This window comes from Lycium ferocissimum, chromosome 8 (assembly GCF_029784015.1).
Source record: "Lycium ferocissimum isolate CSIRO_LF1 chromosome 8, AGI_CSIRO_Lferr_CH_V1, whole genome shotgun sequence".
Classification (NCBI taxonomy): Eukaryota; Viridiplantae; Streptophyta; class Magnoliopsida; order Solanales; family Solanaceae; genus Lycium; species Lycium ferocissimum.
In genome coordinates, this window is record NC_081349.1 from 35,119,959 (window position 1) to 35,243,413 (window position 123,455).

The 123,455-nt window shown below is 33.3% G+C and overlaps 10 protein-coding genes, 1 non-coding gene and 1 pseudogene across 11 annotated transcripts; 6 read left to right on the forward strand and 6 right to left on the reverse strand.

Annotated features, from left to right (window-relative positions):
- Positions 1-21,529: 21,529 nt before the first annotated feature.
- On the reverse strand, positions 21,530-22,139 carry LOC132068231 (cysteine proteinase inhibitor 1-like). Its single transcript, XM_059461755.1, has 2 exons — positions 21,648-22,139; positions 21,530-21,607 (listed from the first exon to the last, which is right to left on the reverse strand). Exon 1 carries the CDS (start codon positions 22,061-22,063, stop codon positions 21,701-21,703), a length of 363 nt encoding a protein of 120 aa, XP_059317738.1. The 5' UTR covers positions 22,064-22,139; the 3' UTR covers positions 21,530-21,607; positions 21,648-21,700.
- A 2,698-nt stretch (positions 22,140-24,837) lies between these two features.
- LOC132068233 (uncharacterized) lies at positions 24,838-30,309 on the reverse strand. Its single transcript, XM_059461756.1, has 10 exons — positions 30,198-30,309; positions 29,036-29,238; positions 28,302-28,546; positions 27,922-28,006; positions 27,599-27,787; positions 27,353-27,520; positions 27,094-27,270; positions 25,832-26,003; positions 25,317-25,488; positions 24,838-25,221 (listed from the first exon to the last, which is right to left on the reverse strand). Coding segments are annotated over exons 1-10 (1,506 nt in total). The 5' UTR covers positions 30,199-30,309; the 3' UTR covers positions 24,838-25,127.
- A 2,177-nt stretch (positions 30,310-32,486) lies between these two features.
- Positions 32,487-37,698, reverse strand: LOC132068234 (rho GDP-dissociation inhibitor 1-like). The gene is made up of 5 exons (XM_059461757.1): positions 37,083-37,698; positions 35,730-35,796; positions 34,075-34,293; positions 33,850-33,974; positions 32,487-32,827 (listed from the first exon to the last, which is right to left on the reverse strand). Exons 1-5 carry the CDS (start codon positions 37,296-37,298, stop codon positions 32,750-32,752), a joined length of 705 nt encoding a protein of 234 aa, XP_059317740.1. The 5' UTR covers positions 37,299-37,698; the 3' UTR covers positions 32,487-32,749.
- Positions 37,699-42,272: 4,574 nt separating this feature from the next.
- Positions 42,273-49,401, forward strand: LOC132068235 (uncharacterized). The gene is made up of 8 exons (XM_059461758.1): positions 42,273-42,524; positions 43,506-43,599; positions 46,228-46,347; positions 46,437-46,485; positions 47,214-47,313; positions 47,775-47,836; positions 47,974-48,032; positions 49,010-49,401. Exons 1-8 carry the CDS (start codon positions 42,370-42,372, stop codon positions 49,112-49,114), a joined length of 744 nt encoding a protein of 247 aa, XP_059317741.1. The 5' UTR covers positions 42,273-42,369; the 3' UTR covers positions 49,115-49,401.
- Positions 49,402-52,969: 3,568 nt separating this feature from the next.
- LOC132066285 (pentatricopeptide repeat-containing protein At1g09220, mitochondrial-like) lies at positions 52,970-53,512 on the forward strand (the record flags this gene model as incomplete). The annotated part of the gene is made up of 1 exon (XM_059459627.1): positions 52,970-53,512. A coding segment is annotated over one exon (543 nt), but the record flags the coding sequence as incomplete, so codon positions are not given.
- Positions 53,513-60,584: 7,072 nt separating this feature from the next.
- LOC132068236 (major latex allergen Hev b 5-like) lies at positions 60,585-62,594 on the forward strand. Its single transcript, XM_059461759.1, has 3 exons — positions 60,585-60,742; positions 61,536-61,887; positions 62,215-62,594. The coding sequence occupies exons 1-3, from the start codon at positions 60,728-60,730 to the stop codon at positions 62,334-62,336; spliced, it is 489 nt and encodes a 162-aa protein (XP_059317742.1). The 5' UTR covers positions 60,585-60,727; the 3' UTR covers positions 62,337-62,594.
- Positions 62,595-63,873: 1,279 nt separating this feature from the next.
- On the reverse strand, positions 63,874-72,587 carry LOC132068237 (E3 ubiquitin-protein ligase UPL5). Its single transcript, XM_059461760.1, has 4 exons — positions 72,014-72,587; positions 69,645-70,973; positions 67,658-68,247; positions 63,874-64,366 (listed from the first exon to the last, which is right to left on the reverse strand). The coding sequence occupies exons 1-4, from the start codon at positions 72,447-72,449 to the stop codon at positions 64,103-64,105; spliced, it is 2,619 nt and encodes an 872-aa protein (XP_059317743.1). The 5' UTR covers positions 72,450-72,587; the 3' UTR covers positions 63,874-64,102.
- Positions 72,588-91,375: 18,788 nt separating this feature from the next.
- LOC132068238 (uncharacterized) lies at positions 91,376-93,181 on the forward strand. Its single transcript, XM_059461761.1, has 2 exons — positions 91,376-91,976; positions 92,330-93,181. Exons 1-2 carry the CDS (start codon positions 91,589-91,591, stop codon positions 92,833-92,835), a joined length of 894 nt encoding a protein of 297 aa, XP_059317744.1. The 5' UTR covers positions 91,376-91,588; the 3' UTR covers positions 92,836-93,181.
- Positions 93,182-94,098: 917 nt separating this feature from the next.
- Positions 94,099-94,188, reverse strand: LOC132069096 (small nucleolar RNA snoR109). The gene has a single exon (XR_009417663.1). It is a non-coding gene; the product is annotated as a small nucleolar RNA snoR109 (small nucleolar RNA).
- Positions 94,189-94,326: 138 nt separating this feature from the next.
- On the reverse strand, positions 94,327-96,081 carry LOC132066286 (large ribosomal subunit protein eL6-like; annotated as a pseudogene).
- A 4,612-nt stretch (positions 96,082-100,693) lies between these two features.
- On the forward strand, positions 100,694-107,003 carry LOC132068239 (UTP--glucose-1-phosphate uridylyltransferase-like). The gene is made up of 21 exons (XM_059461762.1): positions 100,694-100,837; positions 101,384-101,431; positions 101,813-101,904; positions 102,176-102,266; positions 102,728-102,788; positions 102,870-102,947; positions 103,046-103,096; positions 103,209-103,282; positions 103,706-103,778; positions 103,890-103,947; positions 104,059-104,105; positions 104,196-104,261; positions 104,884-104,916; positions 105,395-105,447; positions 105,545-105,620; positions 105,704-105,760; positions 105,866-105,949; positions 106,046-106,147; positions 106,240-106,344; positions 106,508-106,579; positions 106,669-107,003. The coding sequence occupies exons 1-21, from the start codon at positions 100,755-100,757 to the stop codon at positions 106,693-106,695; spliced, it is 1,431 nt and encodes a 476-aa protein (XP_059317745.1). The 5' UTR covers positions 100,694-100,754; the 3' UTR covers positions 106,696-107,003.
- A 10,083-nt stretch (positions 107,004-117,086) lies between these two features.
- LOC132068240 (F-box/FBD/LRR-repeat protein At1g13570-like) lies at positions 117,087-119,047 on the forward strand. Its single transcript, XM_059461763.1, has 3 exons — positions 117,087-118,255; positions 118,340-118,495; positions 118,609-119,047. The coding sequence occupies exons 1-3, from the start codon at positions 117,335-117,337 to the stop codon at positions 118,900-118,902; spliced, it is 1,371 nt and encodes a 456-aa protein (XP_059317746.1). The 5' UTR covers positions 117,087-117,334; the 3' UTR covers positions 118,903-119,047.
- Positions 119,048-123,455: the final 4,408 nt, after the last annotated feature.

Sequence of the window (123,455 nt, forward strand, 5' to 3'; positions counted from 1 at the left end):
AAACGTAATGATGATTTTCTGGAAATTTTCCCGGATCCGCGTGAATATTATTGCGGTTTAAGTCGAGAATGGTCACGTCGGCTTATCGAATCGAACGTTTTGTTCGTGACTTGGAAAAATCTCAACGCTCCAATCCCAACAAGGTACTCCTTAACCATACCTGAAGTAGGTCCGGAAACTTGCGAGCTTGCCGTGCAAAGGATTAGAAAAGAAAACAACGAGAATGTCGGCAAGACGATGTAGATTTTACATGCTAAAGTTGGCCGAAGAACAAGTATTATCAACCGGTAGAGAACTAGCGCATCGAAAAAATATGTGTTTTAAGAAACCGCCAATATTTTTCGAGGACGATATTGAGGACTTGTACTCGATGATGATTAAGAATGTTGTGATTTAGTTTTAAGTTTAATTTATCATTATGCCGTTATTTTGAAGAATATTAGTATGTTAAGTATTTTCATCTACTCAAGGTTATGAATGATGCAATTTAATTAAGTTTTTTTTTTTTTTTGGTATGAATCTCGCCATTTTGACTAACTTTTGATTAATTATTAATGAACAAGTTTAAGTATTCGTAAAAACTTCAAGCTAATGTCACCGAGCCTTTCAACGAAAATGGCGTTCGAGCACTTTTCAACCACTAAAACGGCCATCCGAACTTTTGTGTATCGCTTGATGTATTGATCCTACCTATTAATCGCACAAAAATAAGTAGGGTTCTATATAAAATATTGAAGTTTCGGCGTCCCGAAGCATGATTAATCTATAGTCAAAATACGTTAAAAAGTGTAATGGAAGAAGGGTTAACCAAAAGGGTCAAAAAAAAAAAAAAGAGGAACACTATAGCGCAGTAAATTACTGCGCTAAAGTCGCATTTTAGTGACATTTTTTTTTTTTTTTGTTGGGGGGTGCTCAAAATGTTTTTTTGGGGGGCATTTTGATTCCGGACTCTCCTCAGGCAGTGTTGATGGACTAAGTCGAAACCCCACCATAATAAAATAGTGTAAAATAGTAAAACTTAATTCTTGGAACATGGTCCTAAAATCTTTGCATCTTTACATTCCCAAATTTCTTCATTTCTCAGTTCTTCTTTACGTAAGTGCCAAAATCCTCAATTCTTAGTTGAAAGAAATTTTCTACTATTAAGAAGCATGGGTTGGGGCTCCCTTTTCGTCGTCCGTTGTGGGGCCCCTCCATGAAAAAAAAATATATATTTGGCTCCATATTAAACAACCCATAATTAAAAAAAATTAAAACAAAATTGTACCAAAAAAAATTGCGGGCCCCATATATATTAAACAACAACTAATATTAAAAAAAATTGTGGGCCCCATATTAAACACCAACCAGTATTAAAAAAAAAAAAATTGGAACACACCACATCCAAACTCACGGAAAAAAAGTGGAACCCCATATTAACAAAGTGCCAATATTAAAAAAAAAGTAAATCTCATAATAAAAAACAAACAATATTAAAAAAAATGTGGGCCCCATATTAAACACCATGCGTATTCATAGCAAACAACGATATAATAAAGTTTTAAATATGGGCACAACCACAAATGCTATATTAATCGTGTTTTGAACGTAGTTTCATATTGACAAAATCAAGCAATATATAAACAAAAAAAAAAGTCAATCCCATATTATGGGTTGGGGCTCCCTTTTCGTCGTCCGTTGTGGGGCCCCTCCATGAAAAAAAGTATTTTTTGGCTCCATATTAAACAACCCATAATTAAAAAAAAAAATTAAAACAAAATTGTACCAAAAAAAATTGCGGGCCCCATATATATTAAACAACAACTAATATTAAAAAAATTGTGCCCCATATTAAACACCAACCGGTATTAAAAAAAAAAAATTGGAACACACCACATCCAAACTCGGAAAAAAAAGTAACCCCATATTAACAAAATTAAGAATATTAAAAAAAAAGTGAATCTCATAATAAAAAAAACAAACAATAATAAAAAAAATGTGGGCCCCATATTAAACACCATGCGTATTCATAGTAAACACCGATATAATAAAGTTTTAAATATGGAGCACAAACATAATGTTATATTAATCGTGTTTTGAATATAGTTTCCCATATTGACAAAATCAAGCAATATATAAACAAAAAAAAAAAAAGTGAATCCCATATTAAAAAAATAAACAGTGTAAAAAAAAAAAGTGCAAACTTTGTATTCTTAGCAAACACTTAATATAATAAAGTTTTAGATACAGACAAATTACAACGTTATATCAATCATGTTTTGAATATAGTATATATATATATATGTTATATGCATAAAAATAAATAAGTAAATTAATGTCAAAAGCCACGGGCCCATACTTAAACAACACTACGGAATATAAAATAAAAAAAAAATAAAAAACTATATAAAGCATGGGTTTAAACCCATGCTTCATCGTCCGTTGTCCCTTAAAAAAAGGGGGGTGGGCCCCATACTAAATAACACCGAGCAATAAAAAAAAAGGAAGAAAAGAAATAAACTCACCACATCCAAACTCACGGGAACAAAAAAGTGGACCATTCTATATTAACATAACCAAGCAATATTAGAACAAAAAAGTGAATCCCATATTAATAAAACAAACAATGTTAATAAACAAATGCTCGTAAAATCAAACAATTAAATCAATAATGATAGACTCATTGCCACATGCGTATCAACCACATTAGTAGGAGCGAAATGAAATTAAATTATCAGGACAATGAACATACTTAAAATACTCATATATTAAAATAAGATAGAATTTAATTACTTTTTCATTTTTTCCTTACTCTAACAAATGTGAAAAAATTGTGGGCCCCATATTAAACACTATGCGTATTCGTAGAAACACTAATATAATAAAATTTTAAATATGAAGCGAAACTACAATGTTATATTAATCGTGTTTTGAACATAGTATCCCATATTGACAAAATCAAGCAATATATTAAAAAAAAAAAAAGTTAATCCCATATTTAAAAAAAATCCGTAAAAAAAAAAGTGCGGACTTTGTATTCTTAGCAAACACTAATTTAATAAAGTTTTAGATACGAGCACAAATTATAATGTTATACCAATCGTGTTTTGAATATGTGTGTATATATATATATATATATATATATATATATATATATATATATATATATATATTATGCATAAAAATAGTGCAAACTAATAATGTCCAAAAGGTTCGGCCCCATACTAAACAACACCGAGCAATAAAAAAAAAAAAGAAAAAAAAAGTGGAACTCACCACATCCAAACTCACGGAAAAAAAAAGTGGACCCCATATTAACGAGAATCAAGCAATAGTTAAAAAAAAAAAGTGAATCCCATATTAATGAAACAAACAATGTTAAAAAATAAATGCTTAGAAAATCAAACAATTAAATCAATAATGATCACACGCGTATCAACCCATTAGTGGGAGTAAATAAAATTATTATGCCGACAAGAACATACTTAAAATACTCATGGAAAAAAAAATGGACCCATATTAAAAAAAAAAAGAACGTCAAAAAAAAAAAAAATCGCGCACCCATATACTAAAAAACCAAACAATTATTATAATTCCCAGCATCCCATCAAGTCAATAATAGTAGTATTCATTATTACGCATATTAACCCATTAGTGAGAGCAAATGAAATTATTGCACAACAAAAAATATGGACCATATATTATTACTTTTCTTCAAAATATTTAATTGCTCGTATTTGCTATTCAGCCATGTCATTTATTTATTATGTTTACTAAAATAAATATACTTAAAATATATATTTAAAAAATAAGATACAATTTAATTACTTTTTTATTTTTATTCTTACTCTAATAAATGTGAAAAGAGATTAATATCAAATGAAGATCAAATAATGAATAAGATAAATTAGTCAAATTATAATTCTAATTCACGTTTCCTTAAAAAATCATGCAAAAGACAACATGACAAGTAAAATGAGCTAAACCGAAAATATTTACTAAAATGTAAAATTAATTTAATAATGTGAATTAAAATTATCCAAATAAAAATTTGATAAAAAATAATAAGTATTTTACACTTTTAAATTAATCGAATTAAAATTAAAAATATCAACTGATCTTTCAAATATTCGCTATTATTTTATCTCAAAGAGAGGAAGATAATTTTCTTTTAAACAAGTCTTCTCTTTTAAAAAGTATTAATAAATTTTCGTAGCAAACACGAATAAAATAAAGTTTTAGATACATAGCACAAACTACGCTGTTATATTAATTGTATTTTGGACATAGTGTATATATATATATATATATATATATATATATATATATATATATATTATTTAAACACAACTATATATACGTAGATACATTACTATCCAAAGTGTTGAGAGTAGGAAGACGGCATAGGCTATCTAGTTTAATGATAAAAGAACAAATAGAGGAGAGGGGTAAAATGGGTTAAGGATGGTAAGGTGGCATGCCACGTGGCATTTACCTCATCAAATGTTAGTGTCACGTAAGATTGGATGTCCACCTTGGACAACTTTAATCTAAAGCAAGACAATATCAACTAATCAACTTACTATTACTTGTCACTTTTGGTAAAATAATAATTATAAAATATTTATATTTTAGAAAAAAATTCTCTACAAAGAAGTAAAAATTGAGAAATTAAAAAGTAAGGATATTTTGGCAAATGATTTTGTGGGACTATGGTGTTCAGCGTAATTTGCATATACCTCGACCATTCCACAAGGTACCTGTTGCCTTCACTAACATAGGAAGCGAGAGTTCTATCTGACAAGGCTTAGACCTAGACAGATGAAAAGAAATCACATAATTTTTTTTTGTCTCCGCTTGTATTAAACCCGGAATTCAATGATTTTCATTGACGATTAAGTCACACACTCAGGTGCAATGTAGTCAAATAACACACAATATTAGTGTTTTCTTAAAGAGTGTGGAAGGCTCCTGAAATTCCACTTGTGAGATTATACTGGATATATTGTTGTTGTTGTTACAAAGCATCCGGACTAAAACAATAAGTAAACAGGACTTTAGAGAAGTTTTACGTTATTTAGGGGCAAATACTGCCTTTTAGCTGCGAGTTCATTTGAAACCATAAGTTCCGGGAAACAAAATAAGTATATATTTAAAAGCCTATTAAAATCTCAATAAATATTACATTTAAGTCCGCAATTTTAACAACAAAATAAATTCAATATGAGCATCTTAAAAGTTAAATCCATTAAATTTAAGTCCTGAATTTGATATTGACATTGCTCTTTTTTTTCTTTTTTTCTTTTTTTTCCTTTTCGCTCTTAAAGATATTTCAAATACATTAGATTTACGGCGAATAGGCCTTCTAAAGAATCTTCCATGAGAGGATTATTTGCACTTTTGTCCCTATTCTGGGTTGGTTCAAAAAGGCTGGTCTTTTTTCGCCCTTAAAAATCAAACTTGCCCTTATAAATATCAGTTCGATTTTGAAGGAAAAAAATTAAAGATCAGTCCATTTAAAGGGCAAACCGTGCAATTACTTCCCATGAGAATGAACCAGACATCTAATTAATAATAAAAAAGATTTCTACAGTTTAACTTTTGTTAACCGTCAAGGAAGACTTTATGTTGTCTTACTGTATAGTTACACATTAATAATCTTTCAAGAAAACGATCGCATTAAAATGACTTGATTTAACACTAGCATGGGACCCTATATGGATAATATAACGATCGCTTTAAAATGACTTGATTTAATACTAGCATGGGATCCTATATGGATAATATGGACACTTCACGTGAAACGACTACACATCCTTTTCCACACAATCAAGGCGACTTTGTACTCCTTGAAGACAATTTAATTTTTGTCATGTTTTCTAAACTAGTCATAGATTCATAATTAAAGGCAAGGTGGAGAAGCAAACAAAAGATAATTTATGTCGTTCCAATGTCTTTTGATTTATCATCCGATGTTTTGTATTTATTGTGATATTAATTTTTTCGGTTTCGCATGCTTAAGATCCAACAACAACAATATATCCAGTGAAATCTCATAATATGGGGTCTGAGGAGAGTAAAGTGTACGGACATCTTGCCCTATCTCGGAAGATAGGGAGGTTGTTTCCGAAAGACTACTAAAAAAAACATGACGAAAAAGGTCAGATAAGCACAAACAGTTCAAAGCAATATGAAAATGAAACTAACGAAAGCGAAAAAGATATTTAGAGAAAACTAACGCATGCTTAAGATCCATTAACGAATAATTCATCCCGCTAAGTATTACTAGTATTTGTTTCAACCAGTTATAGATGTTTCAAAATATTTGATATTTTACAAAAAATAAGAATATTTTTTTCCAAGTCTACCCTTACTTTTTTCTTTTACTATTCTGTTGTACTAATTAGTGGAGGGTTTACAAATTTATATGACAGTTTATATAAAAAAAAAATTAATTAACAGAATAAGAATATATTCCCTCTGTTTCAATTTATGTGAACCTATTTTCTTTTTAGTCCGTGTCAAAATGAATGACCTCTTTCCTAATTTGGAAACAAATTCACTTTATGAAATGATTTACAACCACACAAATATTCAAGACTTATTTTGAACCATAAGTTTCAAAAGTCTTCACTCTTTTCTTAAATATCATGTCCAGTCAAATGGGTTCATATAAATTGAATCGGATGGAGTATTAGGTAATTTTTTTCATCTAAAGTTAAGCTTTGGCGGATAATATTACTTGGCACCCGTGTTATTGCGAGGTAGGCGCATAGACACCATAATTATAAAATTACTTGAATGATTAATGCTACTAAATATCTTTTGATGTTAACAACAGATCATGTGGATTGAGAGGGGAATATTAGGATAAAATGACGAACATGCAATTGTTTAATTAAGGCACTAATTGCAGGTCCAGGCATCATTATATAATTAGTGACGCTTAAGCATTATATAGTTAGGGACGCTTACTTGCACCATTTAATGAATTTAATGCATATAAATAAAAGTAAAACAAAAAAGGAGATTGATAATTTCAAGCCTCAACATTAATTGCTCCAATTAATGAAAGAAAAAGAAATTATCCAAAAATATCAGATAATTCATCACAAGATTACATCAGCAAGAATTTAAGGCTTATCCGCTCGGTGCAATTTTATCTCCGGAAAAGGGCCAAATATACCCCGCAGTCCGTACCATCGAGAAAGGGCCAAATATACCCCCTGGTTATACTTTGATCCAAATATACCCTTGTCGATGTACTTTGAGTTCAAATATATCCAAGGTGGACATCCAATCTTAAGTGGCACTAACATTTGATGAGGTGGATGCCACGTGACATGCCACCTCTAACCCATTTTACTCCTCTCTTCTATTTGTTCTTCCAACATTTAAATTTCCTTCTCCTCCAACACCATTGCCATCATTACCGTCACTAAAGTGAGACTATTTTCTTTTTTTTTTTTTTTTTTTTTGGAAATCACTAAGCTTAAAATTAGGCTGTCAATTAATAAACAGATAAGGGAAGGAGTCGAGCAACAATGGCTAATTCTGAATCTCTTCCCTTTTAATTTTATCATTAAAGAGTACAACTTGACTTTGAAGTTCCAATAGTCAGCAAAAAGACATCGAATAAACCAACCATGATTTCTGTGATTTGCTGATTTGGGGGAATCATAGTATGTTTCTCACCTTATTTCTTGTCTAATATGTGTGCGGAATATTAATAGAGATAAAACATATTCTTTTCTCCCTTTTCAGTTGAGAGTTGCTAAATGGCCACACCAATTTGATCCAAATTTGACCACACTTATGTAAAAATCATCATAACCTCTATTGTACAATTTTAAATTAAGATAAACTTTGAGAAAAAAAGATAAAAATGACATTAAGTAAGCATAAATTATTAAATTATCCTAAATAATCATATGAATTTACCTGGATCATTGTGGCCAAAAGACCTTATTGTTTTCGGTTATCCTCAGGCGTACAATAGACCCTTATGGTTCGGCCCTTCCCCGGACCCCGCGCATAGCGGGAGCTTAGTGCACCGGGCTGCCCTCAGGCGGCGTTAATGGACTAAGTCCAAACCCCACCATAATAAAATACAATAGTGTAAAATAGTAAAACTTAATTCTTGGAACATGGTCCTAAAATCTTTGCATCTTTACATTCCCAAATTTCTTCATTTCTCAGTTCTTATTTATGTAAGTGCCAAAATCCTCAATTCTTAGTCGAAAGAAATTTTAATGATAAAAGAACAAATAGAGGAGAGAGGTAAAATGGGTTAAGGATAGTGAGGTGGCATGCCACGTGGCATACCTCATCAAATGTTAGTGCCACGTAAGATTGGATGTCCACCTTGGACAACTTTAACTAAGGAGGGATATATTTAAACCCAAAGTATAACGAGGGATATATTTGTCCCTTTTCTAATAGTATAGGGGTATATTTGGCCCTTTTCCGTTTTATTTCAACAAGTTGTGCATCTATTCTCTTTCTTTTTCTTTTTCCTTCATTTTTTGAGGCAAAACTCCATGTTTCATTATAGTTACTACAGCTACTTCTAAATGGGGCTAATTGTGTAAATACGTCAATATGATTAGCGAAGAAAATTTAAACTCGACCAGTAAACCTTCTTGAACCCTCTACTATTATATTCTCTTACTTTAATATGATCCACTATCTCTCATACATGCCTTTAAAAATGACAAGTAAGCAGGGTTGGGCATAAATTACTGAAATCCGAATCACCGAACCGAATTGGAAATTTTGGTAATTTGGGATTCGATAATTAGTACTGTCACGCCCCGAACTATGGCCTGGGCGTAACACGGCACTCGGTGCCTGGCTGCATGTGACCGAGCGAACCACATGGCTTGCTGAATCATCATGAGGCATACATGAGCGGAAATATAACGTGAAGTGCATGATGAGCTTTTATAAAACATAGTAAGTTATAATATTAAACATAAGTACTTGGTTAAGTCATGAATGCGGACAATATTATAAATGAGCCAAACCGGCTAACTAACTCTGGAAGTCTAACATGACACTTGTCTTGTCTATGAAACCTCTAACATGAGTCTGAAACATGTAACATAATTACGGGACAAGGCCCCCGTACCTTTAGATGCAAAACTAAATAAAGAAAGACAATGCCTAAACCCCGAATGAGATGGGGCTCGCCAATAAGGCCGGTACGTGTAGATCCTAATGAAGCGAGAGGCGTCGTCTGTAAATCCGTACCATCGTGAAATGCGGGCCCCGGCCAATAAAAGGGGACGTCGGACATTGAATGTACTTGGTATGTAAAAACCGAAAGAAATAACATGAGACATGGAATAACATGATAAGAACCCCCGAAACTGAAAACCTGGACATGAACATGAGCATGAGCATGGGTACATAGATATACAGTGGCGGACCTAGTAAGAGCCCAGGGGGTTCCGAACCCCCTTCGGTGAAAAATTGCACTGTATATACAAGGTGAAAATTATTTTTGATGTATATATATTAGACGTTGAACCCCCTTAGCTTCTTCATTTATGACTTCTTTATATTTTTGAACCCCCTTGACATAAATTCTGGCTCCGCCACTGTATATATATATATATATACATAAGTAAAACATGATAAGTAGGGAGAACATTTCATAAACCGACCACGTGATATCACCACATGGGTACGTGGAGTCTGGTACCTCGCCGACCCAGCAGAGCCCCCATACCTCGCCAGGGTATAAGGTGGTAACGTGCCTGATAGATCCATTCAATGTAAAATTAAGGAATCGTCCTAACTGAGCGGAGCGATCCTTGTCCTACGGTGGCTACGTAGTTTCGGGCTATCTGAGCCTTCTCGGTAATTCGTGCAACTCCCAAAAACATGAACATGATATAATTGGCTAAGAAGCCCATGATTTTCGTGAATTAACTTGTACTTGACTCGTAATCATGATTTCACGAAATAACTTGTAAACATGGTTTCATGAAATAGCTTGTATTTAGCATGTATGTATCTTGTATCATGGCATAAAAGTAATTATATAATGTAGTTGCATGAAAACTTGTAGACATGTAGGATATTCATGAAATAATCATTTTTAGCTAAAAACATGCATGCAAGAACCCATAGAATACAAGATATGATTTTTCATGGATTACGGACTGATTCTCAATAATCATATGGAGTTATTAAGAACACAATGATAGAATAATAGCAATTTATACATAATATAGTCATGGACATGGACCGAGGGTTATTATGAGCATGGTGTAGAAACCCTAGTTTTCATAAAGAATCATACTTTATGGATTAAGAGGCGTGGGGAAAAACAATGATGTTCCCACATGTAGATAGCAACTCTACATGCACAGTAATGCTCCAAACTTGAATTAAAGATTTTAACTTTGAAGAAGATTTCCAAATCTTGAATTCTTGAACCTTGAGATGGGTTTTCTTGAAAACCCTAGTTTGGAATGATGATTTCTTGTTTAGATTACAAGGATATGTATTGGAATTGACTTGGAATAATTAGAGTAGGCTTACCTTGGTGTTCTTGATGATGGAAGAGGGTAGGAGGTCGTTCTAGGGCTTGAAGGAATGAAAAATAATGATTTGAACTGATATGGACGAATAGATACTGTTATGGAAAAATTGAATTACTGGCCGTATTTTGAAATACGGTTCGTATTTCGTGTGGACTGCATTGCGTCTCTTTAGTAAAATGGCCATAACGCTTTGCACAGATGTCCGTTTGACCCCATAATATACCATTGGAAAGGTATTTCAAAGCTCTACAACTTTCATCAAGGAAGTTTTTCCAAATTCCAAATACGTTTTGAAATACGGGTAGTATTTTAAAATACGGTCCGTATTTAACAATGTAACATCCAAATGCCAAATTTCAGAATGCTCAGAAATCTTTGGTACCAGTTTACGACTTGAAATACGGCCCGTATACTGAAATACGGTCACTGTTCATGGGCGTAAACCCCCATCTTACAACTGAACAGGGAAATTCCAATTCCCACATTCTTTATCTGATTTTCTAAGTCTAGGATCATGGTCAAAGCTTAGGTTAAAGGTACAAGGTGTTACAAGTACGATATTCGGGAGTAAGACAGGGTCGGCTCATAGGCAAGGCAGGTAAGGCAATGGCCTAGGGCCCCACTTTTTTTAATACCCAATATATATATATATATATATATATATATATATATAGTTTACAATTTTAAAAAAATTGTAATCCTACGTTAACTTTGAAGTTTGAAGAGATATATTTGAGGAAATGTATAATAGTAACTTCTTCCTTGAAATGTAAACTATCTATACATATATATAGTCGATATATATGTATATGTGTATATATATATATATAGTTTACAATTTTTAAAAAATTGTAATCCTACGTTAACTTTGAAGTTTGAAGAGATATATTTCAGGAAATGTATAATAGTAACTTCTTCCTTTTATTGGGGACGGGGGAACCGCATTAACGAGGGTTATTTTGTAGGAAAAGTACAATAGTAATTTCTTCCCTTTTATGGGGGAGTGGGTACTTGGGGGAATGGAAAAGCTTTTCTAGGTAATTGTAGATTTGTGGTATCATTATATATATAGTTTACAATTTTTAAAAAATTGTAATCCTACGTTAACTTTGAAGTTTGAAGAGATATATTTAAGGAAATGTATAATAGTAACTTCTTCCTTGAAATGTAAATATATATATATATATATATATATGTATATATATATATATATATATATATATATATATATATATATATATATATATATATATATATATATATATATATATAGTTTACAATTTTAAAAAAATTGTAATCCTACGTTAACTTTGAAGTTTGAAGAGATATATTTCAGGAAATGTATAATAGTAACTTCTTCCTTTTATTGGGGACGGGGGAACCGCATTAATTGAGGGTTATTTTGTAGGAAAAGTACAATAGTAATTTCTTCCCTTTTATGGGGGAGTGGGTACTTGGGGGAATGGAAAAGCTTTTTCTAGGTAATTGTAGATTTGTGGTATCGTTATTTATTTGGGTAACTATTCTATTCCCTTGTTTCCTTCTCCCGTTTATTATTCTTATACTCTTATCGTTTGGTACTCGGGATAAGGTGGGATATCTCGGGATTAAATTGGGGATAAAATTTATACCTTGTTTGGTAGAAGGTATAAACTTATCTCAACCAAACAAGGTATAAGATCCCAAACTTAATTTTGGATAACCCGTCTTATCTGATCAAGCTTGATATTATTTTATTGCACCTCCCAGTTGAGATAAATTAGTCTAGAGATTATAATCTCGGACCATAATATCGGGATAACTTAGTTTGCGTACCAAACGACTTGAAAATTCTCAAGTCTCCTACACACCTAAAAATATATATGACGATCTTTTTTTTTTTTTTTTTTTTTTTTACAAAATATTTAGGGCCTCTCTATGAAGTTTGGCCTGAGGTCCCCAATTTTGTTGAGACGGCCCTGGAGTAAGATTTCAAAATTAAGAGATTCAGGTTCGGTATTAACACTGTTCGGTATTTGGTATTTCCCGAATACCAAATTTTTTATTGAATAAAGAACCACCCCTAATTATAACCCATGTATCTACCACTAACATGCCCATCAACTTTTTCTATCTTAAACTTTTAGGGCTTGTTTGGAAAGCCACCCAGGTAATTGGAATTGGGTGTAATTACACAGTTTGACTTGTTTGTTTGACCAGGTAATTACACAGTTAGATGGGAATTGGGTGTAATTGAGAGGGTGTAATTACACTCTCCAATTCTCAAGGGGGGGGGGGGAGAATTGGGTGTAATTACACCCGGTAATTACAGGGTAACCTTTTAGTTTATTTCTTTTCTTTTTTAATTTATTTTTATTTCCATTATTTAATTTATTTTTTATTTTATTTTAATTTCTTCTCTTTTCTGATTTATTTTTTATTTCTATTATTTAATTTCTTTTTTATTTTTACTTTTTAATTATTTTTTAAATATATTTTTATTTTTATAATATTTATATTTCATTTCCTTTCTTCTCATTCCCAACCTTTACTTTTTGTGGTTCCATATAATTGTTAGTATTTTTTTTAGTTTTTTATTTTATTCATTTAGCATAACCGTGTTAATATTCTAATTTTTGAAACTACATCTCTTAATATTAGAAAGAATGAGTCATTAACAAACTTGGCATATAATAAGTGACATTATTAAAGTAGAATTTCGTTGTGAATGAGGTTATAGATTTATATTTTCCCTTCTTTTTTTTTAATTATATGAGTATTTACTTATGTTATGTTAAAACTTAATTATGTAACGTTGGAATTTGACATAAGAGTATTATGTTAAATTTTTTTTCTTTTGGATTTTGAATTTGGGTTATATTTTCGATTTAAAAAATATTTGCTTTAGTACTATTGACTTGTTATTTCGCATTGCATGCAGTTTATTTTTCACTTACAGTTGATAGAATTTTGTCAAACATTTGAATAATGTTATGGGCTTATGGCATTATATTTATAAATATTCTTTTTTTGTTAAACATCCAATCCCATAATGTTCTCACAAAAAAGGTATGCTTTTAAGTTTTATAATCAATTAAAATTAAAATATTATTAATTTGAAATTATATATCAATTATTTTTTACAATATTAGTTACAAATATATGATTATTAATTGACATATTTTCAAGAAACAATGTATTATTAAATAACTAATTTAATATCATTTATAAAGGCACATATTTTTTAAATATTAATTTTAATTATAATCAATTGTTATTTTTAAATTAAACTAATTGTGTAATTACACTTGTGCTACCAAACAGCACGCTTGTAATTACACTGTAATTACATTATGACAAACAAACAGGGCATTGTAATTATAATACTGTGTAATTACTAGGCTGTGTAATTACTAAGGTAGTAATTACACCAATTCCAATTACCAAGTGGCTTTCCAAACAGGCTCTTAATATTAACTTGGATGCAGTAATGCAGTAAATTTGCAAGTGCGTAAACTCCAAAAAGAGCTCATTAGCCCGACTTCTTTTCATCATATAATTTAGGTTGTTTTGTAGACTCATTTTTGGAAAAAGTAATCAGCTTTTTCTAGTATGTTTATGTAGCAGTAAAGCAATTATGAATAAAGTTGAATTTGATCATTGAAATCTGATTGCATATTTTTACTGTTTTCAAATTGCAGAAATTTGATTGCATTGCGCGGTTCATACACTAACCTTTTTTTAAAATATAAATTTAATCAATATGGATGATAAAAAATTCTTATAGAACTAACTAAAAAATGAAAACTCACAATTCTCTCAATTAGGAAAAAGAGTTAACTGAGTTAATCCTCTCATCTTCCATTCTTGTAGAACATTTTCCTGAATAAAATTTTGTTTTAGCATCTTTCCTTTATGGTTTTCTTGGAATATCTCACCTTAAATTAACTCTTATTTTAGAGGAATAAATATCTTGCTTGAATTTTTTATCAACGTCAATACAAATTTTAGTGAAATTTATAAAACTGAACACCTAATTGTTAGAAGTTAATGTATGCTTAGCAAAATTTCCTTTTAGTAGGAAACTAATTGTAAGGCCCTTTAACAGAGGTTCTATCCAAATCTCGCTACATACATGCGCGCGCACACATGCACTCTTGAAAAATAAAACTCTCAAAAGCTTTCATATTCTTAAAAAGCAATAGAAAAATAGATAATAATAAATTGATTTCTACAAGTCATTTGCGATTTAATTTGAAAACCCATGTTTGTTACCTTGCCGGGAAAAAAAAGTTGGAGCAATATTTCGAGAGGCTTTTAGACATAATATAGATTTAAAAGACGAAAAACAAAAATACAAAAAGATATAAAGATAAACAAATTCTATCGGAAACCACAAAACTGATACTGTGTATCAAAGTATTTATTCAAGTAAACGATTCAAATTAAAGTCTTTGAAATCAAAAGAAAAAATAAATATAAGAAGAACAATAGAGAGGTAATATGTTGTTTGCTACACACTTTTAAAAACCTTTAAGTAGCATCTGAAGATTTATCAAAACTAACCAACAAAAATGTGCAAAAGCAATGAAAACTAAAAGAAATTAAAGCAAATAAATACAACCCATCAAATCATACAAAATTTTAAGGGAAAAGGGCCTGATTTACCCCTCTACTTTGGAAAATAGTTCATATTTACCCCTCGTTATATATTCGCCCCTATTTTTAACGCCTGTCCACCGTGGCCAATGGCTTGGGCCAAGCTTGTCCACCGTGTCCCAATAAATGCCACATAAGATGCCACGTCAGCAATTCCTAAAATTAAAAGACCAAACAATGCCTTCTTCTTCACCATCAAAAGCTATGGTTTTTCTGAGTTTTCAAGAAGAGAAACATATACATCAGCTCATGGTTTTGTGAAGTATAACAACAGAAGAAAATAGGTGGTAGAAAATGAATGAAAGAGTATAAAATAAAGATGCTGAAGTTGGCTTTTGAATTATACCCTTCCAATTCCAAATTTAGAAAACCAATTAATAAGGAGGCACATGGGCCAATATTGAGTAATATACCAGTGGATTATTCTTGTGCAACTTAACACAGAGAATTCTAGTAATACCACTTAAATCGCTTGTTTAGCATAGTTCCCGGGATTAATAGTTCCATTGATTCAATTATCAATTAACACACGTGACACTTCACCATTAAAGTTGAACCATTGAAGTAGCATGCCTATATCTTTGTAACCAAGATCACAGAGTGTATGCTTATATCTTTATAACCAATTATTTCATCTTACAACACCTAATGAACTCAAACAATGGATTATTTATGAGAACAAATTCTTATTTTTGATGGTGAAGAAGAAGGCATCGTTTGGTCTTTTAATTTTAGGAATTGCTGACGTGGCCTCTTATATAACATTTCAATGGGACACAATGGACAAGCCTGGCCCAAGCCATTGGCCACGGTGGACAGGCATTAAAAACAGGGGCAAATATTGCAACTATTGTAACGGTAGGAGCTTAAGTGGGCTGATAGTATCACGGGGGGTAAATATGAACTATTTTCGAAAGTAGAGGGGGTAAATCAGGCCCTTTTCCCAAATTTTAAATAAGGGAAAAGATTCAAATATACCCCTTTACTTTGTTTTATTAGTTAAATATACCCTCCGTTAGTGAAAGTTAATAAAAATACCCCGGGCGTCTTCAAACTTCACACTTATGAAAAAAGAAAAGGAAATAAATATAAAATTAAAATTTAGGAAATTTCCAAGGTGGCGCTGACGTGGTGCTGGTGTGGCGCTGATGTGGCAAGAGAGTGGGTTACACTTCCCATTGTGCAACTGGTCATCAGTTTGCAGAGGGTAAATAAATTCACTTTTAAAATGTTTAGGTGTGTAATAGGTCACTAGTAAAGTTTAAGTGTGATATCGACTTTTGGGGTATAGATTAGGGGTCAATCTATGTCTTTTGCCTATATGTTTCCCTATAAATTTACACACACATAACGTGAATTCATGACAAAACTCAAAAGATATCTATCTGCCCATGAGCTCGAAAAATTTAGGAGGCAGCTGACAGTCACCGAAAGGTGGAGATAACCAATTAGAGGACACACGCCAGCAGCTTTAAGGGATTGTTTTACAATTAACGTTGTCTTTTTTGTTACCAAAAATCCCTAAAAGCATGTAAATGAAGTAGAGAAAAATCTCAAAAATAAGCTTACTGGCACAGGTAATGGCAAGAGAGAAATGCACAGCAAGGAAGAACGCTTAATAGATGGACTAAACAATTAGAAAAGGGGATGGAACAATGTCTATGCTCTTTGATAGTTCATTTAACTAACTAAAAAAAAAAAAAACAGAGAATACAAAAAGAACAACCGGTAATGGATCTTTTTCTGTCTTCTTCTCTTCACCTTTCAGCACTCGTTATTTAAAGGGAAAAGGGTCAAATATCTCACCCTCTTTTTGTTTTATTAGTTAAATATATCGCGTTAGTGAAAGTTAATAAAAATCCTGCCCTGGCGTCTTCAAACTTCACACTTATGCCCCTATTTGGATGGAAATTTCCAAATCCTCTCAAATTACCTAATTTCAAAAAATTACCCACTTTGTTTTGTTGACCCGGCCCGCCTATCATCATCATCAAGCTCTAGCTTCATCTTCTTCCATGGAGAAAAAAAGAAAAAAGCAAGAACACACCCACGTGATAAAATTCCAAAACTCACCTCAAATTTAATCTTTAGCTCCAACTCCAAATCTTGGTGCAAGTTGAAACTGAATCGTGTAAAAATAGAAAAGGGCCACCTTCGACTACTGGAAAGGGGATTTTGTTCAATTTGTGCCGTGAAACAGGAGTAAAGAAAAGTAAAATGCATTAACATATACTGCATTAACATATACAATCATACATGTTGATTAAATGTTGTGAAATCTCAATAATACACAACAGTTGCTAAAGAACCTCATTGATATGTCACTTGACACAAGTAAAAAGCGTATATTATATGTAGAAAGTACCACATGCAGTGCCATTCCGATGCACGGTCTACATTTGATTTAAAGATTAAATTTGGAGCTGAATTTAAAGATGAAATTTGAGTTGAGTTTTGGGATTTTATCATTTGGGTGTGTTCTTGCCTTTTTTTTTTCTCCATGGAAGAAGATGAAGCTAGAGCTTGATGATGATGATAGGTGGGTCGGGCGGGCAGGTTAATAAAAAAAAGGGATAATTTTTTTGAAATTGGGTAATGTGAGAGGATTTGGGGATTTCCATCCAAATAGGGGCATAAGTGTGAAGTTTGAAGACGCCAGCGGTATTTTTATTAACTTTCACTAACGGAGGGTATATTTAACTAATAAAACAAAGTAGAGGGGTATATTTGATCCTTTTCCCTTATTTTGGGAAAAGGGCCTGATTTACCCCTCTACTTTCGGAAATAGTTCATATTTACCCCCCGTGATACTATCAGCCTACTTAAGCCCTCACCATTCTGATAGTTGCAATATTTGCCCCTGTTTTTAATGCCTGTCCACCGTGGCCAATGGCTTGGGCCAGGCTTGTCCACTGTGTCCCATTGAAATGTTATATAAGAGGCCACGTCAGCAATTCCTAAAATTAAAAGACCAAAATTTTCTATTTTTACACGATTCAGTTTCAACTTGCACCAAGATTTGGAGTTGGAGCTAAAGATTAAATTTGAGGTGAGTTTGGGTGTGTTCTTGCTTTTTTTTTTTTCTCCATGGAAGAAGATGAAGCTAGAGCTTGATGATGATGATAGGCGGGCCAGGTCAACAAAAAAAAAGTGGGTAATTTTTTTGAAATTAGGTAATTTGAGAGGATTTGGGAATTTCCATCCAAATAGGGGCATAAGTGTGAAGTTTGAAGACGCCAGGGGGTATTTTTATTAACTTTCACTAACGAAGGATATATTTAACTAATAAAACAAAGTAGAGGGGTATATTTGACCCTTTTCCCTTTAAATAACGAGTGCTGAAAGGTAAAGAGAAGAAGACAGAAAAAGATGCATTGCCGGTTGTACTTTTTGTATTCTCTGTTTTATTTTTATTTTTTTTTTATTTTTTATTTTTTTTTTAGTTAGATGAACTATCAAAGAGCATAGCCATTGTTCCACCCCCTTTTCTAATTGTTTAGTCCATCTATTAAGCATTCTTCCTTGCCGTGCATTTCTCTCTTGCCATTACCTGTGCCAGTAAGCTTATTTTTGAGATTTTTCTCTACTTCATTTACATGCTTTTAGGGATTTTTGGTAACAAAAAAGACAATGTTAACTGCAGAACACCCCCTTAAAGCTGCTGGCGTGTGTCCTCTAATTGGTTATCTCCACCTTTCGGTGACCGTCATTGCCTCCTAAATTTTTTCTGCTCATGTAGGCGGATAGATATCTTTTGAGTTTTGTCATGAATTCACGTTATGTGTGTGTAAATTTATAGGGAAACATATAGGCAAAAGACATAGATTGACCCCTAATCTATACCCCAAAAATCGATATCACACTTAAACTTTACTAGTGACCTATTACACACCTAAACATTTTAAAAGTGAATTTATTTACCCTCTACTGTGATGACCAGTTGCACAATGGGAAGTGTAACCCACTCTCTTGCCACATCAGCGCCACACCAGCACCACGTCAGCGCCACCTTGGAAATTTCCTAAATTTTAATTTTATATTTATTTCCTTTTCTTTATTCATTTGATTTTTTTTATTAATTATATTTACACTAATTAATCCCTAATTAACCATTAAAATCCTCCAATAATTATATCTTCTTCATCACCACCACCTCATCTCACCGGAACCATCAATGCGCTACCACCATCGCCACCAGTTTCACCACCACCACTCCGCCACTAGTTTCACCACCACCAATCCTCCAATAATTGTGGACAAATGAATTTGAACAAAGGAAGTATTAGTAATTTTACTACTACTGTTGCTATTACATTAGCGGTAGTAGTACCAGCCCGCTTTCACCACCACCAATTCGAGTTAGCAAAATTGGCATCCACCAACTCATATTCACATTTCACTACCACCCCATTTCTTCTTCATTCCCATCCTCCAAATTCATATTTTTTTAATCTCATCCCCACCCCCACTGCTGCCTTTTCCCCCGCCCCTTCTCCTCCTCCTCCTCCTCCTCCTCCTCCTCTATCTTCACGCCCCCTGCCCCTTTCCTCCATTTTTCTCATCACATTGTTTAATCGGGCAATTAATTGTTACTTTCTAATTTCATTATTAAAAAAAAAATTCCACAATCCAATGGAGTTTGCAGAGATTTAGTAGTAACCTAGGTTTCATGGCTACAAAATTTCCAGTTTTAATGGCTCCAAAATCTAAACCTTTTCTTGTAGTATTTTGATAACTTTTTCAAAAAAGGAAGAGAAATGGGTGAAATTGATGGCAGTGGTGGTGGTGGCTATGGTGTTTTTTGTGAGATGTGGTGGTGAAATGATTTGTGGCGGATGGAGCTCCATCAATGGCAGAAAAATGAAGAAGAAGTGGGGGGTGGAAGTGAGATTACAAAAATGAAAGAAGAATGGGGGTGAGATTACAAAAATATTAATTTTTGCAATTAAAAAAAGAAAGAAAAAAAGAATTAATTTTAATCAAAATGCGCCTATTTTTTAATTATTTTTATATTTTATGCCACATCAGCTCAGAGGGTGTTATTAGTTTCACTTTTTCATATATTAGGTGTGTAATAGATTACTAATAAAGTTTAAGTGTGATATCGACTTTTGGGGTATAGTTGAGGGGTCAATCTATGTCGTTTGTCAAACATATATAGAGTAATTGTTTGGTGAGAATTAAGAGGGCTATAAATGTGCTAAGGACCTCTTGCGTTTTACGGTTTCACACCCCAATCCATGTTTCCACATAAATTGATAACTAATCACGGAGGAAGTGGTGGAAAACAATTACAAGTATAATTAGATATAATTAATATTGAAACAAAAACGGTTTTAGACTATTGAAAACAGATTCAATGTATGACTAACCTATTGCTTCTACGTGGGTTAAATGAGAGTTAATTTAGCTTTATTGCAAAGTTTACGTGGGCTGACTCTTGCAACACAATATTTACTTGATCATTTACTTTATATAATTAGTAGATTTTGTTAAGATAAAATGACAAAAAAAATAATAATAATAATAAATAGAAATGGTGGCCACAAATAGAAGGAAGTTACATCACTTTAATTTTATATTATAATGAAACCATATAATTTTCTAGATTTTTCAATATTTATTTTACTAGTTTATAGTTTAATCACATGTTAAGAATACGAATTATTGTAATTTTATATTATATATAGACAAATTACTTTTATTGATTTCTTAATGGACATGAATTTTGTAAAGATAAGAGGAAGCAACTTAAAAGAAATAATAACTTCAAACATGAAAGGTATTAAGGTGTAAGCCAAAAAATGACCAAAACCATCCCATAGAAATGCAGTAGTTAACACAAAACCAAAAACAGATAAATTAACACTGTGTATAGAGGACAAAGAAGGAAATCACTAATCAACAGAAATAGATACATAACAATAACAACACATTTCTGCTATAAAAATAATCGAAAAACACTTTATAATTTATTAAAGGAAGTGAGGTTCTTAATTCTCCCATGACTTATCCCAAACTACAGCCAAGTACATGCGGCGATGACTAGGCGGTAATTTGTGCCGGCAACGACTTGTATTTCTCCTTTTACCACTCGTTTAAAACCGCCTTATATCGCTCGTAGCCAACAGAAATTCTTAATAATTTGTTATTAATTTTGTCGATGGTAAAATTGTTATCATTTGACTAGAAAATTACGAGTTTGAGCCTTGAAAATAGTCTCTTACAAAAATGCATTCCTTGTGATCGGTCCTTTTGTGGTCCCTCACATAACAAGAGTTTAAGCACCGAAATGCCGTTCTATTAATTTATCACTAAATATGAGTAGCACGAATTTCATTATTTAGCTACAAAACATGTCCGACGTTAATTCCAGCTTTTTTATTACAAATGTTGGGAAAAGAAAGAAAATACATAAACAGAACAACAAAAAAGTACTATAAATCACAAAAAGGGTAAAGAAAAGGACTAATCAACAGTAATAGGAACACAACACAACCATAAAAATTCTACTAATTAACAACGCTGCTTTATAATTTTTTGAAGGAAGTAAGATTCCTATAATTCTCCCATGGCTTATCCCAAACTGTCGCCAAGTACTTATCGCTATGACTGCCGTCTTTAGCGGAAATAACCAACCGATAATTTGTGCCTGCAACGACTTGTGTTTCTCCTTTCACCACTCTTTTAAACAGTAACTTTGATTCTGCCTCTTTGTTGTGCTCATCTACTGCAAATTTTCCTATCTCCACTACTTGACGGTCATTTGTATCGGTTATAGGACTCCAACCGCCTAGTAAACCGCCTTTTCCGCCGCCTAACGCGGCGGAAGTGTGGAGGAATAAAGAAGCGATCACCACTCCGGCGAAGATACAGTTGAATTTTAGGGCCATTTTTTAGGGGTTTTGAGAATTCAATGCAAATTTTGGGGAAGAAAAATAATATTGGTGCGAGACGTTAAGAGAAGATAGTGATGCACTTATTTAATGAGATCTTTGAACGTGATGGTCACGTGACTTGCTTCCTATTTGCCCCGTCCCACAGTTTCTAGTGTCTCTGTTTCAATTTATATATTTTCTCGGTCGCATTTTATGTGAGGGTGCTGATTAATAGCCTGTTTGGTCAAGTTTTTAAAATTAGCTTATTTTAAAAAGTATTTTTTTTTTAAAATACTTTTAAAAAAAGCATTTTTGGCGAAAATCAATTTGTGTGTGGCCAATTAATTATAAAAGTATTTTTGAATAACAATTAGTGTTTGGCCAAGCTTTTAAAAAGTGTTTCTATTTGTATTTTTCTCAAAAGTACTTTTAAAAAAAGTGTTTTTGGGCAAAAACAGTTTTTTTTAGTTTCTGAAAAACTGCTTCTGCTACTTCCCAGAAGCACTTATTTTCTTCCAAAAGCTTGGTCAAATACTTCACTTTTTTTCTTCAAATAAGTACTTATTGAAAAAATAAGTACTTTTTTTTGGGGGGGGAGCGGGGGATAAGCTTGGCCAAACAGGCTATAAAAAAGACTTTTGAAATTTCTAATTCAAAATGAGTTATAGATATTAGTCTGGTTATAAATCATTTCATTAAAGGTAGAATGATAAATTTGAAGTTAAATTGTTACTCTAAATATAAAATGTGACATTTTTTCTGTACTGAATAAAAAAAAAAGTGTACTATAAATTAAGACGGAGGGAATATAACACTTTCGCTTTTCGAGCAGAAAACACAATTTTTTTTTATTGTTGTGCCTTTTAAATAATTTAAATTGTAAATTATTGTCACTTATTATGATATTTTATGTAGTTACGAGATATGTAAATTATTTTTCAAAAATCAACGGTCATTTGCGTCAATCGGTTATAGGGCTCCAACCACCGAGTAAACTGCGTTCTTTGCTGCCGAGTGCGGCGGAGCCGTGGAGGAAGAAGGAGGCAATTAACACGGCGGTGAGAGTTCCGGGGAGGATAGAGTTAAATTTGAGGGCCATTTGTGTGTGTGCGCGTGAGAGAGAGAGAGAGGGGTTTTGAGAATTTAATGCAAATTGGGGGAAGGAAATGTTGGTGTCGGTAGTTATGAATATAGTGGAAAGTGGTTCACTTATTTAATGAGATCTGGCCACGTGGAGAGCCAACAGTGGTCAGGTGACTTGTTTCCTGCATTTGCCCGTCATAGAAGTTTCTATTATTTAGTTCCTAAAGTCAAGGGTTCACATGGGTACATGTCATGGTCAGGTTCATGATCAAGGGTGGAATTTTTGTATTTGGCTTAATATAGATTTAATTTTTTATATAACGTGATATTCCAGCTATCTTGCACACACACCTTAATAAATTTCACAAAGTGCTTGCTATTTTTCACTAGCATAAACCGGATAACCCTTTCTGTCAAGGTTAAGGAAAAAAATTATTTGGTACTTATTTTTCAGTAGATTTTAAACCCGAAATCTCAGAATTTTCAAATCTCAACTCACTTCATTAATCATTCTTTGATTTAATATATACTTTTACCCCTAATCCCCATTTTTTCTTAAATCTAAACTATACCGTTCTCTCCGTTACTCACACGGTCACACCTATAAAAAGAACTTCAGTATACACATACATGTAAATGGTAAAATAGCAATAATATTAAGACCTAGACAAAATAATGTCAGATATAAAAATACATAATACATACTACTCCCTTTGGTTTTTCACTTAGCCTTTTTATGTTGAATCAAAATAAGTGTCTACATGCATAATCACAAAGGAATTAACTTTATTTTTTCAGATTAATGTCACGTCCTTAGTCTTCAAACTAAGCGCACGTGAGGCACTTGACAACTCGCTCACGTTCTTGCACAACTTGCTCACGATCTTGCTATGCCAAGTCAGCCTAGATCACTACATTTCAAGATCGCTAGGGAATAGTAATTGAGAAAGACAAGAGAAATTTGCTAGAAGGAAGCTTTTTATTATATAAGAGTTGATTGATTTTTACTTGATGGTTTTTACAAATGAATGACCCTCTATTTATACTACTCACCTAGGAACTAGTATGCAAATAATAATTAATGTATAAGTCCCTACTTATTTACAAAGAAATCCCTACTCTAGAATTATCCATTAGGCTAGAATGTTCTAAGGTCTTCCTAAGAAATCTTCTAGGAAGTTCATAAATATCTAGAGCATCTCCACATGAATCTCCATAGCTCTAGAATAATCCAACACATGCTAGACTTTTTTTTTTCCATGTAAGCATCCACATGGCAAAAATAGCTCCAAATGGCACTTAGGTGGCATGATGACATGGCGGGTCATCACATTAATCTCTATTTACTCAAGACAGTAAATATGCAAGAGTCTAATTAATTAGGGTAGTTTAGTCAAAACATAATTTTTTATAAGAGTTTAGTATTTTCTTAATTGGTGTGAAAAACAAGCGATACTTATTTTGAACCGGAGGAACTACCTGATATTAAAAACATTCCCACGATAAGGAAGAACAAGCAGACTTATTGATAAGATGAAAGGTGTATAGAGGTAGTAATTCTAATGCTGTAGGTAAGAAGAAGACCACTTTATAGGATTTTTAAATTAGATACATCTATCAAGTAACAGAATAAATAAGCCAGATTATTCTACCACTAAAAACTGTATATAAGTTATGAGCCTGATATAATATTTGGGCAGACATAATAATAAGAATAAATCTAACATAAGCTGATAGATTTCGTCTTGCAAGTGTTGCTGTGAAGTGTCAGCAAGACGTGACTGCAAATTATAAAGAACAAATATAATTGTATATTTGTATGGCTGTATTCTTCATCTATAGTGAAAAAATACACAAATTTGTGTATATTTTGGGGCACCTCTAGTTATCCTCAAATTTTTTGCGTTATCAATGAGTTCTTTCATCTATACTTAGGCACTCAAAACAATAATTCTCTAAGAAGAGAATTTTGGTGACAATGCTTGGTCGATTTCCATCACCGTTGTTGTTCATAGATCTGCATGTAAGCCTCAGAGAGTGCAACCATCTGAGGAAGAGTTTCTGAAACATGTAGGTCCTGCACTTGATACCTGTGTGGAGTATACACATTGGGTTATTATTATTATTATTATTATTATCTTTTGACAAGTAAATCAACATTATCATGTTAGAAGGCGAACATTACCAAAGGTCTTCGGATTTTCGCTGCACAAATACTCTGTATGATCCTTCTCCTGGCCTGCCATCATGAACGGTATTGGCAATCAGATCATACTTCGAGCGCAGTTTTCTGTTCTGCTGGGGTGCAGGGAGAGGAATATAATCCTTCAGCTCCAAATTCTTCACAGGGAAGTTAACTGCATAAGATATATAGAACTTTAAGGATTAAAAAGAAAACACGCGTGCATAGATACTATTGTGCGTCCATATTCCAGCAATTATGAACATTCAAGCTCGAAATTTTCATGTTTTACTTTTTCATTTTTGGGTCGCCACTCCTCCTGCTGGGTTTGGCTAGGGGCATCTAATGTTCTTTCTTTATACAGTTAACGAAGGTCTCTTCTTAAGTGCACACTTGATCGAACCAAGGACGCAATAATCATCATCTAATAATGATGATATATAGAATGAGGTTTCAACATACGATTGCATTAGTAAAAGGTCCAACTCTAAGATAATATCAATAAGTTAAGCACTTACCAAGGGTTGGGTTCTTCTCCTCAACGAAGTTGTTCTTGGTAAACCGACGCATGTGAAGAATTAGATGTTGTGGAAGTTCTGTGATGCGATATCTCATCCTAGCTATATGTGGGTGCGCAACTTCAGTCACAGTCTCACCGTCAAACTTCTTCAATGTGTTGAACAGCGGAACCTAGAAAATTTTCAATATCAGCAATAAGTGGATGCATGAACCATTTTCAGAATCATCAAACAAGCGCCCTAAAATAACTCAATTTACAATAACCACTAGTATTGAAATGCTCAGTTGATTCAGTAACCACTAATATGAATATATGATACACAATGCTCTAGGACGGCGTAGCTGAGTAGAAGACTATCTGAGAAAATTAAAAAGACAAGATGACAGAACTTGGCATCCTCAATGCTTACAAAAATAGTACTAGTAAATTGCACCAGTTTCACACCGTAGTTATTACATTAACCTATCCAACCAAATTCTTGTATACGGGAATTCAACAAGCAAAGTCTTTGAAAAACTATTTCTCGTAATCATCAGGGTACTCATCAAAGCACTCACACCCCAGCCCACAAACCATTGAAGCCTTTTTGGTTTTTTAACTTCTACTTCCTCTGGAAGAGCTGGCTTCTCCGGAATACTACTCGAAAAAATAATTGACATGTCCTTTCTATTCATTTTACACTTAGGTTACTAAGAAGCAACACCAACTATGACAACTAACAAAAGCAATACACTGAACCAACAGACCAGTGTAAACCATTTTCTTGAAGGACAATTTCATGTTTGCATCTATTCTCAGTCCCATTTTAATATGTTCTCAATGACAAGGCCCATCAATAAAATTGCTCATTTCTCATTCATGCATAAAATGCCTACACCGACATGAATGGGCACAGGAAGAGAAGAAAGGAGGTTTATTGATCTTATTTTCTTTTTGATGACAAGGGAACCCGGAGTCGCTATCCTTTGGGTGCGCACAGGGTAAGCCCCGCTCCTGTGCAATAGCCCGCAAACCACACAGGAGAGATAACCTGCACTAGGCAAGCCCTGTGCTACGAGCTTGACCCAGAAGACAAAAACCCTGTTGTCGTAGGCAAGGGGTTTCGAATCTGAGACCTCCATTATGAAAGCTCTATGCTCAACCAACTGAGCCACCCTTGCAGGTTTTATTGATATTAGAAGTACCAAAAAAGGGATAAATGACCCCTGAGGCAAAGGACTTCAGAAAATAACTATAAAGTTTACCAGTAAGGACACAAACCTGTGGGATAATGTTTTCCTCCATAACATCCTTAAAAAGAGGAGCAGGTGGCAAATCAAGTTCAAGCATTAAGAAAGGCATTCTGCTGGTCTCCATAATAATATTGTCTGCGTCCCCATTTTCTCCCCTCTCAGCAATAGGCGTACTGTGTATCTCTTTCACAGCCTCCATCTCACCCTAGCAGGAAAAAGGAAAAACCTTCAACTCCAAAAAGAAAAACATTTTGAGTTGCTAAAAGATATATTTAATCAACCAATACCTGAAAGCACTGCTGAATTATGGTGTTCTCTTTTTTTGAACCTCGAAGATCAGCATCCAAGGTTTTAAGAAGCCATGACATAAATTCAGCGGGATCAGACTGCATGTCTATCAGAAATCGTTTTTCACTTGATTCCATAACAGCCTCCAAGAACAAATGTGGATTCACCTGCAGATACAGAGTCATAGGATATGAAGTCATGAAAAAAAAAGATGAAATTTATATGTGATAATGCAGGGCGAGCACCTGTCCCTTGAAATTTCTTGCATGCCAAATCTTTCGTGTGAGCTCTCCAAATCGATGAACCAGAGGAGATCTTGTATGCTGATAGTTTTCGGGGATTAAAAAGAAGTTTCTAAGAGGAGTTACTCTCATCAAAGACTGAATTGCCACATTAACAAAATCAGTCTTCTCCTTGATGTTATTAAGCCCAACCTAACATAAACAGTCCAACAGGTTAGAATCACAACTTAAATAGACAATTTAGAAAAAATAAGCATTTACACATCAATAATAAGAAAAACAAAAAATATATATATACATATGGAGTATAAGCAGGTTGAAAAAACCGTTCCTGGAAGATAATCAGATCCATCAAGTGCCCTGGACCATTGCCTTTTTTTGTCAAGCTGTTTAACTTGTTCCAGCACAAATCTGCAAAATAATATAACAAAGCCCACAGTTAATTTTTGGCATGAATCAATCAAATCGAGCAAGGTTGGAAACTCGACGAAAAGCAAATTGTATTATTTTAAGTACTTTGTATACTGATTGTGGGATCTAAAAGGATCTTTGGATTGTCTATAGAAAAATGACAAAAGAGACATTTTCAAATACATGATCAAGTTCTTAGAAACTTGAAATATTTTGACAATGGGGGAAGATAGTACTGGAAAAGGGGTGGGGGGAAGAAGCAATGACAGAATTCCAAACAAAAGTCCTATCAAACCTTGGATTAAGAACGAGGCGAATGTCATCAAGTGATGGGTCTTTTACTTCATATCCATCAGGAAGGCAATAAATTTTCTCTGTCTGCAGATTGATATATATGTTGTGCCCTGCTTCATTACTGTGTCTATATGCATAGGAATTTTTACCCTTTCCTTGATAGTACTTTCCACAAATCAAACATGCATAGACATTCAAGGTTCTGCTAGAGACTGAGCATTTTTTCTCAAAGTCAAAATCTAAAACCTGCAATGACAAACAAAACAGAACAGACAAATAGAAACCCCATATTTAGCCACCATGTCAATAGGTCAACCCAAAACTTACTAGAATCACCAGCTCAAAATAAGAGCTCATTCCATAACACACAATACTTGAAAAAAAAAAAAAAAAAGAAACAAAAGCCCAAAATATCTTTCTTCTCAAGAAACAAAAGATCCTTTTTTTCTTTAACTTGTCAAGAAAAAAAAAAGGACACTAAATCTAAAGGGAAAAAGTGGAAGAATGACAAGATATTCATGCAATACGAAATATCATCTTAACCAGTTTTACCGATAAATGGAATGTACACCCACAAACCAAAGCTTAGCTCTCAAAGCAGAATTTAATTATTGCTTCATACAGGAAATATCACTAATTAGTGATTCATTTATTTAAATCTGTCATTAATTATTGCTTCTAAGGAGCAACATTTCAAACAAAACCGATTTAAACAGTGATAAGCAATGAAATTACCTGTCTATTAACTGTATCAAGAAAAGGGCAGTCCCTTCTTACATCAATTGTAAGACTTTGCTTTCCACGGCTGACGGTTCTGCCATGATCTTGATCAGAAAGCTGCTCCACAATCTTCTGCCTCTTTCCACCAGCCTCCTCATCCACAATACTATCTTCTATATCTCTCCTTTGGGTCATTATGTGCAAATGACAAGTGTTCACTGCATCTAAGAAATCACTTTATTAATAAATGCTACTATATCTATCACCAATTCACCACTAAAATTGCAAAGAACTAGAACTAAACCAAAGGAGAAACTGAAACTAGCACTAAATACATCAATTTAACATCAGTAGGAGTCTTTTGAAAACTATCTCCATGTTTTACTATTACAAGGATCAAGCATGTCCATCCTTTCACTTAATATAAATTACTCATAGCATGCATGGAAACAAGTAAACTTAAACCAAAAAAGGAGAAAGTAATGATTAATCATTCACACACAAAAGACAACCTAGTGATCAATGAAGTGGACCAGGGTTCAAATCTCAGCAGAGACAGAAACACTAGGTGATTTTTATCCAATTGTTTAAGCTTTCTTGGCAAAAGTTACCCAAAGATTGTGCTTGTGGTACGTAGCTGTACTCGATAGAATAATCGAGGAGAAGAAAAGGTGGCATGGACAATTACTAAAAGATTCATGATTGATCCTTCATTAATGACAAACAATTCGGGAAGATGCAACACAAGCCAGAGGAATAAAACCATGAACCACGTAATGCATGAACATTAAGCCTAATAAAGAAGCAATGCCAATGAACTTACTCGAGCATAAAGAAGCAACACCAATGAACTCTAGTGAAAAATAGCATCTGAGAGTTTGATATGGTGGGGGGCTAGCTCAGGTAATAAAATAAACATGGGCTAAAACAGGTAATTATTTTGCCCTAATTGGCATAGAGAGTGAAAATTCCTATATATAATCCACTTTAGCTCTCAAAATTGGGATGGAAAGCCTAACACACCTCACCAATTCATAAGTCATTCCCATTATCAAGGGAAGCAAATAATGTGCATATTTTATGCATATGATATCAACATGTAACAACTATAAATAACAAAATTCGTAATTTTGCATTACAAAAATTAGGATTTTAATGCAAAAGACAAAGATGAAACTTACAAGCTTATGAAGCGCAAATTGCAATCAATTGGTCTTCGGGCCTCGAGACTCCTATTTATATGGAAAGTAAACTTGTCACCTAAGACAATTATATGTTGCTCCCTCCTTCTCAAACAAAGCTTTGACTAAGTTTTTCATATGTTACTTTGAGATGTTAATTATTGTTATTTAAAAGTCATATTTTTGACGTAGTTTCTGAATATATAATTTTAATTTTAAAAAACTTAAAAGCTTTTATGTCCGGATTTACGGTTAAAATTAAGGAGTTTAACTCTCGAAATCCTTCGGCCACCTCTCCTACATTATGATTATGACACCAAAACCGAGTGAATAGCGAGTCAGTCATAATTGATATTACATATTGGATAGGTACGACCAATCCATTTTGACTGAAAGTTTTTCATCAAAATCAAAGCAAAGAACGATTTTTCTTGCATATTGGAGCTCATAAAAGTTCGATTCGCATCATTATGTTCAACAAAAAGAATGAGGGAAGCTCCGATAGAAAAATACTTCAAAGTTGAACATGTTCCCATGCAATATCAAGAATTCTTGAGGGTATCGAGTTGGAACAATCTATTCTTCCTGAATATCCCGATTTAAGGCTAAAGAATTTCCTGCCGCTACCATATAGTATTCATAACTGTGCCACATAAATTGAGATAGAGGGAGTAATAGTAAGAGAGAGAATTCAAGTTAGATCATATAATTTTATTCCCTGCAGGAAACTTTCTTTTGCTAAACCTAATTATACAAAGAATGAATATTTATAGATAATATTATTTATAACATATTGATAGAATTAAAAAAATTAAATTATTTGTGTAATTTAAATGGCTATAGAAGGTTAATTGTATTCTTGAAGTTACCATATTCTACTAATTGACTTGTCATGAAGAACTATATGTTGTTGCATATCAACTTAACTTAAGGTGTAGTGTGCGCATAATTTAATCACATTATGTAAATTTAATATTCACTTTCTCCTCTAAAAATTGACTTTATGCTCTATGTATATTCAACAATAAGTAGTCAAAGGCCTCTTAGCTCTCTATTATAAGCATTGATGTATTATTGATGACAAGGTAATATGATGGCTCTCAAATTATTATATAGAGAAAGGATTCAAAATTTGAAGTTTATGAATTCCTTTAGCGACACCAAGCTAATTTATCAAATAATTGAGTTTACAGTCAAACACAAGTAATATATAAGTATGTACAAACTCGACAAAAGCTATTAAATTTGCGTGAATCCATAAATTACAATCTAAATCCGCCTCTAATTATATATACATTTTCTTTGCATATATGCGTAGTTACAATCGAAAACAATTCAGTTGAACTCACAAAACTCATCCTAAATTTGCTTATGCGTAAATGCAAATATTCACCCATGTGCTTTAACATGAGCTGAAACAAAATATAAAGTAGGAGATTATATTGTACATCTTTTTTTTGTAGGGTTGAGGTTATGGCATGCAACATACTAATGGTACTTAGTATGGTATAACAACAATAACAATAACTATGCAGCTGTTCCAAACAAGTTATGATCAACTATATGAATCTTCACTAATCATATTCCCCATTTAGATTCATTTTAGGCCAAAATAAAAACAAAAATGGGTATTGAGCATTGAATTTATTCCATGTTAATGAAATGCTTTCAGTGTGAGAAAGCATGGTGGAAAAGAGAAGAGGGAAGTTTGTGCAAAAAGCATGTGAATTTTTCTTAAAGAAAATGGTAAAAACTGAAAAACTTCTCTAATGGCGTTTGGCTGAAATCATAAACAATTGTGCCAATAGATGAATGTCAGGTTTCAATAATGGGAAAGAAAAAGGCCGTCAAACCTTTGGTTTAGTGTAATAAGAGCGAGTTAATATGTGATGTGTGAGTTAAGCGCATTATATTTTTAAAGTTATGGGTTCACATTTTTTATTGAAGATAAATTTGTATACTGCAGAAGGATAGAGGGTGGGCCCCAAATTATAATGCTCCATCCGCCCCTAGTCGCATTTGAAGAGTGAAGAAGGATAGAGGGTGGGCCCAGTATCCACCGAGTTCTAAACTGTGCGCCACTGTCCCTTATTAAAAAAAAAAAAGTTAAAGGTAGAATTGGGGTGCTTGAGAGCAGAAAGATACAAAGAAGTAAAGTCTATTGAGAAAAGTAGCCAAAGAAAGCAACTTTGAAAATCTTTTAGTTGGAAGGTAAGTAAAAGGATGCAAAACCATTATAAGAAAGGTGTAAATTTGATAAACAAAACTTTTGGATTCTCAAGATATCTTAGTGTCTGGACATTCAATTAGAAAACCAATCAGTCATAGGCAAAGCTCAACTTTATTCAATGATACTCAATAAGTAAGAACCTAACTGCTAAGTTAACTCCTCCACATCATTGAATAATCAATTGCAGCAGAATAATTTTTTTTTTTTTCTTACTCTCATTTTTCCTCTTCTCAAAAAACTATCGGACAAGACAGACAAAAATTATGAAGAATGAAAACAAGAATAGTCTGAGGTTGACAATTCAAGCAACATTATTATTTATGTTGCCAGCCACTCTTTCTTGATATCAAATGTGTAGTTGATCTCCAAATAGCATTTGTTATCATCATCAAGGAACTGAAACAAGAAAAGAGGAAATTCTTTAATCAATATGCATAGAACAACTTCTAGAATGATGCCTATCAGGTGCACAAGCTCAACATGAAAATATCTAAAATGCCTTCAGCTTTAGGCTATGCTGCTCGGACTCTTAAAAAATGTCACTAGAATGCTTGTCGGATCCTCACGTAGTGCATTTTTTAAGGATCCGATACAGGTGCAGCAACATTTTTGGAGAGTCCGAGCAACATTGGCTTTAGGTGCTTGGATCCAAATGTTGCTTATGAACCAACCTAATAAATCTTTTTTTGGCATTATCATATAGTGGCTCGACTCGATGAATGAACCTTCTAGAACAATAAACTTTTGTCCTATCCACAAAGATGAAAGGAAACAACAACTGATTCCCCGATATGGGATAAGTTAAGGATTTAACCTATACACACTAAAATTTTAACGTATTGCAGCAGGTAACTTGCCTTATGAAAATAAAATAACTAATTCCACTTCTTATAGATGGTTATCCGTAGTTATCATTTAGATTTCATGTACATTGTGAGTGCAAAGAAGTTAAACTCTAAAATTAGAGAACCATATGCAAACAACTGCAGTTTCAGTCAGTCCATGGTATTGAAGCACATATATTCACCAAATTCAAATAGTGATATTCGTCCTGATTGTCCAGTAAATAAGGTCATGGACAATAACAAAAGAGTTTCAATTCTGGCATATATAGGAACTGTTTGTCCACACAAACTTTTTCCTTTTCTCAAAAACAATGTTTGGTTAATTATACATTCAATTAATTTTTTGAAGATGAACCAGTTTTTCAAGTGAAAAATCTTTTTCTCACAAAAATTAATCTTTTTTTTCAAGTTAACAAAATATCAATTTCCAAATACCTTTTTCCAACTTTACTCCAAATACTACTTTTTGTCAAATATCACATTTTTTATGTCCAAACACCTACATGGTATGAGGACCAAGTGAAAATAGTAGATACAGAATATGTCAAGAGCATGTAAGACAGAAAATTATACCTTTGTCCTTGCTGAGTAAGATCCTCTTGCAAACATACCAGAAGGGGTAGTCTCCTCCGGCATTTCATGTGTATAAGGCTCCGACTGAGGACTGAAGGCCCCAATCATTTGTTTCGTGCTGTCCACTGAAATAAGATACGTGAAAAAGGAAAAAAACATTTGATCAAAAACATCATAAATAGGTGTCTTTCACGTGAGATAGAGACAGCAAAGTATAGTTAGTACCTCTGATACCAGTTTTCCAAACTGTATTCGTGTATTTGAGCCCTGTCACTATATTGTTGCTGACCTGAAACGAGAATTTTAGGCTGTATTTGCTCCCTTCTTTCAGAGTAAACCATGGGCTCTTGGGATTCCCGTCCTCAGGGATTGGGAGAACAATATCAGGTCTACCAGGGGACTTGATATCAAGGCTCAAGATCTTCACGTCTGGATCCAGGGATTCTATAATTTTAAAGCAGGGCAAAAGATGTCAAAATTTTCTGTTGAAATGCTTCTTACATGAAGGCTGATCAAGATTTTAGTAATATGCCACTAAAAAGCTCTCAGGTTTCACTGAAGAAATTTGTGTACTAATAAGAGATAATTTGTTGATAGATATAATGAATTTTAGACCTTTTCTGCACCACATATTGCAATTGACAAAAGAAGCAGCTTCTCTGCGAATTGATAGGAACAGTATTGACACTTGTATAAATATTCAGTCATCTAAGCCACATACCTATGCTTCAAAACAGGTGGTCCAGTAGCAGAATTCTATTTTTCGCTACTGAAATTCATGAAGATGAAGTCCAAAATGAAAAGAGAAAATGCTTTTCTCACTTGAATATCACACGGGAATTGTTTACTAACTTATTTCTCCAACCAAAAGACTCAGACAACGTGGTTTGGAACCTATCAAGTAGTCACATCTTATTCTCTGACACTAAATATTATCAAGATGGAAGTCCTTGATGCAAATAAAATCTATTAGTAAAGTCCTAACCATAGCTTTTACCAGCTGAAAATATTCCAAGAACTGAATCCAAGAAATCCTTTTATTTTCTTTACATGTGCATATACCTCATAGGAATAGGTGAAGGCAATACCTCACATTAAAACTAGTTAAAGACTAGGAGGCATTCCACCAGAAGGATCTTAATTTGAGCTTTTGTCCCGGAAGAACAGGTTAGGAACATGACAGATTGGAAGTTCACACAATTTGCTATTTATTATGATATTCGAAAAGGCAATCAAATCAATCAATTAATCAGCTATGCCCCAATACATGTGTTGGGGTCGGATACAGATAATTTATAACCATTTAGCTCTATTTAGAGTCATTTCATTCTAATACTACACATATTCCCAAAAAATCAGTCTAGAGAAATCGAACGATTATATATTATCATGCATTATACGCGTGCCGCTCCACCTCCCAAAGTAGGGGGTTAAGGTCTGCGTACACACTACCCTCCCCAGACCCCCCTTGTGGGATTATACAGGGTATATTGTTGTTGTTGTTGTTGTTGTATGCATTATACACGATAAACCACGAATGCAGTGGGAAAAAGAGGACCACTAATAGAAGGTAGTGTCCCGTGGATTATGTTATCGAACTTAAACTTCCATCTACTTTCTGGACTTAAGCAAACCCCGTATCATACAATATGTTCTTTCAAGCTATAAATTATTATGAGGGATAGTCATCCACATCATAACAAGGAAAAGCAGAAGAGTCCCAGATTTCACAGGCTAGCTCAGGATATATTATTAAGAATGTTAATGGTAAATAAAGAAGGGAAAATAAAACACTTAAATTCTACATGTGGATTACTCTTTTTTGTTATAGGAAATGCTACAAAGTTCATGCAGCAAATGTTTAAAAAAAAAATGGTTACCTCCAACAGAATTGATATCCACACTTCCAAGAAGCTGCTCCTTCCACCTTCTCAAACTCTCATCATCCTAAAATGCCAAAAAGAAATCGAAAAACATAACCACACATTTAGCACAAAAAGAAAAAGAACATTTGGTTAGACAGAAAGATGAAATCTTAAAGGGGAAGTTACACATTCGGCTGCTCAGTCAAAAAATTATTTACAAAGGCTAGACGATATACATATATTATACACTAATTATACATTTGTCTGCTACTTTTTTTATGTGCGGCTCGGCTATTCAAGGTAATTTCCCATCTTTAAATGGGAAAAATGGGAAAGACAGAAAGATGCAATCTTAAACAAATACGCCTCAGTCCCAACAAGTTGGGGTCAGCTATAGGAATCACCACTTATTCATTTAAGCTCATTTCATATCATCATTGTCATGCTAACTATGCAATCTTTAAAGAGTAATTGACATAAATAGACTCCCACCAAAATAATAGCCAACAAATGTATACTTTTTGTATATTAATGTATAATATACATAAACTATACATTTTTGATACAAAATAGTTTACATAATTGGCTAGGGAGGGTAATTATTTAAGCTCATTTCATATCATCACCATACTAAATATGCAATCTTTAAAGAGAAGACACAAATAGGCGCCCACCAATATAATAGCCAGAAAATGTATATTTTTCGTATATTAATGTATAATATACATAAAATATACATCTTTGATACAAAGTAGAGTATATTTGGCCTGTGAATGTAATTATTTAAGCTCACTTTATATCATCACCATACTAAATATGCAATCTTTAAGGAGAAGACACAAATAGGCGACCACCAAAATAATTGCCAGCAAATGTATATTTCGTATCTTAATGTATAATATACATAATATATACATCTTTGATACAAAATAGATTATATTTGGCTAGAATATGTAATTATTTAAGCTCAGTTCCTATCATAACAACAACAACATACCCAGTGTAATCCCACAAGTGGGGATTGAGGTCATTTCATATCGACATCATACTAAATATGCAATCTTTAAATGGACAAAAAAAAATGGGAAATTCATAAAAATAGCGCCTTATCTTTCTCAAACTGTTCTTTGAGAGTGCATCGTCATGCTAAATAAAAATTGACATAAATAGCCGCCCACCAAAATATAATAGCCAGCAAATGTATATTTTTTTATATATTACTGTATATTTATACATTTTTTATTCAAAATAGTGTATATTTGCTAGCGAATGTAATTATTTAAGCTCATTTCATATCATCATCGTACCAAATAAGTAAATATGCAAATCTTTAAAAGGGAATTTCATTTAAAAAAAAAAAAAAAGCACCTTATCTTTCTCAAATTGTTCTTTGAGAGTGCATTGTGGACCCAACTCAATCTTGTTATTAGTTTCATCTTCTTCCTCATCCTCAGTAGTATAAAGAGAACTCTCACTCATTTGCCTACTAACATTTTTCTCACCAGGTTCATGTTCTATCTCAGAATCAGATTCAACAATTGGTGTTGCACTTCCTCCTTTATTACCCTCCTTATCAGAATCCATATCTGCTACTTTTTGTAATTTCAAAACAAATTACCCTAAACAGCCAAAAACAAAAGGGCTAACTAGTCTTGCTCAATCAAGAATAACAAGAAAAGCCACACCCCAAAAAAAAACAAGAACCTGTCTTTATTGAAAAAACAAGAAAATGGGGTCATGTAAAATGTGTTTAAAGGATGAGTGAAAATGAATTAAAGAATACCAAGAAAGCAAATACCAAGAAAGGATAATGATGGTAGGAAGAAGAAAAAAAGAACGGATGAAAGAGAGAAATATGGAGAAATAATTGGGTTATAATGTGGTGATCCGATAATTGTGAGGATTAAAGTGAGATAATGAAAAAAATTAAGGGGAGAGAAAAAGAAGGAAAAGGGAATGGTGGTGAGTTCATGTGAAGGGTGGATTCCATGAAGGAAAATTGTGAGATGAGACAGTTTAGGATTTGGTGGCCCTACTTTGACTTCTTCATATTGAAGAATTAAAATAATATGTAATATAGAGCCCGTTTGGATCGAACATAAGTTGGGCTTAAAATTTGTTTTATTTTTGTTTGGGTTTGTAAACAAAAAGTCGTTTTGTCTTAAAATAAGCTCAAAAAAATAATTAGATCTATTTGACTTAGCTTATCTAAAAAGCGAACATAAAGTGAAAACGAACATAAGCCAAAAAAAATAAGTTGGACTACCCCAACTTATTTTTTTCAGCTTATAGAAATAAGCTCATCCAAACACCCTCATAATAAGTGGTGTTTAGTAAGCAGCCTAAACTTTTCCGAGATATAATTCTAAGACTAATTTATTCCATTTAGGAGGTTCGATAAAATAATATCAAGTTTAACGGGATAAGATGAGATTTCCAGGATTAAATTTGAGATAAAATTTATATCTTGTTTGATTGACGGTATAAATTTATCCGTCAATCAAAGAAAGTATAAATTTTATCTTGTCCCACCTTATCTTCTATACCAAAGGACTCCTAAGCTAACAAGTTTGCATATAATATAAAATGGATATTAGTCTGGATTAGAAAGCACTAGAACATCAAAATTGTCAACCTTACTTGTGAAGTGTCTTTCAAAGCGAGATTTTGATGTACGAATTCGAATTAATTGAACTTCAAAAACAGATTTCTTTTAGATTCATATATGCAATACTACATCACATTTAGAAAAAAAGTATATTTTTTATTATCCTTTCTTTCTTCTCAAATCTTGATTGATATTATTAGTTGTAGTTACAACTTTATCTTCAATTTGATTGAATCTCCTAAGTTTGGCGTTATCACAACTTCTTAAGCTTTAAGATTTAAAGCATCGAGTTTGAAAATCTTAAAAGACTACTCTTACACAAAACAATTCAAAAGATACATTTAGAACCCAAAAAGTAATATGTTAACAATCTATATTCTTTGTGAACTTCAAATTCATGCTACGTTTAGAAGGGAAAGTCCACAAGTAGATACTTTCTGATCGCTATTTAATATAGCCGAATTTAAATAATATTTAAAGTTTAATCGTCTCATAATCAAACTTTAGATCTTGAGTTTGAAGTTTTAAATTCATCATATTTGAAGTTCAAACTTTAAATCTTCAAGTCTGAAATTTGAAGTACAGAATCGAGGGCAGAAGTTAAACTATGAAAGTTCAAAATTTGAAACTAAATACATTCTTCAAAGAAGAATAAGCAACGCCAATAAGAAGGGTCTAAGGTTTCCTCCACCTCGCTAAACTTTTAAGAACATTATAAAATTGGCTCTAATTTAAACAGTGTGGGTGTGTTCGGTATGAAGGAAAATGTTTTCCTCAAAAATGTGTTCTTGGAAAATAAGTGAATTTCTACTTATTTTCTCATGTTCGTTTGGGTAGCGGAAAATAAGTGAATTTCTTACTTATTTTCTCATATTCGTTTGGTTGGTAGAAAACATTTTCAGGAAAATACCCACCCAAGCCTCACAACTCCACCCCAACCCAACCCCCCAACCCCAATTTTTTTTGAAGTATTTAATTTTTTTCCCCCCGGTGTGGACCCATACCACACCAACCCCCACAACCACCCACCCCCCACCCTAAATTTTTTTGGAAGGGGTGGTGGGGTGTCGGGAAAGGGGGGGTGGGGTGGGGTGGGGCAAAAAACCAAAAAAAAAAAAATCAAAATTTGTTTTTCAAAACAAAATTAATTTTTTTTTAGGGGTGGGGGGAAGTGGGGATGAGGCAGGGGTGGGTGGGGGGTGGGGTGGTGCAAAAAACAAAAAAAAAATTCAAAACTTTTTTTTCAAAACAAAATTAATATTTTTTTGGGTGGGGGTGGGGTGGGCTGGCAGCAGGGGTGGGGTGGTGCAAAAAAAAAAATATTCAAAACTTTTTTTTTTCAAAACAAAATTAATTTTTTTTTGGAGGGGGTTAGGGGTGGGGCAAGGGTGCATAGGGTGAGGATAGGGTGGGGGTGGCGTGGGGGTGGGGTTTGATTGCGGGTGGGGGTGGGGTGGTGCAACAAACCAAAAAAAAAAAAATTCAAAATTTTTTTTCCAAAACAAAATTAAATTTTTATTTGCCAGGGGGTAAGGTAGGGTTGGGTGGGTAGGGTAGGCATGGGGTGGGGTGGGGGAAGGGGTGGGAGTGGTTGGGGGTGGGTTGGGTGGTTGGTGGAATGCACTCATAGACTTATTTTCCATACTTTTATTAGGGAAGTCATTTTCTCCATTTTTTAGGAATTTGTTTTCCTAAAGAAAATATTTTCCAAAATTTTTGACCCTATATCTAAAATCAGATGCTTTGTGCCATTTGCCTATTTCTACGTACGTTTACCGGGCTTCTGATGCTATATATTGTGTAATTTTCAGTGATGGTTTCAAAGGGACAATTGTTTACTAAATGATTACCTTTTTTTTATTTCTCTTATAATTTATGGACCTTTTCAACTGTAGTCTAAAGATCTCTTTCAGCAAACTGAAATTTTTTTGAGAAAGCGTTAGACGATGGTCTAACATTCTGTAAGAATAACAAATGTTAGACGACTATCTAATATTTTATTTGTATGTTTGAGAAACATATGAGAAAAAATTAGATCGGAATCTAATATTGTTCAGAAGGCTAATATTTCAAGGGATATATTTACACATTCTTTAAAAATATGAATAAAACCTAAATGGTGGCATAAAAAAGTGACATTTACGTAAATCAGCCCCATATATGCAACTATGGCCTACTATATATGCAATTATGGCCCGTTAAGGTTGGTGAATCCAAATTATCAGCCCAATACAAACAACAAAACATCTTTCTATTCTACTCCATCTCATACTACAAAAACCAAAGTATCTAATCAAAGATCTAAACGAAAATTCCAATCACAAACTCGATCGAAAAAAGAAAAATCCATCGAAAGCAAAAAATGGCAGCAGATTTAGTATTGGATACAGCAATTAGAGATTGGCTATTAATTCCACTATCATAGTGACGGTCCTAATTGGAAAACTCTGTTACATTGTTGCTATCAAGAACAAGTTTTAGTTACAATGTGCGCGTAAGTTAATTTTGCCTATGAAGTAGGAGTTCGAGACATTTCAGAAAGTTAAAATGGTTGAAGGTAGTGTAATGTTTGCTGATTGCGCACTATTTTAGTTGTATTTTTTTAATAATAATTTAACAACATAAATTTCCAGTTAAAAGGGTGTAGAATATTATTTTGTGAATTATAAAAACGACTCTTTATAAAATTGAGGAAAAAGTTATGAACAATTGGATAATACATGTAACTTTTGCCTTTATAACAGAATTTATGACCAGTTTAATACTACAGGTAAAATGAATAGTACCAAGTTTTGTCCGTCCAATAAAAACTTATGAACAATCGAGCAACACATGCAACTTTTGCCTCTGAACCGAAACTTATGACCAATTGAGTGGTTTCACTGTCATTGACTAGTTGGAATTCTCCGAACTTCTGTCTCGTTGACAAAACTGATTTATGCCAATGGATGATGCTTTAGCCAAATATGGAGCTTTTCAAGATGGCATGCTCATAGCAGAAGTGTTCAATAAAGCCAAAAGCATGCCCAAGAAGGCCTGTGGAGCTTACAAGATGGATAAAGCTCAAATGCCCAGTTTCAAAATAAGGAAAGCAAAACTGAACATTCAAGCTGATCGACATGTTCCTTGGGATTTCAATAGGCCTTTGAAGAATATGAGAGCAACCATTAGAGCCAAGTCTTAAAATTATCCGGATGGGAATTTTTTCAATGTTATAATTGCACAACTTTTACAAAATAGGGACAAAATTTAAATAGTAGCAAAATCAGCCCATATATCCGTCTAGGGTCCGTTAAGGTTCCTGAATCCAAATTATCAGCCCAATAAAAAAAAAGTTTGACCAGTGTGTTTTCTCAATTATTACACAAAGGGCAATTTGCAGGATTGACCGTCGCTGGGGGTGGTCTTTAATTTTTATCCCTCAAAATGGTGGTCTAACTTTTGTCCTTCAGGCAGAATTCTACTTTGCAATTTTTTTTTTTTTACTGAGCTGAGGTTCGAACCCACAACCTCGGGGTATTAGGCGAAGGACAAAACTTAAAGATCACCAATTTGAAGGGAAAAAATTTAAAGACCACCCCAAGTGAAGGTCAATCCGCGCAAAAAAATGTTACTCAAATCAAAAGCCTAATTCTCAATTATTACTCAAATAAAAAACGAGTACATCAAAAATAAAAGCTAGTGGGACAGACCCATATCCCATCGAACCAGACATAGAAACATCCACCCTAGCTAAATCGTAACCAGTGTATATTCTTATGCAAGGGTCATCAACAACAACATACCCAGGTGTAATTCGTGAAATTATGAGGGTCGATAAAGAGGTAGAGTTTACGCGATCTCATTCTCGCAAATCTATTGGGCTTCAGTATGTATCCTATTATGGCCCATTAAGGTTTCTAAGCCCAAATTATTAGCCCAAATACAAACAACAAAACATCTTACTCATCTCGTAATTACCTCACTACAAAACCAAAGTATATCTGAGTAAAGATACCAAACTCGATCGAAAAAGAGAGATCCATTGAAGCCAAAAAAAAAAAAAAAATGGCAGAAGATTTAGTATTGGATACAGCAATTAGAGATTGGGTATTAATTCCATTAAGTGTAGTTATGGTTTTAATTGGAGTACTTCGTTACTTTGTTTCTAAGCTAATGAAAGGTTCTTCTCAAGTGCCTGATCCTAAAATTGTCAAAGAAGGGTAATTTTTCTATACATTCTTTATTGGATTTTAAGTAATTCTGTTATTTTGTTACTCAATTTTTTTTAATTTTGAGGATTTGATTTCAGGCAAGTGATAAAAAAGGGTTCTTTTCTACACTTTTTAATAAATTATGTATTTTTTTTTGTCAGAATTTTGTTGCTATGTTTTGGGGTTTTGATTTTTGTGGATTTGATAAAGAAGGTTTTTTTTTTTCTACACTCTTTTTTACGGGATTTTTAGAAATTATGTGTTTTTTTTACTGAATTTATTGGTATGTTTTGGGGTTCTTGATTTTGTGGATATGATTTCAGGCAAGTGATACAGAAGGGTTCTTTTTTACACTCTTTCTATTGAGTTTTAAGAAATTATGGTTTTTTTTTTAAAAATAAAAAATAAAAATTGTTGGTATGTTTTGGGTTTTTTTAATTTTAGGCAAGTGATATTTTGGGTTCTTGATTTTGAGGATTTGATTTCAGGCAAGTGATAAAGAATGTTTCTTTTCTATACTTTATTTCAGGCAAGTGATAAAGAATGTTTCTTTTCTATACTCTTTTTATTGGGTTTTAAGATATTATGTTATTTTTATTAATCTGGATTTGTTAATCTGTTTTTGGGTTTTAATAAATTGTGTTATATATATTATTTTTTTTGGGAATTTTGTTGCTTTGTTTTTTGGGTGATTTTGTGGATTTGATTTCAGGTCAGTCATAAAGAAGGGTTCTTTTACTAACTCTCTCTATTGGGTTTTAATAAATTGTGTTTTTTTACTGGTTTTAAGATATTATGTTGTTTTTGTTAATCTGAGTTTGTTAGTCTGTTTTTGTGTTATTTGATTTTGAGGATTTGATTTCAAGCAAGTGATAAAGAAGGGTTCTTTTTTACACTCTTTCTATTGGGTGTTGAGAAATTATGTGTTTTTTTACTGAATTTTGTTGCTATGTTTTGGGCTTTTTTCATCTTTTGGGGGTTTGATTGCAGGCAAGTGATAATTAGGGCAAGGAATTTGAGAGCTGCAGCGAATTATATTCCAGCTAAATCGTTTCGTGCTAGGAAAGTTTATTACAGCAACGAGGTACAACTTTGTATTTAATGAAATATTTCTAGTTTATTTGCTTGCTTGATTAAATACTTTGATGTTGATCTATGAAAAAAAAAAAAAAGATTCTTTTATATTATTGCCTCTGTCCCAATTTATGGTAAGGTGTTTGATTGGGCGCAGAGTTTAAGAAAGAAAGTAAAGACTTTTGAAACCTGTGGTCTAAAACAAGTCATAGATATTTGTGTGGCTATAAATGATCTCATTAAGGGTAAAATGAGAAGTTTGAAGCTAAGTTGTTACTAAATATAGAAAGGTGTCCTTTCTTTTTGGGACTTGAGTAAACAGGAAAGATTGTCAGATAAATTGGGACAAATGGACTAGTTTATTTGCTTGCTTGTTGAATAATTTGATGTTGATCTATGAAAAACAAATATTTTGGAAAAAGCTTCTGTTATGTTACTCCCTCGGACCTCCGTCCCAATTTTTGTTAAGGTGTTTGACTTGGCATGGAGTTTAAGTGAAAAAGGAAGACTTTTGAACCTCGTGTTCTAAAATAAGCCATAAATATTTTTGTCGTTATAAATCGTTTCATTTAGGGTAAAATGGGAAGTTTGAAGTTGGATTATTACTCTATATAGAAAGATGTCGTTCTCTTTGGGACTGACTAAAAAAGAAAGAATAGTATTTATATAAAATTGATTGTAGCTAGTATGTGAGATGAAAAACAGGTATAGCTACTTTTAATGTGATTGATGCTTAATTTCTATGTTTACTATATGAGCAGTTGGATATCCTAATCAAACTCGAATGGATAAGGACTTCATAGGTTTACTTTCATTAAGTGAATAAATCACGAATAGATCAAAAGATATAATGGTGCCGAGGTATCCTAATGGGTGAAAAGAAAATTTTAAGGCGATGATGAGTAAGAGAAAATTGAAACTTTTACAACTTAGTCAAAGATAGGGGTTGAGAGAGAGAGATACAAAAATCTGAAAAGAGTGGTAAAGGAGGGAAAGAGAGTGCTGGTAAAAGCTGGAGCAAGATACTTGGTGCAACCGTGCAAGTAATCCAGTTCCTTTTTGATTGCTGGGCTACGGAATTGAACATGAGAAGCTCTCGAGGTCTTTTTGCTATTACATGTGTTACATCAGTCTCTTTTAAATGCAGAGATGTCAACACTCCTCTAATCTGATTTTTTTAGTTTGACTCATATCTAAATGAAGAGTAAAGCTTGATTACAATGTTTTCAGGGGAAAACGGATAAAAAAACTTGTTACGAAGTCCACTTCTTTATAAGATTGAGATGTTATCAGGATAAAAGTGGGTTCTGATTGATTTTTGAGGTAGAATGATGTTCAACGAGTGATGACTAGTTGAGGAGAAAATTGTAGTTGAGGAGCATGGACACCATTTTGGGAAAGACCACACGGAACTATAGAAGTATATGATTATCCTTTTTCGGGACAGTGGAAGCATCAGAAAAGGTTGGCTCTGCCAGTTTGGACATGATTCAGCCTTTTGTTGTTTGATAGAGTGTTTCAGGCTTCCTTCACTACACTTACCTCTTGGCAGCTTAGTAGTTAAGATGCTGAAGAGTTGTTCATCAAGGAGGTAAAATAGTTGAATTACTAGTGAACACTAGCTAATTACCACTAAGAATGATGATAAGGTACTTGAAGTGAACAATGAGGAAGCTAGTAATAGTTGATTGCTGGAGTGAACATGAAAGTTCTGTTCAGCTAAAGCGACCGCAAGCGTGTCTATGTACAACTATGAAGTTTATTTGTTGAATTTGAATATTTCTTCTGTAATTGGTGCAAAGAGACTGGTAGAAACAGTGCCGCATAACCAATTTTGAAAAATTAGGGGGACATGATTTGTATATGACTAGAATTTTTTATTTATTTATGTGGATTTTTTTATTTTTTTTGAAAGGGGACTTCTTTACTATAATCTATTCAAAGTTGTTACTAAAATACATATAGGTCTTTGCATCATCAAAGTAAATTGTTGTAAGCTACTAAAAGAAAATCATTCAGCATCACATATCAAAAAGAACTTCAACATCTATGCATAATGCCATACATAAACATATTGATTTTTTTTTTTTTTTTTGATAAGGTAAGTGTTTTATTAACAATTGGGGAAGACCTCGTATACAAGCCGTATAACAAAAGAAGAGAATCTACACCAAAACATATTGATAGATGCTTGTCATACTTCTCATTTCAAGGGAATTCAAGGGGTTGGTAAAATAAGGGAACTGAAGATTCAACTTTTTCTTAAGCTGACTTTACTATAAAATAATTTTGTTGGGTGCGTGAGAAAAAAAAAGAATGGTGACGCAGTGCCCTGTTGGTGTCCCACTGGATGACATGAGCAATTGTATTTTAAGAAGTAAATGAATAATTAGGAACTGGCCCCGGAAGTGTCTGAGTGATGGTATGCCATTTGTTCCAACTTGAATAGCTAAATAGGTCGTTATCTGAGGTGCTATTTTTAAATTATAAACCTGAGAATAATACTATTATCCAGTAATTAACTTGTCCGTGATTACAGGGTGCTAGATATAAGAACATGTAGGTTAGTGTGAATCCATTGAAAGCCTTAGGTTGTTTAGGAGCAAATTGTTTACAAATATTACGCATGACAATGCAGGAAAATGGATTACTATATGTTCCCAAGGGCCAAGCTCCGAACCCACAGGCACAAATGTTCTCTGACCCGAACATGGCTATGGATATGATGAAGAAGAATTTGTCAATGATAATTCCCCAGGTATCATGTTTCACAATACACGAGTGATTATTGCTGATTCCTTAATTTGTGGATCTAACAACGTTCTTGCGTATTCTCCATCTTGTCAGACTCTTACTTTTGCATGGGTCAACTTCTTCTTCTCTGGGTTTGTAGCAGGTATTCCTTTTCAATATTAAATCGCAGAGTGCTTTCTTATCTTGTAATCTAAGTTACTCGGACTCTCCTAAAATGTAGTCGGGTGCATGTCGGATCCTTCAAAAGTAGTGTATTTTTGGAGGATCCGATACGGGTGCGGCAACACTTTCGAAGAGTCCGAGTAACTTAGCTTGTAGTTAGGGGTGTCAAATGGGCGGGTTTGGCTGAATTTTGGCGGGTCAAAACGGGCTGAGTTAATAAATGGATGGGTCAAAATTTACTTGGGCTGAATGGGTTGGGCTAAAAAACGGGTCATAACCCAACCCACCCAATTCCAACTAAGTTTTAATTTCTGTGTTTGTTCTTTATAATTCTCAAGTACCTGATGAAACTTTTTTTTTTTCTTTGTTAAGGCTATATATAACATATCAAATTAAAAAAAATGTCTTTTTCAAAATACTTTGACAAGGTTTCTATGGGTCAATTTGTACATATCCATCCAATTTTTAGATGGGCTGCAATGGGTTGGGCTAAAATGGGCTGAGCTAATAAATGGGTGTGTCATGAGCGGGTTGGGCGACTCATGTTTTCCCGGGCTAATTTTGACACCCCTACTTGTAATAGTAATTAAATATACATTGGGCTTTGAAGTACATTAAGCTTCATATTCTGTTGTCCTTGTTATACTTACTTAAATTTGGGTTTCTTCCTTGTTATACTTACTTAAATTTGGGTTTCTTATTATTCAGCAAAGATACCTTTTCCATTAACTCAGAGGTTCAGGGCCATGTTGCAAAATGGCATTGATCTAAGCACAGTTGATGTCAGTTATGTCAGCAGTCGCTCATGGTAAACATTAAACCTCAGGACTTATAGCCTGTTTGGTCAAACTTTTAAAATCTACTTCTTTGGAAAATGTTTTTTTGTGAAAAGTGCTTTTTGTTATGTACTTTCGGAAAGTAATAGTTTCTGTTTGGCTAATTAATGTAGAAAGCGCTTTTGCCAATATTAGAGCAGAAATTTGTGCTTGACCAAGGTTCCAAAAGTGCTTTTGGGGAAAAAGTACTTTTTAGCTTCTTAAAGCAGCTTCTGCTACTCTACTCAAAAGCACTTATCTTTTCCCCTAAAAGCTTGGCCAAGCAGCTGGATTCTCTAAAATAAGCATATTTTTGAAAAATAAACATTTTGGCTTCTCAAAAGCTTGGCCAGACATGCTATTAATTTTAATCTTCTAAAGTACTATTGCTTTTGAAGCTACTTTCTGTTATACGCAACTACTTGTATCTAATACTTGCTATAAAACTGTTCAGGTATTTCCTCAATCTTTTCGGATTAAGGGGTTTGTTCAGTCTCATTCTTGGAGAAGAAAATGGTCAGTAGTTTTTGTGGAAGTTTGTGTAATTCTTTTTTGGAAGAAGATGTCAAGACGTGGGCAATAATTTCTAGTTTTAGTTTATTGAAAAGCTGGATTTTCCTGATGTAAACTATTTATATCAATATCTTATGCAGCAACTGATGATACTCAACGCATGATGCAAATGAGCGGATTTGGTATGGACCCCAGCAAGGTAAAATCCTTTTAGGCTACATGCTTTACTCAAAAAATTTATGTTAATCAAGGCCAAACTAACATTAGTCTTTTCACCTTAAAATGTTAGCCTTTGTGCTTGGTTCTCAAAGAGTTTCCCTTTGGGACCAAGAAGTATGTAGTTCGTATCAGCCCTTCCTCGTTTCGTATCAGCCCTTCCTCGTCCTTAGTTTTTCCCGGTTGCATTTTCTCTGCCACCCTGACACTAAAATCAAGTAGTAAAGGAAATAGTTGGTTAGTGGAGAAGGAATGGGGACGTCTTTTTGGCTTGAACTCATTATTCACTAGTCTTAAAGGGAAAGGTAGGGGGTGTCGAGTGGGCGGGTTTCGACTGGATTTGGGCGGTCAAAAAAAATCTGAAATTGACCCACCCAAAAGTTACTTGGGCAGTCATGGGTTGGGCTTAAATGGGCTAAAAAACGGGTCATAACCCAACCCGTCCAATTCTTACTAAGTTTTAATTTCCGTGTTTGTTCTTTTATAATTTTTTATCTATCTAGTAAAACTATGTTTTCCTTCATTATCGCTATATATAACATATCAAATAAAAAGTCTTTTTGAAAAAGAAAAAAAATTGACAAGGTTTTTATGGGTCAATTTGAACTACATATTAGCCCAATTTTCATATGGGCTGAAATGGGTTGGGCTATCATCGGCTGAGCTAATAAATTGGCGGGTTAAAAGGCTTGGTCAAGTCAATGTTTTCATGGGCTAATTTTGCCACCCCTACATTGGACCAGACAAAATCTTGAATCTATCCTTATATGTCTAGTTTCACTGAGTAGCACCTTGGCTAATGGATATTAGGCTGCTAGCTATTTGAAATCAAATGACGATTGACGGCCTAGGCAGGACCAAGAAAATTAATTTTATGATGCTGTCTGTTTTGTGAACAAATTGCTCCTCCCCTTTCTCTTATCTTGCTTTATTTTTACAAAAATAAAATTTCTTCCGCAGACTTTGGGAGCAGAAAAGGACGGATTAGATATCGTTCAGCATGATTGGGCGCTACCTAAATTTGAGCAACGAGCTGAAGCAGTCTTACGGAAACTTGTGAAATGAGGATCTTCTTTGTATTATTTCATATTTGGATATGCAGCATTTTGCTTGCTGATCGAGCTTCTTCTCGATGCATATGGTCATCGTTGCTGAAGGCGGGCTACATTGTTTAAGAGCCAAGATGCTTGTCATAGTAAAATTTATCTTCAGGTTGTTTTCTCTTGACCAAAGTAGAGATTTTGCTGCCACTTCTCACGTAATAGTTCTGAAAATGTGCAAATTCTCCATAACTTTGGATGCAAGTTAGTAATTGTAACCTTTGATGGATTAACCATTTTGCTTGTTATTTATGATATTTTTTCCGTCTACTATATAGAAGGGCGGATTAAATCTCTATCAAAGTGCAGGCTATTGAATTTTCAGATTGACATGAGTGTCAGTTTGTGTATCATCACATTGGGAGCAAATGATGTCTATGTATATTTCAGAAAATGTGGCTCCCGGCTGTGGGCCCTATTTAGTAGCATTCAAAAATCCAAGACCATTCAAATTATTTTTTCTTTCTTTCTAAAAAATTAGCGTGGTATCTTTTCTAATTAATTAAATTGTTCTATACTTCTATTTTGCTACTTTCAATTAAAGTAAACCAATGGATTAATTATAAATTTAAATGGAAAATATATTTGAACGTTGTGTCATTTAGACATTTGAGTCTAATTTATATATTATGAACTAATAAAAGCTTGATTTATTTTCCAACCTTACCAAATAAATTTGATAAACTAATAAGTGTGCGTTGGGTCCAACTTATAACAATGACAAAAAAAAAATAAAAAAAATTACATTTTAAAATTGATCAAATCAAAATTTAATTTCTTATAATAGGCTGCTTGCCTTATTTTTCAAATTAGTTCATAATTCTTAATACTAATATTGTTTTGTCTCAAATAAGAAAGGGAAAAGAATTTCTTTTTATGCAAATTATCCCTTTTAAAATATTAATGAACTATATGTAATGTCATATTGGCAAACTTTGAGTTGTCACAAGCTCCATGTTCAGAGCCAAACATAATAATTTTCCATTTTACTATTTGGGACAAGAAATTATTTATTTTAATTGATTTGATATATATATCTATAAATCGTAAACAAAGAAACTTCAATAAAAGAATTTAAAACTAAATCTTCATAGGATAGTCTAAATACGCTTATGATTTGAAATATATGTAATATTTTTCATTACAGTGACATAAATGATACAAATACTTTATTATGCATCATTTTATTAAGAACGTAAGTATTGAAATAAATATTGTATCATGTTAACATTCTTTTTTAGTATCGGTTAAGATCAATTACACATTTAGTTTTGTTCAATGATTTACACTATTTATTTATAAATCCAACTAATGAGCAAGAAATTGGAAAGTAAATTCTTCATGATAATAACGTATAATAATTCATCTTCATGAAATTATAGATTCAATTTATGAGCAAGAAATTGGAAAGAATGACCTTTAGGGCCATAATGCATAAAAAATCAACCTCGTGAATTTATATTATTATATTGTACAATGGTAAAAGAAATTTGAATGCTAGATTCATAGTACTTTATATTTAAAAAACAAAGGAATTTTATCATAATTAATACTATGCTTAATACATCAAGCATGTTCCAATTGAGGTTGATAAGTAAATGAGGGGACTTTTTTTTTAAATGGTTAATTTATTTACATAATAAGCATTTGAGAATACATACAGAAAGTTTGTCAAAATTTAAGTTTGAAGTATCTAATAGGAACAGTTTATCATGTGTTCAAGTGCTTAATTAGAAAAGATATATGTTTAAGTGTCTAAATAAAATTTGTTGGCAAGTTTAAGAAAATAACAATGTATTAAGCCCTAATACTAACAATACTTGACAAAATTGTAGGATTATATTACTTTATTACTTTAATTATTCTAAAATTTTGCTTAGGACCAACAAAATGTTGGTTAAAATATCCACACAAATTTGTGAAATTATATATACATTTTTTCTTTCAATTTTAATTAAATAGGCAAAATAAACATAAATTTTAAATTTGCTCTATATGTAATGGAGTATGAAATTTCAAAATAGTCACATCGGGCCGTGCGAGCAGGGGTTCAGATTATCTAGTATAGATAGATAGATACAGAGAAAAGAGGCTAATACTTGAGTACATGTTATATTTGAGGGGCACCCAAGGGTTATATTTGTGCAATATTTTAAGGCTTAATATGTAGACATTTCCTCAAATTTGCTAGCAAATTTAGACACTCGAACTACTTGTTCCCAATTAAGCATCTGAACATATAATAAGGTGTTTATATTAGATAATTTTGGTGCATATTGCAACTTTTTCTTGTGTGTTATTTCAAATGCTCATTATCTAGATAATTTAACCACTTGAAATATGTCACCTCATTTAATTATACACATCATCCTCAATTAAAACATGTCTGAGGTTTTACGACTTATTAAGACTAACCGTATAGAGGTTAAAGGAGGTAAGGAATTAAGGGTGATCGGCGGAGTATCAAAGAGATAGGAAAAAAAATTCAAAATTAAGGAGAAAAGCTATGCTAAAGGTTCAAATTTACCCTTGGTTTAAAATATTAATGCTTAATTGCGAGATACGTGCATGGGTTAAAATTTTCTTTTATGCATATATATTAAATGTTGAATCACCTTAACACAGAAGTGAGAATTGATCACATTCAAATGTACAATTTTTTGTATTTTTTAATTTATTTCTAGAGAATAATCTATGTAGATACATCATTATTTTTTTTTAATATCTTTTTAGTGTCTAGTGTAGTTTTTTGTGTTGCAGATTTTAGGATTTGATGTGACTATCTTTTTCCTCTATTTCCGTCAAATCTAATATGTAGAGATTAGTACTCTTTCCGTCCCAATTTATGTGATACTTTTCTCTTTTTCAAAATTAATTTGATTAAATTTTGAAGCTAAATTGGATAAGATTAACTCAATATTTTAAGATTAAAATTTATATATTTGAAAACTACATGAAAAGTACTATACTTGCAATTTTTCTCATATCAATTTGGTAAAGAAATACATCTTACAATATTTGTCAAAGTTCATGCAGTTTGGATTTTGAGAAGCGAAAAATATCACATAAATTGGGATAGAGAGACTAAGAGCCTGTTTGGATGGGCTTAAAAAAAGCTGCTTATAAGCTGTTTTTAGCTTATAAGCTGCTTTAGATAAAAAATTACAAATTATTTTTTGGGCTTATTTTAGACAAACCTCTATAAGCTTTTATAAGTCGCCAAACACTCAAAATAAAACAACTTATAAGCAACTTATAAGCCAATCCAAACGGGCTCTAAATATCTTACGAAGACTAAAAGCGTTAACTTTCAGCAAATCTAAAGGATCAAATCCGTTAATTACATACTAAAGTGATTATTTTAAACCTAATCTCAAACTTAAGGGACCAGGTTTATCAATTTTTCTCAAACTTGACTAAACAAGCTATGCAGCAGTCACAGCTAGCGACCTACAGAAACAACTTTTTTTTTTTTTTTTAAAGCATTTTTTTGTTATATTTGTTTGAACCGATTAGAATTAGCACTTATCATGACTTAATAAAGAATGAACTTTGCTACTGTTAATGGGCAGAGATGTTAATCATCTTCTTAATCTCATTAAAAAACACCAAAATTACCGCAAAGCAATTAAACAAATGCATACTCAATTAATATTCACCACTGCAGCAGACACCTTAAACCAAAGTTCATTACGCATAATATTAACTCTTTGGAACTCTTTAATTAGACATTATGCACTTGGTATTTTCCCACAAGAATCTTTTTTTCTGTTTGAACAATTACAGTTTCAATATCAGCATATGATATACGCCTATTTTGATATCGTTGTTTCGCGAAATGGTTGTGGTCGAGGGGATTAAATCGAGTGAAGTGACTCTTTTGGCGATATTCCCGGCTATTTGGAATGTTAGGTGTTTAGAGTGTTGTCAAATGATTCATTCTTACGGGGAGAAAAGTGGTATCGATGCGTTTGATATACGTGTTATGAATTCACTTGTAGATGCATATGCTAAGTGCGGAAGTATAGACGATGCTGTGAGAGCTTTTGAGGATATATCTTATGAAACAAGGAATTTTGTGTTGTGGACATCGATAATATCAGGATATGCGATGCACGGGATGGCAAAAGATAGTTATAACATGATGGTGGATGCAGGTGTTGAACCAAATCGCGTAACGTTTTTGAGTATGCTCAATGCTTGTAGTCATGGAGGTTTAGTGGATGAGGGGCTCGAGTTTCTTAGAAAAATGGTTGATGAGTTTGGGATTCAACCAGACATTAAGCATTATGGCTGCTTGATTGACATGTTAGGGAGGGAAGGTAGGTTGGAAGAAGCAGAAAAGATACCGTGTGAAGGATGAAATGCACTGAAAGCTCCTGGCCTTAGTTTTACTTAGTGTAAGATTGTAAACTGATTGATAAATTGTTTATGTGTCACATTTCCCTTGATATTGTCCTTTCACCAAATTGGTATTTTTCTGCATTTCTTCGTTTATTCTCATTTACTTTGTTCCTCCTTTAGCTTGTCGCTTAAACTCATCTCAAAGCTTTGGGTAAACGGAAGTTGTCTCCTGATCTGATTAATGCTAGTTTTCCTACTAGAGACGACATTGAATTTCTGCAAATCTTAAAACTGACTCAGTTTATTTTGTGTATCCATATGTTTTGTAACTTGAAAGAAAACAATATCTAGATCCTCTTTTTTTGGTAACAAAATGTACGCCACTTATTCAATATATATTAGTAGCTACTAAGCATCGTAACAAAATACTGTGTCCCAGTGGACCAAATGTACTTGCGTTAGGCCTAACATTACTAATACAATTCGAAATGTTTATAATAGTAGTAGTTTCTAATTTGGATACCATAAAAGAGCGACAAACAAAGGAGGAATTATCAAGTGAACTACGTCACCAAACGGCTTAGCCTTTGCTCCTGCTTTTGCTAGTAGGTTCGCTACATTGGGTTTCCAAGTTGTGGCCAAGCATTGGGTTTCCAAGTTGTCTCATCAAGGACCTGCATTCACATAAAAAAGGATTATAAATTAAATTCCGTTTTTTAATTTTGATTACCTCTTGAGATGCAATACACTATATCTAGAGAGCCATACTTTTGTAATTCTTGGAATGACTCCTCCAAATATGTTGCATGGTTACTTTGACATTGTGGAATCTTAGATCAAAATGTGAGAATCAGATGTATCTAAAATGATGTTAAGGGTACACAAACTTTCTAGAAAGTAATCATATGTCTTTGTCGAATAAAATGCCTAACAAGAAAGGAGCTCCACAATGGAAGGGACCTCCAATTTTTCAAAGGCTCTTTTTCTTTTGTCTTCTTTTTTATTCTGAAGAACCTTTCTACTAAAATATGTTTAAACATGTAAAATCTTTAAAATCTACAGAAGACATTGGAATTGTATTCAATTTTCAAGATCATTGATTTCGATTTAACCATGAGCAAGTTGAAGAATCATGATTTACATGTATGACAAAATAGGAGAATGATTTGTCACAGATTAACGGACAACTAGATTGAGTATATTCATTTTTCATAAAATGTCCTTTTTTAATCTATTTTATTGGATACCTATCACCTTTAACAACACAATACTAGGTAATTTTTCAAACTAAATTTTCGAGAGACGAAAAGATATCATTAGATATATTATTTTTATCTCTACACAAGTTCAAACTGTGATCGTCAAATTTTGCATCCACCTCATTGGGCGCCACTTTTTATAAAATATATTCTCATTGCTTTTGCTTTCCACTTCTAAAATTTGGTCATAGGAGGCTAACATAGGGTTAATAATGCTTTGATAATCAAGGAGACCATCATTTAGAAAAAGGACTAGTTTTGGTGGAATTGATGTAACATGTATGATGTAGCTTTGTTGTCATATCATTTTCTCTTGGCTTACTGCATATGCAGCTCCCTAAATTTGGAGTGTCTTTTTTTTTCCAGTTTGGCATCTAAAGTAAGTATTGATTCTATTGAACCCTTGAACTCGTCCTCAAGTGTGTCTATCAAACACAATCTGACTTATATAGTATTCCATCTTCAATGTAGCAACATGCTAATGTATATTCTAATTTAATTATGTCATCTTTTAATTAAGATTAGTAGCAATTGAGAGGGCAAAAAAGAGTAGCTCTTACTAAGCTAACAATGGAAGAGTAGAAAATTAGATTTAGGAGGTTTGATAGACACACTTGAAGACAAGTTCAGGAATTCAACAAGAACAAAATTGAAATGTCAAAATGAAAAAAAGGACAGATTTAAAGAAATTTATATGCATTAAGCCTTTTCTTTTAGTCAAGCATATAGGTATTTTAAGAGCATTATTTGCTTTTTATCTTTCGAAAAGACAAGGATATACTAAAAACATAAGAGAGTAATGGCACACTTTGTTTCTAATTTATCTTCCAAAAATAATAGTATATTTCTATATTTAAAATAATTAAAATTTATTTTTTTCATTTTTAACCTTAATAAAATGATTTATAGTAATTCAAATATCTATGACTTATTTAGACTACAAGTTTCAAAAAAAAATTCTTTCTTAAATGCAAGTCTTCAATCAATAAATGGAGACGGAGTAAATGTAATGTCCAATTTATGTACACTAAATACCATCACATAAATGGAGACTCTACTATTTAGTAACAATTCAGACTTTAAATTTACTTTTTACCCTTAATGAAATGATTTCTAGTCATACAAATTTCTATCGTTTGTTTTATACCATAAATTTTAGAGAAAATTACACGCTGTTGTATATTAATGTCAACAATGCTAAATTGACCCATTTTTTTTAATAATAATTCAACTTTAAATCTCCCTCTCTCTCTCTCTGTCTCTCTCTACCTTTGTATATATTTGATTGTCGGTAATCATATATATATTTTGAATTTATATATATTTGTATATGTCTATATATGTTTGTATATTTTGAGCTACTTTTTATAATGTAAATTTTGGGCTATTTTTTTACAATTTATGTGTATATTTAAAATTTTTCTAAATTTTAAAAGTCAAATACCCTCATATAAAGTGGGACGGAGGGAATATTTTGTTCTTCTCTTCTTCGTTTGAAAATTCAATTCTTTAACAGATCTCCGACTTTGGCAACTATATCATCACTCTTTACAGGATAAGAAGATTTGAAATCTTTTCATTTTAAAAGATAAACTACTAATCTATTTAAGACTTTAGAAGAGATTTAGGTGGCAATGACATTATTCCAGCGTGGCAAAAAGCAAGTGGGGTCCAATGACCACGAGTCTAATACCTGGAAAAGCATCTAACTTTAAAGTAGGGACCCACCTGACCTAATCATCTTTAGAATGGGCGGTTTGTAGGGCCCCACTGAGTTTTGTGTATATTATGATAAATTTAAATAAAATATTAAAAACTTTTCACTTTTTTTTTTTTGAAGTTGGAGTTGGAGTTGGAGTTGGAGTTGTTTTGGCTATAGTTTTGAAATTGTAGTTTTTGGTGAAATGTAGTCTAAAAAAGTTAAAATTTTTTGAAAAACAAGTTTTTCTCATTTTCAATATTCCAGAATACAACTCCGGAAAAAAGTGAATAATTTTTATGGCCAAACGCTAAAAGTAAAAAAAGTGTAAAAAAAATTCGGAAAAAAGTGAATAATTTTTATAGCCAAACGCCCACTTAAATAAAAAGGAGATGCCACATCAGATTGTTTTTTTATCTTGTTTTGGATTCGGGGTCTGATACCGCATTGATCTCGATTAATTCAGATTCGCTTCGCAAAGACCCGTTAAAGAGAAGTGCGTTCTCTATTAGGATTTTTTTTCATACCAGGACTCGAACCCGAGATTCCTAGCTAAAGATGAAGCAATCCTATTCATTCCACCACTATCCTTCGATGATGCCATATAATGTTGTTTTCAGAGGTTCAGATAGCTTAATGTACTTTTTTTTTTTGGGTAATTATATTCTACAATTTATTGGATATAAACTTAAATAATGTTCTTTTGTAGGTTATCATTTAAATTTTGTCCTTATTTTAAAAGTCGTGCAAATATAACTTTGGGACGACTGATAAAACATTGAGCTATCATCTAACTTCCATAAAATTTGAAATTGTGGTATAATGTTTTCTTTAAACTGTGATCCAAATTAAAGATCTATATTACAAAACTAAAAAAATTACGATCATTTACTAAGTTTTCAGAGGTTCAGATAGCATAATGTAGTTTTTTTTCTTTCTTTTTTTTCTCTCATTTATTGGATATAAACTTAAATTCGTGCAAGTATAACTTTGGGACGACTGACAAAACATTGAGCTATCATCTAACTTCTATAAATTTTAAAATAATGGTCTAATATTTTCTCATAAAATTTCCAATTAGCTCTAAAAACAAATTTAAACTATGATCCAAAATAAAGATCTACATTACAAAACTAAAAAAACAACTGTCTCAGCTACGAAAATTTCTGGGCGTTAATAATCACAATTAGTGAGTGGGGGCCGAATAAGCACCGGCCTAACCCCTAAAAAGTTCAATATTTTACCCCTTCATATAGTTCCCACACGATTCTCTAAATATGGATGTGAAAATGACGAGACAACTTGTTTTGGTTGGGTTATTAATTGTTATCATTGAGAGAAGAACGAACAATTTTGCTCTCTCATTTCGTAATTTTCTTTTAATAAGAAAAACTGCTCATATAATTTTGATATATATGTCATACCAGATTAAATTTTTAGTTGAAATAAAGAATATATTTGAGATCTTAAGTTAGAATATAATGTAGTATAAAATACCACTACTTTCACTACTTATTTGTGGCAATAAGATCATATTATACATTTTATATTTCATAACTATATTCCACTATATAAAAATTAAAAATTATCTGCATTCGGTGTTTATACCCAACCATATTACTTTATCACGATTAAGTAAGAAATTAGGATAGACTGTCTGTTAAGAATTAGCAACATGAGTGTAAGTTATATATGTAACACACTTGAGGGTACATGTTTTACCACACTTATTTGCCGATATATATACATAGTGATTTCGACCCTAACTTTGAAACACTTGAGGCACAATCTATTTTCTTCTCTCTTTTTTCCTTGTAAAAAAGATAAGCGTTCGTACTTATTACTAATAATTATTGCATTTTTTGCACGTAAAGAGCTAGCGTGGTAAAATTACACATACCCACTATACAAGATTTCAGTAGATTATTAAGCCAAACGATGCAATAACTATTACGTATATATATATATATATATATATATATATATATATATATATCTATTTGAAAATATACTTATACTGAAAAGCATATATTATTAGTTTCCTGATAATATAATTTGCATACGTAATGAAATAAACTCAAGACCCCACTTATGGAATTACATTGGTTATGTTGTTGTTGTTGTTGTTATGTAATGACATAATTAAACTATTCATTATTTTCTTCATTTATTTATTTAACATTGCCTTGTTGGTTGTTGCATGCCTTAGCTTACACGAAGGGTTTGGTAGTAATCTGCATGGGTTTGCATGATTACGTTGCAACAGTTTGCATGATCCTATAATATTTATAGAATATTGGATCAAGATAATAATTTATTAATTAATTTAAGTTATTTGACCATTAGATATATATACATTCTCCTCGAGAACCAATAAGTTCTTCCTGGGAGGGCGAGGAGTGGAACTAGAATTAAGAAAAGCAGTAATTAGAGAAAGAAGTAGGCTAAATTGCAGCAACGTAACCAAAGAAAATAAAATAGGGATCTTAATATTTTTAGTCAGTCGGTTAATTTTTTTTTACTGCTAGTCATAACGTGATCGTTAATATATACCGGTGTATAACAAATGTATAATAAATCGTACTGTATATATTAATTATACATTGCCGGCGGCAGAGCTAGGTAACGGTCAGGCGGTTCACCCGAACCTCCTTCAACGAAAATTACCCTATATAAATACAAGGTTAATTTTTTTTTTAATGTATATATAGTAGATGTTGAACCCCCTTAGCTTTTTCGTTTGTTTACTACTTTATATTTTTTAATCCCCTTCGTAAAAAATTTGGCTCCGTAACATCGCATACTGAGCAAACTTACAAAAAATAAAACTTAGGATTATTATTTGTTATATTGAGCTTTGTTGGACTGCTACATAGTGTTAAATTTCCCAAAAGTAATACTCCCTCTGTTTCAATTTATGTGAACCTATTTCCTTTTTAGTTCGTGTCAAAATGAATGACCTCTTTCCTAATTTGAAAACAAATTTCCTTTATGAAGTAATTTACAGCTATACAAATATTCAAAATTTATTTTGAACCACAAGTTTCAAAAGTCTTTCCTCTTTCTTAAATGTCGTCTTGGTCAAATGGATTCACATAAATTGAAATAGAGGGAGTAAGTAGAATAAAATTAGAAGAACATGAAAGCATGATGGTCACAGTCACCTACGTACTAGACTGCACAAAACACAGAATAAACCACTCAAGAAAAAGATATGATAGTTGTTACAACAAATGGCCTCCAACACCATGTGGCTTTGCCATTTCCAAGAATCAATCGCACAACATGGGCTTACACAACTAAGTTAATTAATTAATTAATTAACTACTCACCCCAATAACCCCACCCAGCAGTAGATTTGCGAGTTCAACCCAGTAACAAAAGTGAAATGCACCTAGCTAGCCAGGATACGAGAAATTTTATGTCAAAGGAAGTTAACAATTCATATATAAAAAAATCAAATATTTCTTGTCCTATTTACTTTGCACAACATAAGTTTCGGCAAAGGGGATTTAGTTGTGCCCCCTTAACTCCCTTTAGCTCCACCCTTGGGTAAAACTCGGTGCTTCAAGGTTGAACAATATATATGTGTGTGTGAAAAACAAGTATACAAAGAGCTATACATTTTAGAATATACTTCTTAGCTCATAATCCACAACGTCTAAGTTCTGAATTCACAATTGTTCTGATTCTATACTGTTTAGGTAATGGTTAATTTGACCAACATTTAGAGTTAAATTCTTAAAATCAATATTTAAAAATCATAGTAAAATCATTGATCTTTACTAGTATATCAAAACAATCTAGATCATATATGAAGTCTTAACCAAAGGGTAGTTTGCCTACTTGTTGGGAAGAAAAAAAAAATACTAGTAATTTTGAGTTAAATGGATCAACTATTCAATAATATCTGCAAAAAAGGAGAGCTCTCATCTTAATCTTTTTTCTTGAAAAAAAACCAAGTATTATTGAGTTGTTTAATATACTTTTATAAGTATAGTAAAGCATAAAAACATTTACAACTAGACATTTGTCCTACCTTTTGTGTCAGCTTTGTGAGATGTCAATTTGTATATTCCTCCAGATTCCTCTCCCTTTTTATTTTATATTAATTTTATTAATACCATACATTTTACATCTCTATAAATAGCTCTCTATTGATCATTTCTCATCACCAGTCTCACAATCAAAATCACTTTTGCCACCTTTGCTCCCTTTTTCATCTTTACATTTTCTTCACATCTTATTAGTTTCAAGTTTATTTCTCCATTTTCAAATGGCCACTGTTGAGGTATATATTTTTCTAGTCAATTTTGCATTGATTTTCCTTCCTGTTCTTTTCCAAATTAGAACCTACTAATTGATTATTTTCAGCAAAGATCAACTAACACAAAGGGTTTTAAATCATTTTTAATGGAATTTGATTGTCAAGAATTCTATGTGATTGATCAACCAACTTTTTAGCTTTTTAAATAAAAGCAACAATAATCCTCATCACATCATTTTTATTGTTGACAGTTTGGCACTTTATATGATCTTTAACTTGATCATCAACCAATGATCTTCTTCAGGCATTGACAGATCCATTTCTTTTAAGATATAAGTTAGATAAAATGAGTTGAAAATGAAATGAAATAGCTTGAGCTGATTCCAATATGTATGATTGAATCGAAGTGATTTTGGTTTCATTCGCGCATTGGATCTTCGGTCTCATCTCAATTCCATGTGTTCTCTACGGCTCTTAGTTATACGTTGAGCCAGGATTTGAAATTTTTGGATTCTGAACTTGCTATCAAAGTTCAAACTTATAGCTCATTTAAGTTACTGGCTTCATAATTAAATAACTACACAAATTTGATGCAATTCCTAATACAAATACAAAATCTAAGCAAAAGCTATTGAATTCATCCGAAATAATACCTAATACTGTAGCTTTGCTCCCTGGTCTTAGTGTAACTAGTTTGTCTGAAAATATATGTACTCATAATTTTTCATTTTGTGTCAATGCTCGTCGACCTGTTTCTACTTGTCTTCATTCATATTGAGACTTTCTTTCTTTCGATTTTTTTTTTTTTTTTGTGAAGGTTCAATCAGCACCAGCAACAGCAGTAGGCACTGCACCAGCTGAAATTGAGGTGAAAACCACACCAGAGGCACCAAAAATAGAGGAAACAACCGCGCCTGTGGAAGAAACAGTGGCTGAAACTGTAGCAACACCAGCACCAGCACAAGCAAAAGAGGCTGCTCCAGTTGAAGAGAAAACAGCCCCTACTGTGGGAGAAACCGTGGCCGAAACAACACCAGTAGAAGAGACTGTTGCAGTTGAAGAAAAAACAGCTCCTGCTGTTGAGGAAGCAGTAACTGAAGAAAAAACAGACAACTCTGCTGTAGTAGAGGAGGCAGTGGCTGAAGAAGCAGCAAAACCCGAAGTTGTTGGTAAGATTCTCAGCATTGAACTCATTATACTATTAAAATTATGGGTTCAGATTTGATAGTTATTGATTATACTATAGTAGGTTTTACGGGTTAAGATGAAACTGTAGCCACAAGGCTACATCTACCCCTAATTGGACATGTCCTTAATTTTTGTTGTTCATGTTTCTTCTAATAGAAAAGACTTGTTTAATCGTGGAGAAACTATCACATTGCTGAAATAGTTTCTTAGGACAATGCATTGCGCGACTTAAGCTATACTTTGTGTTTACTCATAAATAAATGCTCCGTTATTTACTGTTCTAGTTTCTCCTTGTTTTTTTACAACAGAAGCACCAGCAGCAGAAGATGAAAAAGTTGAAGTGAAGACTGAGGCTGAAGAAAAAGTTCTTGAGAAAACAGTGGCAACAAAGGCAAGCACAGAAGTTCCAGTGGAAAAGACTGAAGAGTGAAACAAGGATGATGCAATGGTTGGTGAATGATATGGGGGATTGGGAGTGACATTTCCATGTATGTTCTAAGTTAAGGTTTAATAAGATTAGTACTACTTTATGCTTACTATTAGTATTATTATCACTAGAATGAAGGAATATGTTGTTAATGCATATCCTTGGGGGTCTTGGTCTGTTTATGGTTTAAAGAGGAGATGACATGAGATCTCATCTTTGCCTTTTAATAATAAAAAGGATTACTCTTTATCCTTTTGCCTATGTTCTGTTTTTTATTCCTTACTCGTAACGGTGATGTCCAGCCTAACTCGTCGTATTTTGATTTATTTCATTGAGTATCTGTTAGCTCCCATTCAGTACATATATCGGCTAATTCTATTCATTAAGGATTTGGCAAATGAGAATAAATCAATTATGTTTTTTTATCTTTCTTAAATCGGAATCTTGATCTCCAAAATTTGCACCACTTCATTCTTCATTAAGCCACACCCTTAAGTGCTTGCTTATATGTCTTTAGAAACTTGGATTTCTCACCCATGAATTTCATATATTAAATTCACCTCGACTAATAACTATTTTTACGCTAAATCGCAACCTTCTACCTCTAATCTTGTAGATTAACTATGATACAACATGGATGACGTGGTGGAATTTAGATTAATCTGCCCTTAGACAGGCCTACACAGAGGAACTAGATGGTTAAACACCACCTCCACCCCAACAAACAAACAAACAACCCAAAAATAAAAAATTAATCACAAGTAAATTGGAATTGACTATATGAATCCCAACTTACCATGTCGCTCCAATTAAACTTACACAGACCAATATTACATATTAAAAAAATACAAATAAAAGTACCAAACTAGTACATCTAAAAGTCGATGCAGGACATGACCAAATCATTTCAAGCGACTTCTCATTTTATCTTCCACAATAGTTGTTGCCTACACTTTCTATTGGACGTTATTACGTTTGAACTTAAACCATCTTAGCATTCACATTTCTGCATTACTCATCTTATGGACCCCGAAAGCACTACCCTATAATGCAATCACATCATAGTTTTGTTATGTATCATCTTCATCTATGATATCATTCTCCTCATGGAACCTAAACAATTGAAAATGAGGAGATCTCACATTACACAACACCCACCCACCCCCCCCCCCCCCCCCCCACCCCCCAAAACAAAACAAAAAAAATGCTTTTCCAGTCTCACAACCAAGCTCATTTTCAGAGGAAGGTATTACTATTCTTCACAAAAGGGTGTCTGGCAGATCAAGAAAAGTTGATCGTTTCAACCATAACAGAAGTAACATGCCTAGCAAATACTGTACTCAATACAAATCGTCCATTTGCTACCTAACTATAAAAGGAGAAATCAATATTTACAATATCACTTCCCAAGCCATGCTCTTTTTAGCATGTCAATGATTGAAAATAAACTCCAAGCTTTACAAATATAAACCACCCTCACATGAATTGAAATGGGTGAGGAGAGAAACTGAAATAGAAAAGGAAGAAATAGAACTAGAAGTTAAAAGAAAAAACTTGACCCTTCTTGCTTTATTAACAGATTACTATACCTGTATAACATAGAGTTAAATTGGGGGTGGGGGGAACAAAACCTACAACCTCCCACCATTTAAACCAACTAAGAAACCTTACCAAAGTAAGTTCCAAATAGGAGCATACCCTATACATATATACAAGCTGATTACATAACTCATGTGGAGTTGATTCAAGTCCAAAAAGATTGCCAAATTTCACCACGTACCAAAGCTGCAACCAACATGTTCTTGGGTAATAATGCGAAGTCGATCTTGCATGACATCCATGGATGGATACGGAGGAAAGCATAGGCGGAAGAAGCATGTGTGTGAGGAAGGCAAGCGATCGTAGGACTCTCTGGTTTTGTAGATGTAAAGCTTAGAAGCTAAACCACCAAAACCCTCTACAGGAAGATACTTTATTGAAGTCCAAAAGAAGAGGAGAACCTTTCTCTGCTCGGGTGACATGCATCCAACAATCTGCAGAAATGAAAGAAAAAAATGCTTTAAGATTGTATAAATCAGATCTCATAAGCCGAGGTTCATCCTCATAATATGAATCTCAAGTCCACCTTAGGAATGATTAGGTAATTGAGGACTTATATCCAATGACCTCAAAATACCTTGTTTGTTTGCTTTCTCCACCTGTGTATTCTACAGAAAAGTGCATTAATCCGAGCCCCGAGAGCATGTTCAATTGGATCCTCGCGAAGCTTATTGCGCCACTCATATTCACACAAAGCGGAAATGCAACGACGCGAGACTACTAAATGCAAAAGAAGGGTGCTCTAGATATGCATGTATGCTCAAACTTTAGATTTGTCAGAGCAGAATAAAAAAGACTTATCTTCTGGAACTGTTCAACTTGTTTGGTTATCTACTTAAACTCAACTTTCCAGCTCTCAACACAAAGATCCTTTCTTAAGTTACGCAGATTGAGATATGAGGTGAAATAATATCTCAATAGATGACTATCAAAGATCAAAATCAAAGATTGCAAACCTCTCCAAACAGCACAACGGGACAACGCTTTTTGTAGTTGCTTTCACAGATAAATTCCTATACCCAAGAATCAAAAGTATTTTGTTTTTAACCTGCAAAATGCCCTCACAGAAACCAACAGTTCTTCATTGTTAATTTTTATTCCACCTAAGAATGTGATAACGGTGTGAGCCAAGGGCGGCAACAGGCCCACAGCCTAATATTAGCCTCTAAATTTGGTACCTGCTGACCTCTGGAGGGAAAAAAAAAAAAAAATCTAAAATTGCTTCTCTCTTCACTGACCAATCACAGAGACATCTTTTAACACTGATCAATTCAATTAATTCATTTCATGAATCTTGCTCCTCTTTCTTCTCTTCGAAGTAGCATCTGTTGTTTAGAAACTTTTGCCATGTAATAATCATATTTAGTCGCGTTTTCCTCTTCTTGTACTGGCAAGCATCTTCACCCTCAAGTAAACTTCCCATACAAGGAATTCTACTACTACTACTAACAAACATCTCATGACAATTCCACCCCCAACCCATAGAGAAAACAACAAAAAGGGGAAGAAATATAAGGTCAAAACATTCTCCTCCAAATCCACCAACAAAGAAAAAGACAACATCCACATGACAAGTTTCTCACTACCCCATAAAAAATTTGAAACAAGGAAGATTATCAACCCCAAACTCTTCTTAAAAAACATCTTCCCAAAAGACTATTAACCCCATACAAGTCCGGGCAGGCTGCACAAATCTTCTTTAACCATTCACTTCAGGCCATAGAATTACAAGGTCGTTCAGAACATTTTACTCCCGCCAACCAAAAAAGAAAAAGAAATGACAAGTTTCCCCGCTACCCATAAAAAAACCAATAACAGAACAAGAAATACGAAGGAACTTCAGAACTTGCTCTGGCACCTTCCATCACTTATGGTCTCTACATGAGCCAAGGAAGATTGTTAACCCCAAACTAGACTGGCTGGCTATATGAATCTTCTGTTACCAATCTGTTGACTTCAGGCCATGGAAGGTTATATGCTATATTCTTCATTGCAGGAGACAGAGGAGGAAGAGGAAGAAAAGAGAGGGGGGGTGGAGTGGATGGAAGGGGTAAGGAAGGAAAAGGTAAAATTAAATGTTGCAATGAGCAAAGAATCTGTCTCTTGCACTTCTTTGCGTTATTTTATAGCAAACTCAAATCCAACCCAATCACGAAGACCCAAAGTTCAAGTTGAAAGCATCATAAGCTAGAAGAGTACAGAAATCTAAGGAATTCATCAAGAAAGTTCTTCTAAAAAGAAATTCAACCAAAGTTACTGCAGTTGATACTAAGGATCAACGAGGAATTGTTAATGGAACTGTTCGTTCATTTTCCATTACCTTCTCATACTCCAGCATCAAGGACAAATCAAAGGGTATCATTTTATCATCCTAGTCAAGACAAGATGGAGAATATTGTAGTGCTTAGAAATCATAATTTGAATCATATTGTATTATGTAAACGAAAACGACCCCGCTTGATTGCCTATGTTGGATATCTTTCACCTTTGTTTTTAAAATTACAGGGAACCCGCTAAGATTTAGTTCTATTACACACACCTCTGTATGACCAAAATTCTTGGCCATCTGGTAAAAAAATATCTGAAAGCTGTTGATACTACACAAATTGTGAATTTATACCAAAATATCCTTCTAAAGTAAGCTACTATTAATTATTTATGCATGCTTTTTCTAACGCATATTGTTCAACTCTTGAAGCTAAAATTCTTCTTCCTGTTCAAGCATCTTTAGCTAGCCCTTAATTATATATTAACTTCAATAATCCAGACTTTAATGTAAAAGGTAAAAAGAAAAAAGAAAATAATTGAAGCACCTTTTTCTAGATAAGTGGAAAAAGAAAATTTAGTCCATCTTTAGCTTGTTTTCTCTATATAAACTCAAAGATTTGCACTTTGAAAATTACGTTTATTGGCGTATGTAGGTAATCATCCCTTTTTGCATAATATAAGCTATAAGATGGACTAAATTTGTTTTGAGGTTAGGTCTTTCTCTTTCTCCTTTTTATTTTTTTTATAACCATGGTGTCTGGGCCAGCTTGCACGCACCTCGACTAATTCCACAGGATACCTCCCACCAGCAACAGGTAACTCTGTCCACCAAGACTAGGACAGATGGGAAGAAGTCACTTAGTGTTTTGTCTCTGGTGGGATTTGAGCCTAAGACCTCATGGTGCTCAACCCACTTCACTGACCACTAAGGCACACCCTTGGATGCAGGTTCGGTCTCTCTCTTTTTGATAGCCTTTGATTTCTTTTTAAAAGGTCATACCGGTCATAGCATATTCACTTGCACGTTTTTTAGCAAAAGGGTCTAACAAAGGTGTCACTTAGTCTCACAAAGAGCTTAGGCATCTGTAACATAAGTGGTCTAGCAAGGGTATCCCCTTAACTTACCCTAATATTTACAATAAATTAAATGTATTATATTTCAAACCCAACGCCCTATCCAAAAAAAGTAAAAAAAAGAAAAGAGAGAGGATTTTGAAAGAAAAAATAGGTTTTGCCTGGTGCAATACCTTTGAAAAGAATCATAACAGAGCAAAGAACATGAAACAAAAGAAATGAAATCTGCAGATGACGGATATGTACAGATAAGACTAAAATAGGTTTTGCCTGGTGCAATACCTTTGAAAAGAATCATAACAGAGCAAAGAACATGAAACAAAAGAAATGAAATCTTCAGATGATGGATATGTACAGATAAGACTAGTAGAAACAGAACATACCTTCCAAAACCAAGATATTTGAGGATCACTTTCTTTATAGCCATTATAATCAGTATGTGCTTTCCAGTCTTCCACAGAAACAGCAGTTTCGCTCCCATGGAGCATCCAGTCAAGATCTTCAAGATCTAAGCTCTGGAAAAAGGATTTCTGGAGCTTTACGGTAGTTATGATGTCAGCAAAACCTTGAGCAAAATGGGCTACCTGCTCAGCAATGGATGTGACAAACCGATGTTGAATAAGAAGCTCAACATACCGTTCCCTGTTTTTACTATTCACCACAGTACTTCTGCCATTGGGGCAAAGCTCAATAACCTTCCTGGATCCTAACTCTTCAACTTCGCGAACAAATGTCAAACCAAGAGTATCTTGATCTACCATCTCCGGATCCATCTCCAATATCTGCTTGCAGCTGCTGTACAAGTATGGATCTGCATCCCTTATGTCATCTAATGAAATATTCTTGCCCGACAATTGGCAAAAGAAAACCCGATCAAAGACAACACCAACTTGTATTTTGTGCATTAAGGCCAAAGCAATTACCCTGCCTGAGAAGCCAAAATACTCAAGGTGCAAAGGGTCCACCTTAGATGCTGCAATCAGAACGTGTGGAATATAGATAGGTCCCAATAATAAGAGTATTACTAGTGTCTTGCAAAATAAAAGCATTGTTCCAAACAGAACATACACCACACATCATCCTAATAACTGGAAACACTGACGATGAACGAAAATTGTCAGTTTGTCTAACCAATATCTCGAACAGAAGAGGGTAGCCCGGTGCATTAACCAATATCTCGAACAGAAAAAAAAAATGATACTATGACTTGGAAGTTCTCCAAACATGAGTGAACGTAACGTAAGTTAGCAATTGCCAAAAGAAGAGAAAAATCCAAACGGAAGTGAATCACGAATTTTTAACAACCATATTTTGTTTCTTTTTCTTCAAAGACACAAAATCTCGTGAGATGACTATAAAAAAGTCCCTGTCCAATCTTCTGCTGATGCCTCCATCCTAGAGTAGTGATTCCTATGAGCATAAAGGCAATATCACATTGAGTTTTTGTGAATAATCTCTACTGATTACTAAAAATCTCTTTCGCAGAGGTTGAGGGACTTGCGTCTAAGATCACAAGTTCGAGCCTTGTTTTTTGTTTGAGATGGAAGATCACAAGTTCGAACCTTGTTTCAAGCGAATTAAGTCCAATATTGAAGTAGAGAAGGGTAGAGGGGTGGCCCATTATCCTCGAGTTTCAAAGGTTGCCTGCAGTTGGCTCCAGATGGATTTATCGGCCATAAAAAAAAAGAGCTCTTCGACATACTAGAAGATTAACATTTTTATTGGAAAAAGTTAGGAATCCTAGTAGACGCTTAACATCTGGACCCATAGTATGATCAATAGTCCAACAATAAATTTCCTCCCCTTGATGTATTACGTTTACGATTTGTGATTCCTATCTCCTCAAGAATGTCAAAAGTATAATACCATAGTGAAATAATAATGCACAAGTTGAATTGGAAGTTGGAACACCTCCACATCTAAGAACTACACAATCTACCTAGGTTCTTAGACGGAAAGAGAACATTTGAATCAGGACGGGTATTATCGGGAACTTGCTTACGTTGCTTGCATTGAACATAAGTTGGGACACAAGCTTTAGGAAGTGACACAGGAAAGTTAATAATGGGATGTGAAGGATGACCTAAAGAAGATGACCTTGACTAACATAATGTACCATACAGTTAAACTGAGTGGCAATGCTGCAACAGTAATCCTTCTTAAGCGGATAATAAGAAAGAAATAGACACTTAGAGTAGGGCCATTCCAAATTCAACGACTAAATCAACTATGGCAGTTTGCTACACCAATTAAAACTAAATCAACTGTTAAAATTTGTGTTTTCACAAAGAAGAAAAACACCAAATGATCAATTACCATTTTCCAAAAAAAACACCAAATGAATTTATAATAAGGGCAAGAAAAGCTTACCTGGATTCGGGAAAAACCTTCTACGATCATTTGGGCAAGCAACAAACAGAGCATTCTGAGGGTTGAAGATTGCTTGACATACCAAGAAAAACCACTCCCTCAAGACACCAGGCCCCGTAGCTTCTTCATTCTTGAATTCCATAAACAAGCCACCACGTAGTGAATCGGGATCTGCATGTGCAATGTACTCAAAAGATTCTGATAGCAACTGAGAGCGGTCAATGAGCATCTCATGAAGCTCCTCGTACTCATCCTTCACTTCTGGAAGCATCATCATGGCCAAATGCCTCCTTGCCTCAAAATTAGTCACTTCCTTGTGCTCCAGAATCCACTGATGATCTTCAGATCGTTTAGCAAATCTATCAATCAGATAACACAAAGAAACTTTTCTTTGCCTCATTTTTTCCCAAAATTCATCCTCCGAGCCCTTATAAAGTTTTGATATACCATTTATCTCCTTCAGAATTGCAAGATACTGAGACCACCTGAGTGCAAAAGGCTCAGCTCCTCCTTTCTCTTTCAATACTAAAGATTCTTCCATTTTCTTTAAACAACCCTCCATTTTCTCAAGCAAATCAAAGTAAATATCATGCAAGCATTTTAACTGCTGTCCATAATACGACATCTCAAATCTTTTGCTTTCCTGCTCCTCACTGGTCCCTTCCTCCTGCAACGGGAACGCAATCAGACTGCGCACCGCTACATGATCCTCTATCAAATTCCTGACGGGTCGCAAAAACGCAGTAAAATCACGCACATCACTCAAAGACGGACCCATAAATCCATTTTCACCCATACTCGACTCCAAAGCCTGCGATAACTTAGCTCCAAGCTCACAAACAAATGGAAAAATGTCGTACAACGCTATCACATCTTTACTCCCATTACTCTCCCACCTCGCAACACCAATCGACTCTACTATACCACCTAAACTACTCCGACATAAACCATACAACGAATCGTCAACACCAGCAGCAACACTAAGCAATTTACAAAACTGTAATACAATCGGAGCACATTGCATATATATAGGTTTAGGTAAAACAGTCTTACTCGAATTAATAAACTGACGAATTGATTCGTCACCTGTATCTTTATTCACTCTACTTTGCGACATATAAAGCATTACCAGAGCTGCTGGAGCACACGACGATAAAAAAATCTGCAAATGTTCCGATGCTTGTTCAGTTGCATTCCTCGGAGTCATAGTTAAAAACTCTGTCAATCTCGTCTTTATAGAGCTCGTATAAGGACGGGAATGTAAGGTTTTGCAGAGATCAAGTATCTGCGAAACGAGGTCGTTTATTAACTGCCAAGCTTGTGGATGACCTGTAGAACAAGATAAAATTACTCCCATAGTCTCATTTTTATTGATGCACTTTGATCGAATACGAAGCTTAAGAAAGAAAAGTTTTTGAAATTTGTGGTCTAAAAAAAGTTTATAAATATTTGTTTGGCTATAAATTATCTCACTAATGGTAAAATGTAAAGTTCAAAGTTAAGTTTGTTTCAGTTTCAAAAAAAAAAAAGTTAAGTTTGTTTCAAAATATAAAAAGATATCATTCTTCTTGGAACAAATTAAAAAGTAAATGAATCACATAAATTAGGACACTGCAAGTGCGAACAACGTTTAAAAGTGAAAAAGCAACTAGCAAGTTCATTTTAATTACTCCATAAATCTAATACGTTTTCTTATCTACCTTCCAGGCTAACTTTAAGAAGAGCTAATTCATAGCCTATTTGGCCAAGCTTATTTTTTCCGAAAAGTGCTTATTTTTTCCAATAAGTGCTTATTTTAAAAAAAAGTGAGGTGCTTGGCCAAGCTTTTGGGAGAAAATAAATGCTTCTGACTTAGAAGCACATTTTCAAAGTTTGGCCAAACACTAAGGGGTAGTTTGGTAGCTGGTTAGAGTTATGCAGGTATTAGTAATACATGGATTAGTTAGGAGGAAATCTATGTATTATTTTTGCAAGGTTTAGTTATTCATGCATTAGCTATTCCACCTTTTGCCGTGCATAAATTAGTACATAGATTCCCTCACGACTTATATATGTATTAGTTATGCGGGTTTCTAAATTGCAAACCAAACACCGTTCTAATTTTATACATGAATAACTCACCTCATACCTAGCTACCAATTACAGTATTATTTATGCCGGAGGATTTTAATACATGAATAACTTACTCCTAACCAGCTACCAAACTACCCCTAATTGCTTCTCAAAAGTGCTTTTTAAATTAATTAATAGCTGATTTCAGAAGCTTGGCCAAACAGGCTAATCTATATTAAAATTTAGCTTTAGGCCACTAATTTTATTGAGTCACCCTAGTATAACATGAACTTAATAGATATATCAATTTACATCACCTGTGCTTCGCATACGTCCAACGAGTTGTAATCCAGCGTCGTTTTGGATATCGCATTCGATTAACGTTTGTTCGAACTGTAATTGTTTTCCTTTATATATCAATCCCTGTTCCATTATCGGTATACCGGTGATGACGTGGATTTTCTCGTGTATTGATTTCACTGTGTCTGATGACGTGGCGTGGAGTACTAGTGTGTTGCCGCCGCATAACAACCGCACGAAGAACTGGAGTTGTGATGATGACGTCACTGGTGATGACGTGGAGGTGGAGGTGTGGTTGTTGTGGTGGTGATGACGTGGCGGAGAGGTGAGGGTAGTTTGGTCTTTTCTCATTCTAACGGCGGAAGGAGGTGTTATGTATGGTTCTTCTTCTTGTTGTTGTTCAGATGAGATGACGTCATAATCGTCGAGTTTCCGTTTGGTGTTAGACGTCATTGAAATTTTGGGAGGTTTTACGGTACACTCGAGTCCATGGAAGAATCATAACACCCAAAATTTTCACCAAAACAAAAGAAATCCTATTTTTTTTTTTTTAGTTTACTTAATTAAAATTTGAAACAAGAACAAGAAGAAGAGAAAAATGAAAGGAACATGTTGAGAGAGAAAGTGTTTGTAGAGAGAGAAAGGGGACTGGAGAGAAAAAAAGGTCGTGAAAGTGTTGAGAAGAGAAGAAAGAAAGAAGCTTTTTGTTACGCTAAATAGTGTGAAATGACGACTCTCTTATAAAGAAATAAAAATAAAAATTATCTTACTTACTACAGTGCTACACCCTCCGTATAACTTTTCTTTTTTATATATGAGTGTCTTTTTTTATATATAATAAATTAATAATTCAAATATCATACATCACAAATTTATAACCATATATTCGAATGATATTTTAGTATATTATATACATTTTTAATTTAAAATCACGAGATTTGAAAGTTTTTTTATTTTTTAAATTCTGTGTCTAGTCAAACTAAGTCACTTAAATTTGGACGGAGGGAGTATTTGGACAGTGTATATTTTCTTTGACCATAATTTTCTCAAATACTTTTTAAATTGTTAATTATCGTGACTTATACTAGTACTTTTTATGTAAATTTCATTCTAAAAAAGTGAAGATTTTATGTCTGAGATCTCTCGAATAAGACAATCTTTTTGAGCTGAGAAAATAGTGATTACAACAGTAGGACTATATTTTATTCTAATGCACATATACATATACCCAAATTTTCACCAAAACAAAAAAAAAATCTACTTTTTATTTACTTAATTAAAATTTAAGAAAATGTTGAGAAGAGAAGGAAAGATTGAAAGAAGCGTTTTGTTACGCTAAGTAGTGTGAAATGACCAAACTGGGTTTCCCGCCAGCTCTGGTACATGCTTTGCAGTTACTAATAAAATAGTACCTACTACTCCTAATTAATATTTCAGTAGTAGTATAGTAATTACGACTACTACTATTCTCTTTGTCTCAAATTATTTATCGTGATTATTAAAAATAATTACCTTAAATTATTTGTCATTTTAAAAGTTCAAGACATAACTAATTACTTTTTCTCCATTTTACCTTTAGTCGAATTTTATTATTAATGAAGATGACACATAAATAGAGTAAATATTTAGTTGAGAGAGATTATAACTTAAACATAAATAAGGATAAAGTAGGTCGATTACCATTCCTAATTAATATTTCTTAAGAATCGTGTAAAGACAAAAAAAATTAAGACAGAGGGAGTACATTTTATTCTTAGGAGAACATAAATATCTTCTTAATTTAGCATGTTTGTCTTTTGTATCCACTTTAAAAATACACGTTTTGTTTCAATTAATTTGTCTTACTTTCTTTTTAGCCTGTTTTAGAAAAGAAAATATTTCTTTTTCTTTTTTGGCAACATAAATATCTTCTTAATTATAGGGCTTTTTTGTATATTCAAAATATTTTTAATTAAGACCAAAAGAAATTCTACTTATTTTTTTACTTAATTAAAATGTAAGACAAGAAGAGGAACAAGAAATTGGACATGAAGAGAGAGAAAGGGGAGTGAGAGGAAAAGGTTGTGAAAGTGAGATTGTAGGAAATTGTTGAGAAGAAAGAAAGAACCTTTTTGTAACGCCACGTAGTGTGAAATGACGAAAATGGGTTTCCCGCGAGCTACATGCTTTTTCAGTTAGTAAAGTAATAATAAAGTACTCTTATTACAGCACTACTAGCACTATATTTTATTCTTAGGAGAACATAAATATCTTCTTTTTTTTTTTTTTATTTAGGAAACAGGTTTGACAATTTTTCGCTTATTGAGTTCCTCGCCTTCAATCTTCTGTAGTACTCTACTACTTCTTATGTTTGTCTTTTCTTAAAAAAGATAATTTGATTAAGTTATTTTTAATTATTTTTTTAATTTTAAAATTATATTCCCCCCGATTCTTGTCATGTTTTTTTTGTTTTGTACGGCTCTTTTAATTTGACTGAATTATCTTTATTTATTTTTTAATTTCAATTTAATAATATTCTCTTTTTTCGCGGCATTAATCTATTTTCACATTTATTGAGTAAGTGTAAAGGTGGAACTAATAATTAATTATATCTTAATTTTCTAAAATGATAATTGTTTTGGACCGTCTAGTTTTAGAAAGGACGACAAGTAAAATGGACCGGGGGGAGTACTAATCTTTCTTTTACCACTTTAATCTCTCTCGACATTTATTAGAGTAACAGTAAAGGTGGGAAAAAATAATTAATTGTATCTTGGGTTGTTAAAAGGACAAGTATTTTGGACCAATTATTTATATTAACTATGACAAATGAAATTGACCAGAGGGAGTATATTATACGTTCTCTATAACAATATGCTTTAACATACGTCGTTACAGAAAAAATTATTGTATATACTAAAAGTTTTTTTTTTTAAATTACATTATTAATATATCTTAGTTCTTGATAGTCAGATAATTTATTTTTTTGGTAAATAGTAAGTAAGCTAATTATTATTCTTATTGCATTATCAATTAATATGTTATAAGTGATTTACCTATAAATACTTAATAAATGTTCTAATTATATAAGTATTTTTACATAGAGCATGTACTCTCAGGAAAATACTCAAAACAAGAAAGGAGAGGGAGTGGGTAATTACTTTTATGTAAGGACTCTTTTGTAAATTTAAAACAAAACAAAAGAATATATGTATCTAATTTTGAGTGTGAGTTTAAATACTAAATTTATTCTTCTTTCTTTAAAAGATTGACATATTTAGAGATCACGTACAAATTATTACAATCTATGACTTTGTATTGTTAAAATTATTGAGTTTGAAAAAATTGTAGTTCTCAAGTAATAATAGTGTTATTCTTTCTTGAAATATTTGTGATTTTAGACCCTTAATCATTGTTTAATTTTTTAATTAATTGAAATTACACTTTTGATGGAACATGTGAACCTTCAAGGATTTAAGGAGTTACAAGATGATCTAAACCGTTGAGTTACCAATGCGTTCTGTAAAATTAATATTAGAACAATATAACATATTTGTTATACAAAGAAATCAAAAACATTAAACAATTAGGGTGTAAAATACTTAATCGATTATCACAAGGACCAAGTATAAAATTTATTAATAACTAAGGAATAAAAGCATAATTAACCCTTCTTCTTTAAAATGATGGACTTAGAGCCTATTTGGATGGGCTTAAAAAGACAACTTATAAGCTACTTTAGATAAGTTAAGTCAAACGGGTCCAATTATTTTTTTGAACTTATTTTAAGCACAAAATGACTTTAAATTACGCTAAATTAAACACTCAAAAAAAAGTAAAACAAATTTTTATAAGCCAATCCAAACGGGCTCTTACAATATAAAGAAGAAACGTCTTTTTTTTTTTAAATTCACTATTCTGAAGTTTTATTGATTTACTCTATATGTTATGGCCACATTTGAGATTTAGTTCTTAAATTAGTGAATAGTGATTTTGGTAAGTCGTTTATTAAGCTTCTGTATCAGGTTTTGTAAACCAAATTTTATAGTACTAATTCTAGATTTGCAATATCTTGACCTTCATGTGAATTCATTGAATTAAACATTCCACTTTACAAAATGTTCTCTTTTTTTTTTTTTTTTTGGGTTGTGGGGCGGGGCGGGGGGAGGAGTCAAGTCAACCTTTTATACTACAAAACACATTTTAAAAAAGAAAATAAGCCAACCTCTTTAACCATTGTTGACTCATTCACATTAGGGACCTTTTGGAACTTTGTACCGACATACAATAGCACAGCACTATTACTATTGAAAAAGGAAAAAAAAAAAAAAAAAAAAAAGGAAAAAACTCACACTTGATATCTGGACCAAAAGAACAACAACAAAAAAGGTAAAAAATGTGACACACAGATTAGGTCATATTTTGGTCCTTTTGATAACGATAATGTTCGTTTCAGCTTGCATGAATCAGAAATGATTCGACTATTTGGTACTCATTTTCTGTCAACATGTGAATTAGAAAAATATTTGTTATTCAAAGTTGAGGAAAATATTTGATTTTTAGAACAATTGAAGGAGAAAAATAATTTTTAACCTTGACACATTATGTGTGAACTTTTTGCAGCTATTTTTTCTCTCTCTTTGTATACAATGAAATTCAACACGTTTCTTAGTTAAAAAAAGGGCTCAATTAATTTTTTAGCTTTTTACAAATTGTTATTTTGTATTTTTCTACACCATTTCAAGTTGTTTGTGTGATTTTGACTTGACACGGAACTTAAGAACATAACGAAAATTTTTGAATTTTGTGGTCTTAAACTAAAGATATGTAGAATGTACCAAAATGTCCTTTAATTTTGCGATCTTAAACATGTCACGTGAAAATTTGGAATTAAAGAGTTGCCAAAAAAGGAAAAAAAACATTGTTTTTAGAACAGATTAAAAAGGAAAGTAAGACAAACAAATTGAAACGGAGGGAGCAGTAATTAACTTATTTCATTTTGTAGTTAAGATTATTAGCAGAGTTAATTATGTAATATACTATTGGCACCCCAAATTTACTCACCTTTTCAGCTAGTTGAGTCCTCAATTTGATTAAAAATGGTCCTCAGTTGAGATTGGTTTAGCACTTAACACCTCATATTCACAACTTTAAAGTCTTTAATTACCTTTACAGAGTAACCTTTTTGTTCAATAGCATTCTTTAGACACTCAAAGACATGGATGAAAATAGAATATACTCCGTAAATAATAAAAAGTCAACTCCTTTAAAAAAATCAATACACAAGTTACTTTTTCGAGAGATAACTTACTGACTAGAGATACAAATCTTATAATCATATTACCTCCCAGTATCTAGTTCAGTTTGAATTTTGAGAGCCAAACATTTTAATCTTGACCGTGAATTCGGACATGAAATCTTTAAATGTTAAAGTAAATTTTCATGTACGTAAAAGTACTATAAGTTACAATTATTGACAATTTAAAATATTTATAAGATATATACGGTAAAAGAAAGGCTTGTCTGAATCTCGAAATCTGAAAGATGTAACATAAATTGGGACGGAGGGAGTATTAAATATGTATAAATAATTTCATTAGAATTCAGTAAACTATATTTTTAGAATCTAGATAATTATAAAATCGAAATTCTGAATTTGCTTATACTTAAACTACATAAAAGGTCATTATAATATGATTTATCCGCATCATGTGTAAGGGTGTCAGTGGGGACGGGGCGGTCCCGGTCTCGCCCCGTGTCCGGCCCGGTCCGACACCGGACTGTCGCGATCCCGGTCAAAGATGGGGGAGGGGCAGAGGGGGGAGGGGGACGGGTAGGGGGGCGGAAGGGGCGAAAAGTCCCGGTCAGGCCCGGTACCGGACCGGCTGACCAGTCCCGCCACGCCGGAAAAGTGACTATTAATTTTTTATTTTTTTTAAGGCTGGTCAGCCTTTTGCCCTTTTGACCGTTGCCAATTTAACATTTTGGGACTCCAAACGGTCTGATTTTCAGCCGTTGGAGTCCCTTCTCCCAAAAAAAAAAAAAATCCCCCCAAAGTTTAATAAATTGTACTTTAATCCGAATTCTAAACTATAAATACCTCTTCATTTTATTCATTTTCACACAAATCATCCACCAATTCTCTCTCTCTCTAATATTTATTATCAATTATATCTCTCTCTAATATTATTATTATTATTATTATTATTATTATTTTGGTGAAGTGGGCAATATTTGAATTTTGGAGCAACTTTCAAGCTTCGAGTAACATAATTTCAATTTCAACGTTTACGGTTACGTCTGCTTTTACGCAGACGTTTGGTACACTCGTTCCATCCTTTAATTTATTTAATTCTTGCATTTTATTTGCGTCTTTTTTTCAATTAATTTTCATATTTTATTTTATTATACTTTGATAATATGTCTAAAAAAGTTAAGATCCCGGTCCTAGGTAAAACTGTTGAAATCCCTAACCCTTTTAGTCGTAGTAGTAAGGGTAAATCTGGTTCTTCTAGTAAATTTGGTTCTTCTAGTAAATCTAAAATTTAATTTAGAAATATTACGGAGGATTTCACTCATGTTGATGAAACTGAATTTTTTGTTCCCCCAGTTTTCCTCCTATTCCAGAAGATTTAGAATTACAAACTGAAGCCTTAGATAGAGCTTATGCTAATTTAGAATTTGATGATTTGGAAAATTTAGAAGTAGAAGAAGGCGAGGAATTAGATTTAAATGAGACACCTACTAGTCCCGTTATCGAAGCTCCAACTCAGACTACATCTCAGTATGCAGCTGGTTGTCCCCCTATACCTCCTACTCGGGGTACGACTAAGGCGCAACATCCTAGAACTAGTGTCATATGGAAATTCATGACTTTAGATGAAACTAAAACTAAGGCTATTTGTCACAAATGTAAAGAAATTAAAAAACACGAAAGTGGTGGAGGGGCTGGTGGGACGGGTGGTTTAGCTAGACACTTGGTAACATGTGTTGGAAAACCATACTTAGATGCTCGATTAGCAGCCGGACTAAAAAACACACCGACCGGCGCTACTAGTGCCGCTTCCGGTGAATCCGTTGGGGGATCTAATATGGTCCAACAAACTTTAAATCCTTCTAACCCCGCTGTCAATAAATGGCTTATAGTAAAGATAGAGATACTGAAGAACTAGCTAAATGGTTGCGGTTTGTGGCTTGCCTTTTAGTTTTCCTTCTAACCCCGGTTTTGTGCATTATATTAGAGCTATGTATAACCTTACTTTTCAAGGCATTCCTAGATCCACTGTTAGAGCCGACGTTTTAAATTTCAAAGTGATTATTATCAATATATGCGTTGTGTGTTCCATCACCTAGATACTAGAGTGTCTGTCACTTCTGATATAGGTCGCACTGTTAATGGCAATGATTATTTATGTGTTACGGCACATTGGATTGATCATAATTGGAATATGCAAAAGCGTATACTTGGTTATAAATATATTGATGAGAAAAAAACAGGTTCTTATATTTCTAAAAATGTTCTAGACATTTTGCAATTATATGGTCTTGTTGACAAAGTATTAACTGTTGCATTTGATAATGCTTCTTCCATGACTAAGAGTGCTGAACTTATGGCTATAAGAATTTGCCCAATTAACCTTGATATTTTTCATGTCCGATGTGCATGCCATGTTTTTAATTTAGTTGTAAAAGATGGTCTTGATTTATTTGAGGGTTCTCTACAAAAAATACGATATGCTTGTCAATATGTTTTTAGCGCTCATAAGCAAAGTAGAATTAATTTGTTTAAAAAATGTTGTGTTGAGCAAAATTTGCCTGTTAGAAAAATTCCTAAAGAAGTTTGTACTAGGTGGAATTCTTTATATGAAATGCTACTTGTTGCTCACCAATATCAAAAAACCCTTCAATATATTTTTAATGCACATCATTATCATCCCCATGAACAAATACAAGAGAGTGATTAGAAGGAAATTGAAGGACTATGTATTTTTTTAGAAAAAAATTATATTGCAACAAAAGCATTTTCCGGTCAATACTATCCTACAATTGCACAAATGTTATTTTATATTTGTGGGCTTACAAAACTATTTGCGGAATATAGAGAATCAAACGAATTACATGAGGAAGCCGTTGATGAAATGATTTTCAAATTTAAAAAGTATATTTTTCCTATTCCCGATATTTATTTGATTGCTTGTATACTTGACCCGTCTTTAAAATTAAGAGGTGCTCATGGATTTGTTGACAAAATTTATTTGCAGTTAGATATTCCTCCTAATGAACATCCAACTGTTGAAGAGTGTAAACATAGTTAAAAGCTAAATTAATGTATAATAATTATAAAAATGAAGAAAGTAGAAGTGGAAATCAACGTCCTTCACAAAAAAATAAGGCTAAATTTGGCAATAGAAAATTTGATAGATCAATGGATCTTTTGCATGGCTTGGTATTGCTAATACTCAAAATGAAAGTGATCTTGAATCTTTTCTTGATCGAGTTTGGAAAGCATCACCGTGGACGACGACGACAATGAAGATATTTTAGGATGGTGGAGGGAGCGTGGCAAGGCATTTCCATTACTCTCAAAAATGGCTCGAGATATCCTAACTATTCAATCATCATCAGTAGCTTCGGAGGTAGCTTTTAGCGCGGCAAGCTTTCAACTTGGAGATCACAGACATTCATTAGCACAAGATAGCTTGGAGATTTCTGTCTTATTCAGGGATTGGATCAACGCAGAAAGAAGAAATCGTGGGCTACCAAAATTAACCCGTCAAGACGAAGAAGAATATGAAGAGGTAATCACCACTAATAGCGATGATGGCATGGAACTTATGGACCGTCAAGGAGATATACCAATTCCATAATTGAATGCAACAGAAGCGATACGACAATTAGAAAAAATGTGCATAGATCCGTACAAGTTTTAGTGTGATAATTTATAATTAACTGTTTAGATGCCTAGTTAAAACAGAACCCTTCCTAGAAGGTGGCTGTGTAGATTAGGTGATTTTATTGTAACTTAGAGGCCTATTTGAAACAGAACCCTTCCTAGAAGGTGGTTGTGTAGATTAGGTGCTCTTGTTGTATTTGAGACTTTGAGTCAAGTTTTATGAAATTTAAAAGATCTATTTTAATTTTTGAATAAATAAACATAAAGTTCTTATTTGAAATTATTTTTCTTTACATAACTACAAAAAAGAATGCAATTATTTATAAAGATTATAAAGACTTGAAAGTATATTTAATATTATGTAATAAATTAAAAATAATAGGCCTTAGAAGTTAAAAAATAGCCGCTGTTAAATACATTTAAAGACTTTAAAGTTATAAGTTATAAAAAATAAATAGTTCTTACTTGAAATTATTTTCTCCTATTATAAAATATAAATACCTAAAAATAAATCCAAGTCTTTAAATTTTTTATAAAGACTTGAAAATTTAATATTAGCTAATAAGTTACTAATTTAAATGTTAAGTTTGAAGTTTTATAAAAAAAAAAAAAAAAGTCCCCGGCCCTCCGTTCCCCCCAACCCCCCCAGTCCCATCCCCCCATTGGAGTGGGAAGGGACGGCCCCCCCAAAAAGTCCCCTCTAATCCCGTCCCCCCATTCATGTGTTTATACTAAACTATATTAATTTATCATAATCAAATAATATAATAAGGTGATAATATATAGATTAATATACTATAGTTAAGTGAGAAAAATTCATACAAATACGTGTCATGCATTTATTGATTCGCATATGGGTAAACTTTTATGAGTACCTTTATTTGGAAATTAGGTAAGGGAGTGCTCTTTTTTGTTTTTACTTCTTAGTGGGAAACTTGTATGCCAGATAGAGATATTTTTCTTAACTTTTTTTTCTTCCACGTAGTTTTATTCTCTTCCTTTTGCATAGGAAAGGAAAAAAAAATGAAAAAATAAATTATGTAATGCTATCTTACTCTTTTCTCTAACTTTGCAAGATTAGTACTTGCTTTTTTCTTTGTAGCAAAGTCCAGTTTCCATACTTTGTTGACTCAATTTTTTCCTTTTATCAACCATCTTTCCGGAAAAAAAATAAAAAAATCTAATAGAATCAAAAATCTGTTGTTCAAATTGCAAAAGGAGGACAGTGGAGCACACTAACTCATAATACTCCCTCCGTCTCAATTTATGTGCAAGACCTTTCGGATTTTGAGATTCAAATAAGTCTTTCTTTGACTGTAATTTTTCATATATCTTTTAAATATTTTGAATTTCAATTATTTTGACTTATTAGTACTTTTTACTTAGTTTTTAAATATGTAAATTTTATTTAAAAAAATTTAAAGATTTCATGCCCGAATTCACAATCAAAATTAAACTATCTGACTCTCGAAATCTGAATGGTGCCACATAAATTGGTATAGAGGGAGTAACACTTTTACTACCTACTTCCCAGCTACTTCAAATCTTCTTCTTCTTAATATTTTTTCTTCCTTTTTCCTCCTTTCTCAAATCTTTCATTTTGATTTTCTATAGTGAAAAGAAGGCAAATTGTTCAGTGAATTGGCATTGAATTTGCAAGTTTCGTGTCATAGAGCTGCATGGTAAACACAAGTTTAGAATATGTCAAGTGAGATAGACATATATATATATATATATATATATATATATATATATATATATATATATATATAGGCTCTGTGTTATGGATGAGGCCCAAGATAACAAATCTGGTGGGGCAATTTGCACGATTCCCTTCTTTGGAGTCGGTCTTTAATTTTTGTCCCTCAAATTGTTGGTCTTTAAACTTTTTCCCTCGTCTAAAATATCCCGAGGTTTTGGGTTCGAACCCCAATTTAGTCATAAAAATAAAATAAAAATTCGCAAGGCAAGACTTTGCAAAAAGTCTGCATTTTTCCTTAAGGCATAACTAAAAGTCTACCGGAGACGGCAGACTCTGCCTTATAAGGCAAACTTTTATTTATGCCTTAAGGAAAAGTCTGTTTTATGTGGCAGAATTTGCCTTAAGGCATAACTAAAAGTCTGCCGAAGACGGCAGACTTTGCCTTATTGCGATTTTTTTTTTTTTGGCTGAGCGGGAGTTCGAACCCAGAACCTCGAGTTAATTTCGGCCACCTTGTTAAGTGAAGGACAAAAATTAAATACTCGCAATTTAAGGGATAAAATTTAAAGACCACCCCAAAAGAAGGATAGTCCGTGCAAAAAAATGAATCTGGTGAAGTTGGATCCATTAGAAAGAGTAATGGGCCCAAAGATCCACCAAAAAACCTGTCAAACTACGTTTAGGACCCTGGCCTACACGGATATAAAGTAGGTGTACTTTATTTATATCCCTCCGAAAGCAGTGGCCGCAATATACTAAATCTATACACTGATGTGTATATTATACGTATCGTGTGAGTGTATATATTTTCGTAATTTAGATCACTTAAAGATATAATCGGGCTGTAATTTTACCTATAAAGTAGGATAGTAATGGACATAAGGCTTATGCTGCGAACTTTAGTCTTTGGTTTTCTTAATATTTTCCTTAGAGTAATTCAGAACCTCCCTTCAATGCCTTCTTTAATTTTTAATTTTGTTGCAAAGAAGAAAGATGAACTCTTATATTCGTGGATGTAATTTTAATTATCCATTTCAATGTAATATGGGTGCACTACACCCTGACTCTTGTTTTTTCATCATGTCTAAGTGTCATTAATTGATTGACACATTAATTCGCCTACTCAGAACAACCAAACGAGCTTAGTGTGATATATACACTAGTAAATAGATTCGGGCTACGCGCGATCATAAAAGTCTTATTGAATATATGAAATAATCTTTTAATACCTGAATAATAAAAATATTCAAATCTTCTTTAATTTTTAAATTCAAATAGATTAAATTTTAGGTTCTAAGCTATTTTATTGTTGTTACTTATTTTTGTTCCTTTTCTTTAATTTTTTTTTATCAGTAATTTTAGTCATCCAGAAATACTTGAATTTTATAGAATAATCTATAAAAGAATCATAAAAGAAAGAGATGAACTTCAATAAAAATTAATCTTTGTATTGATATGTGTATAACATTTAAACAGCTTTTTCTTATTTACTATACTAAATGGAGTCGTCCAGATCTAACCCTTCTTCTCTATCTCTTAAGAGTTACATTTGATGTTTCTTTTTAGGAAAAAATCTTAAAAAAAATATGCATCAACAACAACGTCTACTACAAATAATGAGGGAAAGACACACAAACGAATAACATGTTTGGCTAAGCTTCAAAAATCCACTTATTTTGAAAATCGCTTTTTCAATAAAGTATTTTTGATAAGAAGCAGTTTGTGTTTGGCTATTAATTAAAACAACATTTTGAACAGCAATTAGTGTTTGGCCAAGCTTTTAAAAAGTGGCTAATGTATTTTCTCAAAAGTGTTGTCAATAAAGTGCGTTTGAGTAAAAACTATTTTTTTTAAGCTTCATAAAAATAGTTTTTGCTACTCTCATAATCACTTATTTTCTCCCAAAAGCTTGACATAAAAAGAAATTGAAAATTGACATAAAAAATTCTAGTACCTTGAAAAATATACTCTCAATTCAAGAAAGCTCATATACATTAGAGATCAAGATAAGAAGAAGAGAATAACACAAACCGAAAATGATATCCATCTGCCAAAAACAACATATTGAACACTTATCAACATATCACCCCCATTAATCACCTATTTTCACTTTGCAAAGAATCAAGATCATGTATAAGAAAACAATATAATATTATTAAAAAAAATAACATAAATAAATAATTCAGAGGAACTAATCACCTGGTGTAGAAAAAATGACAAACAACATAGCGGAGAAGTAACGATTGAATCTATTACTTATCAACATGATGGTTAACTAAACTTTGAAGAGAATTTTGGGTGCTAATGTGCTATACATATTTGTTATGATATAAATTCTTTTTTTTTGCGCGGATTGCCCTTCATTTGGGGTGGTCTTTAATTTTTGCCCTTCAAATTGGTGGTCTTTCAGTATTGCCCTTCGCCTAACACCCTGAGGTTGTGAGTTCGAACCCCAGCTCAGCTAAAAAAAAAAAATCGCAAGCCAAAATTTCGCGAGGCAAAATTTGCAGAATTTTTGCAAATCTGCCCATGTAAATTCTGCCTAAGGCAGAATTTCTTCCTGAAGGGCAAATTTTAAAGACCACCATTTTGAGGGGTAAAAATTAAAGACCACCTCCAGCGAAGGGCAATCCTGCAAATTGCCCATATAAATTTTAAGTGAAATTTACATAAATAACTACCTTTTATTGACTTCTAACTAGATATGACTATAAAATGCAAAATTACCAAGTGTAGCTACTTTTCTTTAAAAAACGCGTGTATTTCTATTTTTTTGAAATATGGAGAAATACAATGAACAGTAAACACACTCTAGTGAAATCAGGAGCTATTTATGGAACAGATTTTTTGAAATATAGTGAAATACACGGAAATACAAAATCGGGTTGAGTAAAAATAGGCTATATTTTTTGAACAAATTCTTCTTTTTCTTTTTAAATGGTAAGTTAAAATTAAATCAATCATATTTCACGCATTCCATAACGACTCACGAATCTCTCTCAACTTTTATCACAATCAAAACTTTTTGAATTCAAAAACCACTAAAGATGCAAAGCTTGAAATATAGAAAAATATACGCTGGAATACAATGAAATATGGTTGATTGTTTAAGAAATATAAAGTTGTAGTATGCGTATATACAATGGAATACAATGAAATATATCAGAAACTATTTCATAAATTAGAAATACAAAATGCAGAAATACATTGAAATACAGCGAAATACAAAAATCGTGAAAACAAAGTGGAGTAAAAATAGGCTCTACACCAAAAAAAAAAAAAAAGATAAATACATTTAAATACAGCGAAATAATTAATACACCGAAATATACTTGAAAAATTAGATATACTGTTTGTTGATACACGGAAATACACTGAAATATACTGAAACATTTGGTGGGCATGAAGCTCCACAATTCTCATCAATGGTGTTTCTACAATAACAACCTATTCTCTTGCTCCTAGATGATGCTACAATATCATATTGCTATAATCAATATTATTCTTCATCACTCATAAGATAAACAACACCACATAATTAGCAAACATAAGAAGGATTTTCCTCTTATTTCGGCCTATCCATGGAGATTTAGCAAACAAATTGTTTTGGCTGAGCTTCGGCAATTGGTGGAGATCCTCCACTACTTTTCTTATTCTTTCTGTGTATTTTTGCTTGGAGTATCAATATCCACCATTAATATGGAGAGTTAGAGCTTGTTGAAGATACTCTAACAATGACTGAAAATATATAAAAAAAAAAGAAAAGAAATTGAATGAAAAGTGAAGGTAAAGACAACGAAATTTATGAACAATTGAAGAGAAATACAACAAATAACATAACGAAAATTAGTTACCTGTAGAGTTTGGGTAACTGATAAGGAAGAAGAAGAAATCGTGCTAATTTTGGTGAAGAATAATGGGAGTAAAATAAGGTTGTGAATTGAAGATGTGAGAGAAAAATATTTGAAAAAAAAAAGAGATTGTAGGTAAGTGGGAGAGAAATACCTTATTTTTAAGGAATACACTGCAGTTACAAAAATAAGTTATAGATGGTAATTTGATAAGTAATTAAGCTACCAAAAATAATTAATAAAAAAGGTAGCTATTACTAATAAATAAGTCTTAGAGGTAGTTATGGGCTGTAAATTTTCCAAATTTGTAACTATTGTGATTATTGATAGTGAAGGCCTTAAATATAGGTGATAATGATAGATAACCAAAGGAAGAAAACTGAAACTTTAAAGCACCCACTTATGGGTAATTTAAGAGCAGCATTTATCTTGAATTGGAAGAATGGATCGTGGGATATGCAGTACCCATTTCTGGGCTATTTAAAAAAACATTTTTTAGGTTTTTAAACATAGCATATTTAAAATAATTGAGAGAGTTAAATGAGTGACTTTTGAGCTTTTTTAAGCTAGCATATAAATGAGGAAAAAATAGAGAAAAGACCAAAAAAAGGAGAAAAAAGATAATTGTGTTTCTTGGCCAAAGAGAGGTGCCACATCACCTTGTTTATGCCTAGCTTTATATTATATATACATTTGAACCCCCCTAGTTTGCTAATAATGTAAAAAATGAGGCGTGTACTTCACACATTTTCACTTTTTTTGTATCAGTGGTGGAGCTAGAAATTTCATGAAGAGAGTTTAATTACACGCACGAGGAAGGCAAGATAATTCAATATCTATTTTATACGTATAAAAGTAATTTTTGACCTTGTATGTGTTAGAAATATAGAATTGCGGGGAATAAAAAAAAAAAATCGGCTTTGATAGAAAGTAATCTCTGTCTTTAAAGAATTTAAGCTTCTACTATGTTACTGCATGAGTTTTATGGGAGAATTCTTTTAGTATTTTTACAAGCCAATAAAATTTAAGTTTCAGCAATAAATTCGATTTTTCACAAGAACAACAATGTTAATCATTTGAGAAGACGAAAAATGGTCCGTGTTAGACAAATCTAATAAGTTGTGCATGTGTTATATGTTAGAAGGAAAAAGACGGATATTATAATACCTTTAGCCTTTTGGTATTTGTTAATATAGTTATTCATAACAAATACAATTTCTCCTAATATGACGAGTCACTGAATGGAATATGATTAAATTTATTGAACTGGTTAAATCCAAGAGTCAATTGTCAAAGTGATGCATGTGGTGGATCAAGAGTTCAATGCTAGCTTTTAAATAATAAAACTTGCACTTTTTTTTTTTTAAAAAAAAAAAAAATTGTTCTCTTTGCAAATAAGTGACGCAAGGAAAAACATAGCCGGCCGTCTGCAGAACTCCATGATACTTACTATAGTGTTTTCGCATTAAAATGGCTGCTTTTCAATGAATTTTTTACATTGATTATTTCCCAAAAATAAGTTCAAAAAGTAGCTGGCTCGTATAATTTTTACCATATACGAGATAAATGACATTCCACCCATTGATATGGGACTATTAATACCTCCCATGTGCCTATACCAGACAACTAGAGCGTAGATAAGATAATATGGGGCATAATATTAATATTAATAAAAATTGAACGTGTCTGACTCTGATACAATGATGGAATATTAGGTAACTTAAACCCAAAAAGTTAGCTTAAGAGAGGATAAATGCCCTTATTTTGTTACCTAGAATCGATTAAACTTACTATTGATGAATGCATGCAGAACCTATTAGTCTTTCTCTCGGTCAAACTGCCAATTTAAATAAGCTCAAATGGTTTGCAACTAAATTATGAAATGAACCTAGATTGTTTTTACTGGTACTATGTTTGGTTTATCGGCATCCACCTAACACTGAGTTTGTTTCTCTAAAATCTTTTAAAAATAATTCAGATTAACAGTCTTTCTTCATCCACCAGTAATAGACCAAATAATTAGTCAAAAAGGTAGCATAACTGTAGTTAGAAATTGAGATTCAATGTATGTAGACGGAATTATAATTTCATTGAACTTGCCCATCTGTTTAGTACCTTAACTAAAGGAAAAATGAGAGGAAACGATAGTTATCTTGCAAGATTTGCGTCTTCTAATCGCCACTTCCCTGACTAGGTTTTTATTTTTATTTTAAAGTGTTCTTTCATTTTCTTGATGACTTTAATTTTGTCCAATTTTAAATTATTTTGAACGCATTGCAATTTTTTTTAGGTATTATGTGCATGTACAGGAATAACTTCAAGCCTTATTACAAAATATGGATATCAAATAAGGGCTAAAATTAACAATAACACAAAGAAAAAAAAATGGAATATAAAGAATTCGAAATAGAAAATAAACTATCAACTCTTTGTCAAGCTTCTCAAACAGGAGGACATACTAAGACAGTATAACTGGAGCTGTTAATATGCGCTTGGCTCGGCCGAACCCAATCGTGATCTAATAGAGTTGGGCTAAGATTTGAGAGCCCATTTAAGAATGAGGCTTTTTAACCTAGCCCAAGTAAACCTGCCGGTCCGTGAACTTAAACAAAGCTGGGTTGGACCAGCCCATGCACCGAATAAAAAAGGGCAATTCACAGGAATGCCCTTATTTTGGGATGGTCTTTAATTTTTGTCCCTCAAATTAGTGGTCTTTAATTTTTTCCCCTTCACCTAATATCATGAGGTTTAGGGTTCAAACCCTGGTTCAGTAAAATAAAATAAAATTGCAAGACAGAGTTTTATAGCAAACTTAGGTTTATTCGGGCCAAAGTTAGGCTTGCAGGCAGAATTTTGTCTACTTCAGCCTGAGTTCCAAACTCTACCTTAAGGTAGAGTTTTGTCTGCGAAATTCTGCCTTGCGAATCCAAGTTCTACCCGGCGAATTTTTTTAAAATTTTTGACTGAGTGGGGTTCGAACCCGGAACCTAGGAGTTTTAGGCGAAGGACAAAAATTAAAGACCAACAATTTGAGTGGCAAAAATTAAAGACCAATGCATTTGAAGGGCACTCCGCACAAAAAAATGAATAAAAAATCTATAATAAACAGAAAGTAGAGTACTAAAAACAAAAAAGAAGAGTCAAACTCAAAATTTACATAACGCATCATATATTCATAGTGAAAAGTCCAAAGACCAAAGTCTTAAAATTTAAATACAAAGTTATATAAAATATGTAAATAACAATTTCTAACTTATAATGGACATTACTACAATTGAAAGCATAGGATAATTATCATTTAATAAGTATTATTGGGATAATTTAGTTGTGGTTTGAAACTTGGTTAGCAACACTATGTAATATTGTCTTGTAAATATTTATGCATGTTGCCTTTTAATTTAGAATTTAGATAAAAACACACTATGAGAAATATTTATTTAAAAGAAGGTGGGTCAGCCCACCCCAGCCCGTGGCCCACCTAGAGCTGGACAGACCATTTTAAGGCCCATCAAAGTTGTCAGCCAGCCCGACCTAGCCCGTCAAATTCAAGTTCGTGTGAGCTAGGCTGGGCGAGCCCATATTGACAGTTCTAAGTCTAACAGTCTGCGAGCTATTAATGAAGATTATAAGCATTTGTTGGAAACTAGCAGTACCATTACCATCATATTTGATGGGTGATAAAATAATATGCAGATTTTTATCAAATGAAGATCATAGACATCGAGATTTTACTAATTTGAGAACTTACGCTCATAATACGAAACTTCTTCTCCGAGCAGATTTAAACCATGTTTGTAAAGGATTTTAAGCTTTAGTTTTTTGGCTATACCAAAAGGGATAAAGGGCAATTTGCAGGATTTCCCTTTGCTGGGGGTGGTCTTTAATTTTTGCCCCTCAAATTGGTGGTCTTTAACTTTTTTCCTTTGCTAAAAATTCCTTAGTTTCGAGTTCGAACCCTCAGTCAAATTTTTTTAAAAAAATTGCAAGCTGTAGTTTGGATTTGCAAGGCAGAGTTTTGCCTTCAAAACTCTGCCTTGCGAATCTAAACATCTGCCTTGCGATTTTTTTTTTTTTTTACTGAGCTGGAGTTCGAACCCACAACCTCGGGGTATTAAGCGAAGGGAAAAACTTAAAGACCACCAATTGAAAGACAAAAATTAAAAACCACCCCGAATGAAGGACAATCCGCGCAAAAAAGAGTAACTCCACTCTTTTGTAAGGAAAAGACTTACTAGTTGTTCTAACCAAGTCGATGAAATGAATAAAAAATATTTTTATTTGAATAAACTCTTATTATTAACTATATTCATTAGATGTCAATACTATATTTTAATTTATAACTCTTTAGGTTAAATTATTCGTTTGATGCAAAGTGCAAATATAGATATTTCCCTTCTGTGGTACCTTGTGGAGTCAAAAGTCTTCTTGGTTTCTTATTGGACAAATTTCACAGACGGCATTTATATTATGATTTGTTGCACTAAAATAAATAAACTAAATTTTATAACTAAAATAATGAACCTAAATTCTACGTTTTTATAGCAGAAAGTACAAACCCAAATTGCACTAATGTTTTTTATACTGATTTAGGTATTGATGGCAGTACACAGTGTACCTAGCTTGGTCGAAAAGGAGTGCATATAAGTTGAAATTTCTAGTATTATGATAAATGCATATTAAGCTTGATGGCTTTTACTAAGTGATTATCCGATTGATAAGCTATCTCTTTAATTATTAAATCTTGAAAGGACTGTTATAGAGTTACTCAATAGGACGATGAAGCTAAACAAAATGAACGTATGCAAATATTATGTCCAGATACATTAGGTCATGCCCTTCAAGCCAAACTACTGAAACTATGCAATATCACATAGAAACCAATAATGTACTTATATCTATAGCCCCTCATATTATATATAGCATATACGGTTTTAATGTTCTTATATTTATAGCCTCTCTCTCTCTATATATAGCATATACTATATATATTCCTATACACCACAATAGTTTCTTCATCATCTATATATCAAGAAAAAACAACTCTCTAAATTGTCAATTGCCTCATCTCTTTGAACATCAACAAAACACAAAAACGGGCATTTTTCTTTGTTATAGAATTCGGTTATTTTCTGTCACAAGGCATAAAAGTTAAACTTTTTCCGTAAAAATGAGGTTTAAGAGGGTGGCCGAGGCGTTTGATGAGGTGGCAAAGGCGAGATTTTGCGAAAGCAGTGGCAGCGAGCATTCGCCAATGGAGAGCGTAACGGATTTGTACGGTCTTGTAAATTCTTTTATTGAAAGAGGTAATGAAGAAGAGATTATTATTGATAATGATGGGGAGGAATTAGAAGAAAATGGATTAAGTGTTAATTGTTTTGATGATTTAGAGAATAAGGATAAGTTGAGGAAATTGTTAGGTTATGAAGAAAGTGATGATGATGTGAAGAGAAATATTAAAACTGCAGTGGAAAATGCATGGGTAGAAATCGGTGATAGTACGGCGGATTTTAAACGGCGATTGATGACTCAGTTACGCGATAGAGGATTTGATGCTGGTAAGTTCTTATTCTTTTCTCCTAAATTTTCTTGTACCTTATACTTTTTTAATAGAAGTGCTAAAACCTTGAAAGACATTTAAAATAGGATAAAATGAGCATCAGTATAATACCAACAAGAAGTAAATCTTAATTCAAACTTGTTGGTACTTCTTTTATTGCATTTTTTTTGTGGTGAAAAAGAAATTAAAAAACTCTACATTTTCATGTCAATTGAACTTAGACAAGTAGCTATATTTATCTATAACTATTTCACCTCCTTAATTAGCTTCTACTCTTATCTTATTGGATCCTTCAAATCATTTTCTTGAAAATAATCTAATTAATTTCTTGAATTCAATCTTCACCTATAGGTCTGTGCAAATCAAAATGGGAGAGAAAAGGTCAGGTTCCATCAGGAAATTACGAGTACGTCGACGTTAACATGAGCGAAAATCGCTACATAATTGAAGTTAACCTTGCTAGAGAATTTGAAATAGCAAGGCCAACAACTTGCTACACTTCATTGCTAGAGATTTTCCCTTCAATATTTGTAGGAAAAATGGAAGAATTGAAGCAAGTGGTGAGAATTATGACTAGAGCTATGAAGAAATCAATGAAGAAAATGGATATTCATGTGCCACCATGGAGACAAATTGCTTACATGCAAGCTAAGTGGTTTGGTTCTTACAAGAGAACAATTAATGAATTGTTAGATGATGATCAAAAGAAGCTTGATTTTTCTTATAAGTGTTTGGCTAAAAAGAGAGCAGTGGGGTTTGTCGACATGCCAACAATTTCTTTCTACTGCAGAGAAAATTTTGCTTCTAATTGCAATGGCATAAAGATGGGAAACTTGGCTGCTGCTTTAAATGGATGATGGTTCATGGATGTCCGAGTAACGGTAATTTTGGCATGTACTAGTTATATTCAAAATGATGCAATAAAGTAAAGCTACTTTTCTCGAAAGAGTAGAGGGGACAGTCTTTGGCCCAGGTAAAATAAAACCCGGCCTCCAATTCCACCCCAGTGGACTATTAATCTCTCTTCATGGAGTCTAAGAAAAGAGAGATATTATTGTTCGATATATGTTATAAGCTAGTCATTGTTGCGTAGACAGTAAGATTACTAGAGGTGGAGATCACATCACCCTTTGTGGCAAAGGTTTATCGGAATTTTCGTCCATCAAAATGTCTCGTGTTATTTATAATAAATTAGAAAGCTATTCTTATACTAAAGAGAAAGAAGCCAGCACGGGACGCCCGGTGAACCCGGCTTTTAGAGATGAGGTCTTTTGGCGAAGCCAAGTTAGTTTCAGGCCACTAAACCCTGCAATTGATGAGAAGGTCCTATAGAGTAAAGGGAAACATGTATATTGCCACTCTCACATCGCCCTTTTGTCGCAGCTAGCAGTAGAGATTAATGTAGTGTCTGCCAACGTAAAGAAGTTGTGCTGACCTAATAAAGTTGTCTGATCCACAGAAAGAATCAGAGACGGCTCAATTGATTGAGGCAAGGACAAGATTTGAACCTTCAATCTTTCGGTCTTTGTTCATGAGCCTGATGAGTCGACCGATTACTCGATTACACTCTTAAAACCTTGTAATTTTGCTTTTATTGGTGAAATATATATCACTGAGTGGGTTGTATATGTAACTACTACTCCCTAGCAGGTGTAATCTGTAAATCTGCCAATCCCTTTTATTGGGAGGTTGGAGAATTGTATAGTTTAAAGGAGATGAAGTCACTATTTTTCTCTTCATTGGGAATTATAAAGTTTATTTTGAATTTTTTTTAGTAATCAGCTATGACGTACACAAGTTTACCAACTAATGTTGTAAAGCGATGATTCTATAACCAGATTTCAACTATAGCCAAAACCGATCCTCAACATAACTTCTGTACCCAACATCTAATCAAATACATGAGAGCCAAAAGATAAACTTCTACAGATCATGAGCAATTGAGAATAGACTTCATGAAAGCGAAGTATCTTTTTTAAGTAGAAGCAACCATATAAGCGCTCGCTAGGAACCAACAGGGTGAGCCTAGGAAGTGCAGAGGTGATTGGTGTTAAAAAGGCCTATCGAAAAGCCTAAATCCTACGCCATTTCCTTCAATTCCTCGTCTCAAAGGGCATGCAAAATGTAAGAAGTTCGGTAAGCAGATATGTCAACAGAGTTACAACAACCAGCCACTTAAACTTCTCAATATATTCATATAGCTACAGTCACCATGGTAGTCAAGAAGAAAAGTACCCAACTTAACAATCATCTTGATACATGTAGCTTCAATACAGAGGAAAAATTTAACATGGCAGTATAATAAAGAAAACGAAATGCAAAGTATCAGAAGAATAGCTGCAATATGGAGGAGAATTTTGACATAGCAGAAAAGCTTATAGCCATTAACAAGGCAGTATAGTAAAGAAACCAAAATGCTTAATATCAGAAGGATAAACAGGATCAACAAGAAAATTCCAATATTGGGACATACAGCTTCAATACGGATGAAAATTTTGACATGGCAGAAAAGCTTATCATTGAGCTCAGCCATTAACAAGGCGGCATAACAAAGAAAACAAAATGCTTGATATCATAAGGATAAACAGGATCAACAAGAAAATTCCCATATTGCATATAAACTCAATGATGTTTATACCCAACAAATCTCAATATAACCTCTTAAACACGAGTTCAAACCGCACAAAACTGAAATACAGAGCTAGCAAAAATCAGTTTCGACAGAACTGTTGTAGATGTTCTTCCTTTAAAAGACGAGATCATGTGGTTTCATGCCTGACTTGAGTGAGAACCTTGCTGACAAGTATGCCTTCAATTCAGGAACTCCTTCAATGGCCTTGAGCAATGCTGCGTCCACGGTTTTCTGCTCGTCTTTCTTTTCTTGTGGAAGAACATTCTTCTCCTGCATTCAACAAATGAATACAAATCATATTAAACCAAACAATTCTCAAATGTCTTCTCCTGCATCAAATTAAATCACACAGAGATGAAGAGTTTCGACAGCATATGTTAAACATATCGCGCACCAGCTGTTACAAGGGAGCAGTAGTGGGTGCATCAGTTCTGAGCAATATATATTTATACTAAGTTCGCACTTCTCTTTGGAAGTAAATCCACAAACAGTCACTACTACCCAAGATCCCAACATCACAATACATTTTTTGTCTAAATTGTTGAGTAAATGGGCTTCTAAATGTTGTATTTGTTTGATTAGTTACTTTTCCAGTGCCTTGGCTAAGAACAGTTACTATCTTCATATACCAAGTACTCGCTAATAAGTACTGCATCTTCAGAACTGTAACATCCCCACAACATGTAAGCTACTAATACGGTTTTCCCCAAAGGAAGTGGATACACCCATACACTACTATAATTTTAATATATATATATATAAAGAAGTACAAACATCTTCATATACCAAACGCTCGCTAATAAGTAATGCATCTTCAGAATTGCAACATTTATATCTATACTTGGGAATTGTAACATTCCCAAATATAAACTACTAATACGTTTTTCCAAAAAGATAGTTCATCACACACAATGTGGATATATTATCTATACTAAGTCATATTCGCATATACAATAAGTAAACAACTTTAATCAGAAAATGAAAAAAAAAAAAAAAAAACCTCTTTTTGGTCTAGAAAAAACACTACTTCTCCTTTCTTTTGTTTCTTATCAACATGTTTAGCAAAATACTTATCATCAATCTTATCAACACTAACCCCACTAACATTAACATAAGCTTGATTAACCCTCCTTAAAGCAACACCATTAACCTTAAACGGACCAGTAACTAAGTAACAACCCACAATTTAACTGTTTCAATAACACAACTCTTTTACCCTTAAACCTGCCAGCTAGGATAATTAAAACAGTGCCAGGTGTAATACTTGGTTTTTGTTAGTGTTTAGTGGTTTTGCCACGTCATCAGCTGGGTAGAATTTTGGTGGTTTAACTGATGGTGACGTGGCGGTGAGTTTTTTGTTGTGTTTTGGGAAAACGCCACCGTTTTTCTTTTTGATTGCCCATAGACCTTTTTTGTGGTACATTTTAGAACGTAAATATTTTCCGATGCCACGTATTAATTCTGGGTTTTTTTATCTGCCATTGGGGAAGGTTTGGTGAAACTATGTAAAAAATGGATAATAGATGGTTAGAGCCCATTTGCATTTGGGCTGGGCCAGGTTATTATTCTGCAGTTGACCTATGATTTGACTAGGGGTGTTTACGTAAAATCGACCAAACCAAACCGAAGAAAATAACCGAGGGCTAGTTTGATTTGGTTTGATTTTGATTTTAATTTAAAAGACTGACAAAGTATGATTTCATTTTGGTTTTAAGCAAAAAATAATCGAAAAAAACCCTTACCAAACTGATTATATTAATACTCCCTCCTTTTTAAATGTTTGTCTTACTTTTTTTTTTTTTTTTTTTTTACGTCCGTTTCAAAATGTTTGCTTCTTTCTTTTTTTGGCAACTCTCTAATTCCAACTTTCCACATGACATGTTTAAGATCACAAGATTAAAGTGCATTTTGATACATGCTACATATCTTTAGTTAATAACTATAAGATTAATAATGATAACGCTTCTCGTTAGGCTAAGGAAGTACTATGTATATCAAGACAGGCCGAATCTACAATGAATCGGACATCACCTCCCCTATTTCTTCTACTACCCCTCAAGCTCATAACACCAAGAACAACAACAACCATATTTACTTCACCATAATTAACTTGGAACAACATCCATACAACCAATACCATACCAAAAGTTATACAGATGTCAATTAACGAAACTAGTACCCACCAGGACGAGCAGTAAGCTCGATTTGCAACCAATAACTTTACTTTCTTAAACTTCGTGCCGAATTAAAATCAGACAAACATTTTGAAACGAAGGAAGTAGTACCTGTTAAACCCTAGGTTTGGGAAATGGTTGTGAGGAAGAAAGGAGGGGTAGTGGTTGATGTGAGGATATGATTTATGTAAATGGATAATAGATGAGAGCCCATGTGCATTTGGGCTGGGCCAGATGATTTTTCATGTTTGGGCTGGGCCAGAGATTTCATCATATTCTGTAGTTGTGTGATTTGACCACTAATGGTTGAGCTTAGGACTAACATCTTTTCACCTTTAAATAGAAGTCAAAAGTTTTAAGTTCTGCAAATAAAAGATATTTTGACGCAAAGCTTAATCCTGTATTGAGCATATAAAGTGGATCTTTACATCACAAATCTAAATTGATCATATCAATATGATCTAAATTGATCATATCAATATGATTCAGCAGAGAGACACAATTTGAGTTTATTGGTTCTAATTCTAAAAAAGGAATTTTACTGGATTTATTATGAAAAAATTATTTATATATATTAAGTAAATTTTAGAATTTTGACTAAAGTTACTAAGTTTCGCCGAATTCATTGCTTTCTCTATAGTTAATAATGAGTTTTGCCGTAAAATTTCATCATCTTGATCTACATGACTTTTTGTGTTTTTTTTTTTTTTTTTTTTTTTTTTTTTTCGTTTTTTACGTATGACTTATTTAGTTGGTAACGATAATCTAATTGTGCTCGATCAACTTATGTTTGTAAGGTGATGGAGCGTTCAGCGACGAAATGAAAATCATTATCCATAACCCATGGTCAGCTTAACATTTTGACCCATTAATTAGTAAATTTGTTAGATTCTCGTAGCTTTTTGAAGATTTGTGTATGGAAACGGACAATTCTTTGAAAATTCCATAGCATTTTGAAGATTGTGTATGAAAACAATTTTTCCCAGTTTCCTTTGATGACTAATGAGATGGTTAACAAAATAAAAATAAAAATTACTAGTGACCAAATGTCCAAAACTGAATCAAGGGATTACTTTGAATTTGAGTCCAATCAAAATCGATAACTTAGCCCATAGAATCCATTTATAGACATTTTCTGAGAGGCAAAATATTCCATTTTTTGTTGGTGAACCGAATATTATACTATATATTAATTAAAACTAAGTAGCTATTAGTTCAGAGTTGATAATACTAAGTTTATCAAGTGTTGCTAGATTATTAAAGACCAAAGAACTGACTTTTTTCACTTCTACTATGTTGTCCTTCTTTGCCTTTTAGGAAACTTGGCATTACCCATGGTGGAGGGGTTGACAAAAGAACTAACTGATCTGGGATGACATATTGGCAGATCCTTTACTTGCCAAAAGTTGAGCCACTTTATTGCTTTCCTTGAAATTATACCGGATCGGAGGATTTCCCAGTTTCTTCACGTAGGATATATCTGCATTCTGAGATAACTTGAAAATATAAAGGAAGGATAGTTTTCATGAGATGTATCACATCAGTTGAGTCTATTTCTCTATATATATCCGTAATGGGGGATGTGTCGTGCATCGGCTATCTTAAGACCTTCGTAAAGGGCCCATATCTCCATGTTAGTATGGTTTAAGGCTGTCGTATTTTTGTAAAATCCTTCTATTTAGTTGCCATTAGCATGTTGAGTTAACATTGGAATTAGAACCATCAATTTAATTCAAACCGTTGATTTGAGGAGCAAACCACTTGACTTGGATATTAATACAAGTGGCGTTACTTAATAAACACTTATTTTTCTCTTGTTTGTCCAATCAAAATCGATAAGTTTGCCCATAGAATCCATTTACTATACATTTTCAAATAGGCAAAATATTCCATTGTTTCAGTAGGATTCTTTATACTTTGTTTTAAACAATTAACAAGACTATTTAGAAATGCGTCGTTTGCAATAACATTAAAAATAATAATTTTTGGAAGGTTGGGAGAGTGAAGAGTTTTCTCTATAATTAATTAATTATAAAAGTTTAATTTATACACTTATCTACAAATAACCTTACATGGAAATGTGAATATGTAATTTTAAAATATACCCCTTTACTGGATGATAGTATAAAAACTTTTTACAACATTAACTAATACTTAATTTAACTCATATGGCTGATAGTGTAAAAAAATCATTAGACTAATATCAATCATATATAATTTGAGCTCTACATAAAATCCAATTTCACGCCCATAGAAATGCATTTACAAGCACTTAGCAGCGAAAAAAATTCTCTATACGCTCGGAGAATATTAGTTAAAATTCTTGTAGATTATACGATTGAATAAATTATCATTGCACTAAAATCAGTATCCACTGGACATAAAATCCACAATCGCAGTCATAAAAGAGCAAAGTCAAAAAGGGGGAAATAACGGTACTCGACGTCTATATGGAGAAAATATTTACCGAAATGACCCATTTATATATTATTATACACTTTTATACAAGGTTGATACATAGTTTATAGTAAGTGTATAATGTTGTATATCGTGTGTACAAACATTGTTACCAAAAAAAAAAAAAAAAAAATTGGCTATGCAGATGTAAATTAAAAATATGGCTACGTGAATGTAATATTTTATGTTGGATTGTCTATTATTGAAATTATCTCAAGTAAAAATACGGCTTTGAGACTTGAGTGTGATTTTTTTTTGATAGAGTGCTTTCCCTTTTAATACGGTTTACACTACGCAAATTCGAATTAATGAAAGCTTTAATAGATATGCGGATAATGATAAAACAATAATTTTTGGAAGAGAGAGTTTGAATAACCAAATTATTACGAAAAGGGTCAAAAATACCCATCTACTTTAATTTTAAAAAGGGGGATGAAAAAATATCATCCATTACAAATTTGGATAAAAAATATCCCTAATATCAATCATAAATAATTTGTCGTTATAGTTTTTAAATATACTAATATCAGTACTCCTTAGACATAAATCCACAATTAATCATAAAAGAGCAAAGTAAAAAAGGGAAAATAACAGTGCCTTACGTCTATTTGGAGAAAATATTTATCGCAATGGCCCATTTATATATTATATACACTTTTATATAAGGTTGATACCATTTAAAAAAAGCTCGAATTAAAATAAAAAACCCATATGGGGTACGCTACTTGTGTGTATAATGTTGTATATTGTGTGTACAAACATTGTTGCCAAAAAAAAAAAAAATTGGCTATGCAGATGTGGCTACGTGAATGTATTATTTTATGTTGGATTGTCTATTATTGAAATTATATTTTATGTTGGATTGTCTATTATTGAAATTATCTCAAGTAAAAATACGATTTCGAGACTTGATGATTTTTTTTGGTAGAGTGCTTTCCCTTTTAATTCGGTTTACACTACGCAAATTCGAATTAATGAAAGCTTCAATAGATATATGGATCTGTAACGGCGAGAGTCTTGAATAACCATGTTTAAATAAAAATGGCTACTTTGGGGCGGGTTTTAAAAATATAACCCGAAATATACGAAAAATCGAGTTATTTCATGGGGGATTAAATAAAAAACACATATCGGAGATTTTTCATTAAGAAAGGGATATATTTAAAAATTTAAAATCGAATTTTAAAATATTTTATATTTAAAAACTTTAATAACAAATATTATAACATTTATAACGGAAAATATTTTTAACTATTTTCCCAGAGCAGAGGGGTATTTTTGATCCGTTTCCCATTTATTATAAGCGTCTCCTCAAAACAAAGTCACATATTCTTTCCCCTAGTATTTGTCTCAATTTTCTCTCTTCCACAAATTTTTACTTTCACACTTATTACAGATCTCGATGTGCTTTTTACCTCATTCATTACCTATAAATACTCATTCCCATTTCCCTTCATTTTCACTCAAATCTCTTGGTTGAAATCTTATCAGAAAAACTCAAAACTATTCTCAAATGGCTACTGCTTCACTCAGTCCTGCTGATTCCCAAAAGCTCACTAATCTCAAATCTTCTGTTGCTAGCCTTAACCAAATCAGGCAATCTCTTTTTTTTTTTTGTTTTGCTTGCTGCATGTGTTAGCATTGTTTTCTACATTATAGCATCATTGCGTTTTTTCTATTTTTTTTTCGTAATTTCTCGATGTTTTTTTTTTTTTTTTTTTTAATTTCGTTGCTTCATCCTAGCATTATATGTTTTATGCATCTCAGTTTTCTCAATTTTTGGCAGTTTCATTGCTACATTATATCAGCATTGCGTTTTTTCTATTTTTTTCCGTAATTTCTCGATGTTTCGTTTATTATTATTATTATTATTATTATTATTTTTTTTTTATTTTTTTTTTTTTTTTTTTATCTGGACTTGATAAAGTTTTTGATTTATTTTATGTGTGAATATTTGTATTTTGATTTAGATTTCGTTGCTATATCCTAGCATTATATTTGAATATATGTATCTCAGTTTTCTCTAATTGCTAGCGGTTTCGTTGCTTGCTACACGATCTCAGCATTGCATTTTTTCTCGACTTTTTTTTTAATTTTTTTTTAATCTGGACTGATAAATTTTTTGTGTGAACTTTTTTGCAGTGATAATGAGAAATCTGGATTTCTTAACCTTGTCACTCGCTATTTAAGGTAACTATTGGAGTGATTTCTCTGATCACTGATTATTATAGTGCTAATCATTTTAATTTACTAATCTAATGCTTGATCTTTTTTTAACGTGGATTTGCGATAGCATTAGGCGATTTTAGGTAGTACTGCAGTAGTAGTGTCTATTCATATTGATTATTTCGCATTTCGTGTAAGTTTTGGAGCTGTTCCGGATAATGCTAGTTTTTAGCTTGTGAAACTCAAACAAGAGCAGATCAGGTCATATCAATTGTGTCTATTGATATTGATTATCTCGGATATGTATAAGTTTTGGAGCTTTTCCGTATTAACGCTAGTTTTTAGCTTGCGAAACTTGAAAAAGAACAGATCGACTCATGATCTATTGTGGCATTTGAATTGTAGTGGCGAGGCGCAACATGTTGAGTGGAGTAAGATCCAGACGCCAACTGATGACGTGGTTGTGCCTTATGACAAGTTAGCACCTCTCTCTGAAGGTATTATAATTTGCTAAATTGCTCTTCTTGTATTAATTGGTTACAATTCAAGAAGTGGAACTAGTGGCGGATGTGTATATATAAATTGGTAGTTATATGTTTGTGCACACATATCTTAAAATTATATATATATATGGAAAGAAGCTAAAGAAATGAGTTTAGTTGAATCTGCATTGAGGAGCTAGATCTTCCAGCGTGAAGATAAGTTTCTTAGAAAGACAGATCCAATTGAAACTGTTTCTATAGAAGCTTCACTATCTGATCATTGCAGATCCTGCGGAAACGAAGAAGCTCTTAGACAAACTTGTTGTCCTGAAGCTCAATGGAGGCTTGGGAACAACAATGGGTTGCACTGGTCCAAAGTACGTATTTGCCACAAATATAGCTGTTTTTTGGTCTATAGATTATGCCTTACAGGACGAAATACATGTGTGGCTTACTTCTGTTTTCTTTAATGGACTTAAAACTCATCTTTGTCAGCAGTTATTGTTGTAATCTTCCTTTCTGTTCTAGTACATGTCACTGGAGGGTGAATACTGAATACTATGGGTGATCCAGAACCAGAACACTGTTCTGAATCTTTTCTGTTTTTTCCTTAGCAACAATATTTTTGTGATTCATCAGTAAGGTCCCAAGAGACTTTTAAATGGTATCCTGCTTTTAATGTTTTTTTGCTGACACATGCCCTCAGTCCTTCTTAAATTCTTGTGTTCAAATTTTGCATACAGTGATACCATTTTCATTGTAAAATGGAACTTTTAGCTGGGTTGTTTATCAATCTTTATATGGCTCAGAGTCTGAAGTTTATATTTCTTCCATGCAGATCAGTTATCGAAGTTCGTAACGGTTTGACATTCCTCGATTTGATTGTCAAACAAATTGAGGTATATATGATTTTATGAATCAATTTGATTATCATAATGTTTAGTATTGGCTGTTCACCAACAAAAGGATGCGGTGTGTAGGCTCTCAATACTAAGTATGGATGCAGTGTTCCCCTGCTTTTGATGAATTCATTCAACACCCATGATGATACATCGAAGGTGAAATAACATCAGTGTGATGCATATTAATCCATGATTGTTCTCCAGTGTTTGGATTTGATTCAACTGCTGATTTTGCTTTTGCATTCTCTATGTAGATTGTAGAAAAATATTCAAACTCAAACATTGAGATTCACACGTTCAATCAGGTTAGTGGGACTAAACATCAATGATATCAAGTATCAGATGGCTTGATTTTTTTTTTACCAAAATTTTTGGATCTGAATAGGTTTGTTTGTTCTTTCTCTTTATATTTTGTAGAGCCAGTACCCTCGTCTGGTTATTGAAGACTTTGCTCCACTTCCTTGCAAAGGCAATGCTGGCAAAGATGGATGGTATTAAAATATTTAATGTGTGGATTTTGTGATCATGATTGAGAAATGCAATCAACTAATCATTTGAAATACTTTTAAAAAATCTTTTGGGCATCGTACTGAACTATAATAACAGAATCTGCATCTTAGTGATCATTTTGAGTGATGATTCAGTTAATCTATATTGTGCTTTCTTAAGCTAGAACTTTTTGCCCACTTTTCTTGTTACTTTAGTTAAATCTGTAATTGATGAAGTTTTCCTCTCTTTAAATCAATCCATATCAAACATTGGGTAAGATTAACGAATTCCTAGTTCTTCATACTGCATTTCAACTGGAGAAGATTGTGCATGGGTTCTGATCGTCTGATCCTGCTCTCGTACTTCCTTTTATTTTGTTGGTTTCATTTTAGCATTTCACTCAGCTCATGCGTTCACATGTACAGGAACCCCCCAGGTCATGGTGATGTTTTTCCTTCTTTGATGAATAGTGGCAAGCTTGATGCACTTTTATCAAAGGTTGTGCTATTCATGTTACCGCTTTCTTCTGATCTGCCTTTCATTAGGCTGTCTTGTTTATATTTATTGTTTGTGTAACAATGGCTAATTTTCTTTTTCAATCTGTTACAGGGAAAGGAATATGTTTTTGTTGCCAATTCAGATAACTTGGGCGCTGTGGTTGATTTGAGTATCCTTGCTATGATTTTCAATTCTGTATGAAAGCCTGAGTTCATTTATTAGCATCTCAATCATAAGAAGTTTCCAAGTGCAATTTATTTCCCTTAATTTGACATTACAGAAATCCTAAATCATTTGATCCAGAACAAGAACGAGTACTGCATGGAGGTAATGACTGTAATGCCTTTTAAGGCTGTGTTTTGGTAGGTAAAAATTGTTTCTAGTTTCTGTAGCGTTAAATCTTAACAATTATTGCAGGTGACACCAAAAACATTAGCTGATGTCAAAGGTGGAACCCTAATCTCGTATGATGGAAAAGTACAGGTATGTGGTCTACTGCATGGTTTAACTTTTTTCACTTGGTTCATAAGTAATTGCTGACCTAGTCATATGTCCCTTTTCCCGAAAAAGCTGTAGGATGTGGATGTTGTTTACTATGACATCCTTCTCTCTGCACTTCACCATCTGGAAGATGTAAATTTTTCAAAACAACGTTAGGACCACCACCCATATCTTTTCTCTTTCACACTAGAACATCTGAGTACTGGTTTTAGAGATGTTAAGGGTGACATCAATTGGTCAAATCTCCACTTACGAGGATTTCCATTATGTGTCCTAACCCATCTCACCCTCCTGCCAACACCACACAGGGGACCAAGGAAAAGATAGTACTTGCAAAGTGAAATGTACTTTCTTTGCAGTACTTCTAATCACCACAGTTCTTGCTATTATGCTTGCTGTTACTACGCAAACCTATGGTGGATATCCATTATTTAGTAGGTGACAATCTCCGTTTTTCAAATTTACCTTATAATTTGGATAAGCAACACAAATTTACCTTTTGGAAAGTTTATAGGGCAATTGTTCTGCTGCATTAAACCAATCAATTTATAGGTTACTTCCGCACAATTTGCTTATTAAGCTTCTGTTTTATGTGGTGGTGCAGCTTTTGGAAATAGCACAAGTTCCTGATCAACATGTGAGTCGTGACTCTTCTATTTCTTCTCTAGCCTTCTGTTTTGATGCTCAACACATAACTGTTATGAACACGCATGATGATTGCATAGGAGGTTTTCAAGAATACTTTCCAGTCAAATTATATAATTGGACAAGCTCAGATGGCTGAATAACTCTAGAAATTATAGAGACATGATACCTCATTTCACTGAACAATCCATTTTACTCTGCAATACTGTTCCTCATCTAGATGTTTCTTTCAAATGAAAAAACTTATTCTGTTGCATGTACTTTATATGTAAATGTTTAAGTTGTGAGCTGTTCGTTACTCCTAGATTAGTGTTTGCTGGTATTATTCAAACAGATTAGTTTGAGTTGACATTATTCTTATAGTCATCTATCCAATTCCGTGTTTCTTTTTGAACTTACTATGTACGTGATTCTTTCTATTCCATCCCAGACTTGGCACATCTGATGCTTAAGAAACTTGTTTGATACAGGTGAATGAATTTAAGTCAATAGAAAAGTTCAAGATTTTTAACACCAACAACTTGTAAGTCAGGATGAGTTATTTACCTACGCTAAGCTTTATGTTTTTACTTCCTTTCCTTTGAAACGTGAACTGACTGAACCCTTCGCTATACAAACAGGTGGGTTGATCTAAAAGCTATTAAAAGACTTGTAGAAGCAGATGCACTCAAGATGGAGATAATTCCAAACCCCAAGGTATCACTTTCTGCTAGTTGAGGCTGGAGTTCAATGTTTCAGTACTTCATATAAGATCCCGATGTGGCTAATTTGATTTGCAGGAAGTGGACGGAATTAAAGTTCTTCAACTTGAAACTGCTGCTGGTGCTGCAATTAGGGTATCCAAAACCTAAACCTTATGCCTTTAAACTACTGATGCCATTCCTTTAAGTCTTGATATTTCTGATGGGATAAGCATTACCCGTGTTTTTGTTTCTCACCAGTTCTTTGATCGGGCTATTGGAGCTAATGTTCCCCGATCTCGTTTCCTTCCAGTGAAAGCAACTTCAGATCTGCTTCTTGTCCAGGTTAATTTCTATGTTTGTCATGATTAACAATAAAATCCATCCCCTTCTAATCAATGTTCTTTAGTATGTTAACTCACCATTGAATAATTTTTACAGTCTGATCTTTACACCTTGACTGATGATGGCTATGTCATCCGGAATCCAGCAAGGACTAATCCTTCTAACCCTTCTATTGAGCTGGGACCTGAATTCAAGAAGGTTAAGAATACTCCCTGACATTAGATTTAACGTGATATACCGATCAATCTTTTGTTGAATGCAGCTAATAATTAGTCTACTTGTTTTCTCAGGTTGCCAGCTTCTTAAGTCGTTTTAAGTCGATTCCCAGCATTATTGAGCTAGATAGCTTGAAGGTCAGTGGTGACGTATATTTTGGAGCTGGCATCACTCTGAAGGTAACTAACAAATTTTATTTCCATCTCCCTTGAGCTCACGTGTTTACCGGTGTAGCTGGTCTTCTTTTGTTCTTAGTCGATGTTCTGCTCCGTACGTTGATGGCATTTTCATTTTTGATTCAATAGTGCCTAATTTTTTTTTTTCTGTTTTCTTACTTTTTAGGGGAAAGTGACTGTCAATGCTAAATCCGGAGCGAAGTTAGAAATTCCAGATGGAGCTGTGATTGCAAATAAGGTAATTCCACATATCGAAACGCGTGAGGAGCTATTTGAATTAGTTGATACCTACAACTGTTGGCCTAACTTTGCTACATTGTTTTCCAGGATGTCAATGGTCCTGAGGACATATAGGAGAGTTGCTGGAAGGAGTACTTTTTGGTTGCAGTGTATGATTTTTTTTTTCAAATAAGGAAAACTAAATGAACAATTTTGTTGCTAGCGGAATATTTGTAAGAGTTCAAATGCCTACAAAGGCTACATCTTGAGTATCCATTTTCGTTTTTCTGTAGTTTGTTTAGTTCTTCATGGAAAATCGATGTCGAAGCCATGTCAATGAGCTAGTATCTTTCTTGGAGAAGTTTAGTTTCGATGTAAAATTCTTTCATCAGTTTATCTTACCGTTGCACTAGTTATAATCCAAGTTCTATTGAACTAGTTATGACCTTAAACATTTTTTACTAGTTATTCGTGTAACTTTTGTGTAGTTGAAGCATATCATGCATGTTTAATGAAAAATTGGTTGGATTTGATTACCTTCCGGACCTGAAAAAGATCGCATCATGCTATATGTATGAACAAACTATCTTTGCACAACCATCCAGTGAGAATTGGTTGAATAATCCTTAATAACTATGAGTAGGAGACTAACCACATGCCCTATAGAATGAAAATTTGTCTGTTGTAAATACACGACTTTTCATGAAAGTATGCATTCAGTAAGACACAACTGTAATCATTGGAAAATATCTTTTTCACTTTTGTATTCTTCCTTTTATCCAAAAATAGCCTGTGCGGCATTTTACCCAGGGACAGATCGATGCAATGTTCGAGTAGTGGATTCATCTAAATTCAGTATTTTACGAGCGAAAAAAACTATGTATAAAAATCTTTGATTTTGATATAAATGCATATACAAATAATTTTAAAAATATAATAAGTTCAATGCTAAGAACCTTAAAGATTGAATTATAAAACTAAAATCCTAAATCGGCTTATGATTTTACCTTCTGTTGGTGGCTGTGTTATAGTCTGATACTCTTTCATTATGAACAAGTCTTGAGTTTTGACTAACTTGTCCTTACAAGTTACAAGTATCAATATCAACTTCATTTTTTGGGGCGGATTTCCCTTCAAATGCACTGGTTTAATTTTTGCCCCTCAAATTGGTGGTCTTTAATTTTGTCCTTCGCTTAATGCCATAAGGTTTGAGGTTCGAAATTCGGCTCAATAAAAAATCTCAAGGCAAAGTTTTGCAAAATTCCAACTAATTTTTTTTTTTTTTTTTTTTTGCCTTCAGGCAAAACTCTCCCGTAAGAGTTTGGCCTTATGCCAGAAGGCAAAACTCTACCTTAAGTTAGAGTTTCAAACTTTGCCTGAAGGTAGCAAATTTCTGTCCTGCGAATCCAAACTTCACCTTGCGATTTTTTTTTTTTTTAATTTTTAACTGAGCGGGGGTTTCGAACCCGAACCCGAACCCGAACCAAAGGGGTTCTAGCGAAGGGTAAAATTAAAGACCACCCCTAAATAAGGACAATCGTGCAAATTTCCCTATCAACTTCTACTTGTGGATAGAGCTATCAATATGGGCCGACTCAGCTCAGTCTGATCAACTCATGCAAACCTTGGAATAGTAGATTGTAATTACGCGCTATAGTAGATTGTATTAAAAATTCGGCGCGCTACAGTAGATTGAATTCAAGATTCGGCTGAGTCAGATTTCGCTGTATTCAAGTTAGATTTATTCAACTAAGTTGTATTCAAGTTAGATGTATTCAACTAAGTTGTATTCAAGTCAAATGGATTCAACTCAACTGTATTTATTTGTAGCTACTTTTACACCGTATTCCCTTTATTATATTTAAAATCGATTGTATACAAAAAAATATCCTTCAAAATACAAGCAAAAAATACATAAAGAAACACCATATTTTACACTAAATTAACGAATACACTCAAAATACTGAATACAAGAAATAAAATACACCCCCAAACACTGAATTTTGCACTAAAAATTTAACGAATACTGAATACAAGAAAGAAAATACACCCCAATCACTGAATTGTATGCGAAAAAATTAATGACTACCCTCAAATGTACACCTCCATCGCAGATACAAGAAAATAAAATACACTCCGATTTGAAATACAAAAAAATAAAAAGCTCAGATCTAAGTCGGCACGCCGGAAAACGACCGGATCTGGAGAGCGCCGTCGGTCATGACAGTAGCAAATCTGAAGTTTTCAGGTAAATATTAAAATCAGAGCCCACGATAGAGAACTGAAAATTCACCCTCGTTCAACTCCGAGAATAGTTACGGCGATAATGGCGTCATCGTCAAGCAGTGGTCATTAAGTGTGGTGAGAGAGTTGAGGGAGAAAGAGAGTGTGTTGAGGGAAATATTGATACAATGGAATAAGAGGGGATAAGTTTTGAATGAGTTAACTTGTGTAATTAACATATAAAATTTAGCTATGAGATGTAATTTGGGTAAAGTATAGCTACTAAATATAAATAAGGTCTAATATTCTTTATACCATGTAGATTTCCCAAAAATTAACTCATATAACAGCCCATAACTAACGTAAACTTAAAATAAACATTTTCTTTACCTGCTTTAGACATTCGGGGATAGTTCTTTTCTTTTTTTAACCGAACTAGTATTCGAATCAGCGCGATGTGCGGAAAATATTAAAAAATATATTTATGACAAAATCTTGCTTGTTTAAGTATATTGAATCATATATTATTTTAACAAAATTGGATTGTCATTGTATCTTTTAAGCAATGTATTCAATAATAAAATTTGTATGAAATTAGAAAAGATGGATGATAAGTGCTAGGATATCTTGTTAGTTCCTTAAGTAGATATAGAATTTCTTTTACTCCCTTAATAATATTTTTATTTAACTTTGATTAAAATTATATCACCATAGGGGAAAAAATTTCCCTCTAATTTATCTTTTAAAAAAATTTCCCTCTAATTTATCTTTAAGAATTAAACACCATCTCAATTGAATTAAATACCTTTTTACCCTCTATTATTGACCTTTTTCTTGCTTTAGTGTTTTAATATTATGATATATTTTCTTCGATTGTTAACAATCTCCGCCCCCCCCCCCCCCTCTCGGCCCCTTCCTTTTCCTTTTTAACCATTAGCAAGAACTTGTTTCAATTACATATGATAAGGAACAACTATAATTAATTTCCAAACAACTTAATTAATAAGGAAAAAGATTATTACCCTCGTTATGAAAACATTAAACTCTTTTAAAAAAATTAATATGGCTATCCTCCCATATCTCTTGGCAATTATATATTGGAATCATGTATCCAACGACATCTCACGTCTGTGGTCCATTTCTCATATCCATTTCCTTAAAATCCTGAATTCATCAATTATTAATTAGATGTATATAGATTTTTCTCTAAACTTAAATACAGTATCCGAAAGTACCGAACACATATTATGAACTTAACTGTACTTATAGAACAAGTGAAGTAAAAATATGAAAAATAAGTTTTGAACATATATAATCTTGATAATTGAGCACAATAACATTTTAATTATAAATTATCCGTATAAGTAATTTTGATGCATGTGGTAGAAAGAATAATTATTAAAAATAGTGATATATTTTATAACAATTCTGTAATGATTCACTATTCTACTTAAAATGAATTTCAAAAAATGATATAGTTAGAAAATATTACATTAATGGTAACCAAAGCTCTAATAATTGAATGTATCGCCCTAATGTTTATCAATTAAGTCTTTTAGTATTTTTAGTTAAATCAACTTTTACACCCTTTGTGTATCCCAGGGAAATCACTAAGCATTTTTTATTTTTATTAAAATTTAAATACTGATCTCTCATGTTTTTTTTCTTATTTTATTGACTCTTAAACCACACACTCACTATTACATGCTCATATTTGGCCTTCTCATTACAGAATATTTGAGATGGAGCAATTAATTATATCATAATCCGTGACAGATTTTTGACGGATTTCTGATAAATTAACCTTGTATAGATAAAATTTTCAAAAGATCTTATTTTTTTCATAAAATGTTTGAGAGTAACGGATTGGTGATAAATTTGTGGTAGATTTTAAATATAATTTTGTGAAGAACATATTTCCGTCACATAATTAAGGCTGATGAGAAAAGTTGACAACTCTTTGTCAGTAGATTTTTTTGACCGAAGTACGCCATCATTTAAACCAATTATACAAAATAATATAGTTTTTGAAAATTTACAAACTAGAATAAACGTATTCCACAGTAACGTATTAGAAAGTGTTATTTTATTCAAAAATCTAACGGACAAAAAAGTTAGCGGCTGACGGTGTTAAAGGATAATACATATTTGTGAGTAACGTTTCATATTTAATACGTAAATGAGAGTAACGACGAGAAGATTTCGACATACAACTTTTGTACGAAATCTGACATTGATTGATTTTAAAGTCGTAACCCGAGTTATGACTTCAAAGTTAAAATGAAATATTTTCTACAAAGAAATCCGCTGAGCGAGTTTAATCATTTGGTTTCGAAAGAACGAGATAGCTCACTTTTACTATAACTATTTTAATTGCAAATCAATTAGTAAAACGAGCTGTGCATTTGATGATGAGTTCATAACGCCTAAATTTTAAACCATACCTCCTCCTATGTTTAGAACATATTATGTATATGATGTTGGAGAGTGTTCCTTTATTTGGAAAGTTATACACTTTAGAAAAATTTTACAGTGAATCTGGTCTTAATTATAGATATTTAAGAAAATTTCTCCAATCAATTATAGACGTAGACAAAAAACTCAAATTTTTGCATAAGATTTTTATTGATTTTATACGTATCATATCTCGCTTATATACGTCATAGAAAACTGCAGGTACATTAGCAATACATATTTTATTGTTGAATTGTACACTTTAAAATGATGACGACAATTGATGTGTCATGTGTAAGCCATGAAACACATCTAATATGTACTTATGTACATTATAATGTGGGTCTTTTAAGATTCACTCCAATTGAATTTATGTATTTTCTTTAAATGCACTTTTTATATCTAATACTATTTTTTTTTATTTCGATATAACATAATAAGTTTAAAGTTATATTAGAAATATTATAATATATTTATTAAAACCACAAAATTTATAAGTTTTTTTGTTTTCTTAAAATTCCGTATCTAATTAAATTAGTACAAATAAAATGAAATATGACATATTTATCTTTTTTATAACTTTTAGCCTGCACTGTCATAAGTTCACGGGATGATAATGATCTATCTCATTCTTTTGAAATCAAAATATTAAACTCATCCCATCTGACCACACATGAAACGTTCGTTGTCATATTTTAAAAGTCGTAACATTGGGTTACAACTTTAAAATCAATCATTATCAGATTTCGTACAAAAGTTGTCTATGCCTAGAATCTTAGTGTGTTACTCTCAGTTACGTATTAAGTATAAAACATTAATCACAATTACGTATTATCCTTTAACATCGTCAACCACCAACTTTTTTGCCCAGTAGATTTTTTGAATAAAATAATACCTAATACGTTACTACGGAATAAGTTTATTCTAATTCTGTAAATTTTCAAAAAACATATTATTTTAATAAATTAATTTAAATAATGGCTTACTTTGATCAAAATGTCATCCCGGCAATGGTGAATTTCCGTTATTTCCATCAAATCTGCTCAATCCTTTGCCGTGTTATGTTGTGGTTTACACTTAAGAAGGTAGACCTCATTTACTTATTTTGTATCCTCACTGGAGGGATATTAATGTGGGTCCCAATGCTTCCTTTATCTTTTCACACCAAACTTTTGGAACATGTATAGTACAAAAAAGGCTAAAGTCACACATAAGCCCTTAAAGTTGTCGAAATTTTTCATTTTTACATCTAAACTAGCTTTGTTCGTATTAAACTCTAAACTGTGTCTGTTGGACACATATTTTACACCAAGCCAAATATGCTTGATGCGTGAAGCTCAAACATGCTGATGTGTCAGCATAGCCAATGAAAAAATAACACATCAGAAAAAAAGAGCCACCTCTTCTTCCACATCACACTGTCTTCCTCATGTCCCTCTGACCTCTCCTCCAGTCATCTTTTACTTCTCTCGTCACCTTACATCCACGATCCACCAATGACCCCAGAAGCTTCCATAATCATCTGTCTAATCTCTTCAATTTCGTAAACTCTTTTGGTCGGCTGGTGGAAAGGAGATAAAAGAGTAGATATACTGAAAGGGATCTAAGGCTATGGCCATGGGTCATGCAAAGGAAATGAGTTTGGGTCAGATTACTTGGAGTCCTACTCCATTTGTGGTCTAAAGATTCTTCAATGACATTGCGGAAGAGTGTGGGGGATGGCTTGAGGCAAATGAGAAGACAACCCTACGGAACCTTCTCCGATGGGCTATGATTCACGTCAAAGTCCCCTCTTGACTGTGTTTGCGCTCAATATTAGTCGGTTTGGGTGACTAAGATACCTATTTAGGCCCAAAGCACAACCACAATATGCCGTTAAATTGAAAATAATTTGAAGCCAGAAGTTGCGTTAATTCACAATGATGTTTTCTTTATTGCTTGTTCTGCTTGCTTATTCTCTCTGTTTCTCTTGCTGTTAATTAGTTTGGAGAAGCAAAACTAATTAACCATTTTGACTGTCATCTCGGCTTCTTATTTTTTATATCTAGGGTGTGAGACTTAAATAGGAGAGAACAATTCTTCGAGCTCACCATCTAAATGGACTAATTTAGCAGTGGCGTTGGACTTTGATTTACAAGTACCACTTTTCTCATGTTCAAAAATTTTGGAAAATATTTTTCTCAAAATTGAGAAAAATAACTTTCCTAATAAAAGTAGGAAAAACAAGTTCACAAATTCACAAGTTCATTCCACCAATCACCCTATCACCACCCAACCCAACCCCAACCACCCAACCCTAACCACTCCCAACCCCCATCCGCCCCCACCCACCACCCCATCCCTCCCCCCCCAAAAATAATTTTTTTTTTGAAAAAAAAAGTTTTAAAATTATTTTTGATTTTTTACACCCCCACCAAACCCCGCACCCTACCCCCCCCCCTCATAAAAATTAATTTTTTTTTTGAAAAAAAAAGTTTTAACTTTTTTTTTTATATTCCACCCCACCCCACCCCGCCTACCCCTACCCCATTCGCACCCCTCCCTCCCCCCTCCCCCGGGAAAAAAATTAATATTTTTGAAAAAAAAAAGTTTTGACTTTTTTTTTTTTTTTGTTTTTTGCACTCTTTCATCCCCAGCCTTTCTTCCCCTCCCCTAAAAAAAAAAAAATTTGACTTTTTTTTTGCACCCCCACCCCACGCCGCACCATACCCCCTGCAAAAAAAATTAATATTTTTGAAAAAAAAAATTTTGACATTTTTTTTTGTACCTCCCAACCCCACCCCCCACCCCGCACCCTATTCCCAAAAACAAATTTTGAAAAAAAAAAAGTTTTTACATTTGTTTTAATTTTTTGCAACCCCCCCCCCAAAATTGAAAAAAAATTGACAATTATAAAAGTTGAATGTTTGTGTGGTTAAAAATTAAAACTTTTGAAAGGGGTGATGGGGTATTTGGGGGGGGGTGCGTGGGGTTGGGTGGTGAAAAGATTTTTTTTTGGGGTAGGGGGTGTAGAAACCCCCAAAAGACAATAAAAAAATTCAAAAAAAAAATGTTGGTGTTGGGGGAAGGGGTGTTGGTATGGTATGGGTTCCACGCTAGGGGGGAGGGGGGTTGATGGGGGATATGGTCGTGTAGAAAATTCAGAAAAAAACATTAAAAACTTCAAAAAAAATGTTGTGGGGTGGGTAGTGTGCGGGGGGAGAGGGTGGTGTATGGGTTACGGGAGTGGTTGGGGGTGGGGGCGGGGGGCGTAGGGGTGGGTGGGAGTGGGGTGTGGGTGGGAGTATGGGGTTGGGTTGGAGTTGGTGAGAGGTAGGGTGTGGGTGCAAAAAACAAAAAAAAAAAAGGATCAAATTTTTTTTGGGCGCGAGGGTAAAAATAGTGTAGGTGGGTGGGTGGGAGTTGGGTGTGGGTGGGGGGTATGGGGTTGGGTTGGAGTTGGTGAGGGCTTTGAGTTTTTAAAAACGTTATAAAACGCAACGCTGAGAAAATAAGTAAGAAATTCACTTATTTTCTTACTTATTTTTCACTATCCAAACGAACATGAGAAAATAAGTGAAAATTCACTTATTTTCTAGGGAAATATTTTCCTCCATACCGAACACACCCCTCATTTAGTTTCCAAATTCTTGTCTAATTTGGTTGGTGACAAATTGTATTAAACAAAAAGTTTACCCTGCACAGCTGAAAAATATGCCTGATGGAAATGATAGTGGATGGTGGTAAAAGGTGACAGAGGTTGTGGTAGAACGAGAGTGGGGAAAAGAAGAAAATTTTCTTTTCCAGAAAAAGGGATCCCCACGCGTTCAAAAGTAGTGTAGCACAAAGACTACGCTATGTCATCAAACAGTGTCCAACAGACACAATTTAGCTCAACTTTAAGTGTCTAGGAACAGAGTTTAGTTTAAGTGTCAAAATGAAAAATTTCGATAAATTTAAGAGGTCATGCATGACTTCAGCCTACAAAAAACAAAACAAAAAAGGGTCCCATGTGAACTCTTTATCAATTGTAGCCTTTTAAACAATTTCTATTTTATTTTTAATTTAACCTTTTAAACATGCTAAGGTTAATTTGTAAAAACACAGTAATAAATTATAAACGTATACTATTTTCTATTAATTTAGATTTTAAAACACAAACTAGTGACTTTAGCATTTTTCTAATTATTTATTATTGTAGTCTAAGTATTTAATTTTTTAATATTTTTATTAGTCTAAAGTTAGTTAGTTAATATTTTTATCTTTAAAAGTTTACTTTTTTTTAAAGGGAAAAAATATATTAATAAAAAAAGAAAAAGGAAGAAGATGAACTAACCCAAAAAAGATAAAAACAAAATTAAGAGAAAAAACGAATTAAGAAAGATATAAATAAAGGAGATGTTAGCAAAGTACATCTAAAAGGAGAAAGGATAGAAAAAGATTAAAAAAGAAAAAGCACAAAAGGACAAAAGCAATAAAGGAGCAGATATTTCTAGGACGAAGGGACATTTAATTAACTTTATTTTTATTTATATCTAAATTATACTCTTTTTTCATTAAATATTTATTTTATTTGTGTGTCATATTCATTAATGACACAATTCTATTAAAGATAAAATGAAAAAAAATAATTAGTTATATTTTAAATTTTTAAAATAATAAATAATTTGATATAATTATTCTTAATAGTAATCAGGATAAATAATTTGAGACTGTTGGATTACCTTTTTTCAAACTTCAACCAAATATGTCCAAACAGAATCATTTACTTATTAGCTAAGTAATCAATATCTAAAAGTAACAATTTTTTATCCTTTACCGAATAAATAAAGAAGCGCTCCTTTCCCACTCATTTGCCTCAACACTAGAGGACTCCTTGCTGAGGTATGTTTTAAACTTTGCAATTTGTATTTGTTCTGTATTAACTAGTAGGTGTGTTTTTTTTCTTTCTTTTCAATCTTGCCATTTGGCTATTTTCTGTTTTTATAGTGCTTTAACATATAATGGTCAAGAGAGTGTGATACCCAAAATGAATCAAGAAGGGCAAGGATAGATACTCATACTATAAGAGCAGGGATACATACTGATACTATGTGTTTTGGTATTTTCATAGGATAAAACTAAAATTTTCCCTACTCTTGTTTAATATGTAGATCCCATCCAAAAGTTTGAAATATAAACATTCTTCCCTACTCGGATTTGTTCACTTGCCATTTAGGCGTAGAGACTAATATCAGCCAACTTCTTACTTTCTAAAACTATTTTCCTATCAGAGCTTCTAAGTAGTCAAATTATTCTGATTTCCTGATTTTTAATATCTCTCTCTGTGATTTGTCCAGAAGAATGTTAGGATGTATATCTTATTGTCTTAATTAACATATGTAAGTAAAAGCTTATAATTCAAAGTAAAATCTTGAAAATTAAGGTAATTTTGAAAGTCGAGTAGATAGGATTCATGTGACAAGTACAGTACTCATGCTGTAACTTTATTATTTGGCTTTTGAATATTCGAGAATAGTTTTCATTTCGACCTTAGAAAGGAGCCGGAACCAATATTAGATAAATGATACTCCCTCTATTTCAATTTATGTAAATCAATTTTCTTTTTAATTCGTGCCAAAATAAATAATCTGTTTTCTAATTTGAAAATAAATTCACTTTATGAAGTGATCTACAACCACACAAATATTCAGGATTTATTTTAAATTATAAATTTTAAAAGTCTTCACTCTTTCTTAAATATCGTGCTAGTCAAATGAATTCACATAAACTGAACGGAGGGAGTATAACTTTCAAGCTAGGTTTATGACCTCAACACTATAAGAAAAATAAGGACATTGTAGGGAAAGCAAATGCTGAAATGAAACACAACATGTTATGTATCAATCCTCGTTTTAGACTTTAACTGTTTCAGCGTTTTCTGTTTGAATACTCCCTTAATTACCTTCTACTTTGTACTTTCACTGTATTCTATCATTCTCGCTACACTAATCTCTTCCTTAATGCGAATGCTGTTTTGCGGTTAACAACTTCTTATCTTCTTCTCACCCCATAATGCTGCGACAGGTTTTTGCTTTGGTACACACTTTCTGCTCTGAATTATAAATTTCTAACCAGCATGACTCCAGGTACGCCATTCTGTCTTTTACCCTTTTTGTTTTCTTCTTTTTGGATTATAAATTTTAAGCCTCAGACTATTCAACTTCTTATATTATATCGTGAAGGAGCTGTTGCTGTTGAAGGGGATACTGAAGATAGAATCAGTGCTCTACCAAGAAACGTTATAGATGGTATCTTAAGTCTCTTGCCTGTACACGACGCAGCAAGAACTAGTATTTTGTCCAAAAATTGGAGATATATTTGGGCCATGCTTCCCAATTTGGTGCTTGATAATCACTTTTGCAATAAATTAGCACTAAAATCTCAATCTGTCCTCAAAGAAACTGTAGATGAGATTCTCTTAGAACATCTTGGATACATCGTGAAATTTGTTCTTGATATGTCAGGAACACATTTGACTTCATCTGCACATATTGATAGATGGATGCGTTTTGTCACCAGAAATAATGTCAAGGAGCTAATCCTTGACATGCCAGATAATAGTACTTATAAACTCCCTTCGCATGTGTTTAATTGCCCAACCCTGTCATATTTGGAACTCTGCAACAGTTTATTCAAACCACCAAATTCTTTTCTAGGCTTTCAGAATCTTATAAACCTCTATCTGAATAAAGTAACCTTTGTGTCAACCCCAGATTTTCCTGTTATTAACGCCCCCCTTCTTGTCAAATTGACCTTGACGCACTGTAATGGTACTCAAAACCTCAACATTGTTGTCTCATCGCGGTTGAAGTACTTGTCTGTTCGTGAGAGTCATTATAATCTTGACCTAAATCGCTTTATGACCTGCAAAAAGTTGACATGCTTATACCTTGCGGTTGAGAGTCCAATACCTGCTGATAAAAGATCAACTCATGAAAAGATTATTTTTAGCTTGTCTACACTTGAGGTACTTACTTTGGCTTCACATTTCCTTGAGGTAAGATCTAGAATCTGACATGTTTTTTTACTTGGATATGTTCTTTTCGTGTGATCCTTATTTTTGTTTAAATTTCCTCCAAAGCTTTTGAGTGCAGGTGCAGTCCCAAATGGGCTTCCTATTACACTCAACTGCTTGTGGCATCTAAGGTTAGGTGTAAACTTCAGCAAATTGGGTCAGACTTCTTACACTCTGGAGTTGATTAAGAATTCCCCCAATTTGAGAAAACTTGAAATTTGGGTAAGAAATAGCAAATTTATGTGGTCATACACTCTATATATGAATGGTCTTATTCGTTTTTGCACTTGACATACTTAAGCATGAGAAGCTAAAATGACCTTGTATATCATTAGGACAATACTACCAGTGACCCTGCTAAAGCTGTTATGAAATATCTTGACACACCAGCCTGTTTGGACCGAACACTCAACAAGCTCAGAGATGTTTCCGTCCATCATTTTAGGCGTTCAAAAACTGTACTATCTTTCGTAAAGTTATTGTTTGCTCATGCTCCATCTTTGTTAAGGATGAGCATTATGCCGACAAAAGCTTCTGATTCCAAAGAAGAATTGAATATTGCCACAGAGTTGATGCGTTTACCCAGAGTATCTCCTAAAGCAGAGCTATGCTATCATCCAATTGAGTAGTTGAATTAAGGCTGAGTGATGCTTTTATCTGTTCTCGATGAGTTTTGTTAAAGAAGGGAATGAATTGGCGAATTATGTAAACTTGCGTGGTTCCTGTATTAAATAGGTTACTTCAATAGTAGATGTTTCGAAAATCCAGTCTTTATTAATGTGCTTGATAAGAATAGCAGTGCCTTTGCTAATGTCTTTCTTATATATTTATACCTGTTGGTAACCAGGGAAGGAATGGCCAGGGCGAGAAACTAGAAAAAACACTTCTTCTGAACATTTGTGTTTGTGGGATTGTGACTGAGGAACCTCAAAATTGAGAAGAACGTCGGAGGGTTAATTAATTGTCCTTTATATACTGAATAAAGATTAATTGTTAGTTCTTAAATATCCAAAGTTAAGAAGAATAGAGAAAAAACAAATGATCTATCCAAAGTTGGGAAGAAGTTCATGATCAGCCAAACTTTGAAAGTACATCAAATAAACCACTAGCAGATAGTGTCTTTACCCAAAAGGTCTTTATAAAATGTTATATTACAAGTTCTGTCAAAACTTATGCTTAGATTTTGAAAACTTTTCAGATTTTTTGGTCTGGAAGTGACGTCATTTAACATAGGGTTTAAGAATTACGTTCGATTATAGATCTTGTAAGTGTGAGTAATGCATAGTAACTAATACCACAACATTCACAATTTTCTTGGTCAAGACCTGTGCATACCTTTTGGGAAGTGTGTAAATTTCCTTTCATAGATCTAGATAAAATTGGAGACTGTTGAGATGACCTGGTACATTGTTATAATTATAGGACACCAACATCTTAAAAGAGGTCTTGAAATCAGTTTCTTCTTTGTTTTCCTCAATGTTGAATTGCATTTTCCTTCAGCAGAAGTAATGAAACATGCATTTCAATGGCTAGGGCTTTTGATCTGTTGCATTATCTTGACTCGGAGACTCGGTACATAATTAAGCGTATACTATACCAGTCTGCCTTATATATTTTTCTCTACATTTCGGCTTGCTTGTAGTTTTGAAAATAAACCAATTTGATCTCTAGTTAAATGTGTTATTATCTGCAGACTTCTACATTAGTCTCAATAAGGTGATCTCTAATTATTAATAATGTTATCATTTTATCAATAAATTTTTTGTTGGTTCAATGGACTTAGCAGAGAGCATTAAAAAAGACTGGCAAAGGTCAGTTACATTTCAGCTCTCAAACATCCCCGACAGTGCAGCTTATTATATGTTTCAGCGCATGCGAACAACAGCAATTATAAGTCTCTGATAATTTAGAGAGAAGATGACAACATTTATAACTTCGTAGAAGAAAATGCTCAAGTTTTCGTGTTGAATACATAATGAAAGGTCACTTTCAGCTCTCAAGTATCTTCCAAAAGTTTTTCCTATCTATTTCTTCATTAATCTGATCGAGAAAGAAAATGGATTTTTCTTACTAAGGAGAAAACATATTATGTTTCTAAGAAATTTTTATGGGTTACTCTAACATGACAATGTTTATGTTCGCACCACTGAACTCATTGCACTTAAACCCATTGCCCTCTTGTAAAATCTCAATCTGTCTTCACTGAAACAGTAAATGGGATTCTCTTACAACATCGTGGACGCATTGTGAAGTTTGATCTTGATAATTCAGGAGTAAATTTATCTTCGCATACAGACGTTGATAGATGGATGATTTATGTTACTACAAATGGTGTCAAGGAGCTAATTCTTAACTAGTCAACTAATAGTACTTACAAAGTGCCTTCTTATGTATTTAACTGTCTAACACTGACAAATTTGAAACTCTTCAACTGTGTCTTCAAACCACACAATTCTTTTTTTGGCTTTCAAAATCCATAACCCTTCGTTTGGAAAAAGTTACATTCATCCCAACTAAAGAGTTATGCGTTATCAAGTGCCCACTTCTTCTCAAATTGACCATGCTACATTGTAATGGTACTCCATACCTCAACATTGTTGTCTCATCGCGGTTGAAGTATTTGTCTGTTCGTGAGAGTCACTGTAATCTTGAACTAAATTGCTTTATGACCTGCAAAAAGTTGACATATTTATACCTTGTGGTTGATACTCCAGTACCTGCTGATGAAAGATCAACCTATGAAAGACTTCTTTTAGGCACTTACTTTGTGTTCATATGTCCTTGAGGTAAGAATCTGACATGTTTTACTTAGATATCTTTGGTGTTGTTTTCAACTGTTCCTATTCTTATTTTTGTTTTTGCTCCAAAGCTTTTGAGTACAAGTTCAGTTTCAAAGGACCTTCCTTTTCCACCCAACTGTTTGTGGCATCTAAGGCTGGGTTTAAACTTAGGCCGAATGGGTCTCTAGAGTTAAGAGTTTTCCCAATTTGAGTAAACTTCAGATTTGGGTAAGAAATTGTACATATATGTGGTCATACGTCTGACCCTAGCTTGATAAGTTCTCGACGTGGTTCCTAGAATTGTTCATGAGAGTGAGCATTGAAGATATGTCACTGCTAGTGGTGCCGCTGAAGTGGCAGGAATATCGCACCAGCGGTTCCGCTTCCGCGAAGAGAGGACCACTGGGGCGTTTGTTCCAATTGTCTTGAGTCGCGCCTGTGTCAGTAAGTCTGCTGTAGCGGTAACACCATAGCGGAGACTAGTTCGCTGAAGCGGACCCTTCAATTCCTCCTCGACCGCTTCTGCGCAGTCGCCACCGCTGAAGCGTGACCGCTGCAGCGGAGACCCGACTGCGGAAACGATGTACCTGATGCCTCAAACCAGTAGCCTTTTCTTCTGAATGTCCAACCTGTGAAATTCCAATTAAACTCAAACAACACAGTTATTTCCCAAAAAAACAGTCACATAAAATAAAACCCGACAAGGGCGAAAAACCATCCAAAACTGATTACAAACCAATTATTTAAAAACAAAAAGGAAATTGTCCGAAACATGTAACCAAACCACGAAACCAAATGTTAAATTGTTTGAGATAAAAAGCCCTACGTATAGCTTAGGTGGACTCCAGCCCTCTTGTACAACGAAGTGATCAATAATGGGAACATCAAACTTAACGCCCCATGCCTCATGGAATCCTTCCATTCTTCAATCACCTACGAACCCACATTCAAAGACACGTCATCTAGGATGTAAGCAACCAGAAGGGCCCTAGGATAGGTCAAAGAGGTGACATTTCTCAGAGGACGGACCCGGAGAGAGATGATGTTCAACCACCTCCTTGCCTCCGCAGTAAACTTATCATGCACAATCCCCACCTTGGACTGACCCTAAGTAATAAAAGCCCTATCCTCCTCAGCCGCCAATTTTGACACCAACCATTCTCCATTGTCAATAGTATTCCTGGCCTTCAAAAGCTCCACCGGACGGTTATTCACTTTATGCACTCGGTTTATCGCCTTAGTACTCACTTTCATGGAGGTCCCCCCAATCACAATCCTTGAGTCAGGAGAATCCCAATCAACGATAGGTAACATGGCGTAGAACTCCCTTAACCAATTCTCATTGCACTGCCTGGGATCCCTAACCAAACACATTCATTTTATCACTTCCAACCTCTCCAAAAACTCCGGGGCACATCTCTCCACGTTAGCCATATCAAAACCTTGCTCCAACAGTAAAGGCATACGCCTCTGCTCCAAGAAACGATGCTCACATTGGGAGCTGACGAAGAATGGATAGTTGGGCACTTGCTTCTCTTGTTGTTCTTGTTGCACGACTTCTTTATTTTCGGTTATTGTACCTATGAGGAACAGTAGGATTCGTGTTACCAGATTTCAAACATTAAAAACTTGCATTCTACGCCCTAAAATCTCAATGAAATCCAATGTATCAGAAAAATTTAAGCTGCGGTGGGATGCTCATCTCTTGTACTACATTTTGATGCATTGGGGACACTACATATTCTTTTGTTGGGGGTGGGATAGCTCATGATTCATGTTTTATTTTGTTGCTATGTTTTGTGTACTCTTAGTTTTTCATTTCCAAGTATGATAGTGATGGTTGACCAGTCAATATATAAATGTTTTCATCTTGTTTTTGTTTCCATCTTGTTTTAATAATACTCCCAAATTTTTTTGCAACACTAACATGACTCATTTGGTGACATAGTTTTTGTGCAAAGCATAGAATGATGGGTTGAGAAATAATTAGAAGATAGACAAGTAATCCATATGCCATGTGTTGTGAGATGTGATTGTTCTAGTCTTGTGCATAATTGCGATCAAGAACTTGCTCGGAAAGTGTCTCAAGGCGAAATCCTAAATTACACTTGTTTGAAAGAGGATATTAGGCTTTCTTTGGATCGCCACTAAACTTAAATATTCCTACCCATTGCATATCTATCCTAGTTAACCCCTTTTCGAGTCTTAACTTTATTTTTCTTTTCTTTTAGTTCGACCTTGTGACAAGCCCTGTCCCTTTTTGTCCCTTGTTTACTCACTTTTTGGCACCCTATCTGCCTAAGTAATTCGAATATGCTAAAATAGGCAAAAAGGCCTAAGTTTGGGGGTGGTGGTTGGCAAGAAATGGTGCGGTATGTGATGGAAAGTTAAAGGGCACACTT

Coding starts and splice junctions, on each gene's coding strand:
- LOC132068231 (XM_059461755.1), bottom strand. CDS start 22,063: ATGGCCCTAAAATTCAACTGTATCTTCGCCGGAGTGGTGATCGCTTCT.
- LOC132068233 (XM_059461756.1), bottom strand. Junction 26,004..27,093: donor AGGAAAACATTATCCCACAG/GTTTGTGTCCTT, acceptor AAAATTTTCTAG/GTTCCGCTGTTCAACACATT. Junction 25,222..25,316: donor CGAAAATCCGAAGACCTTTG/GTAATGTTCGCC, acceptor TACTCCACACAG/GTATCAAGTGCAGGACCTAC.
- LOC132068234 (XM_059461757.1), bottom strand. CDS start 37,298: ATGGATTCTGATAAGGAGGGTAATAAAGGAGGAAGTGCAACACCAATT. Junction 35,797..37,082: donor AACAATTTGAGAAAGATAAG/GTGCTTTTTTTT, acceptor TTGGCATTTTAG/GATGATGAGAGTTTGAGAAG. Junction 34,294..35,729: donor GGATATCAATTCTGTTGGAG/GTAACCATTTTT, acceptor TTAAAATTATAG/AATCCCTGGATCCAGACGTG.
- LOC132068235 (XM_059461758.1), top strand. CDS start 42,370: ATGGCAGAAGATTTAGTATTGGATACAGCAATTAGAGATTGGGTATTA. Junction 43,600..46,227: donor AAGTTTATTACAGCAACGAG/GTACAACTTTGT, acceptor ATGACAATGCAG/GAAAATGGATTACTATATGT. Junction 48,033..49,009: donor TTGGTATGGACCCCAGCAAG/GTAAAATCCTTT, acceptor TTTCTTCCGCAG/ACTTTGGGAGCAGAAAAGGA.
- LOC132068236 (XM_059461759.1), top strand. Junction 61,888..62,214: donor AGCAAAACCCGAAGTTGTTG/GTAAGATTCTCA, acceptor TTTTTACAACAG/AAGCACCAGCAGCAGAAGAT.
- LOC132068237 (XM_059461760.1), bottom strand. CDS start 72,449: ATGACGTCTAACACCAAACGGAAACTCGACGATTATGACGTCATCTCA. Junction 68,248..69,644: donor AAGGTTTTTCCCGAATCCAG/GTAAGCTTTTCT, acceptor TTCTGATTGCAG/CATCTAAGGTGGACCCTTTG. Junction 64,367..67,657: donor AAATATCTTGGTTTTGGAAG/GTATGTTCTGTT, acceptor TCATTTCTGCAG/ATTGTTGGATGCATGTCACC.
- LOC132068238 (XM_059461761.1), top strand. CDS start 91,589: ATGAGGTTTAAGAGGGTGGCCGAGGCGTTTGATGAGGTGGCAAAGGCG. Junction 91,977..92,329: donor CGATAGAGGATTTGATGCTG/GTAAGTTCTTAT, acceptor CTTCACCTATAG/GTCTGTGCAAATCAAAATGG.
- LOC132068239 (XM_059461762.1), top strand. CDS start 100,755: ATGGCTACTGCTTCACTCAGTCCTGCTGATTCCCAAAAGCTCACTAAT. Junction 104,262..104,883: donor CGTATGATGGAAAAGTACAG/GTATGTGGTCTA, acceptor GTGGTGGTGCAG/CTTTTGGAAATAGCACAAGT. Junction 105,448..105,544: donor ATTTTTAACACCAACAACTT/GTAAGTCAGGAT, acceptor CTATACAAACAG/GTGGGTTGATCTAAAAGCTA.
- LOC132068240 (XM_059461763.1), top strand. CDS start 117,335: ATGACTCCAGGTACGCCATTCTGTCTTTTACCCTTTTTGTTTTCTTCT. Junction 118,256..118,339: donor TGGCTTCACATTTCCTTGAG/GTAAGATCTAGA, acceptor TTTCCTCCAAAG/CTTTTGAGTGCAGGTGCAGT. Junction 118,496..118,608: donor TGAGAAAACTTGAAATTTGG/GTAAGAAATAGC, acceptor GTATATCATTAG/GACAATACTACCAGTGACCC.